Source organism: Eublepharis macularius, chromosome 14 (genome assembly GCF_028583425.1).
Source record: "Eublepharis macularius isolate TG4126 chromosome 14, MPM_Emac_v1.0, whole genome shotgun sequence".
NCBI lineage: Eukaryota > Metazoa > Chordata > Lepidosauria > Squamata > Eublepharidae > Eublepharis > Eublepharis macularius.
The window spans coordinates 42565669-42702319 of NC_072803.1; the positions used below are offsets into that span (position 1 = coordinate 42565669).

Below are 136651 nucleotides of genomic sequence, written 5' to 3' on the forward strand. Positions count from 1 at the left end.
GAAGTGTGTCATTAGCATGACTGATTTGCATATGCCACACCCCCTGACATCACCTATCCTGGCTGTTTTGGACCCAATCCTGGCCATTCAGGGCCGAAATTGGGCTCAAAATGGCAAAAAGGGGCCCTAAATGACCGAAAGTTGCCATTTTGGGCCCTTTGGGCCCTGGTTTGAGGCTGAAACGGCCCAGATCAGACCCCACCAGGCACCAATCCAATCCAGGCTGTTTCAGCCCCAATCCAGGCCAAAACGGTCCCAAAATGGCTGAAAGACAGGTGGGCAGGGCCACCTGACATGACCTCTTTGGAGAACTACCAGAACTACGTTCCTGCGCATTCCCCCTCAAAATGAGCCCTGAGTATAACTACTCTCTGCCCTGCATGCTGCAGTTACTGGTTCTTGGGCCAGTCTCAATCCCAGAATTTTGTTTTTACCAAATCTGGTATCCACATACCCCTTGCGCCATCAGTGCCCGAGTCCCCTTTGGGCCCTGTTGCACCAGGAACCCCTGGACATCCTCGGAGGATGGCAAGCTTCTCATCACCATTCAGACCCACGATATTCACTTCTGCAAAAAAGTATATTGTTTGCAATGAAGAGCAACTTTCTGCAATGCATTATATCCAGCAAAGCATGAGCTCCAGAGGTGTAGAGACCCACGTATAGAGCAAGACAGCAGAGTGGGATTTCTGTACACAGAAACATGCACGCCCTGGCTTCTGTAATGCAAACTTTAGCTCTATTAAGTTTCTACCTCTTAGGTCATAGAAACAGTAAGGGGCAACACCCTTTGTTGTACTTGCCACAAAACAAAAGGGCCATTTTAAAAGGGCCTAGAAGACTGTTATAAAATAGGTGGCAAAGCAGAGGGAGGGGGAAGCAGCTTAATGGTGGTTGTTGTGGGTTTTCCGGGCTGTATTGCCGTAGTCTTGGCATTGTAGTTCCTGACGTTTCGCCAGCAGCTGTGGCTGGCATCTTCAGAGGTGTAGCACCAAAAGACAGAGATCTCTCAGTGTCACAGTGTGGAAAAGATGTCTTTTGGTGCTACACCTCTGAAGATGCCAGCCACAGCTGCTGGCGAAATGTCAGGAACTACAATGCCAAGACCACGGCAATACAGCCTGGAAAACCCACAACAACCATCGTTCTCCGGCCGTGAAAGCCTTCGACAATACAGCTTAATGGTATTTCTACCCCCTCCCCAAAAAAACCCTATGCTAGGAATTCTGTGAGCAAAGGAGTGCATAGCTGCCTGAATGTGTTTTCTTCATCCGTCTTTTAAAAAGGTGTGTGTGTTAATATTTTATTAAACTGTCATGCCGAAAATTGGAACGAACTTTAGAGCCAATGGTTCAAGGAACACCTCTCGCCTGAACTTAAGTGCTGAATTTTTAATTGGAGACTGTGCATTCTTCAAATGTTCCATGACAGTAAGAGAGGTCGATGGCCTCTTCGATGGCTTCTTCTCGCAGCAGAGCACTCCTCGTTCTTCACCTGCACTCTGCCTGACTTGTTGTGAATCAGAAATTCCACACTGGGGAGGGATACTTAGGAAGCTACTTAAGGGGACCATTGAAAGCCTTTCCTCTGGATGGGCCAGCTGGCCATAGGATAGACACTGAATTCACCTCCAGCTGCATAGCTGCCTATGGGGGAATGCATTGGTGGTAACAGCACAGTTAAGACTGTTCAGAAGTAGTCTCATATGCATAACCTATAGTTTTGTGAATGATTTGCGAAGTATGCAATTGACATTTCTTCACATTTAGTCCATAGCATATTACATGTTCATATCTAGTGTCAATGTATATTAAAAATAACTTTAAAATACAATAGATTGGAATTTCAAGATTTTGTTGTTGTTGCTAAAAACATCATAAGCTACCAAACACATTTCGAGCATTATAGTGCTATGCACAAATTATAATGGGGAAAAAGGGTGAAAGTGGGAGGGTTTTGAATTTTCAGATATTTGGCAGTTCAAGGCATCATGTACACATGAAAATATTCTAATAAAATGTGCAGAGTGAACTGCTAACTGGTAAAGCAAGATTTGGGTCCAGGAGCACCTTAAAGACCAACTAGATTTCCAGGATATGAGCTTTCGGGAGCCAGAGCTCCCTTTGTCAGATACTGGTCGGTGACTTGATATAACCAAGCCCATTACTGAATCCACTTGCATGCAGGAGATAAGGGGAGTAACGATCAAAAACCAACTAGATGTTTCAACATCAATTATTGTTGCAATTCTGCTCATTTTTGCATACTACAAATTTGAAAATAATTTTGAGCTTCAAAAGGAGACCTTAGTGATTGTTGTAGATAGGCTACATTCCATTCTATGGCAACAAGAATTAATACACATTTATGTAGGAAATGTGACCTGGCACAAATTTTCAGAGCAATGTGGCTCTGCCTTCAGATTTTAAATTTTTTTACTGGAGATACATTTCAACATGTATAGTGCAAAAATTCCACAAAATCCATTACAATGATGCAATCCCTAAACATTTGTTGATTTGTGAGGGAATACTGTGCCTGGACCATGCTGCATGCAAAGCTGGGGCTCTAGCATGACTGAATCACAGCCTGTTCCCAAAATGAATGAAGAGGGTGAGTAAACAAACTGATGGATCAGGAGAGTGGGTGGTATAGCAATGCCCCCCTCCCCCTTATACCTAGGTTCAAATCCCTGCTCTGCCATGGAAGCTCTCTGGGTAACCTTGGGCCAGTCACACAGTCTCAGCCTAACCTACCGTACAGGGTTGTTGTGAGGATAAAATGGAGAAGAGAAGAATAATGGAAACTGTTTTGGCTTTCCAGTGGTGAGAAAGGTAAGGTTTAAATGAATAAGGAAGGAAGGAAATATCAAAGTCAACTCACATTCTTGCAATTTTGTATTAAAACGTGAGTTCATATTCTTTTTCATTCAAGCTTTTGAAGAGAAAAAGAAATGTGCCTTAACTATGATTGCCGTTGGGTTTAGGGAGGCTTTTTTAAAAAGGTCTTTTACCAAAGACTTGTATTTATTTTCAAACATTTCTCCAAAATGTAGTTAAACACTAACATCTGAAAATGGCAACATTCAAGAGTTTTTGACTGAAAGACAATGAAAATCTGTCTCTAGAGCCCAATTTTCTTTCAGCTTCTGTCACACAGCAAATCACATCCCTAAACTACAGCAGCTCACCCTGGTCCCAGGTTACCCTGTTTAAAACTCACCTGGACAGGTGTCTGTTGCATTTCCAGGATATACTACTGCCTTCAAGCAGAGTAGGAAAAGAAAAATTTGCTCTGCATTCTTCCTCATTGCTGCAACTTGGGTAACTTTTCTGTCTGCTCTGCCCTGAGTATTTAAGAACTGATGGGATTGTACGAAGCTGAAGTTGGTTACTTATTCCCAGTTCCTTATTCGCACTTCCTTATTCCTTATTCGTTATTCGCAAAGCCAAAGAAAAATATTGTGGGAAAACTGAAAAGCTCTACACTCCAAAATGAAGTTTGCAGGGGCACATATTATACACCTTCATATTCACAAGACTCAGCATTCTAAGTGGACCTATGCTGGGTCATCCTACAAAACCCAGATTTTGAGTAAACAGCTTCAAAATAGGATCCCCCCAGAACAATTCAATAAGAAGAAAGGGGCAGCAGCTGCAGCAGGAAAAAACTTTGGATCACCCCAAATCACACAGATCCGAACTCCAGAGACTGTCCCCCACAAGAGGACATGAGCAGGTGCTGATCCAGTCTCTGGTTCTGGACCTCAGGCATTGCATGTGGCCTGCCACCAAGCACCCAGTATTAGACATTTTTTGAATAAGCAAATGGTGAAATTATAAGCCCCCTGCAACCCCAAATAATCTTTGGATCACCCCAAATCACATACCCCTGAACTCCAGAGCCTGTCCCCCACAAGAGGACATGTGCTGGTACTGATCCAGTCTCTGGTTCTGGACCTAAGGCCTCGCATGTGGCCTGCTTCCAAGCACCCAATATTAGACATTTTTTGAATAAGGAAATGGTGAAATTATAAGCCCCCTGCAACCCCAAATAATCTTTGGATCACCCCAAATCACACACCCCAGAACACCAGAGACTGTCCCCCACAAGAGGACATGTGCTGGTGCTGATCCAGTCTCTGGTTTTGGACCTAAGGCCTCGCATGTGGCCTGCTTCCAAGCACCTATTATTACACATGGCATTGACAATGGAACTGGTGAAAATATAAGCCCCCTGCAACCCCAAATAATCTTTGGATCACCCCAAATCACACACCCCTGAACTCCAGAGCCTGTCCCCCACAAGAGGACATGTGCTGGTGCTGATCCAGTCTTTGGTTCTGGACCTCAGGCCGCGCATGTGGCCTGATTCCAAGCACCCAGTATTAGACCTTTTTTTGAATAGGGAAATGGGGAAAATATAAGCCTCCTGCAACCCCAAATAATCTTTGGATCACCCCAAATCACACACCCCTGAACTCCAGGGCCTGTCCTCCACAAGAGGACATGTGCTGGTGCTGATCCAGTCTCTGGTTCTGGACCTCAGGCCTCACATGTGGCCTGCTTCCAAGCACGCAAAATTAGACTAATACAAGGTTCTTGCCAGCATGCCACATAGGAGGGCTCAGCTCCAAAACTAGAGAATGGATCAGAAACAGCATATGAGCTGCGGCGGGGGACAGTCTCTGGAGTTCAGATCTGTGTGATTTGATCCAAAGATTATTTGGGGTTGCAGGGGGCTTATATTTTCACCAGTTCCTTATTCAAAGAAAGTCTAATATTGGGTGCTTGGAAGCAGGCCACATGCGAGGCCTTAGGTCCAGAAGCAGAGACTGGATCAGCACCAGCACATGTCCTCTTGTGGGGGACAGTCTCTGGAGTTCAGGGGTGTGTGATTTCGGGTGATCCAAAGATTATTTGGGGTTGCAGGGGGCTTATATTTTCACCAGTTCCATAGTCAATGCCATGTGTAATAATGGGTGCTTGGAAGCAGGCCACATGCGAGGCCTGAGGTCCAGAACCAGAGACTGGATCAGTACCAGCACATGTCCTCTTGTGGGGGACAGGCTCTGGAGTTCAGGGGTATGTGATTTGGGGTGATCCAAAGATTATTTGGGGTTGCAGGGGGCTTATAATTTCACCATTTGCTTATTCAAAAAATGTCTAATACTGGGTGCTTGGTGGCAGGCCACATGCAATGCCTGAGGTCCAGAACCAGAGACTGGATCAGCACCAGCTCATGTCCTCTTGTGGGGGACAGTCTCTGGAGTTCGGATCTGTGTGATTTGGGGTGATCCAAAGTTTTTTCCTGCTGCAGCTGCTGCCCCTTTCTTCTTGTTGAATTGTTCTGGGGGGTGAATATGAAGGTGTATAATATGTGCCCCTGCACACTTCATTTTGGAGTGTAGAGCTTTTCAGTTTTCCCACAATATTTTTCTTTGGCTTTGCGAATAACGAATAAGGAATAAGGAAGTGCGAATAAGGAACTGGGAATAAGTAACCAACTTCAGCTTCGTAGTTGGTTCCCAGTTCTCAGTTCCTTATTCGCAGTTCCTTATTCCTTATACGTTATTTGCAAAGCCAAAGAAAAATATTGTGGGAAACTGAAAAGCTATAACTCCAAAATGAAATTTGTAGGGGCACATATTATACACATCCATATTAATAAGACTCAGCACTCTAAGGGGACCTATACTGGGTCGTCCTACAAAACCCAGATCTTGAGTAAACAGCTTCAAAATAGGATTCCCCCAGAACATTTCAATAAGAAGAAAGGGGCGGCAGCTGCAGCAGAAAAATACTTTAGTCACCCCAAATCACATAGATCTGAACTCAAGAGATTGTCCCCTACAAGAGGACATGTGCTGTTGCTGATCCAGTTTCTGGTTCTGGACCTAAGGCCTCCTATGTGGCCTGCCCGGAAAAATATTTTTTTAGGCATTGCTGTGAATAAGGAAGCGGGGAACTATAAGCCCTCTGAAACCCCAAACAATCTTTGGCTGACCCCAAATCACACACCCCTGAACTGTAGAGACTGGGGGGGGCGCGTGCGGCGGGACGGGGGGCCTCGGGGGGAGCGGCGCAGCCGCGACCCCCGGGGGCCCCCGGCCCGCCGCAGGCGGGACGGGGGGCCTCGGGGGGAGCGGCGCAGCCGCGACCCCCGGGGGCCCCCGGCCCGCCGCAGGCGGGACGGGGGGCCTCGGGGGGAGCGGCGCAGCCGCGACCCCCGGGGGCCCCCGGCCCGCCGCAGGCGGGACGGGGGGCCTCGGGGGGAGCGGCGCAGCCGCGACCCCCGGGGGCCCCCGGCCCGCCGCAGGCGGGACGGGGGGCCTCGGGGGGAGCGGCGCAGCCGCGACCCCCGGGGGCCCCCGGCCCGCCGCAGGCGGGACGGGGGGCCTCGGGGGGAGCGGCGCAGCCGCGACCCCCGGGGGCCCCCGGCCCGCCGCAGGCGGGACGGGGGGCCTCGGGGGGAGCGGCGCAGCCGCGACCCCCGGGGGCCCCCGGCCCGCCGCAGGCGGGACGGGGGGCCTCGGGGGGAGCGGCGCAGCCGCGACCCCCGGGGGCCCCCGGCCCGCCGCAGGCGGGACGGGGGGCCTCGGGGGGAGCGGCGCAGCCGCGACCCCCGGGGGCCCCCGGCCCGCCGCAGGCGGGACGGGGGGCCTCGGGGGGAGCGGCGCAGCCGCGACCCCCGGGGGCCCCCGGCCCGCCGCAGGCGGGACGGGGGGCCTCGGGGGGAGCGGCGCAGCCGCGACCCCCGGGGGCCCCCGGCCCGCCGCAGGCGGGACGGGGGGCCTCGGGGGGAGCGGCGCAGCCGCGACCCCCGGGGGCCCCCGGCCCGCCGCAGGCGGGACGGGGGGCCTCGGGGGGAGCGGCGCAGCCGCGACCCCCGGGGGCCCCCGGCCCGCCGCAGGCGGGACGGGGGGCCTCGGGGGGAGCGGCGCAGCCGCGACCCCCGGGGGCCCCCGGCCCGCCGCAGGCGGGACGGGGGGCCTCGGGGGGAGCGGCGCAGCCGCGACCCCCGGGGGCCCCCGGCCCGCCGCAGGCGGGACGGGGGGCCTCGGGGGGAGCGGCGCAGCCGCGACCCCCGGGGGCCCCCGGCCCGCCGCAGGCGGGACGGGGGGCCTCGGGGGGAGCGGCGCAGCCGCGACCCCCGGGGGCCCCCGGCCCGCCGCAGGCGGGACGGGGGGCCTCGGGGGGAGCGGCGCAGCCGCGACCCCCGGGGGCCCCCGGCCCGCCGCAGGCGGGACGGGGGGCCTCGGGGGGAGCGGCGCAGCCGCGACCCCCGGGGGCCTGGCTGTCTCTTTGTCTTTGTCTTTGTCTTTGTCTTTGTCTTTGTCTTTGTCTTTGTCTTTGTCTTTGTCTTTGTCTTTGTCTTTGTCTTTGTCTTTGTCTTTGTCTTTGTCTTTGTCTTTGTCTTTGTCTTTGTCTTTGTCTTTGTCTTTGTCTTTGTCTTTGTCTTTGTCTTTGTCTTTGTCTTTGTCTTTGTCTTTGTCTTTGTCTTTGTCTTTGTCTTTGTCTTTGTCTTTGTCTTTGTCTTTGTCTTTGTCTTTGTCTTTGTCTTTGTCTTTGTCTTTGTCTTTGTCTTTGTCTTTGTCTTTGTCTTTGTCTTTGTCTTTGTCTTTGTCTTTGTCTTTGTCTTTGTCTTTGTCTTTGTCTTTGTCTTTGTCTTTGTCTTTGTCTTTGTCTTTGTCTTTGTCTTTGTCTTTGTCTTTGTCTTTGTCTTTGTCTTTGTCTTTGTCTTTGTCTTTGTCTTTGTCTTTGTCTTTGTCTTTGTCTTTGTCTTTGTCTTTGTCTTTGTCTTTGTCTTTGTCTTTGTCTTTGTCTTTGTCTTTGTCTTTGTCTTTGTCTTTGTCTTTGTCTTTGTCTTTGTCTTTGTCTTTGTCTTTGTCTTTGTCTTTGTCTTTGTCTTTGTCTTTGTCTTTGTCTTTGTCTTTGTCTTTGTCTTTGTCTTTGTCTTTGTCTTTGTCTTTGTCTTTGTCTTTGTCTTTGTCTTTGTCTTTGTCTTTGTCTTTGTCTTTGTCTTTGTCTTTGTCTTTGTCTTTGTCTTTGTCTTTGTCTTTGTCTTTGTCTTTGTCTTTGTCTTTGTCTTTGTCTTTGTCTTTGTCTTTGTCTTTGTCTTTGTCTTTGTCTTTGTCTTTGTCTTTGTCTTTGTCTTTGTCTTTGTCTTTGTCTTTGTCTTTGTCTTTGTCTTTGTCTTTGTCTTTGTCTTTGTCTTTGTCTTTGTCTTTGTCTTTGTCTTTGTCTTTGTCTTTGTCTTTGTCTTTGTCTTTGTCTTTGTCTTTGTCTTTGTCTTTGTCTTTGTCTTTGTCTTTGTCTTTGTCTTTGTCTTTGTCTTTGTCTTTGTCTTTGTCTTTGTCTTTGTCTTTGTCTTTGTCTTTGTCTTTGTCTTTGTCTTTGTCTTTGTCTTTGTCTTTGTCTTTGTCTTTGTCTTTGTCTTTGTCTTTGTCTTTGTCTTTGTCTTTGTCTTTGTCTTTGTCTTTGTCTTTGTCTTTGTCTTTGTCTTTGTCTTTGTCTTCGTCTTCGTCTTCGTCTTCGTCTTCGTCTTCGTCTTCGTCTTCGTCTTCGTCTTCGTCTTCGTCTTCGTCTTCGTCTTCGTCTTCGTCTTCGTCTTCGTCTTCGTCTTCGTCTTCGTCTTCGTCTTCGTCTTCGTCTTCGTCTTCGTCTTCGTCTTCGTCTTCGTCTTCGTCTTCGTCTTCGTCTTCGTCTTCGTCTTCGTCTTCGTCTTCGTCTTCGTCTTCGTCTTCGTCTTCGTCTTCGTCTTCGTCTTCGTCTTCGTCTTCGTCTTCGTCTTCGTCTTCGTCTTCGTCCTCGTCCTCGTCCTCGTCCTCGTCCTCGTCCTCGTCCTCGTCCTCGTCCTCGTCCTCGTCCTCGTCCTCGTCCTCGTCCTCGTCCTCGTCCTCGTCCTCGTCCTCGTCCTCGTCCTCGTCCTCGTCCTCGTCCTCGTCCTCGTCCTCGTCCTCGTCCTCGTCCTCGTCCTCGTCCTCGTCCTCGTCCTCGTCCTCGTCCTCGTCCTCGTCCTCGTCCTCGTCCTCGTCCTCGTCCTCGTCCTCGTCCTCGTCCTCGTCCTCGTCTTGCCCCTCGCCCCTCGCCCCTCGCCCCTCGCCCCTCGCCCCTCGCCCCTCGCCCCTCGCCCCTCGCCCCTCGCCCCTCGCCCCTCGCCCCTCGCCCCTCGCCCCAGCGATGGGGGATTTTATTTTTGGCAACCTCTTCTACAAGCAAAACTTTTGTGGTACAAAGTTGTAATGTTATAAAATGGTAAAAACTTCATAAAATTGTAAATTTACTAACAATCCATCTCAAATAAGTATATAGATAATTCAAACAGTATTGCTTCTATAATCATATTAGGCATAAATATTAAACATAACTTTTAAACATTAAGTAAAAAGTATTAAATACTCGGTAGAGATGGGTTGAAGGTTTTATCTTAAATCCTGAACAGCTTGAAACCTTCAAGTGAGAACTGAAAACACGTTTCTCTGTTTTAGAGAAACTGTTTTTCAGTACAAAATATATGGGATGTATGTTTTTGTTGCACTCTCCCAACCAGGAGACAGACTGCTCCTAAGAGTTTAATGGCTTCTTTCATTAACAAACACTAGTTGTTTTCATTAAGTGAGGTATCAAAATATAAATGTTCATTTAAATGAAACAGAAAAATAGAACAGATGAACACAACAAGAATTAAGTTTCCTAACATTTCTTAATGAAATCTAACTCAGTCAGATTAACGATGAAATGCATTCAAGTTACCGTAGCACATATTACAAGGGTAAGTTTCCTGCCTAGATCTTCATGAGATTTCTTTTGGCCAAAACCCTGATCTGCTATTTGGATTACCATTTTTATATATTATCTTATGCAGAAATCTAACATCTTTTCATATGATAACATAGATAAATATCAAACCACTATTTACTATTTCCAATCATGTGACATTCTACCTAGCCAAAAGTACCACTATGCCCAGCTGCAAGATAAGAGATATGGATAGTAAAAATGACAGGAAAAGTTACATGACCAGATCATCCTTGGTCTCTGCTAACAATTAAAGAACATGTATTTGATACTGTTCACTATTTTTAATTGGCTGTCAAAGATAAAGAAGCACCAGTTATACACTATACTAGAAAAAGAACTACAGTGAAATTCATACAGCATTATTTAGAATGCATGTTTCACTAAGTATGTGTTCTAAACCATAATCAGCAGTCTACTGGTTTGAATCCCACTACTGACATGAGCTCAGTAGGTGGCCTTGGGTCAGCCACTCCTCTCAGCCCCAGCTCCATTGTGAGGATAAGAATAACACTAACTTGTTCACTGCTCTGGGTGAGGCGCTAATATGTGTAAAAGAGTGGTATATAAGCACAGTTATTATTATTATTTATATTTCCATGACACCATCCCTTGACCTGTGAAATTAAGTATTTTGATAAATATGAAAGTGATACAAAATATAAATGCATTGCATAATGTGTGAGTGTACATATACAAACTTTAAAAATTGTATTGGATAATGCCGCAAAGCATGATTACTGAGAAAGCTGCTTTCACTGCTTTCAGTGTGGAGAGCTGCTTGTAGATCAAAACAACCTGGCGAGCTGTCTTCATGTAGAGTGCACTTCATTCTCTTGGCTTTCAATTCTGCTTTCGTTCAGCACGGGTAAATCAATGTGTCAGCAGTAAACATTTGTATCACTCCTCTCTGAATGACCTTTTAAATTTTACTGCCTATCGTGTCAAAGCAATTAAAATTAACAATACAGTTACTAAGCTGCTAAGATCAATTAATGGCTCTTAGGCTTTATTTATTGATCTAGTGACATCTTCAAAACCCACTGGTAACAGACTATACATACTTCTCTTCTATCCACAATATATACACAAGGATTGATTACATATTCTTATCTTCTAAATTACATATTTAAATGACATATTCTTATCTCCTAAATTAATTAGTCAAACTCTTACATCAAGGATTGGTGACAAGTTGTGGACAGACTATGCTTGGACAGAATGTACACTGAGAATAAATGACATCAAACAAATTGGAAACTAAATAAATCACTTTTATTTAACAAATAAATTTCTTCTGAAGTCTCTTTAGAAATTAAACAATAGAAACAAACTATGTGGCATTCCTCAAATCCATGTGTAGGATGCTATGGAAGTGGTACTTAGAGGGAAATTAATCTCCATTGCCTCCTGTCATGAAGAGCAAAAAGAAAACATTAGAAATGAAATGATATCTAGAATAAGAAAACTAGAATATGAACACAAAAAAGGACACCCAATCTATAAACTTACTTGCATAAAATTAGAGGGAAAAACCTCCTCACATTCTATACAAGCTATTAAAGGCACCCAGGAAAAACCCAAACTAATCCTGTAAAATTAGCCGATGTATTTGCTAAATACTACCAAACCATTTGTACATCAGACAATCCTGACACTAATTATATTTTAATTTTTTATCATCACAGGAAATTTGGAAAAAAACTCACAAGAACATAAACAATATCTGGACCAGCCAGTCACAACAGAAGATGTTACAGTCACTATCAAATCCTTGAAAAAAATAACAAAGCTTCAGACAGGGATGGATTCCCTGCCAAATTTTTACAAAAAAATTCATTCACCTACTTTCAACTCCACTAACTGCCACATGCAGCTCTGTTATGATAGGAGGTAGCATCCCTCTATCTTGGTCAGAGGCTGAAATAGTAGTTACTCCAAAAAAGGACAACGATATTACAAATACTAAATCTTCTCAACCAATACCCTTACTGAATCAAGACCAAAAGATCTTTACAAGCATATTTGCCAAAAGATTGTCTAAATTTAAATAACCAACTACATTCACCTTGACTAGACTGGCTTTATGCCAATAAGGAATCTTTTTGACAATACACGTAACACTTTAACTATAATTAATTTCTGTGTAGCATACAAAACCCCTGCATTACTTCTGACCTTTGATATAGAGAAGGCATTTGATTAAGTGGAAATACCATATCTAAAACTTTTACTTCAAAAAATGGGTTTTGGCGACCAATTCTAAAATGCCATTAATGCTCTTTATCTTTCTCCAAAAGCTACAGTTAGGACTAACAATGTACATTCGATAGATATCCATATAGCAAGGGGAACTAGACAAGGCTGTCCCCTTTCCCCATTTCTGTTTGCCATAACTATAGACAGGGCCGGTGCTACCATTAGACCAACTAGGCAGCCGCCTTAGGCACAGACCTCAAGAGGGGCATAGTTTTATACAGATTACTTTCTTGAAAAAAATGCAACTGAGAAAACCTATTGAGCACCCCCTAAATGGTCCTGTCCACAGACATCAAGCAGCTCAAAAGCTCACCGTAACTTTATTTATTTATTTATTTATTTTATGTATACCCTGCCCTCCCCACAGATGGGCTAAGGGTTGCTAACAACATTAAAAAATACATAAAAATCACAGAAACATAAAATCAATAATATTTTTTTAAAAATGATTAAAATAGCCCAGGAGCAGGCTATTTAAACAAATATTGGGAGTCTGTATACAGGCATGGCAGATGGCTGAGGGCAGCTCCGGAAGAAATGGTGGTCTTAGATGGAAGAAGAAGGACACTCACTGGCACTCAGCCAAAGGCCCAGCAGAACATCTCCGTTTTACAAGTACTGCAAAACTGTAACAGGTCCCACAGGGTCCAGATCTCCAGCGGGAGAGCATTCCACCAGGCCAGGGCCAGGGCAGAAAAAGCACTCGCCCTGGTTGAGGCCAGATGGATGTCCTTTGGGCCAGGGACCACCAGGAGTTGCTTGTCTGCAGAGCACAACACCCTGCAGGGGACGTAATGGAAGAGGCGGTCCCGCAGGTATGGAGGTCCCAGTCCATGAAGGGCTTTAAATACCAAGGTTAACACCTTGAACCAGATCTGGAACTCCACTGGAAGCCAGTGCAGCTGGCACAGCACATGATGAATGTGCGCTTGGATGGGCGTTCCGGTAAGAATGCGTGCCGCTGCATTCTGGATCAGCTGTAACTTCCAGGTCAGGCCCAAGGGCAGTCCAGGATAGAGTGAGTTGCAGTAGTCTAGCCTGGAGGTGACCATTGCATGGATTACTGTGGCCAGGTCCTGTGGTGAAAGATAGGGCGCCAGTTGCCTGCCCTGTCAAAGATGGAAAAAGGCAGACCTGGCAACAGTCATGACCTGGGCCTCCATTGAAAGTGTAGCATCCAAGGTCACACCCAGACTCCTCACCATCAGCGAAGGTTTCAATTGTACCCCATCAATGGCTGGAAGCCAGTTCCCAGCTCGATTGCCCCATGATCCAGACACAAAACCTCTGTCTTCAGGGGATTCAATTTCAGGCGACTCTGATGTAACCATACCGTCACAGCCTCAAGACCCTTGACCAAGGAATCCAAAGCAAGATCGGACTGGCCATCTGTAATGATTCCAAGTAAATGTATCTTTAAATGCTTGATGAGATAGGTGAAGAGTGGGGGGTGAAGGAGATGGATGAGTGAGTGATATGATTGGTTGAGGACTGAGAGGGTGGGCAGAGTGAATGCAGTTTGAGACTGAGAGTAGAGAGAAAATTTTTAGTCAGAAGAAAACAGGCTAGCTGTGTGCTGCCTATGTTGAAGTGTTTATGAGAGAAATATAACCTGTGTGGAACCTGAACTGAGCATGTTTGTGAAAGAACACCCAGTCAGGGAAAGAGAGGCCAGCTGTGTGAATGAGAGTAAATGAAGTAACTTTAAGAACCGAGAACTACGTTTATGAAACCGATACATTTCTTGACTAAATAAAAGTTTATTTTTGTTTTGTTATATCCCAGTGTAGCTGTTATTGCTATATCCCATTCCTATCTTCAGGGCCACATAGAACCACGAAGGAGCCTGACGCTTAGGAACGTTACCAAAGGGAAAATTTAAATAAAATATCTTGGAATAAAATATTCCTGGTGGCAGCAGACTACCCAGAGGGTTAAGGGATAGATTAAAAGAAAAATCTACCCTAAAGAAAGTAAAAGTCATAACACCATCCATCAGCAGATAGAGCTGAGTGTCATCCGCATACTGGTGACAACCTAGCCCAAAGCTGTGGGCTAACCGGGCAAGGGGGCACATATAGATGTTAAATAGCATCGGGGAAAGAATCGCCCCCTGAGGGATGCCACATACCAAAGAATGGTAAGCAGACATCTGTTTCCCGAGTGCCACCCTCTGTCCTAGATTGTGAAGCAAGGAGTTCAGCCATTGCAGGGCTGTTCCACGAATCCCCACATCGGCAAGGCAGTGGGTCAGAAGATTATGATTGACCATGTCAAATGCTGCTGTAAGATCTAAAAGTATCAGCAGTGCTGACCCTCTCCGGTCCAGGTGTCGCCGCAGATCATCTGTGAGGGCAACCAGAGCTGTCTCTGTACCATGGCCAGGCCTGAAGCTGGACTGGAATGGATCCAGGATAGAGGCATCACCCAGGTATACCTGCAGCTGTTCCGCTACTGCCCTCTCAATTACCTTACCCAGGAATGGAATATTCGAAACTGGGTGATAATTGGCTGGATCAGCAGGATCCAGTGATGGGTTCTTTAATAAGGACTGCACCACTGCCTCTTTCAGTGAGTCTGGAAAAAACCCAGAACTCAGAGAAAGATTAATGATGTCAGCTAATGGTGCCCAAATCCCATCACCACCACTTTTCACCAGCCATGATGGGCATGGGTCCAGTGGGCACATGGTAGGTTTCACAGCATGCAGGACCCTGCCCACCTCCTCCTGGGAGAGTGGCCTGAATTGATCTAATATCAACCCTGAGGACAACCAAGGGGCCTCCAGTACATATACTGCATCAACTGTGGTGGACAGATCCCGGCGGAGTGACAAGATCTTATCCGCAAAATAGTCTCCAAAAGCCTCACAGCTTATTACCGAATTTACATTTTTATTTGTCCCATGCGTGAGGGACGTTAAAGACCAAATCACTCTGAAGAGTTGTGCCGGGCGAGAACTAGTGGACGCAGTGGAAGCTGCATAGTAGTCTCTCTTTACAGCTTTCAGTGCCATCTCATAGGCCTTCATAAACGTCCTATAAAATGTTCTTGTCATTTCATCATGAAGTCGCCGCCACACTCGCTCTAGCCGTCTCAGCTCCCATTTGATTTGTTGTACCTCATCAGTATACCAAGGAGCTACTCTAGTTCGGGGGCGGAGAGAGCGACGGGGAGCGATCTCATCAATAGCTTCAGAGAAACGGGCATTCCAGTCCTCTATCAGCTCATCCAATGAGCCACCAGGGGGCATCGGATCCTGCAGAGCATTCTGCAATTCAATTGGATCCATTTGACTCCACGGGCGAGCATAAATCAGCTCGTTGCCCAAGCAGGAGGGGGTCATGGTGCCCAGACAAGCCCTCAGGATGAGATGGTCTGACCATGGCACTGCTGTAGCTTCATCCAGATCCACCTGTATCCCGAACCCAAAGATCAAATCCAGTGTGTGTCCTGCTCGATGTGTGGGCATTGATACAAACTGGGAGAGTCCTAATGCTGCCATGGAGGCTATCATGTCCATGGCCTGTGAGAAGGTAGCATCATCAGCATAGACACTGATGTCCCCTAAGACCAGAAGCCTGGGGTACTCCAAGGCCCAGCCAGCCACCGCCTCTAACAGGCCTGGCACAGCATCTGCTGGTGCGCTGGGCGATCGGTACGCCGGACAGATGGCTATACTCTCCTCGGCATCCCACACCAGGCCCACACAATCAATGCCAGCAATCTTTGGCAAGGGGAGCAGCCTGATGGAGAAAGACTCTTGAATGAGCACCTCTACCCCAACAAGACATTTCCCAATATGTAAAACAAATATGAGAAACCTGTACCATAAATGTGTTGGAATATATGTGTGTTGCAAGGTCTGAGATTCAGTCATTATGGGGTTAATGTGTTTACCTACCATGCTATCGTTTAGATTGACCTGGAAGGGGAACCTGGCTCAAAGCCAATAATCTGCAAGCCCAGAAAACTTGAGAGTGTTTGTAAACTGTTATTGGTCAACAGGTCAGGTGATGTTCTTTCAGGGTCAAGAAGACAGAGGAATAAGAAGATTCTCCATTCAGTTATCCCAGCTCTTTGTTTGTAACCAGTAGTGAGAATGTAGCTCCAGGCATTTGTTATTTTGTAGGCAATCCTGTTAACCTTTTTCCTTTAGAAGTAAATGATTTTAAAAGCTAAACTCGTGTGCTGACTCTCTATTGATTCAAGATCCATTGCACCTCTGAAGAAAAGCTATTTTTTAACCTTTTTCCCCAACCAAGTGGACCAGTTGAAGTAATTATTAAGGTGAAAAAGATGCTAGCGTTTCGTGTATATTGTTCTTTGAATAACAGCAGTATGGTATGGCTTTGGATAGGCAATATGAGATCATTAACTCTCAAAAAAGGCAAACCTTATGAGTTATATCATCCTGCTTTCAGATAATACTGCCAGTCATTGCTGCATCTCAAAATAGTCTAGGAGACTCAAAGTTATCTCAGAAGTCTCAGTCAACTTGAGAGGAACGATCCTTAGTGAAACTACTCCTTTTCAGCTCTCCAGAGAGCCAGCTAAAAAGAAGAAAGCAAACAAACAAAGTAACTGCAGACAAAAGTATCTCCTTTTCAAGTACAACATAATTCTCTCTCTCATTGTCTCACAGCAAACATGAGAAGGGGGTGGGAGTAGAAGACACTCTGTTGTGCCAGCCAGGAAAAAGGTGGGGAAATAGCTTCCAATGCTACAAAAAGAAACTTTGCAGCAACTTGAGGAAGCCAAGCAAGAAGTGAGAAGGAAAACAAAAGGGAAAAGGTGGGAAACTGCCTCCAGAGCTAAGAAAAACCCCCACTTCATAGAGCAAACTGTATCCCAGCAACACCAAGAGAAGCGGCAGAGTGGAAAACACTAAATCTTCACAGCTATTCTGCTGTGTCTGGAAAGAAATGGGCAGAAAGTCAGCTTCATGGCTGCAATAAAAGGGAGGAAAGTAGGGAAATTCTACTGTAGCAATGCGCAGAGCATACTTGCTGCAGAGGAACAAGTGCAGGGAAAAATACCTCTGCACTAGAACCTACAACTATATAGTCCAGCTTTTAAGGTTTCCTCAAAATCTGAAAATCCTTTAAAGAGTTATGATGACCTCGTCCAATCCTTAAGGCCACTTTCGGTAGGTGCTCGAGAGGGAAAACTGGTCAAGACCAATTTGTCATCTAAACCTTGGTTTGATCAAAGCTGTATTTGTGCTAAAAATGCTTTAATCTATGCCTATAAGCTAGCACTGAGAGCTGATGAAAAGACCAGACAGGATGCATATCGTTCTTGTTCATTTTTAAAAAAGAAATATAAATCACTGGTTGCCCGCTGTAAGAAAGAACATACCAGAAAACTGTGGGCCAATATAATTGAAGCAGCTACGAGCAAAAACTCAGTGGTGTTCTGGAAACTAGTGTCAAACCGCGCCTCCACAGCCGCCTCCCCCTTGGCTTCCTCTATCCCCCCCAGATAAATGGACTTCTTTTTTCCAAAAAATGTATGATGATCCTATTCAACCCCCTCCTGCCCTAACAATAGAAAATCTGGCCAAATGCCCCCCAGTTCATGCCGAAGAGGTAAAAGCTTATATTAGCCAGTTAAAGAATGCAAAAGCCCCTGGGCTTGATGGAATATCTCCAGAATCACTAAAAACAAATAAGGACTGGTGGGCAACTTTCCTAGCCTCCCTATTTACTTATATTGATGAAACCGGCTACATCCCCAATGATTGGGGAATGGCTATAGTAGTCCCCTTCTATAAGAAGGGAAAGAAGGAGGATCCATCCAATTATAGGCCCATCAGCTTACTAAGCATTGTAAGCAAATTGTCTACAAAACATCTGCTGGAGAAATTTTCAGACTGGCTAGAACAGGAGGATATAATTGCTGATGAGCAAGCTGGGTTTAGAGCTGGCAGGTCAACAATAGATCACTGCCTAGTAATGCAACACCTTGTAGAGAAATATGCTACAGGAGACCAAGCATCACTTTACCGGGCATTTGTTGATTTAAAAGCAGCTTTTGACACAGTCTCTAGAAATAGACTTTGGAGGAAACTGCAGGCCTCCTCTATTGATAGGCGACTGCTGTTCCTTTTTGGGGCTATGCACAAGCAAACTGCCCTGAGTAAGGTGCAGCCGAATTGGGCATTTGACTGACCCCATTCAAACTTACAGGCAGGTGTGCCTTCTAGCCCCCTTTCTGTTTATCTTCTACACCAACAATTTGGTAAACCTTTTGAATGACCCTGGATTGCACCCTCCCAAATTATCAAATAGGCACATTCACGTACTGCTCTATGCAGATGATGCTGTATTACTTTCTAGGACCCCTATAGGGCTGAAACGAGCCCTAAAAAAATTCTCCCAATTCTCTGATACTGAACACCTTCTAACTAATTACCAAAAAACTAAGATCCTGGCTTTCGATAAAAATCCAAAGATCAGACGATGGGAGCTTCAGAGACATCAGTTAGAACAAGTTACCAGCTTCAAATATTTGGGTGTAGTTTTGCAAGCCTCAGGTACCAAATTAACACATAGCAGCTTCATTGCTGATGTGGGAGAAAAAACAGCACACAGTATACTGAAATTCTATCGATCACAAGGGGGGCAGTATGTACCAGCTACACTCAGATTGTTTAAAGCCAAACCATTGGCCCAATTAGTATACGGATCATTCTTAGGGCTGCCATCCTCCTCTTTCTCTCAACTTGAGAGAGTGCAGTCCAAATTCCTTAGAGCCCTATTACAAGTGCCCAAATGCATGCCTAACTCATGGGTTAGACTGGAAACAGGAATGTTAAGGGTAGAGGCCAGAATCACCATCCTTTCAATTTTCAAATGGCTGTCAGGATGTCTAAACCCACAAGGTCTGCTCCCTCTGTTATTCCAAGACAAATTTCAATCTAATTGGCAAAAGGCGACTCTGAAATCCCTGGGAAAATTGGGTCTTTCCCCTCAAAGTTTGCTAGTCATGGGGTTAGACCGAGCAAAATCACTCATTAAGCAGAGAGCGACAGACATTGAAAGACAAACAGATTTACTTAGAGCACCAGGCTTTATTTCTTCAGATACTACTAAATATATTGCCGCTCCTGCAGCCTACTTTTACTTTCTTGAATCCAGTAACTTCAGAAGGGCTAGAAGTTCAACTCTACCCTCTGCCGTTCTGGAAGGAAAGTTTAAAGCTGTCCATTACTCTTAGGCTTTGCTCCTATCCCCTAAGAGAAATTGACTCAGTGGAGCACATTTTCTTTAACTGCCCAAGTCATAGTAAAATTAGAGCGGAAACCATCAGTCCATTAGTAGAAAGATGCCCTGGAAGTTCAAATAAAATCAAACTTGATTATCTTTTGTCTGATCGGAATCACCAGACAACACATCAAGTAGCAAGATTCTGTGGCCAGGTCTACAAGCAACGTAAATCGCATAAGGCAGACTGAATGTATTTTAACCTTTTAAACAACTAATTTATGATGATCTTATTTTTTTACTCTTATATTTATTCATCATTCTTCCCCTGTATCCAGTCTCAACTGTTTTTAAACTGATTTGCAAATGGTTTTATATGTACTGGTCACAGACTGTAATAATAAACTTGACTTGACTACCTCTGCACTAAGACCAGCAGAAATACCTGAACCTACTTCATGGGGTGAATTATCCTAGCTACCACCAGAAGAAGCTGAGAAATGGAGAAAAGCGGAGGGTGTGGTGTCGGTGTTGAAGAGAATGATAGCACATTGAAAGAGCTCCGTCTCTCCCATGCCTGAAATTTAAGATTTATGTTGGAAGGGCAAAATAAAAATATTTACCCTTCCAACGTAAAGATACACTAAGAGATCCGAAATGCAGATTCATATTTATTAAAGGCACTACAGAAAACCAAACTTACACATTTGGCTAAATTTATGCCCCAAGCCAAGACAGCCTAATGAAATTCTAAAACAAAGTTCATTAGAATACACATGTATCACTTAGTATAATGTGCTCTAAACCATATTTTCCTGACAAACCCACAGAAACAGCAGCAACATAATCTAAGAGTATAATGGACAGCAACAAATAGAAACAGAAGGATTATCCTACTCACTAGGTTGGAGGCAAGTTCTGACAACAACAGGGCCAACAACAAAGATTCTCAGGTCAAACTCCATGGTCAAGTAACAAATTCCAAAATCAAAGACTGTGACCCACCAAGGCTCAGGCAGCCAGAACCGAAGAGCTCACCAACAGCGAAGCCCAGAATACCACAATTGTGACTAGCCAATCCCATGCTAGCTGCGGCCTTATAAAGGGAGTTTCTCCTACAGGTGAGGCTGGGTTCATTAAGCTTCTTTCTCCAAGCTGGCTCATCTCTGCTACTCAGGAGGAGTAGATCAGATCCTGTACTGGCTCTCCTGACATTTCCTCAGCAGGGGGAAGGCCGTGGGCTGCCAGGCATGCACTCCTGTGCTTGGTCCATGCCTCTGCCCTTACCCTCAGCCTTCGCTGCTCCTGGGGTTCTTTGGGAGACAGTGGCAGGTCTGGCAGCAGGCAGGTCCATGCTAAGGCCACCTGTCTTGATGACACTGTGGTTGCCAACCCTCCTGGAGATCCCCACAAATTACAACTGATCTCCAAATGACAGATTTTAACGTTCTCCAAGACATGGAGGCTTCTTAGGCTGGCCTATGTGGAATTATACCCCACATAGGTACTACCTGACAATTGATGTCAACCAACCTAGAGAACTCTGAGAGTTACAAATGACTTTCAAGTTTAAATTATCTCAAACAGAATGGTGGCTTTGGAGTGTGGCTCCTGTGGAATTATACCCCACTGAGGACCCTCCATATTATGATTGCCATACCTGGAGATCTCCTTCCATTTCAGCTGAACTTCATATGTCCTATTTTACCTAAATTGGAGACAATGGTGGTATTGGGTATTGGCAACTGGGGTGTCTGAAGCACCTCCTTACAGTAGTTGCCAACTTGGGGTTACGGGGGGCTTATATTTTCACCACTTCCTTATTCAAAGCCATGTCTAATACAGGGTGCTTGGAGGGAGGCCACATTCGAGGACTTAGGTCCAGAATCAGAGACTGGATCAGTACCAGCACATGTCCTCTTGTAGGGGACAGTCTCTGGAGTTCAGGGGTGTGTGATTTGGGGTGATCCAAAGATTGTTTTGGGTTTCAGAGGGCTTATATTTTCACCACTTCCTTATTCAAAGCCATGTCTAATACAGGGTGCTTGGAGGGAGGCCACATTCGAGGACTTAGGTCCAGAACCAGAGACTGGATCAGCACCAGCACATGTCCTCTTGTAGGGGACAGTCTCTGGAGTTCAGGGGTGTGTTATTTGGGGTGATCCAAAGATTGTTTTGGGTTTCAGAGAGCTTATATTACCACCACTTCCTTATTCAAAGCCATATCTAATACAGGGTGCTTGGAGGGGGGCCACATTCGAGGACTTAGGTCCAGAACCAGAGACTGGATCAGCACCAGCACATGTCCTCTTGTAGGGGACAGTCTCTGGAGTTCAGGGGTGTGTGATTCGGGGTGATCCAAAGATTGTTTTGGGTTTCAGAGGGCTTATATTTTCACCGCTTCCTTATTCAAAGCCATGTCTAATACTGGGTGCTTGGAGAGAGGCCACATTCGCGGCCTTAGGTCCAGTACCAGAGACTGGATCAGCACCAGCACATGTCCTCTTGTAGGGGACAGTCTCTGGAGTTCAGGGGTGTGTGATTCGGGGTGATCCAAAGATTGTTTTGGGTTTCAGAAGGCTTATGTTTTCACCACTTCCGTATTCAAAGCCATGTCTAATACAGGGTGCTTGGAGGGAGGCCACATTCGAGGACTTAGGTCCAGAACCAGAGACTGGATCAGCACCAGCACATGTCCTCTTGTAGGGGACAGTCTCTGGAGTTCAGGGGTGTGTGATTTGGGGTGATCCAAAGATTGTTTTGGGTTTCAGAGGGCTTATATTTTCACCACTTCCATATTCAAAGCCATGTCTAATACTGGGTGCTTGGAGAGAGGTCTCATTCGAGGACTTAGGTCCGGAACCAGAGACTGGATGAGCACCAGCATATGTCCTCTTGTAGGGGACAGTCTCAGCAGTTCAGGGGTGTGTGATTTGGGGTGATCCAAAGATTGTTTTGGGTTTCAGAGGGCTTATATTTTCAACACTTCCTTATTCAAAGCCATGTCTAATACTGGGTGCTTGGAGAGAGGCCTCATTCAAGGACTTAGGTCCAGAACCAGAGACTGGATCAGCACAAGCACATGTCCTCTTGTAGGGGACAGTCTCTGCAGTTCAGGGGTGCGTGATTTGGAGTGATCCAAAGATCGTTTTGGGTTTCAGAGGGCTTATATTTTCACCACTTCCTTATTCAAAGCCATGTCTAATGCAGGGTGCTTGGAGAGAGGCCACATTCGAGGACTTAGGTCCAGAACCAGAGACTGGATCAGCACCAGCACATGTCCTCTTGTAGGGGACAGTCTCTGGAGTTCAGGGGTGTGTGATTTGGGGTGATCCAAAGATTTTTTTGGGTTTCAGAGGGCTTATATTTTCACCACTTCCTTATTCAAAGCCATGTCTAATACTGGGTGCTTGGAGAGAGGCCACATTCGCGGCCTTAGGTCCAGTACCAGAGACTGGATCAGCACCAGCACATGTCCTCTTATAGGGGACAGTCTCTGGAGTTCAGGGGTGTGTGATTCGGGGTGATCCAAAGATTGTTTTGGGTTTCAGAAGGCTTATATTTTCACCACTTCCGTATTCAAAGCCATGTCTAATACAGGGTGCTTGGAGGGAGGCCACATTCGAGGACTTAGGTCCGGAACCAGAGACTGGATGAGCACCAGCATATGTCCTCTTGTAGGGGACAGTCTCAGCAGTTCAGGGGTGTGTGATTTGGGGTGATCCAAAGATTGTTTTGGGTTTCAGAGGGCTTATATTTTCACCACTTCCATATTCAAAGCCATGTCTAATATAGGGTGCTTGGAAAGAGGCCACATTTGAGGCCTTAGATCCAGAACCAGAGACTGGATAGGCACCAGCACATGTCCTCTTGTAGGGGACAGTCTCTGGAGTTCAGGGGTGTGTGATTCGGGGTGATCCAAAGATTGTTTTGGGTATCAGAGGGCTTATATTTTCACAACTTCCTTATTCAAAGCCATGTCTAATACAGGGTGCTTGGAGGGAGGCCACATTCGAGGACTTAGGTCCAGAACCAGAGACTGGATCAGCACCAGCACATGTCCTCTTGTAGGGGACAGTCTCTGCAGTTCAGGGGTGCGTGATTTGGAGTGATCCAAAGATCGTTTTGGGTTTCAGAGGGCTTATATTTTCACCACTTCCTTATTCAAAGCCATGTCTAATACAGGGTGCTTGGAGGGAGGCCACATTCGAGGACTTAGGTCCAGAACCAGAGACTGGATCAGCACCAGCACATGTCCTCTTGTAGGGGACAGTCTCTGGAGTTCAGGGGTGTGTGATTTGGGGTGATCCAAAGATTGTTTTGGGTTTCAGAGGGCTTATATTTTCACCACTTCCATATTCAAAGCCATGTCTAATATAGGGTGCTTGGAAAGAGGCCACATTTGAGGCCTTAGGTCCAGAACCAGAGACTGGATCAGCACCAGCACATGTCCTCTTGTAGGGGACAGTCTCTGGAGTTCAGGGGTGTGTGATTCGGGGTGATCCAAAGATTGTTTTGGGTTTCAGAAGGCTTATGTTTTCACCACTTCCGTATTCAAAGCCATGTCTAATACAGGGTGCTTGGAGGGAGGCCACATTCGAGGACTTAGGTCCAGAACCAGAGACTGGATCAGCACCAGCACATGTCCTCTTGTAGGGGACAGTCTCTGGAGTTCAGGGGTGTGTGATTTGGGGTGATCCAAAGATTGTTTTGGGTTTCAGAGGGCTTATATTTTCACCACTTCCATATTCAAAGCCATGTCTAATACTGGGTGCTTGGAGAGAGGTCTCATTCGAGGACTTAGGTCCGGAACCAGAGACTGGATGAGCACCAGCATATGTCCTCTTGTAGGGGACAGTCTCAGCAGTTCAGGGGTGTGTGATTTGGGGTGATCCAAAGATTGTTTTGGGTTTCAGAGGGCTTATACTTTCAACACTTCCTTATTCAAAGCCATGTCTAATACTGGGTGCTTGGAGAGAGGCCTCATTCGAGGACTTAGGTCCAGAACCAGAGACTGGATCAGCACAAGCACATGTCCTCTTGTAGGGGACAGTCTCTGCAGTTCAGGGGTGCGTGATTTGGAGTGATCCAAAGATCGTTTTGGGTTTCAGAGGGCTTATATTTTCACCACTTCCTTATTCAAAGCCATGTCTAATGCAGGGTGCTTGGAGAGAGGCCACATTCGAGGACTTAGGTCCAGAACCAGAGACTGGATCAGCACCAGCACATGTCCTCTTGTAGGGGACAGTCTCTGGAGTTCAGGGGTGTGTGATTTGGGGTGATCCAAAGATTTTTTTGGGTTTCAGAGGGCTTATATTTTCACCACTTCCTTATTCAAAGCCATGTCTAATACTGGGTGCTTGGAGAGAGGCCACATTCGCGGCCTTAGGTCCAGTACCAGAGACTGGATCAGCACCAGCACATGTCCTCTTGTAGGGGACAGTCTCTGGAGTTCAGGGGTGTGTGATTCGGGGTGATCCAAAGATTGTTTTGGGTTTCAGAAGGCTTATATTTTCACCACTTCCGTATTCAAAGCCATGTCTAATACAGGGTGCTTGGAGGGAGGCCACATTCGAGGACTTAGGTCCGGAACCAGAGACTGGATGAGCACCAGCATATGTCCTCTTGTAGGGGACAGTCTCAGCAGTTCAGGGGTGTGTGATTTGGGGTGATCCAAAGATTGTTTTGGGTTTCAGAGGGCTTATATTTTCACCACTTCCATATTCAAAGCCATGTCTAATATAGGGTGCTTGGAAAGAGGCCACATTTGAGGCCTTAGGTCCAGAACCAGAGACTGGATCAGCACCAGCACATGTCCTCTTGTAGGGGACAGTCTCTGGAGTTCAGGGGTGTGTGATTCGGGGTGATCCAAAGATTGTTTTGGGTTTCAGAGGGCTTATATTTTCACCACTTCCTTATTCAAAGCCATGTCTAATACAGGGTGCTTGGAGGGAGGCCACATTCGAGGACTTAGGTCCAGAACCAGAGACTGGATCAGCACCAGCACATGTCCTCTTGTAGGGGACAGTCTCTGGAGTTCAGGGGTGTGTGATTTGGGGTGATCCAAAGATTGTTTTGGGTTTCAGAGGGCTTATATTTTCACCACTTGCTTATTCAAAGCCATGTCTAATACAGGGTGCTTGGAGGGAGGCCACATTCGAGGCCTTAGGTCCAGAACCAGAGACTGGATCAGCACCAGCACATGTCCTCTTGTAGGGGACAGTCTCTGGAGTTCAGGGGTGTGTGATTTGGGGTGATCCAAAGATTGTTTTGGGTTTCAGAGTGCTTATATTTTCACCACTTCCTTATTCAAAGCCATGTCTAATACTGGGTGCATGGAGAGAGGCCTCATTCGAGGACTTAGGTCCAGATCCAGAGACTGGATCAGCACCAGCACATGTCCTCTTGTAGGGGACAGTCTCTGGAGTTCAGGGGTGTGTGATTTGGGGTGATCCAAAGATTTTTTTGGGTTTCAGAGAGCTTATATTTCCACCACTTCCTTATTCAAAGCCATATCTAATACAGGGTGCTTGGAGGGGGGCCACATTCGAGGACTTAGGTCCAGAACCAGAGACTGAATCAGCACCAGCACATGTCCTCTTGTAGGGGACAGTCTCTGGAGTTCAGGGGTGTGTGATTCGGGGTGATCCAAAGATTTTTTTGGGTTTCAGAGTGCTTATATTTTCACCACTTCCTTATTCAAAGCCATATCTAATACAGGGTGCTTGGAGGGGGGCCACATTCGAAGACTTAGGTCCAGAACCAGAGACTGAATCAGCACCAGCACATGTCCTCTTGTAGGGGACAGTCTCTGGAGTTCAGGGGTGTGTGATTCGGGGTGATCCAAAGATTTTTTTGGGTTTCAGAGGGCTTATATTTTCACCGCTTCCTTATTCAAAGCCATGTCTAATACTGGGTGCCTGGAGAGAGGCCACATTCGCGGCCTTAGGTCCAGTACCAGAGACTGGATCAGCACCAGCACATGTCCTCTTGTAGGGGACAGTCTCTGGAGTTCAGGGGTGTGTGATTCGGGGTGATCCAAAGATTGTTTTGGGTTTCAGAAGGCTTATATTTTCACCATTTGCTTATTCAAAGCCATGTCTAATACAGGGTGCTTGGAGACAGGCCACATAGTAGGGCTTAGGTCCAGAACCATTGACTGGATCAGCACCAGCACATGTCCTGTTGTAGGGGACAGTCTCTGGAGTTCAGATCTGTGTGATTTGGGGTGATCCAAAGTTTTTTCCTGCTGCAGCTGCTGCCCCTTTCTTCTTATTGAATTGTTCTGGGGACATCCTATTTTGAAGCTGTTTACTCAAGATCTGGGTTTTGTAGGACGACCCAGTATAGGTCCCCTTAGAGTGCTGAGTCTTATTAATATGGATGTGTATAATATGTGCCCCTGCAAATTTCATTTTGGAGTTATAGCTTTTCAGTTTCCCACAATATTTTTCTTTGGCTTTGCAAATAACGTATAAGGAATAAGGAACCGCGAATAAGGAACTGGGAACTGGGAACCAACTACGAAGCTGAAGTTGGTTACTTATTCCCAGTTCCTTATTCACACTTCCTTATTCCTTATTCATTATTTGCAAAGCCAAAGAAAAATATTGTGGGAAAACTGAAAAGCTCTTCACTCCAAAATGAAGTTTGCAGGGGCACATATTATACACCTTCATTTTGGAGTTGTAGCTTTTAAGTTTCCCACAATATTTTTCTTTGGCTTTGCCGCTTTGCGAATAACGAATAAGGAATAAGGAACTGTGAATAAGGAACTGGGAACTGGGAACCAACTTCAGCTTCGTTGGCATTGTTTAAAAAAGATAAATATTACACCACTTCAGAACTCTGCCTCACTGTCTCTCTGCAGGAACTCCATCCTGCCATGAATACGCCCTCCCACTGGCCAAACCAGAGTTACGCAATTCTTCCTCCTTCCAGTGTTATTTTAAGAAACAAAACACAGCTGTGGGAGGCTGATGGGGCAACCCCATTTGTTCCCCTTTATGAGGAGAAAAGCTGGTGGGGAAAAATTTGAGAGACAAATATCAAGAAGATCAAGATTTACATAGCGCCAAACATACACACATACTCAATACTCCTCTGCTCCCAATTACAGCCTCCCATGGCTGCTTTTTATTTAAAAATAGCCCCACAAACCTGTATGAAGAACCACAAGACTGGGGTTGAGAGGAGTGGCTTACCCAAGGCCACCTACTGAGCTCATGGCAGTAGTGGGATTTGAACCAGTGGAGTGCTGATTCGCAGCAGAATCACTTAACCACTGTGCTACAGCAGCTCATGGGTTGAGTGAGCCCACTTTTATTCATAGTAGCCCTCCTGTGAGGCTGAGAAAAAATGAGTGGCTCACAATCAACCACGAAGCAGAAATTCAAACCCAGCCCCCCTAGTCCTTATTAAAGTAGGAGCTGTCCAGGGTTTTTCAGAGCGTGCTTGATGTATCTGCCTGCAGGACAAAAGTATTTGGTGTGGAGCTTGATATGTAGGACTCTGTCTTGACCCTCAAGCCTATTCAAACGTGGTACTCTTGCTAACTCGTACCTCCTGGAACTTCTTTCAGTCGGTACAGCTCTGTGGTGCACCAGGATCTTAAGACCCCAGAATGCTTTAAGTCACCCAGAAGACATCCCAGTGAAGGGACAGCTAATCTCTCTCAAAACTTTCTGGATTATGAAATTCAGTAGCAACCTTAACAGTAACAATAAATAAGAGGCTGTTAAGTTTGCTTTCATACAAATGACCATTTCAGTCCCCACCTCATCTGCAAATCCATACATAAACCAAATGCAAAACAGGAGGAAGCCGTGTGTGTTTGAAAATGCTGTAAACTGAGTGATGGACAAGCAAGTCATATCATCTCACATCTACCAGCTTGAAACAATGAGAACATGTGCTGGCCTATTGCTCTGTGTTGCATTCCAAGAAACGGGTTAGAGCAGCTTTGATCCAGTTTGTAGTTGTATTCATGGCCTGGCTTTTAATAAGCGTGCTTGAAGGTGAGTGTGTCAAAATGTTTGTCCTAGCTTTTCTCTCCTCCCCCTCTGGCTTCCAAGAACGCATGCTGAGGAAACATTTGAGTGTCTGATAAGAACTCTTAACTTAAATAAAGCATTTCCTAGGAACTGATGCAACAGACTGCCTAATTTCCCCCCTTCCTTCCTTCTTATCACTTTGTTCCCCATTGTTATAAATAAATAACACCCCACTTCTCAGTCATTTAAGGAAGCAACTCCAAGTGGGTTTACATGGAAATAGGTCCCATTTTATTCAATGGGGCTTCATCCCAGGAAAATTCTTAGGGCTGCCATCTAAATCACTCAGTCCCAGTACCCACACAATAGTTATCCACGCTGTGCTATGGGTGGCTCAGAGAGGGGAGGGGGGCCAAGTTTGGAATTAGGGTGTATCTTTCCAGCAGGCAGTCATGGTTAAGCTGTCAAGTGCAGCCAACCCTTTAAATATGTTAGCATATTTTAATAAATTACTACGTATATCAGTTAATTAAATAAAACTAGTTAAACCATGCTGTGGTTGTTGTGGGTTTTCCGAGCTGTATTGCTGTGGTCTTGGCATTGTAGTTCCTGACGTTTTGCCAGCAGCTGTTGGCGAAACGTCAGGAACTACAATGCCAAGACCACGGCAATACAGCCCGGAAAACCCACAACAACCATCGTTCTCCTGCCGTGAAAGCCTTCAACAATACATTAAACCATGCTGTGTTCACATGTCCTTATTTGGGGTCCAGGGCAAATTTGGGGTGCTTATACATGCAAGTTTGTTCCTGACTTGTGAGGATTTTTTTTTCTGTTTCCACATTATGTGACAAATATTAACCAATTATGGCCTTTTGATCCCACTGCAGCAAATAATCACCAATCATATCGGGTTTGTCTGTCCAAGTACAAATATGCAATTCCATTGTGTAATGGGGCCTTTCCTTGGAAAGTCCCGCAGCAGAGACCAGGTAAATTCTGTTTGCTGATTTACAGAATGAAAACGTTCCTTTGAATGCCACAACACAACACTCTTCAGCACTAGGCATGTGCCCAAAGATTTTAAAAAAGGGAAAAGAAGGAGACAACAGAGGAGGGAGGGGGTGCTGGTAATGCATGCCTAGTGTGAAAGGGAAAACACAGCAAATAGCAGATCACGCTGCGCTGGTGGAATCTCCATTGCAAGTGTGAATTGAGAAATATTACTCCAGGAACATAATGAGCACAGTACAACTCCCCAGAGCGGAAGCACCCCTGGAGGGAGAGAGCTGGCGCTATAAGTGATTGTAGGGGGAGTTATCAGTAGGGGTGTGCAGAGAAATTGAGATTCATTGTGTTTTGTTTCTTTAAAATGTTGGTGGGAATATTATTCATAAAGGCATCTGCTCAGATGGTAATAATTTCCACTGGTTTCAACAGGAAGCACATGCCAGCTAGGCTTGCCAACCAGCTTGTTTCAATCTGGGGAACACATATAACATCTAAATGTGACTGTTTGCATTGAGCAAGAGCCAAAAACACTTTTGCCATATGTATTATCAAGTCAAAAATACTTGCTGTCACTCATCTGCTAGCCTACAATAGCCATTAGCTCAGTTGCTGTGATGTCACAGAATGCTCACAAACACTCCTATGGTTAAGATGAAAGGTTAGTTTAAAAATGTTCATCCCAAAATCACTGATCTATTTCTTTGCTATAGGGACACCAAATTTAGAGATGGTGCTTTTGTATTATCTCCCAGTAAATGGCCCTCTAAATTGTAGATTTGAGGATATTGACCCTAAACATATTCTGCATGCCTGGGATATGTAAGCAGTCCAGACATACAACAAGACTGAATGTTGGGATTTGTCCAGCCTACAGTCAGTGATTTGGTCAGAGGAAAACACAAAGCTCCTACTATTTATACTTGGCCTGATCAATTAAGAGGCTTCATGCTACCTACCAATTACAGAGATAATTACATGTCCTTATTCCCTTCTGTGTTTGAAGAGGACTTGGACCTTGAGGCCCTTACAGCTTGGCCAGGTGTTCAAAAGTATGCTTATGGGTTGCCCAAAGTAGCTAGATTTTAGACACTTCTAAGTGGAGCACTAATTCCTTTGTTGTTCCGAGTATGGCAAATTAAGATACAGTGGTCTTAATTCCAGACTGGTCAGTCATCAGAAAAGCTTGCAGCAATGGAAACTGAAGGAAAAGGAAACACAGGTGAAGGGGTTCTATTCCGTCCAAACCTGGCTTCTAGCATTCTAGCATCACTTGGCCCAAACAAAGAATGAACAAATAAACAAAGAGGGCACCAGACATTTTTCATTGAACTACTGATCCAATGACAGTTCATCAGGCTTGCTCTCCCCTGCCATGTTTCCACTAGAACGGATGCTTTTGTTCCAGATAGCTTTGAAAATATCTCTCCTGACAGGAAAAGGGCAAGCAAGCAGGAACAAGAGAAGCCCTTTGAAACTTGACAGCTACAGCCAGACTGTGAAGGAGCAGGAGCAACAATTAATTGACAGGAGAAATGAAATCACCAGCCACTTCCAATAACTTACTAAAGGGCTGGCTCAAAGGGTTCCTTTCTCTGTCTTCTCTGGCACATTTGCTGGGCATTGTCAGCAATTCATTTGATTCATTCAAGGGACTAGTTGCTGGGAACCTAAGAACAAGCCTCCTCATTGCCGGCCCCTCATTCCTATACATTGCAAGTTGGCATGACCTCATATAACCCAAGGCAAAGCTCTTCCTGTGAATATGAACCTGTTCTTGGCCTTTGAGCCAGCTTTTATCATGAATGCATGGTGCATGGGAGACAAGTATTTCCATTCACACACGTGTAAAGTGCATTCCTCTTCTCTGCTCTGGAGAAAATAATAACACACAACTCTGGGATTAGTGTAAGGAACAGGTCTACTAAGCAGCTCAGATCTTCAGCTCCTCTGTTTTTAGGAACTGACAGTATTTCACCTTCCTGGCCTGGATAGCCCAGGTAAGCCCAATCTCATTAGATCTCAGAAGCCAAACAGGGTTGGCCTGGGTTAGTAATTGGTTGGGAGACCTCCAAGGAAGACCACAGTTGCTATATGCAGAGGCAGGCAATGGCAAACCATCTCCGTTAGCCTCTAGTCTTGAAAACCCCAGCAGGGGTCATCTTAAGTCAGCTATGACTTGACAGTACTCTCCACCCACCACACACTATTTCACAGCAAGGATCAACGTGCATGAAGAATGAAGCCTAGGACTTAATGAGAAGTGGGGCTAAGCATCAGAACTCAATGTAATCACCAATGGTCAGCCCTGCTACATTATATATTTATATACCCTTGTATATAAATTGCAAACAGCACCTTTGAATACTCAAAAAGGTGAGTTTTTTAAAAACAAAATAGTTCTAATTTTTTTTTGCACCTATGCACTCTGCAGCTATCCCACATGAGGGGGGAAATATCAGCTTGCAAATGAAGAGCTTTCTTTGGTTGCCTCAGTCCTGCTGGGGTGGGGAGAAGGATGAGGCAGCTGCGTGGCTTGGCTCTCTTGTGTTCCTGCCAGTCTGGCCCATATTGTCTGGCTGAGCATCTTTGATTATCCAGTGTTCAAAATCAGATTGCAAATGTTTCATTTGCTCTCACACTGTTGTCTGGAAACTGTAGGTCAATCCAGTCAGTTCTGAGCTTGCGTCAACACGATGAATGCTGCCACCACCACATGCAAAAAGCAGTACAAGCACTCAAAATGTAGCTGATTTAAATCTATGCTTGACCTAAATGTCCTGTTCAAGAAGGGTGTCTGAAGAACTTGAGGTGATGAGAGATGAAGTTCCAGGACTACTATGTGAACTAACAAGCCTCTGGGTCCAGATGGGGCACACACTCATGCGCTCTTAAGGAACTCAAATGTAAAACTGTTGCTCTACTATGTGTAATTGTTGCTCTACTAAAATGTGTAATTTGTAGCTAAAATCAGCCTCTGTACAGGAGGACTGAAATGTAGCACACGTGTCACATCAATTTTTTTTAAAGTGTAGAGTTCTGGCAGCTGTATCTCAAAAAGAACACTGCAAAGCTGGGAAAAGTACACAAGAGGGCAACCAAGTTAATTAGGCGGTTGGAGCACCTTTCATATGAGGAAAGGCTGAAGAGCCTGGGACTTTTCAGTCGAGAAAAAATAACAAAGATGTGAAATTATGAAGTGAGTAGAGCAACTAATAATAACATAATAATACAATAACATTTGATTTATATGCTGCCCTTCAGGACAACTTAACGCCCACTCAGAGTGGTTTACAAACTATGTTGTTGTTATCCTCACAACAATCACCCTGTGAGGTGGGTGGGTCTGAGAGAGCTCCGGAGACTGACCCAAGGTCACCCAGCTGGCTTCAAGTGGAGGAGTAGGGAAGCAAACCCGGTTCTCCAGATTAGAGTCCCGCCACTCTTAACCACTTCACCAAACTGTCTTGACAGAGACAACTTCTTCCTCTCCCATAATACTAGAATTCAGGTGCTCCCAATGAAGCTGATAGTCAATAGGCTCAGGGCAGACAAAAGGAAATACTTCTTTACTCGACAAGTAATTAAATTGTGGTATTCCCTGCCGCCAGTGGATATGGTCACAAGTACAGACAGCTGTAGATTCATGGAGGAAAATATCCAATAGCTACTAGCTGTGCTGAGTAAAGGGAGACTTCATGTTCTGTCCATATTCAGAGAGAGCAAACCTCCGAATAGTAGTGCTGGGGTCAGCATTGTGCTTTGTTTAGTTGCCGTGGAGGGTTAATAGTTTGGCCACTGTGTGAAACAGGATGCTGGACAAGATAGGCCACTGATCTGATCCAGATACTACATGAGAACTGCTTTGAATATGTTACATAAACTCTAAGCCTTATTATTATGTATAATAGCAAGGATTATAATATCAGGAAGGTATCTGTTAGGAGTTAGGAAGGAAATCTATCCTACGTACTCTGAGATCAAATTAGTTTTAGGTTCTGCTCAGGTGGGGGTGGGGGGCAGCTTATCCTTTAATGTAGTTTCTTTGGTATTTATTTATAAAAGTACAAACAAGAGAAGTTGTCCATATATAAAATGAAATGTTTACAGCTGCCAAGGGTGGAATAATGTGAGGAAAAGAATTGCTTAATATTTACTGGGTGGGATAGTACATCAGTCCAGTCCATCTGCACAGGCCATGAGCAGATGCCAGGTGGGAAAAGAATTATCCAATTGGACTAAGTGCCAGAAAATTCTTATTGGGTAAGTCCATTTGTCCATAACATGGTGGTCCCACAATCTCTTGGATCAGGAAGTATGTTTGGTCTTCCTAGAGAACAGCAATTTGGATTCTGGCAGCAGTTAGATTAGAAATGAGTTCTTTGGATAGAACATCTGCTGTTCTGGAAAGATATCCAGTAACGCTATAGCCAGCTCCACGGGGATCAGATTCCTGTCCTGTGATGGTGTTCATGGATTCAAATACTTTCCCCAAAAGAGCCTTGAGAGATGAGCACAGCTGTCCCAAGTGGATGTGATATTCTAGACTCATCAGACCCTTTCCAACAATAATTGGATTGTCAAGCAGGTACTTCTTCATCAAACAATATAAGAAAAGGGGTTGTATTTGAGGGTCAGGAAATGGCCTAGGCGGAGGCAGGGCTAGACCCACGCTTCATATGGCCTTGCTTCAGACTGGGTCCCCATGGATGGTATTTGCAAATTGAAAAAAAAACTCTGAAAATTTACAGCTCTCCTAGTATCTGGCCTCTGTTTCACCTTTGTTAAGACTGATTTGCAGGCTGTGGCTGCAGAGGGGCTGTAGCAAATGGCAGGTCACATGTTTCACACCCGGAAGGTCACTGAAGACTCTGTCAATTCCACCTCCTATTGGGGAAAGTGAAGATGAAATTAACTAACTCTCTGAGGAGTGATCTTTGCCAGCTGTCTTTTAAAACTATGCTTCCTGACTAACATTGCGTCTCCCTACACTTGAGTGCCCCATGTTAGATGTCTCGTATAGAGAGACTGACCAGTCTGTCAAAGGATCTGAAGTGTTCCGAAATACCTTCCTCTGCCTGAGAGCTTGTAGAATTGCTGCCAGCCAGAGTGGGCAAGACTTAGCATGGTGGACCAATCTCAGACCTGGGTAAGGTGCTATTATCCAGATCTTTGTGTTCTGGCACTAACAAATTTAATCCCGCAGCTGTTTCTCTGTTCCATGCCCAATTGTCTAGAAGTGGACAATCATGGCACATCAAATTAAAGCTTGAAACTTTGTAGTTACTGTGTGCATCATGTATTAACATATTTGGGGAGGGGCATGACTTAGGCGACTTGATTATTGCAATCAGCAGCAAGCAGGGCTTTTTTCGGGGGGAAAGCGGGGGAACGGAGTTCCGGAACCTCTTGAAAATGGTCACATGGCTGGTGGCCCCGCCCCCTGATCTCCAGACAGAGGGGAGTTTAGATTGCCCTCCGGCCGCTCAGCTCAGGGGTGAGAAGGGCAATCTAAACTCCCCTCTGTCTGGTGATCAGGGGGCAGGGCCACCAGCCATGTGACCATTTTCTCTGAGGGCAACCCACTGAATTCCACCACCTCTTTTCCCAGAAAAAAAGCCCTGGCAGCCAGTATCCTACTGCTTTTCTCAGCACAGTCTGAAGATTCCAGCGGCATGAGGAGCCTTAAGCCCAAGTGGGTCTTGGGCTTAAGTAGGAGGAAGGTTCCTTAGGCTACAGCAGGGCCAGTTCCAGGTTTGGCAGGCCCAGGGCAGAGAATGTTCAAGGGCCTCCTATGTCCACGATTAGGCTCCCCTTCTTGTCCTCACACCCACATGTCCCCACCTACCCATGCATCCTTCCTTTGCCCACTTGCTTGCTCTCCTACCACCTGAAGTCACAGCTGCCCATACTTCCTGCACACCCTTTCCCCAATGGTGCTGGGTGCAGAAAGGAGTGGCACTGCTATGGCCACCAGGAATCCTGGTGCTTTGTGAACTGCTCACATGCCCTTCTGCAGCAGCACTAGGCAATACATGCAGCTGGGAGTGGAGGTGACAAAGCATTCTCAGGCGGGCATTGGAAGGGTGATAGTACAGGCATCAGAGGAGATATGTGAGTAGGGAGTCAGCTCAGCAGCAGCAGGCCCCACCAGAAACCATGGGACCTGGCAGTGCGGATGCTGGCTCTGTGCTGGAGGAAGACTTTGTTGTGTGAAGAGGAAGATACTGGGGCCCTTTCCACATGTCCTTAAAGGGACGGCCCACTCACCAAACACTCAGTTTTTTCCCCTTCATTTCATACGTCTCTGATTTCAAAATGGTAGCAGGCTGTTTGGCTTCCGTTTTGTCAGTGCCTTTTCGGGGACCGTGGGAAAGTGCGTTCTCAGAAAAGGTGCTGAAAAAATGGAAGCCAAACAGCCTGCTACCATTTTGAAATCGGAGACATGTGAATGGGGAAAGCCAGCAGCATTTGGTGAGAGGGCTGTCCCTTTAAGAGCGTGTGGAAATGGCCCGGGCCAGCATTCACAGTTCTCCCCACAGTGGCAAGAAGCTGAATATTGAGGCTGAGCATGTTTACAGAAGCATCTATGTGAGCACAGGGTTTCACATCCTTTAAGCTTTTGTTGTGTCTGGTAGCATCATCTGTCCTTGGGTTTTGTCCAGATGAAGTTCTCAGGAGTAGGAACACCCACTGAGACCTTGTGCTCATTAACCTGATGCTGCTGGCTTGATAGACGTTTTGGTGATTGTGCTGAATTAATTATTCTGAGTTGCTGATAGGTTTTGCCTCTATAGATATTAGAGCTATTTACAGGACTGGAGATGTTAACACAGCCAGAGACCACTAGGTAGCAGCAGTTAGTCAGGTAATGACTGAAGGGTGAGAGAAGCACATTTCAGGCAAATAAACTTCAGAGTTCCCAGCTGGTGTTCAATTGGGATATAGCGATTTTGAGGTCTGCTTCTTCTACAGAGCTTCAAACCATCACCTACAATTTCCTAAGCAGAAGAATAGCCCTGTGGCTCTGTCAGATTTCTGAAGTCTGCAAGGCACAGCTGAAGGTCTTTTTAGAAGTCGGATCCTTTCTTTGAAGGTGATAATATAGGTAAGGACGACTTGATGCTGGAAAGGGGCTGCCCAAGGGCAGAACACTCCTGTTTCTCCCAGGATGGTGGCCATCCCCTTCATTGTATCTCTGTGGAGCAGCCTTTCAGCAAAGCTCTCAAAAAAGACTGGCTGTTAGACTTAACACTGCTGCTCAGGTGAATCTGAGGATCAAAACCTGGATCTTAGTAACCAAAAAGCAAACAAGGAAATCTCTTTGCTGGGTGTTATTGTAATGCTGCATGAGGAATGGGAGGACTTGGGAGAACAGCAAAACAAAACAGTAGCATCAGAAATCATTGTGGGCAAAAACTCATATGGTCTTGACCACCAACCTCATCTGGGAAGCCATGAAAATGCAGGTTAGTCTGTTGTTTCCATTCCTGACATCATCCACCTTAGAATAATTGGCACATTTCTATCTCACATCAGCTTGACAAGCTGACTTGTCCTAACATTCCCCTTGGCTTGCAGTTTTGCAGCAGGATTAAAAAACATGTCCCTTGTCTTATTTACACCTTCATTTGGCTATGATTTCAACCTGTGTTTTAATGGGAGACAGCCAAGAGGATCTTTCTGGTCTGTCATCATCCCTTTTTTGCCACTCTTTCCATACTATTTTTCAGGGCTTTTTTTTCTGGGAAAAGAGGTGGTGGAACTCTCAAGAGGGAAATGAGGGAGAAACACATCTGATGCATCAGGTGAAGCTGGCACTCGGGGGGGGGGGGGTGTTTCAAAGCAGGGGCGGGGCGTGCTTTCCGTTTCAAATGCCACACCGCCAGCTTCACTTGATGCATCTTGCAGAGATCAGTTCCCCTGGAGGAAATGGCCATTTTGGAAGGGGGGGGGGTGCAAGTTTAAAAGTTAAAGCACCCCTTTGCATATGGCTTGCAAGCCATAGGGAAAGGGGTGCTTTAACTTTTAAACCCTGGCGCTTGCTTCAGTTGACCCGTGGGGAGCCTCCTTTCAGCTGAAGCAAGCCATGAAGGTTTAATGCGCTCCTTTCCACGCAGCAACTTTTAAACTTGCACACCCCCTTCCAAAATGGCCATTTCCTCCAGGGGAACTGATCTCTGTTTGGAGATCGGGGGGGGGGAGAGGGCCACCAGCCATGTGACTGTTTTCAAGAGGTGCCAGAACTCCATTCCCCTACGTTCCTGCTTAAAAAAGCCCTGCTATTTTTGCAAACAGCACATTCTATTATTGAAGGCCAGTTTTCCAGGAAGGTCTCTGGTCACTATATTGAGGTCTGAAAGAGCAGGAAATGTAGATGCTTCTATTTAGCTTTATGGAAAATCTTTGATCAAGTCTGGCTTATCCAGAGATGCTTGGGGATCCCAATTTCAGCATTCCTGTTCTTGGAGGGAGGGATGGACGGACTCTCTCTCTCTCTCTCTCTCTCTCTCACTCTGTTGCTTGTAGTTCTGAAAGGTACAGGACTCATGCCACCATCATAGGTTGCAAGATAACTTTTTTCATTTTATTCTAGTTAGCAATTATCTAATGCAACTTCTTCAAGGACTGAAGAGCCAGTGTGTTGTTGAGCCAGAGAAGTTACCTACCTCACAGAGTTGTTCAAAGAATCAACTGGAAACAGGGAGAATCAATGTGATCTGATTGGATCAGAGAGTTGCCATTTGTTCTTGAACAGCACAGCTTTTGGGGAAGATCAGGCTTGGGAATGTCAGCACGGAAATGGTACTAAATGAATAAATTAAGCCACTTACAAAATAAAACAGTTCACTAGATTTTTAAATTTTTGTAATCGCTGTTTTAATGTTTTTAATTAGCCACCTTGTGGCTGGAGACCCCTAACAAGGCAAGGTTAATAAACATAAAAGGATTTCTGTGCTGACAGATGCCCAAGCTTGATCTTCCCCAAAAGCTGTGTGGTTCAAAGAAGAGAAACATTTGATAACACTCTAACCCTTGATGCATGACAGAAAATGGGCAAATAAATCAGTGGTCAGAGAATTCCGAGTATGCTTGGAAATCCTGTTGTATTGGGCACAAAATTGGGGAGGAGGGAATGCTATTTAGATTTTGTCAGTCGGAAGCCAAAGTCTTTTACGCCCTCCTGAGAACTGATTGTGCACCACACCCATGAGGAAGAGGGACCTGCTGAGAGGCGGCCCATGTTGCAAAGCAGCCCCTCCTTGTGGGCACTCTGGAACTGCAGCCAGAGTTAAGGCGCCATGAGGTCTTCATCATCCAGGAAGGCACAGCCTTTCAGCCTCTGGGCTGATGCAGCAAAGAAGCCAGGGGAACCAGTTCTGGGCACAGTTGGCAGGATGCTTCTCTCACTTCCTTCCATTGCACAATGAGGCATGCATACGTGCAGACAGGTGCATTCTTTCAAAAGAGCTGCAGTTCACTCCCACAGTAACACCAGTATTAAAACCCTTTGCTTCTGGCTCTCTTTCCATAGTGGGATTAAATTACTGCCAACTCTTCTTTGCTTTGATTCCAGAGAAGGAAAGCAACGACCGTTCTGTGTTCCTTTACAGTGAGTTTGGGGGGGGGCACTCCCTTTGGCAGAGTACTGCTTTCAGTCTTAGAATGGCCTGGCTGCAGCAGATTCACCCAAAGGTCCATCTAGCCCAGCATTGTTTCCAAAAGCAGCTAAGTTGATGCCTTTGGAAACCCTCAAGTGTGGCCTTCCCCACCATTGTCTCCAGCATCTAGCATTCAGCCTCTGAACCTGGATGTTCCCACTTGGCTATCAATGCAAAGAGCCATCTCGGGGACTGTCCACCGTAAATCTGTCCAATCCTTTTCTAACTTAGTCAAGCTACTTAGCCACATTTTTGGGCAGTGAAATTCATCAGAAACTTACAGGTGGTGAAAGCCAGCAATTTCTGCCCCATGCAGTAGTTGCGGCATTACATCCCCAAATGATGCCCAAGGCCCAACATCCAAGGGTAAAACCAGTGCAGGAGCTTCCAGTGGGAATTTAACACCAGATTATCTCTCGTTAAACCAAAGACCACAGCAGGAAACTCAAAAAGTGAACACATTTGACATCTGCTACACCTTGAGCAATAATTTGACTTGTCCAAATCCACTGCACCTCCAATTTGTTTTGCTTTCCTGCCTCATGATGTTTGAGGGGCTTGCCTCCCTTTCCCTCCCCATGACAGAAAGGAATGCCCCAAGAACAAAAAAAAGAGAGCCAGTTGCTGCTTAAACACAGCCTGAAAAAAGTTAACTGACCATTTATTGATTTATACAGAGGGAGACCAGAGAAGGTTCAAGTGCTGGGGGTGGAAACCACTGCAGGTCACGGCAACTGCTGCAAGTAGGGGTGCTACTCTGCAGACGGATCTTGAAAGATAATGGAAGTCAACCGTTTCACAAGCACACCCCTAAAAATAATCCCGAAACACCCCACCCCTCTTTATATTGTTAAGCTGGAAAATGTAATGCCTGAGGCCCAAACTGGATGTACAACTTCACCCCTTGACTGTTCACCCTCCTCTTCTCTCTGAAGGCCACTTTTGAGACTTGCATGAACTTCAGCAGCTGTCTGGAGAGATATCCATATAGTGGGGTCAGCACTAACGCGTGCACCAGGAAGCGGGAGAGGTCTGCCTTGCGACAGGGTCCCCGATCTTCTTGAGCCTGAGGGCATGTTTGGAATTTTGAGGGGGGACTAAGTGCCACTACAGTATGGTTGCCATGGAGGGAATTCTAGAACCACTGTCATGGGGCACTGCAACCAGTCGCCCAGTGTTGGGAGGTTCCAAGCCAGGCATGCTTCTGTGATGGAGCCTGCTGTTTCTGAATGGGAGCTCTCTGCAGTCACAAGGCGATGCCTCCCAGGTTTTTCTGAAGCACCTCCTGCTCCAGCAGAGTGGATGCCACGGTGCCCAGGAATTCTATATTTGGGGCCACTACCCTACACAGTTCTCTTAAAGAACTGAAGGGATGCACATTCAAATGCTGGGGATGGCTTATGGAGCAATTAAGTTCATAAGAGATACATGGCTACCAAAAAACCCCCGGCAGCAATGTGCTTCCCCTCTGGGAACACCCAGTAATAATAACCTGCAGTGTGATCTCACCATACTACACGGTTCCTAACTCTGCCAAGCAGAGAACTGGGAAATGGAGTAAGTTGCAGCCTGATGTTATGTTATGTATTTGCTGTTACTCGTCATTTCCAGGGGGAATGGGAGACTCAGGGCTGCTGCTTTGGGTGGCAGTCACCATCTCCCATAAGGTCTAGATTCAGCTATAGAAGCAACAAAGAACTGCATAGGGTCTGGGTGATCTCAGGGCTGGATATAGGAATCGCCCTGCTAGGTCAGATCAAAATGCTCTTGTAGCTCAGCACTATGATTCCAACAATCCTCAGTCAGAAGCCTTTAGGAATCTCATAAGCAGGGCATGATGGTGGCATCGCTTTCCTGCTGTTTGTCTTCAGAGGTTCAGTGCATCTGAACAGGGAGGCCAACAGCCAGTGACAGAGCTCTCCCATGGAGTGGCCTAATTCTTTTAACAAAGACACCTAAAGTTGTGGCACCTCTTCCCCACGATGGCATGGAATGTCAACCATTAATTATACCCAGGGTGAAGAAATGGTTGTCCAGGGTTCGCTCATTCTCTCCTTGTGGTCTAGGCTTGATCTGTGGGGGACCATGACTGGATGACCTTTGGGCCATCTGAAACATATCACATTAAGGTGGGCTGGCCAGGCTGCGGGCACAGAGGTGGGGTGCAGATGGTTCCTCTTCTGCTGTACAAGCCATAGGTCTGCCCGAGAGGGGGAGCAGGGCAAGGCACCCTTAAAAGCTTTCCCCCCATTATCACACCCCCTTGTTTTTCCAGATTTACATGTAATTTACAGTCCGGGTTCCACGGAGAAGCTTCACCCTGGGGACTGATGGTCCGTCACAGATTCCAGCCTCTCTGCAGCATCTTCCAGTTGCTCTAGGAGCTCGGTAAACGAAGGCCGTTTGAATGCTTCCAGCTATGAGAGACAGCAGGGGAAAGAAAGAAGGCTGTGAACTGATGTTCGATATAGGGGATTTATGTACATAGGGGAGGGGCTGTGGCTCAGTGGGAGAGCATCTGTTTGGTATATAGAAGGTCCCAGGTTCAGTCCCCAGCATTTCCAGGTGAAAAGATCAGGTTGGAGGTGATATGAAAGACCTCTGCCTGAGGCCCTCGGGAGCTGCTGTCAGTCTGAGTAAATAATAATGACCCAGAAAGACTAATGGCCCGATTCAGTATAAGACAGCCTCTACATGTGTCTCTCCTCAAAGCTGACTTGGAGACTCCAGCTGGTGCAGAACATTGCAGCGTGTTTACTCTCAGGAACTAGATGGAGCATGTATATCACTCCCATTTTGCAGTCACTCCATTGGCTTCCCATCAGTAACCAGGCTCAATACAAGGTCATGACTATCACTTTCAAAGCCCTTCAGGGCCTTGGCCCTATATATCTGTGTGATCACCTCTCCCCCTGTGCCACAGCAGCTTCAATCATCTGAACAGGGCCTTCTGCAGATACTACCCTGGGTAACAGCTGCCTGAAGCTGCCTGAAGACATGCTTTCTCTGTAGTGGCTCCCACCTTATGAAATGGCCTGCCTGAGGAGGTCAGGAGAGTGCCCACTCTCCTGGCTTTCTGCAAACTAGGCAAAATTGAATTATTCAGTAGGGCTTTCTACCCAGATTATTGGGTTGTGTCATAAGAAACAGCTTGGAGGGATGCTTTGGTAGGCACAAGGACTATATGCTATGCTATTGGATACTGTATGCTGATGCAGATATACGCCACATTTCCATATTGCTTAACATGACATGTAAATTAGTTATGAACTGTTTCAGAAAGATTTCATCTCTATGTTCAACTTTGTGTTTATTTTCAAATTTTCTGCTGCTGTACCCAGTTGTATCTTTTTCACTGAACGTCCTGTGTTCGTTATTGTACTTGCTTGGTGAATGTCCTATCTGTTGACTGTATTGTCTTTCACTTGCATTGTGTAATCTGCCTTGGATCTCAGTAAGAAAGGCAGAAAATAAAATAAAGTGTGTGGATGTGGATGGGCAACCATGTGGCTAAACCCTGGCACAAGCGAGCCTCAGTTGACCCAAGTTAAACTCCCATCTCTTGTTCTCTGCCCGCCCACCCCCAACAACTGCACCACTGCAGCTAGGCTACTGGCTCGCATTCCCCCACCATCAATCATATTTTTACACTACTCTTCCTCAAAGGCCCTCAGGTATGCTTGGCTGAGGATATTTAAGTTTTAAATGTTCTTTACATACACACCCCACTTTAATGCTTTCCACAGGTTCTTTGGAAAAATCAAGGCATTCCTATAGTCATTCTCTGCTATTCCTTTTAGGAGGCATTTTTTCCTCTTAGCTTGTAAGGACTGAACTAGATCTAAAAGCAAGGTGTCATCCCCCTCTTTGTTTACTGTCTCTGATCATAAAGTGGGTGGCATGCCAATCACATCAGCAGCACCATCAGGCCAACCACAGGCAAGGGAGAAGTTTCTGCAGAGGACTCCATGACCTGATGATGGGAACAGTGGACAGCTAGCGAGAGTGGTCAGTGCTTAAGAGCCCATAAGAACTTATATTATCGGAGGGGTGGGGGATTTGGACCTTTGGACCACAGGTCGACATTTTACTGTGGAAGTCATGTTGCCCCTGTGGCTACTGACATAGAACAGCGGCAATGGGACTTCCACATGGTGAGTGTCCCTGCAGTCTCCTTCTGGTGGCCGTTCCCCCACCCTAAAACCCACAGCGGGCTTTTTTCAAGGTCTCTTAAAACATGCTGTAATTGATGTAGTGATATAACTGATATATGGGTATACTGCTATGTCAATTACTGATTTTTCTTCAAAAACTCAACCAAAAAAACCCAGATCCTCCACCCATGACAGGGAAGGGGATGACTGCTATGGAGAGTGGAATGAGGGAAATGGCAATAATGTGGGCAGCAAAGGAAAAAATCCAGAACTTCCCACCCACATGGCAGCCATCCTAGCTTTGTGGTGATCTTTTCAAAACATCGTAACAAAACAGGTTTCGGAAAGATTTCAGAAAAATGAAGGAAAACCTGGGGGGCGCACAAAAGCACTATGGTGCTGTGGTTTAGAAGGAAGAAAACTTGCCTCTAAGCTGGCCCAAATGATATATGTATAAGTAATCTTGGGGTATCTTGGGGTATTTTCTCCAGACACCAGCCTACAATTTCTCATTGGCCCCCATCTTGTCAATCTATTTGTTAAGCAAAGCAAACAGAGTGCTCAACTCCCACCAGAACAGTAGATCAATTCCCCTTTTTATGATTGCAAGAGAAATTTGCAAAAGGGAAGGGGGTGAGGAGGTCAGTACAAGTCAACCAACAATCCCATTCAACCTCTTTTTTAAAATTCCTTACTTTACAGCAGCTGGCAGCCAACTCCAAAACGTGTTTTGGGCATCCACCAATCATTTCCTGGAAGGCAGCTACATCCAGCCCATAATCCTGGTAGGGAATGACAATGAAAAAGAAGATCCAGAGGAGTTAGCCGTGTTAGTCTGTAGTAGCAAAATAGTAAAGAGTCCAGTAGCACCTTTAAGACAAAAAACTTTACTGTAGCATAAGCTTACAGCTTTCTTCGTCAGATGCAGAGAAGAAAAGAGCTGTGGTTCTCGAAAGCTTATGCTACAATAAAGTTGGTTAATGAAAAAGAAGGATTCAGAAATATTTCTCCCATTTTTATGCCCCTTCATAATTAAATGCCATCTAATGTGCTGAACCTCATCTCTTAATCCCCCCTCCCCACATAATCTGGAGCCTACATGATTGCAAGAACTCTACACATGCTTTATCTGCACAGCACCTGGCACCCCACTGGTGCTTAAAACAATGTAGCATATTAGCCACAGCACTGGTGGCTGCAAATCTCTCTTTTGCGGGCTAGAATTGCGTGTTATAATGACCTGGGTTCGAGGCAGCACTTCTGGATCCGCAGGGATCCTGCCCAGTATCTCGCACAGGACAATACCAAAGGAGAAAACATCCACCTGTCGGAGAGAGTGAAAGTTAGCTAGAGCAGTAGGAGGTGATGCAGGCTTGGAACCTGGACAGAAAGTCAGAGGAGGAGAAATCCAGACATAAAAGCAGGGGAGACAAAAGGACCAGCACCCAGAAAACTGGTAATCCTACACTCCTTGCCTCTACTTTGTTTTGTTCCCTGCCTGCACCTGCTAGCTGGTGAGAGAAACAAAAGGGGGGAATACAAAGTCTTGGCTGAAAACACTGTCAAGGGTGTTTTCCACATGGGGACAGGCATGTGCAGTTTCCACATTGTTGCTGCAGCTGCCAATACAACATAGTAGCAACGGTGCTTCCACACAGAAGGTTTCACATAGTTTCCCAGCCCTGGTCCCCTGGCAGCAGCCATCCTTCCCCCGCACCACTGAGGGCCAAGCTACACATGACAAATGACACTTGAACAGCAAGTGTATTTCTCCCTGTTCACTTGCCCTCCACTCAATCCACTTGCCGTTCAAGTGTCATTCGTCATGTGTAGCTTGGCCCTGAGTCTTTTCCGCAGCAGGGCTTCTGATGGGTCACTTGTGAAGATTTTTAAAAAGTTGCTTCAGCAGCAGCTGCCATTACAACACAAGGATCTTCATTGTGTGACTGAAGGTGTATGCAAGAAAGTAAATTAAAACAATATGTTCCTTTTAAAAGGCATCCAGTTAAACAGAACTTCTATCTGAAATGTTGAAGAGTTACGACTATATGACCAGGCTCGCCCCTTCACATTTTTTGGTTGGCTCCACCACCCACGGTAGCCATTTTGTTCTTGGCTCTGCCTCCTGTGGCCACCATTTTGTGGTTGCACCCCCCCCAATCCTGTGTCAGCATCCCAAAGGTGACCACAGGCTCAAATTTGGGGGGGCTTGATTTAGAACATTTCACCATCCATCTTTAAACTGATCAACTTCAGCAGATTACAACTGATTTATCAATTTACACATTGAAGCCCAACTGCATATTCCAAACTTCAGCCAAAGTGTCTTTTCTGAGATAATGGACAAAGGAGGAGAGAGAGACTTTACCTTCCTGTCATAAGGCTCCCCACGCAACATCTCAGGGGCCATCCAGAAAGCTGAACCCACAAGAGAAAGTTTCCTCTCAGGGGCCTTTGCAGAAAGCTCCACCACTTCTTTGGCTAGGCCAAAATCTGCCACCAGGGCCTCCCGACCCCGTTGGGTCACCCGAATGAGGCAGTTCTGAAATGAAGTTTAAATAGATTTCACTGGTGTGTGGGAGAGTATCTCTGTCTGCCTTCTGCTAAGCTACTTCTTAAGAAGAACTTGGAAGAAGTAAAATCTAATGTAAATGGGAATTAAAGATCAATACAAAATGAGGGAAATCTCAGTTAAGCTGGATCCAGATTCCACACAGGACCGAGATGCCTGGCTGCCTCCTGCACTCCCACTGATGGCCTCCCAAAATAGGAAGCTGGACCGGGTGGGCAACAGCAACTCTCTTAACTGCCAAGATCTAAACTGGGAACCTGCCAGCTTGCATCCCACCATGTTTTGCCTCAAAACAGAAAACAAGATGGAGGGCCTAGTCATGTCAAGGGCCTCTTCTTCGATCACTTCACACATCCATTGCCTCCTGAGGTCTTTTCATACAGGCTAACCACTGTCCCCCACAGTGCTACATCTCCTGGGGTACCATTTGAGTTTAATCCAGCACATTACCAAACCATTCTTTTGCCTCATTTCTGTGGCTCTCTAATAAATAGGAACAAATCCTTGTTGCTGCCTGGCAAAGCCGAGTTACCCATCAGGTTTGCAGAGCTGCGGTGTAAACACCCCTGAAGCAACAGATTTGAAACTTCCCAAGAGGCATGAGAAAAGCAGAGCCCAAAATCCCATTAGAGTTAATGGCATTAGCAAGCATCTGACTCTCCCATAAGTGACTTGGACACAGTCCAGTTATTTAGTTTGCAGATCCTGTCTTGAAAAACCACATACCAGAACATCTCTCCTAATTTTGAATGAATACCTGTTCCTGTGTGTTGAATTCCTATATTAAAAAGCTTCCAGAACCCACCCAGTCCAACATTTTTTCTCAAACAGAGAACAACCCAGATGCCTCCAGGAAGCCTCTATGCATGGAGGCTACACTTCACTTACCTTGGAGTTGAGGTCTCTGTGGTAAATATTCTTGGAGTGCAAGTAAACCATCCCTCTGGTGATGTCTGAAGCCAGGTCCACTTTCTCCTTCCAGCTGAGAGAGATATCCTTGCAAGCCAAAAGCTCTTCCAGGACTCCTCCATTCACATACTGTGCACAGAGAAAGCAAGATAGCACACATTGCCAGTCTCTGAGACATGGGAGAGGAAGGGGCTTCTTGGGCTGTCTGGCAGAGCGGAGACCAAAGGTGGATTAAAGGCCTAGTTCTCACAAACAACCACTGCAGACAGTCGGTGAAACCTCGTGTGACTGATTGTTCCCCTATCTCTCACCTACAATCTCTCTGAACAAAGAGAACCAGAATGCCAGCAGAAGGGTTCTAGGGAAGGGGAGGGATGGCAAACCCCGTAACAAACTGGTGTGAAAAAAGGGCAAGCCCACGGGGAATACAATAGAACAATATTTCACAAACTATTCAATCTTTAAAGTGCCAGTGCTGTATGATTTAAACATTCATACATATTTGTGTTGTTCTTACAGGAACAAGAGTAAATCCCATATACAAAAAGTGCATTCAAGATAAGTATACAGAAAGTGCATTCAAGGTTATTGCAACAGGTCCTGGTATAATAGAGTTTGTATGAATATAGATCCTTGCATTAGACTCTTTCCTTCTTTCTGGTGTCCTTTCCTTACACAGAGCAAATGCAGAGGTGGGAGAGATGTAAAAATCCTCCTCAGGCCTTGGAATAGACGGCCGCCCTATCCGGTTGTTGTAATATAAGAATCTTCAACCACATGGAACCAGAGGCAGTGCTCCCGTAGAAGAGGACACGAAATCTGAGGTTTCTAAGACGGCCCCAGATTGGGCCTGAGGAGGATTTTTACATCACTCCCACCTCTGCATTTGCTCTGTGTAAGGAAAGGACACCAGAAAGAAGGAAAGAGTCTAATGCAAGGATCTATATTCATACAAACTCTATTACACCCGGACCTGTTGCAATAACCTTGAATGCACTTTCTGTATATTTATCTTGAATGCACTTTTTGTATATGGGATTTACTCTTGTTCCTGTAAGAACAACACAAATATGTATGAATGTTTAAATCATACAGCACTGGCACTTTAAAGATTGAATAGTTTGTGAAATATTGTTCTATTTTATTCCCCGTGGGCTTGCCCTTTTTTCACACCAGGAGAAGGGTTCTAGCCTGGGCTTCTCTCCAATACAATGGCTTTTTATATCAGGAACAGCATTCCTCCAACACGTGAACCCGTGTAGACTGCAGTGGTTCAGTCTAGATGGGGGCTAACAGCTCCTCCTTGTGAAATTTCTAGTCATTTCAGGGCAGTGCATGGAGAACACAGAGTGCTCAGCATGGGTGTGATGACATAAGGACCATCTTCGGAAGCTGCCGTTTCCTTCAGGGAAATGGATCTTTGTAGTCCACAAATCAGTTATAATTCAGGGTGAACTCCAGGTCTCCGTGGCCATCCTGCGTCTGGACAACAGTCACCAGCTCATGTGCTGGAATAAATGCTGCAGCTGATGCTTACTGGAAAGGTCAAAATTTTGCAGATGCCTAAAAAAACCACAGCTGCAGTATCTATTCTGGAGCCAGGGGAGGAAGGCAGGGAAGAATGCTTATAACTTTACGGTTACCAGTGATACATGATCAGCTTTTAAGGATCTGAAGAGCAAGCATGTAAAGTAGTTCCTTACCTCCAGAATAGGGTACAACTTATCATCCTTCACACAGATGCCAAGATACCTGGAAAAAGAGAAAAACAACTAAAAGATGCTCTCTGCAGCCCAATGTTGGCACAAGGTTCAAAATCAAATCCAGATGACCCCACCCCAACCCCCAGCCTCAAGGCAACTTCTGCATTAACATCCCCCTGCTGCAGTTCTTGGCATGTATATTGTGTTCTCTGGACGGAGTGTTTTTGAAAATGGGAACAAAGATGCCTGCGCTCCTACAAATGCTGCTAATATGACTAGAGTGGCAAAAACGGGGTGGGGGGCAGAGAGAGAGAGAGAGAGAGAGGAGAAACTGGGCCAGCTTTACCATTAAGCAGGAGGCAGCAGCAGCAGAATTTGGTATACAATTAAAGGGGAAGTGATCAATTATTTAGTTTATTGTATCTTTTACAGCCATGGCAAAGGGAGGCCCATTTGGATTTCTACCTTAAGCACCAATAGTTGATGGGCTGTTTATTGATATGGGTCCAGGACAGCAAGAAGAATCTGTTTGTGAGGACTGGAGATTCCTACCTGGAGACTCACCTGACAATGTTGGGATGGGAGAGCTTCTGTAGCAAGCTGATCTCGCGCACAATCACCTCCTGGTCCACGTCATTCTTGTAGATCTTCACCACCATCACTTTGCCACTGGCACTCTGGGTGACCTGTGGGCGCCACAAGACAGTGACATGAGCTTAGGTGACTTCCCAGTCCCACCAAGTTAAAGATACAATGAAACAAATCAAAACTGTCTCTATTTGCTCTGCAAGGCCACTCACCACCGGGTCACCCCCAGTGAGCAACAAGCACTTTCAGGTGACCAGGCCAGAGACATGGTTGTAAATTGAGACTTTCACAAACGTACATGCCACTGGCGTGCTCAAAGCACTCTGGGAGGTTTATGTGGGGCGCTCTTTGGTACAGCAGTAACTCTTATGGACTGCGTTAGGCAGCACACTGGGGGCTTGGGAAAAAGACATTTCCCCTCTGGCAGCTACAGTGTCCTTTAAGAGAAGCTGTAGCAGGATCAAGCATCAAGGAGAGAACTTTATATGATCCACCACCCCACTCACCATGTCTTTGTCAGCCTTCAAGGCTGGCAGGAAGATCTGAGACCACAGCAGCTGCTAGAGTAAGGAGAAGACCTCCCTGCGTGGAACAACAATATCAAGTACGTACCTGGCCCTGCTTTCTTATGTACCACATTTTTAGAGACGAGCTATTTCTCCTTTGGTTATCCCAGGCAGTGCCAAAGGACAAGCATGAACGATACTATCTTTTTGAGGTCACCGCCTAAGGGCACTATTCTTTTTTCTATTTATGTAGGGTTGAAGGGGAGATTAGAAGAGGGTCTTTTAGGATATTCATTACTGCCCCTTGTCCCCCCTCCCCATTTTTTCTGTTCAAGCTGATTGCAAGCACTGTCTCAGAGGGAACAGCTATTCACTGTACAATGTTTTGCGCTGCACTGGAGCTAAATAAACATTAAAACAGCAGAAGGATCTCCAACCCGGACTCCATTTAAAGGACACATTCTCCTTGATTTTTTGTGTTCAGCCTAGCAGTTCTACTTAAATTAAAAATCGACTGGTACAAGTCGGGTTGTCCTCCTGACATTACCATCAAGCTACGGGGAAGAACAGAAGCCAATTGTTTTAAGTTTCTGTAATCAACCACTATCAACGCCTCTCAGGCCAAAGATGTTTGTCTAAAATGATAAAAACAGTTTAAACAAACCAAGGGCTATGCTAATAATGGAACTGCCTCACAGGCTGGCAAGATATACCAAAGCACAAACAAAAAAGGGGAGGAGGAAAAGAAGGTTAGTGGCACATCTGTGCAAATCAAGATCAGAACCACAGGCTCTCTTTTTACCTGGGGGAAAGGGGTTACATGAAAGTTTTGTTCTTAGAAAACAGCCTGCAATACTGAAAGTGGAAAACACTAATAAGAATGGTGTCTTCTTCTCCAGGAAGAAACTGGGACTAAGGGTGGTGTAATATCAACCTTCCATCCCACCCTGGCCAGCATATAAGAAGGTTTTCTCCTAGGTAAGCAAGAATTGCCCATAAGCCAGGAATTGTTTTAGCTGGGAGAGTTATTTTTATATAATATCAGTGCAGTGTAGTGGTTAGAGCACAGGACTATGGAGACCTGGTTTGCTCTACCATGAAGATTACTGGGTGACCTTAGGCCAATCTCTCTCTCTCTCTCTCTCTCTCTCTCTCTCTCTCTCTCTCTCCTTATTTATTATTTATTTTATTCATTTATATTCCACCTTTCTCCCCAATGATGACCCAAAGCGGCTTACGTAATCCTCCATTTGATCCTCACAACAGCCCTATGAGGTAGGCTAGGCTGAGAGTGTGTGACTGGCCCAAAGTTACCCAGCATGGCAGTGTGTGGATTTGAACCTGGGTCTCCCAGATCCCAGGCTCATTCTTTAATGACTACACCACACTAGGCATTGGGATGAGCACTGAACAGAGGATAAAAGGAAAGGAGAACTAAGTGCACTGCCCTGTGCTCCCAGGAGAAAGGGTGTGATACAACTATGACAGACATAACTAAAGCTATTGGCAACCCACACATTCTAACTTATGTCTAGTCTAGACAATACAGTCATCATAGGGATATTTCTGCTTTCATATTACATATTTGTTCATTTATAAGAATTGCCACAGGCATTTTCAGGGTTGCTAGTTCGGGATTTGGAAAATCCTGAAGATCTGGGAGAGATGCCTGGGGAGGGGAGAGATTGGGAAGGAGGGCATTCAACAGGACATGATGCCACAGAGCTGCCATTTCCTCAAGGGCACTAATCTCTGTAGTCTGGTGATTAGTTGTAATTCTTGGAGAACTCCAGGCCGCACCTTGAGATTGGTTAACCTAGGCATTTAACACTTCAAAATCCATCTCAACAATTCTGTGATGATTTCATGTGATCTTTTCAGTTTATGGTTAAACATTTGCATTGCACTCCCAGGAAAGGAAGCTTTCAGTACCTACAGGTCATAGAGTTCTCATTTCAAACCCTGTGAAAGATTGGAGGCTATCTAGCCATCTGTGTATGACTATGTATGTTTTTTTCTTTCCAAACACAACACAATGGGAAAGGGTTTTTTAATCCTTTACAACAAGCAATGCAGGTGAACATTTGCAATGGTCAACTTGCCTAACAATTACTCTTGCCAGATATCGTGTTACCACCTATAACATGATAAATTGTATCATGGAGACCAGACTTAACCATCATTGGCAGTCGAACGACTTGCTGGGGCGAAGGGTGCATATGTAACTTTTGCAGGATGCAAAATTACCAAGAGGAATAAATTCCCACACACTCTCGAAAAACCTCTTAGCAATGGGCTGCGCAAGATCCACCTCCTTAGGTTGGTATCAGTGGATCTCCTGCCCTGCCCTGCCCAAGCTGCTGTCATAGTGATGCCCAGTACAATTCAGTGACGATAAACTTGGACCTAGGGAGCCCTGGGTTTGGCTCCGATCCCTACCACAGCCCTATTGTACAGTCTCGGCCAAGATATTCATTCATTCTCTCTCTCTTACACAGAGTATTTTCCCCATCTGGCACAAAGCCGTGCAGCAGGGTGCTTACCATGTCAGGAGTTCAAATTCCTGCTCAGCTACAAAGCTGAGGGAGGGTGGTTGGCCCAGCTATCTTACAAGACTGTTGCAAGATACAATTGCAAAGGGAATAGAGACTATTCACACCGAGAGAATAAAAGTGTAAGAAATAGATATATTGAAATAAAACATTAAAGGCTGCTTGTTCTGTCCTAACAAAGAAGCTAACATTTGCTTTTCTTGTGCTCTCTCCGAGACAGAGAAAGAGGCACTTATACTGAAATGTTGGTAACATGTAAATTGATTTAAGAGCCGATGTTTGAAGGGCTTCTGCTTGATTAGTCATCCGCCTTTCAATTGACTAATAGTTCTATTTAGCAGCAGTCCTGTATCAGATCCTGACCTTCATCTCTTCCTCATCACTCTTGCGTACATCACCCTGGCTACCACCCCCGTTCGTTCGCCTGCTTCGAAGCAAGATCAATTGTGGCAGCAGCACAGCTGCTCGGGCACCATAAAACACCCATTTATGCCACTTCTACTGGATGCAAATTTGCAAAGGAACCTTTCCAAGCCGCTGTACAGGATGGATTGCCAGGGTCTGGGCTCTAGACAAGGCATCCCAGGCTCTTTCCAACAAAGCAGCTTTGGCTCAAGATGGCATGACTCTTTCCCAGTGGCAGTTATACATCCCCTTCCTATCCTTTCCCACCAAGCCCACACAGGACTGGCATATGAGGGTACTCAGTCCTTAAAATACACCCTACGGGTTTCCCCCCCCCCATCTTCTCTCTCAATGGCCCTTTTCTGTTTACACCCAGTGGAATATCGACCCTATCAAGCTATGAACTACCTAGAATTTAATCAATCCATTATTGCTGGGTCTCCAAAGTTAATAAAACGAAAGGTTAATGTTTTATTATTCTTGCTTTGCCAGTGTAAGATCCAGGAGCAGAGTAGGGGTGGTGGTAGGAAAAATTGCAAAATCTGAGCAGTTAGGCAGGTCCTGCTCTTTGGTGTGCAGTTTCTAATCTTCAGGAAAGAGATTCTTCTCCTTGTAGGAAATCCTCCAGCAAAGTAATCACAGGTGTCCTGACACCACTACTCAGAGTCTACTGGCTATTTTTAAAAAGTATTAAAACTTAATTCATATTAGTTATTGTATAAACAACAGCTTGAGTCTCTGATAGCTGAAAGATCGCCATGCTCAACGATTGAGAATTTTGTTGGAGATTCAACATTGGGCACTCTAATGTCCAGAGATTAAGTGGGGGGCGGCTACAAGGGACAGGGTCTTCTCCATGGTGGCACCCTTGTTGGGGAACTCCTCTAGGTTATGTTGTCAGAAGTCAATTTTATTCATGTTGCAGTTTAAAATCTGGCTTTTCTCCCAGCTATTTAGCAGCATCTGATTAATTTTGCTGCATGTATCAAGGCTGATTCTTGCTTGGCAGCATATACTGAGTATGCATTTTGGAGAATTTTTTGCCAAATTAATGTTTTGTAAGAAAGCCACTCTGGACAAATAATAAGCCCCCTTCTGGATCAAATCAAAAGGTCTTTCTAGTCTAGCATCCTGTTTCTCACAGTTGCTATCCAGATACTGCCAGGAAACACACAAAGAGGAAATGAGGGCAACAGCCTCCCTATATTATTGCTTCCCTGTAACTGACCTTCACAGATACACTGTCTCTGAACTTGGAGATCCTATTTAATCATAAGAGTTAATGTGGTAACTATTGGTGGACTGATACTTTGTGAATTGGTCTAATCTTTTAAAATCAGCTATGCTAGCGACCATCACTCCATCTTGAGGCAGGGAGTTCCATAATTATGTGCTACATGAAGTTCTTTTTATCTGTCCTGAATCTATTTCCAGTAAATGTCACTGAGTGATGCTGAGTTCTATTATTTAGAGAAGGGGGGGGGGAATCTCATTATCCACTTTCTCCATCCCATCCATAATTTATTAAACCAAACAATCACCATGGTTTTCTGATTAGAATGCTAGACTAGGGCCTAGGTTCAAAATCCCACTCTGCCATGGAAGCGTGCTGGATTACTTTGGGTCAGTCTGTCTCTCTCTTAGCCTAACCTACCTCACAGGATGGTTAGTGTGGAAATAAAATAAAGAAGAGGAAATTGTAAGCCTGCTTTGGGTTCCCAGTGGGAAGAAAAGCAGAGCATAAATTAATCAAATGTTGATCTTGTCCCTTTTTCGTTACTGGCCTTTTCTCTAAATTAAAAAGCCAAACTTCTAAGCGTGTCTTTATATGGAAATCTCTCCACCATTTTTGAGGTGGGATGACTAGAACCAGGGCTTTTTCCAGCTGGAACACAGTGGAACGGAGTTCTGGAACCTCTTGAAAATGGTCACATGGCTGGTGGCCCCACCCCCTGATCTCCAGACAGAGGGGAGTTTAGATTGCCCTCTGCACCGCTCCAGCGGCTCTTAGGGCAATCTCAACTCCCCTCTGTCTGGAGATCAGGGGGCGGGGCCACCAGCCATGTGACCATTTTCACCGAGGCCAACCCACTGAGTTCCACCACCTCTTTTCCCAGAAAAAAAGCCCTGACTAGAACTGTACAGTTTTCTCAATACAGTTGCACCATAGGTCTATACATGGGCATTGCAATATTGGCTGCTGTATTTTCTATTTGTTTCCTAACAACCCCTAGTTTGGAAATCATCTTTCATACTCCTGTGGCCCACTGAGTAGACAGTTCCATGGAGCTACTCACCCTTACCCCCAAGATCGCTTACATTTCAGCCATTACCAGTTTAGGCCCCACCACAGCTGTTCTTTAAAGTTTTTCTGATAGAACACTATTAGCCACCAGAACCTACATGTACAGAAGCACAATATATACTCCCGAATGCCATGCTGTGAGATAGAATTGAGGCAAGGCCTTCGGGCCCTGCTTGTTTGCCTCATAGCAAGGTCTGCTTGTCTTCTGTCGCCAACAAGATGCTGGATTTAAAGGGACCTTTGATCTTCCAAAGAAGGGCTCTTCTTAAGGTGGGATTCCACAGCTGATGCCAGCCCTCACAAATGCTAATTGAGATGTTGGATCCCTTTAAATGACAAAGTTCTATCCCCTTCCAGCACAAGAACTTTACACGCACTCACAAACCAGAACACAGCATAAGAAAGGTTGCCTAGCAGAACAGCTCAGAGCAAGGGACCCTGGCATAAGCAGGCATCTGAAGCATCAAAGCTGTAGGCAAGATTTCAATCTGCTATTTGGCCTTCTTTTCAGCTTGCATTGTAAGCCCTTTTTTAAAAAGGAAAAACTGCACACAAAGCTTTTTGAGGGAAGACTTGCTGCTACAGCAAAAAAATCCTCTCCAAGGTTTGTTGGCAAGCCAGAAACAGCAGGGACTTGATGGCGGCAAAAGGGCAAGTGCCAGCCCCAAGAGAAAGCCCTGAGCAGCACATCAGACATAGCGAGATGCTTAGGAACAGTCATGCTTAACTCCCTCTGCAAAATGCCAAACTTGAGCAAAGAGGAGAACAAAACAGGAATCATGCAGTGTTGGGAACCAGCCAGTCTGGGGGAGGAAGAGCTCAGGAGAGGAGAGCTCCTGGAAACCAGCCTCGAGGGAGCCCCTCCATCCCAAAAACGTGACAACCCACTGCTAACCCTCTTGCTGAGATTGTATTTGTGGGCTCAAAGTTCACAAGGTGGCTTACGTCACTTAAAATAGCAAAGAACCCTTTAAATAATAATAAAAGAGTGCTGTCGCAAAAGAAGATCAACAGCAAAGAAGTCACAAAACTAACAGCCATAGCAAAAAGAGAAGCGATACAAAAGTCATAAAACCAGGAAAACAATAAAAAGCAGTGTAAAACATTTAAAATCAATACCATTAGCAAAAGCAAGTAGAGAAACAAGCAGGGCAGATAATGCAGACACAGGGATCAGCAATGGATAAAAAGTACAGGAAAGAAAAGCATTTTCACTTGGCACTTAAAATTCAACAGACTTGGCACTGGGCAAACAGCTGCAGGCAGAGAGTTCCATAGACTAGATGTCACAGATGGGAAGGCTGGTCAGGCAGCCACTCATTTGGCTTAAAGCAGGTCCTCCAAAGAAGATGGGAATGGTTATTTTGGATCAGCTGTTTATTTTAGGCAACCTTTGACTTACAAACATTATGCAGCTTCATCCTACAGCCCAGACAACACAGCCACTGGTCCAGCACAGCTCAAGTCAGGCAGGACTTTCTGCAGAGCCATCAGAACATCAGCTCAGAGGGAAGACAGATGTAACTTCTTTACAGCAATGTGACCAATATGAATGAAAGCCCCCTATCTGCAATTAATCCAAAGATACCTGTTCATCCCCGGGATAAAGTTTGGGGGAGGGACACAATTCTTCACGTTTGCAGCAGAAGCCCACTACAGACAGTACTGATTGGCTAGTGCCTGAGTCACCCACAAACATTTCCTTCCCACTGTCCCTGGAGAAGTTTTCGCCTTTTAGGTTTTATTTTCAGTAAGGCAACAAGCAGACAGAAATGACCATGCAATGCTTAATGGACAATTTGTTTGAAACATGGGGCAGGAGCAAGAACTCATAGCTGAAGCCAAGGGAAAGATTAGAGGTTCTAAGGGCTGGGTTGTGCCCAGCACCAAGCATTTCAACCATAAAGCTTTCTTCTGTCAGCAGCCAAGTCTTTCAATATGTGAAAAATGCAAACAGATCGATTCTTGCACATCTGCCAATCGCTTTGCAAAGCTGGGAAGAAAGCCCAGGATGTACAGCAAGTTTTCTGGTTATATATTGACAGCTAATATAGTGTAAATCATTGGTAGACCATCGGCTAGTCATTCTCCCCCAGGCTAGTTTATCTCGCAGGGTTTGGGGAAAAATGGGATCATCCCATTCAGGTAAACAACTCTGCGTTCCTTGGCAGAAGGATGGGATGTCAATGTGATCGATCAGTGGGGGACTGAATGACATCCTTGTGGTTCTAATGAGGTACATCGGGATGTGACAAGGGCCTTAGGCATGATGCAAACCCCTTCCTGCAACTGATGCGGAGAACAAGACTGAAGTCAAACAGCGTGGTCATATGCACAAGCCCGTTGCTTTCAATGCACGGAAGCATCCTTAATCTTGCATTGGATCAGGCTGCCCATCGATTTGGCAGCACAGCCAATTTTAGATCAGCCGGACTGTAAGGGAAGAGGCCGCTTGTCTGTTTTTCACATATACACTTGCAAGAAAATGGCCGAATCCACACTACCTATTTGATTCCGCGGCTTTTTCGCAAGCGGCGCGCTATTCACGCAGATACTCACACGCTTTCCCATTCCGAGTGTGCCCCGCCATCACCGCACCACTATTGCGCCTTCCCTCCAAACCACGTGATATTTGCAGAAATCCGTTTTCTTCCCTTTTTTTTAAACAGTGCATAATGGTCGGTATACTGGTAAACCAACCCTAGTGAGCAGCGGTTTGCGCGGGAAAAGAAACGGACACCGGAGCATGCGCATGTCGCACGGGGACCGTTTCCCTATTGAGTTCCCCAATTTTCAAGAGTGCGAGGTGCTAAGCTGAGCAATCCTGTATTTCCAACAATGGTCATCTCCAGTGAACGGCAGGTGCGGGAAACAAATTCAAGATATCGATATACCAGATAATTGACCCCTTTTTTAAAAAAAAGGGGAAGTGATGTGTGCCGTCAATTCTGATGGCAGAGGATGGAACCGCCCACGGCAACGCTGTACTCGGTGGCGTGTGGAGAACTGATTGCGCCATGAAGATGCACCAGAAGGGTGGATGTGAGGATGCACAGCCTGGTAGCGGAATAAAGGCGATTGCCACGACAGCGCAAGATAAGCGGAAGATGAGTGAGTGTGGATTTGCCCAAAGTATTTCAGACGACAGGCTTCAGGACCGTGTCATGCGGAGAGAAAGAAACCTGTGTGTGACATCCCCGTACATGTGCAATTCCAGAGAGGACAAAGGCAATACGGACCACACCAGTAACCAAACGAATCTAGGCAGAAAACCAATAGGGGAATGCTGATTGGATAATAATGGGTAAAAAAGATTTTTAGATTTCAGTCCCAATAAAAGGAAACATTTTTCTATTCCAATCCTTATGCATTACGTATTAGCTTCAGCAGGAGATCTAATACTACTATTGTCTCTTGTACTTTCCTCATCCAACTAGAGCCTCGGAAAAGGCTCTTGCAGCCTCAATGAGGCACACACCTCCTCCCCAGCCATTCTAGGTCAGGAACACTGTGTGTAAGTGTGTGTAAGGGGGGCGGGGCTGAAGACTCTTCTCCTCAGGCAATGCGGTCCTAAGGCAAACCACATCCTGTGCAGGGGAACTCACAGTCGAAGTGGAGAACCCAGCCAAGGCCTGAAGTCTCACGAATAGCAAGCCCCCTTCCATTCCTCCAGCATCGCAAAACAGGTGTACACAGTGAAGCTTTGACTATATGCAAGTGCATTTAAGTTTAATTGATTTTATTAAAGGCAGGCAAGTTTGTCAGCTGGTCAGTCACTGCACTTTGCTTACTCTATTTGCATCCCATCTTTCCAAAGAATTCAGAGTGGCTTTTAAAATCATACTACATACCTGCAAGGCATATCAGTGACTCACCCAAGGCCAACTAGCAGGCTCTGCAGCTGAATAAGGAGAGAAGGTTCAAACTCGGGCCTCCCATGTCGAAGGCCAAGGCACTAGTCTTGTAGCTGAGAATCCCTGGGCTGGATTAAGGATATAGGATCCAATCCTGTGTGAGCCACACCCAGGATACCAGGCAAACTGGAACACTGAATATTTTTCTATAGCACAGCGTTATAAGGAGAAGGGGCCGGTCTTCCTGACATGATTAACTGCTGCCATCACCTGAAAAAATGTACAAATCCCCACAGTTCCCCTCTACCCCTTAAAAAAGCCCTTAAACTCTTCTTATTGTCATCCAAAGTTCTTTTTTTATCTGAAATTATGCACCTTAAAATCCCATGCACTGCTAGGGCTGCAAGAAAGATCACGGGGGGGGGGGGGTGGAATACAGCAATCATCGCCACGGCAATTTACAAACAAGCAGGTGCAAGAAGGAGGCAGGGATGAGTAGGTGGGAATGACGGATCAGGAGCCAGCTCACAATTACTTGGGGATGCATCTAGAAGGGGAAGAATGCACAGCCCATTCAGGTCAACAGGCAGGGGAGACTCCGTTTTATGGCCAATCTCCCTTTATCTTTGTTAAATCAAGAAATCCAACTTCCTTAAACGGGTGGGTTTTTTCAGCCTTGTTGGTCTATGGAATGCTGTCTGGGTCACCGCATTTTCCTACTTGACATTCTCCCAGTGGGGCTTGGAGAGTTCTGAAGCATTCCTTCTACTTTCCAATGTGTGCTTAATGTGCAGTAAAGAGGAGGATCATTACTAGGGCTGGCGAGTACACTGTGAAATTGAAGGGTGTGGCTACACTATAAATTGAAAGCAGCTGCTGAACTGTCAAGGTGGCTCCCAATTTAGAAACTCTGAGAAGTGTAGTTTTATATGGGGTGAAGGATCTCTAACAAGGAACAGCCAACAACCTCAAAAACACAGTTCAGGAGCCCTGGTCGAATATATTGACTTTTCACCAATTTAAAATGTATAGTCTAGATGTGCCAGCTGAGACACTACCCACATCCTTTGCTCATGATGTCAGGATCTCACTGACCACTTGAAGATACAGAATAGTCTGCCAACAAAGAGAAATCACCATTCCAAAACTTATTCTAGGAAACTGCAGGAAGCGGGCTTACAAGCAGCAGCTTGCTTTCAGTTGACACAATTACATACCTTGTACACTTTCGAAAAAAACCCACTGCCTATCAATTCAACATCAAAGTTTTCCCAGAATTCCAGCTTCCTGACAGCTGTGCGCAGCCTCTGCCAGCGGTCATCGTGGCAGTACGCGTCGGGGGTCTCCCCACAGTATGGTGAGAGACTGGACAGCTCCGGGGAGGCCAGCCCCATCTCACACATTGTAGAGACAGGCACTGTGGAAAGAGACAAGAGAAGCTAGGTTTTAGCATCATCTGCTGTTAGTCCCCTTTTACAGGTGCAGAACTGAGAGACAGCTACTTTCTCCAAGGCCAAACACTAAGCAGAGGCGAATTTTCTGCACTCAGGGAAGACCCTTTCCACTCTGCCTCAGGCATGGAGTGACCCCTGCACGGCTACAGTGCACGGCAAGGCATTCTAGGGCATTCTCAGGGTTCACACTTGGTTCCCTTCACGGTATCCTGGATTAAAACAGACCCAACTCTCCCCTCTGAACATATGCTTCTGGCTTATAGCAGGTCAGATCATGCGTCCATCTAGTTCAGTCATGTGCTTGGACTAGCACCATCTCTCTGGGCAGGAAGGCAGAGGAAGGTCTTTCCTTGTGCCGGCTGGTCGAGTTCCTTAACTATCGATGCCACAGACAGAGCATGTCACATCCCACAGGCAAAGCAATTGCTCAGCTTCACAGACACTGCTCCTGCATCTCTGGTTATCCACTGAAGAGGAATATCAGTCTTGGTGGACAAGCTCATCTTTGGGGAACTCCTCATCTGCCATTTGAGATCTTCGCATTTAGAAGTGGCTCAAAAGTGTCCAAGGAACCTCAAGAGATCCTGGGACAGTTTGGAAAGCACTGCCTCAGAGCACACTGTGTGGGGAACACACAAGTCCTGAAGTTCACAGCCTTTCCCACGTTTGGTCTCCTGCTCGCCTGACGTAATCCATCAATGGGCCTTTTGTTTAGGGGAGAATTCCTCCATTCTGCCCTCCCCCCCCCACAAACAACCCATGAAGATCAGCGCAAGGCGTAGGAACGAATCTTTCTAAGAAGCAAGGCTCTTTGTGCACAACTAAACATTAATACCCAGACTGGGGCGGAGAGGGGGAGAACAGCTTCTCAAAAAGGGCAAGCTTTATTGCAGGACTCTGGAAGGAAAATCTGCTCACTGGATTCCCCCTTTGAAACATTTATTGCCAATAAAATAGTCTTTGTATGTCAAACCTAAAGGGTTCAGGGGCCCCCTCCAGAGTCTCCTAGGCCATACAGTCCTACACTGCAAGAATTTACTACTTATCCAGAGGGCCAAAGAGAAAAAAGGAAAACATATCCCAACAGGCCAAAACACCAGTGATGTATAAAAGATGCACCATCGGCTTATTTTCTACCTCACAAACTGTATTAGTTCAGGGAATGCTGTTTTTTCCAAGACGCTCAAAAGTTTGCTGTTGCCGTAGAACCAGGTAGTTTTTATTCCTTTTACCACCTCAATATGCAATCTGCTAGTGAGTAGAGGTGCCAGACAAGAACTGAAGAGGCATGGGTTCAAGTTTCCATTCAACCACAGAACTCACTTGGTGACCTTTGGTCAAGCGCTCTCTTTCAGCCTAGCTTAGCTTACATAGAACAAAATGGAGGCAGGTAAAATCAGATGCATTGCCTTGTGTACCTTGGAAGAACAGTGAAATTTGAAAAGCAAAATATTTTATTTTAAAAAATTGTATCCCACACTTTTAATCCTATCAAACTCACAAGTCAACTCACAGTCATTTAAAAGAGAAAAATACAACACAAACTTAAAAAATGTAACTCTAAAACCACAATAATAAGAAATTCAAGAACGTGACTGAAAAAGGAACATTTCTGCCTAGTGCATAGCAATGGCTAGGGAAGGCACCAGGTGGTCCTGGGAGGGAATTCCAGCCACGAGGCTTCTCTGCAGATTGGGCCCTCTGCCTTGGTGGAGAAGAAAGGCCTGCCCAGCAGGAGCCAGATATGCAGTCAGTGAAGAACCCAGCACCTTGAGAACACGTACATCCATTTCTGAAATCAAGCTCATCTTTGGACAATAGGTTAGAATACTATGAGAGTTGTAAGGAAAGATATAAGTGAGGAGACAAAGCTCAAAACAGGTAGATTATGTGCAGAAGGGAGAAGAGGGCCAAGCAAGATTTCTATTGGACAAAGGCTTTAGCACTTACTCGGGTTTTTTTTGTTTTGCTCTTCCCATTCCCTGCATAATTCATTCTATTCTTCTTTGTATTTGACATATAAATAACTTGTAGGACTCATTGCCACAAGAGGTGGTGAGGTGACAGGCACTAGCTTCTGATGGCTTTAAAGAGGGATTAGACAAATTCAGGGAAGAGCCATGATGGATCAACTGGGACCTCAGAGGCAGTGAAATGCTGGATGCCAGTGAGTAGGGGAACGATAGCAGGGTAGGGCTGTTGCCTTCTTGCCTTGCTTGGAAGCTTCTCAGAGACACAGAGAGGGCCAGGGCAAAAACAGGATGCTGAGCTAGATAGACCCCTGGGATGATCCATCGGAGTACTTCTTCTGTTCTTAAAATATGCACATGGATGCAAATTTGCTCAATTGGTGCAGGCTGCAGAATTTCGACTGTCCGGATGCCATAGCTGCATCAGCATGCCCCTGCCTTTCTCCTCAGCTGAAGACCACAACCAAGAGGGAAGGTTCATGCCTAGGACACCGGGGGCTCTGAGGGTGGGAGGTGCCCTGAAAAACATCCCCAGCAGCACTTCCCCGCCGGCTCCACAAGCACAGAGCTGGCAGGCTGAAATGTGAGCCCACATCACTGTGCAAAGCCGCTGACTGGAGATTCCTCACACTCCAGCCTCCCTCCACCCACTCCCCAGTGCCGTAAGAAAGCATAAAATTACCTGGGGGAGGGAGAAGCAACTAAAACAACAATGATGACTGTTTCCCCTGGTTTTTGGAAACCGTAAAACTGTAGCTGGTTGCTAGGAAACGGCCGTGTTCATGCGGGGTTGTCTACTACTTGAGAATCATAAATCAGGAAAAGGAGCTCCAAGGCTATCTAGTCCAGCCCTGAATCTGAGGCAAAGCTGCCAAGCCCAGGTCACCCAAGGCAATCCAGACACCACAGCGGACAGCACGTGCATAGCAAAGATATGCTGAAACAAGACAGCCGTGTCACTACACAGGCAAGAACAGAAATGCAGCAGCATCCAGAGGTGCCATCCAAACCTGGCTTATTCTTGCCTTTTTAAAGCTTGCCCGGCATGCTTGGAGCTTACAGCTGTTTTTCAAGGGGATTTGCAGCACCTTTTGCAAAAGGGTTCCTCTTGCTTGGGTTCTGCTCTGGGGAGCAAAAACCAACTGAAGAAATGGAACCTGCCCAAGAAACAAAAACCAAGAGAACTAGGGAGGCCCGTCTTTCGTGAAAGGAACGGCAAACGCCCACATCAAAAAGGTGCCCGCAGATATCTGGCTGCAGCTGACTCACAGAAGTGAGCTGAGTCACATGTCTTAGGGGAAGGCGAAACATACGCACAGGCACACATACGCATGCACGCATACTGCTAAGGCTAGGCTTTGGGCAGCCATACCAAGCAAAAATCTCATATGTATCCTAATCTCTGCAGGCTGCAACAGGGCCTTCTATACCAAGAGGTCAGGCTTTGATTGCCTGCCAATCACATGGGTAGACAATGAACACCTTTGTTGCTGAGCCCCCCCCCCCCCCCGAGACCTGGCTGCTCATCCCTAACAGCTCACACTCCATCCACAGACCACGAGGTGGCCAGTTCAAGCCCCAACCATAAGCACAAACAAATCCCATCAACCTTCCCTGGCTAAGCAAAAAGTGCTGGAGGGACAGACCACAACCCCCAACCTCCTGGCTCTGGGGCTGAATGACACCAGTCAAGCTTACCGCATCTGAGCTCAGCAAGCCCTTGGTAGGCCAAAACCCAGTGCAGCAAGCACAAAAGATGGAATCCTGCACCTGCCTGGAAGCCTCCCAGCCAGACCCAGGCCCCAACCCTGTGATTCTTGCCGAAAGTAAATCAGGTGAGGATATTTTTGGCATCTGGACCCATAAACATAGACCAGCAGCAGAAACCACTACGGTTGTTTTTTGGGGGATGGACAATGGAAATGCAAAACAAGCCAGGCTAACAATGTTCTCAGCATGACCAGTTAGGGTTCCAAATGCTGGGGGCAAGCTTTCCGATTGTTCCAACAGAACTCTTCCTTAAGGTGGATTCTCAGATTAGGGGTGGGGGACAGATGTTAGGTTGCTGTCTTTACCCAGCTGTGTTTGTCTCTACCTGTGTGAACAGTCTTCCTTCTGCACAGTTCCAGAAGTCCCTTCCCCTGGAAACCCCCCCACACTCCAGACTCTCACAGCTACAAACATCTTAGCCGGTCAGGAAGAGAATGGCAGGCCCCAGGGCCTTGGAGCACCTCATTGAGAGTGATCTGCACAGCTCTGTCAGGCACCTGATTAAGGCAGTCCTTTCCCAATGGACATCTGGTACAAATTTATCTATCCCTCTTCCTCCAAGGAGGTCATGGTGCTGTATGTGGTTCTCCCTTCCTCGTTTTTATGCTCACACCAACCCTGTCAGGTAAGGTCAGCCTCAGAGAGAGAGAGAGACTTCAATTTTAGCTTTCTAAGTTTACTAGATGGCTTTGTTTTCTTCTGGGCCTATATATATTTATACACTTCTGAAATCTAAAAAAGTGCTGAAGAAGTCTGAGAACATATTTTGCTGTGAATTCTTTGGCTGCAGACGGATACACAGGTCACTTGTGGAGCACTTGCTGCTTTGCACAGAAGGTCCCTTTATTCAACCTCCAGCATTTCCTGCTAAAAGGATCTTGGGAAAGACCCAAAACTTGGAACTCTAGAGAGGTGCAAGAAAAAGAAACTGTTGACACAACCAGGAAAAAATGTCCCCATATCTGCCATCTGCAGCTCTTAATTTCTAACACGAGAGGTGAATGTTCTACCTTTTATGGACATCGCATCTCCTGTCCCCGAATGTCCATCTCCTGAGCACAGGACTTGGGCAGCTGAAGCTGCAGTTACACTAGGCTACAAGTTTCCAGAGGCATTTTGCTATGGCATTTTATAGCTGAGTCTTGGCCCTGAAAACAGATTCAGTGTCTTTTGTTTTGTGCCTATGAAGCCGGGATGGTCCTTAAAAAGTTTTAGTTCTGAAAAAGGGAACCCAATGATCACCCCCTCCCAAAACTCTCTCAGTGGCTAGTCTCCAGAAATACGATTACAAGGCTGGAGCTTTAGCCATTATCACCCAGAAGCACCTTGTATCAGGGGCTGGTTTCAGAGGAACTCATTTGTTTGCTTTAATTTGGGGGAAAGCTGGGACTTTTCCCCGCCTAAAATATCCCAGGGCAACTAGTGAGAACGTGTAGCAGTCCATCACTTGGAGGGCAAACAGAAGAGGAGAGCAGAGCAATTCTCGCAGACGCAGGTTGTTATTGGAGAGGCACCTGCTCCGATTCCCCCCTTAAAGGCACAGGCACTCGAGTCTGCCGCCTTCGGCGCCCGGCCCCCTTGCTCATCGCCCGCAGCGGCCGAGGTCCGGGCGCCATGCTCTGCCCTTAAAGGCTGTCTCGTACTGGGGAGAGGCGAAGGCACTCCACACACGCTCAGAGGCACTCCACTTGGGGTTACTTCTTCACCTGTTGCAGCAGGCCAGAGCCCTGACGCGGAAAAGAGGGGCCGGGGCTTGGGGCTGCTAGCCTGTTGTCCCCCCTCTCCCAAGCCGCGTGCACAGAGGCCTCGGGCGCCCGCGCTCACCTGCTGGACTCCCGGAGGATGGATCGGCTCCTGCCTGCCGCCCGCCGTCTTCCCTTCCTTGCGGCTGAGCTCAGCGCTGCCTCTTTCCGGCCAGGAGGAGCCGTGCGTAAAGGCGCAGCAGCCGCTGCCGGCACCGGAGGGGTTCGCCCAGGCGTGCCGCGCTCTGCTTTGCGATCGGCTGCTTGCAGCCGGCGAATCCCCTTCGGGCATGCCAGGGCTGAAGGAGCAGGCGGTGAAGCTTGCCCGGTCGAGACTCAGCGCCGCCCTGCGGGGAGACGGAGCTGCGGTGCCGGCTGGCGCCTCCCCAGGGCTCGAAACGACAGCCGAAGCGTGAGCAGCCGACTCGGGGACGCTTCGTAGGTGTCGTCAGTGGTTATCGGCTATCGGAGCTCAATGGAGCCTCCATGTTCAGAGGCAGTATAAAGTTGTTGATTTTATTTAAAAATATTTCTACACCGTGCCATCAATGCAACACCCCCGGCCCACAAACAGCATTTAAAAGTCACAATAGAATAAACAATGTAAAGATGACCAGCAAGCCCTTAAGTAATATATAAAATACAAGGAGATAAACCCCAATACTCAGCTGTTAAAAACTCAAGAATCGTCAGCAACCTGATAAATATCAAAAAGCCTAGATTAAACATCCGTTTAAAACCCTCAGGCAGAGATAGAAAACATCTGCAGCCGGGAAGATTAACCAAATCCCGAGGGACTAGCAGTGCAATCCTATGGACAGTTACTCCAGTCTAAGACTATTGAAGTCAATGGGATTAGACTGGAGTAACTCTCCATAGGATTGCACTGTAAGAGTGTGTTTTGTCCTTGCACCTAAAAGCAAACGAATCTGGCACTAGATGACCCTTTCTGAGTGGGAAGTTCCAAAACTTTGGAGCCACAACCAAGAACGCAGACTTCCAGTGATCCAACCTTTTCTATTCCCAAGATCAGGTTTTATTTATTCTAGTCTCTGGCAAATCACTGTCCCTGTTGTTGCTTTGGGGGGATGCTTTGTTACGATCTTGTTGATAGGACTGTCATTAGAGTTCAACTCCCTCCCCAGGAACTCTAGAAATTAACAGTGAAATCCCAAAGAGAGTTACTCCAGTCTAAACCCACTGGGCTTCTCAAAGCAGGGAGTGGATACATCAGCACTGGTTGTTTGCACATAAACGTTAATGCTCCAGCAGCATTCAGCCCGCCTTTTTATACATTGCAGTTGCCCATTTTTGAGCTGCTAATAACATTCACAGGATAATTCAATTCTATCAGTGTACCTATAACCCAAATCACAAACTCCCTGCTTGCTTTTAAATGGAGTACAGGACAGTATGGTGTCAATAACTGCACATAACAGAGGTGGAGTAGAACATTTAGAGGTGGGGCAGCGGGGCAATCCTTGGCATGAAAAGTAGGGCTGTTCCTTTTTTGCTGTGAAATTTTGGAAAATGTGCATATCAGCATAAATAGAGGCTGCCTTTTCTGCTTGAATGGGGTCTTAGAAACTGACCATGGCTCAAAACAGAAAATTGCAATAAACAGATACATAGTCCAGTCCAGCAGAGTTTATTTTGTATGTGTGCGACAGAGTTTTTATGAACTGCTGCACTTGTCTTTTAACTGAACAGTCTAATCATTTCAGTTCCATTATTTACCTGTTCCAAACCCATATGCAGGGTACCTTTTTGGAGACTGTTAATACACAAATGTTATCTTTCACTGCTAAAAGGCCATTTTAATTGTTTTTCATTTCATGTTGCAATATCATAACAGACACAAAACACTATCAGGAAATGAAACCCTCATTTATTTCCCTATTAAAACACACCTTTACCAATTAAGACACTCCACCAATTAACCAAGTGATTGAAGACTGCAGTGCTAATACAAATGCAACTTTAATCCGGAAAACATCAGCTCACATTAAGTGTTGGCTGTTTCTGCTATTAATTTACCGTGCAGTTTCCCTTGGCAAACAAATGTAATGACACAAAATTATTCAGGATGGTGAAAACCAAGGCTGACTGTGAAGGGAGGGGGTTTTGACCACTTTGAAGTGTTAACTTTTTCTCCTGACCTGCAACTGACCTTTTATTCTTTCCAGAAGAGTATGATTCTGAGAGAGAACTTACCTCTGAAGTAGTTACAAAGGGCTATTTTTAGACCTCTAAGTGGAGACTCAACTCAGTTGATGAAATAGCCCCGGCTATCCGTCTTCAAGAACAGATGGGAAAAAAATATTGGCGTGTTACAGAAATCAAGCATCGCCTTAAAAACCTTTCCTGGAGGGTGTTTGGCAAGACATTAACCACTCACCTCCCTGTACACTGATGTAGTGAGCATCTCACCTGAGACATGTGCAGCAGCAGCACAATTCAGGTGGGGGGGCATCCTGTCATCAGAAAACGCTGTGCATAGCTATCAGATCATGAAGTTTTCCCTAAACTTACTGGCATACGAAAAGTCTTGGATGGAACTTTAGAAGGGATGCAAAAAGACTATTTAGGATACTGTTCTAAGAACATTTTCCTGGAAGTAAGTCCCATTGAATAAAATGGGGCTTACTTCCAAGACCTGCTTAGAATTGCTCCCTCACAGAACATTCCTAAACAGGACTAGTGGCTTAGTGGCTGGAGTGTCAGATTAGCCAAACGGAGAGCCAGTTTGGTGTAGTGGTTAAGAGCACGGGACTCTAATCTGAAGAACTGGGTTTGATTCCTTACTCCTCCACTTGAAGCCAGCTGGGTGACCTTGGGCCAGTCACAGCTTCTAGGAGCTCTCTCAGCCCCACCCACCTCACAGGGTGTTTTGTTGTGGGGATAACAACAACATACTTTGTAAACCGCTCTGAGTGGGTGTTAAGTCATCCTGAAGGACGGTATATAAATCGAATGTTGTTGTTATTATTAGGATCTGGGAGACCAGTTTGAATTCCTACTCTGACATGGAAGCTTGCTGGGTGACCTAAGGCCTGTCACACTTACCTCACAGGGTTGTTGAGAGGATAAATGGAAGAAGGGGAAACTGTAAGCTGCTTTGGGTCCCCATTGGGAAGAAAAGCAGAATATAAATAAATAAATCTAATACAATGAATGCCTATCACATCCCCTCCCCTTTAGTTATCTTATCTAAACTGAAAAAACAAACTCCTAGGTCTGTTTTCATATGGAAGGTGCTCCACCTAGGTAGCCCTTTTCCAGCTCTACAATATACTGTTGGAGGTGGGATGACTGGAACTGTGCAGTAAGCCACTTTGAGACCCCACTGGTGAGAAAGGCAGGGTAGAAATGAAGTAAATATTCAATCGGGCTTACTCCCTGGAAAGCGTTTTAAGGATTGCATTGTTAGCAATACAACAGGACCGGCTACTCCCTGGCCCTTGGCTCAGTTTCAGGGGGTTATTCCTGTCAAGGTGCTGTTCACTTCCTAGAAGTAATATGGCCTCAGAGTATAGACAATTGTACAACTTTAGAAAAAAAGAGTGGGTGGGGAAGGACAGAGAAGATGGACCAAAGAATAGTGATAGAGAATGGAAGGATTACATAGTATTAGAGCAGCTGGTAAAGAAAGGTTCGGGATGATTTTTGAAGTCTGTCTTGCTCCTGTATGATTCCTTCCAAAGCCCATTTGAAAGGGGATTTGCCCAGACTATGGCCAAGTCCCAGAGCCCTTTTCGAATTCCAGAAGTGATCCCTGGAATATTTGACTTATAAGCAAAAAGATGCTCGTAGGCACATGCACCACAGCCTGCTGCCACATCACTTTGGTGTCCTAAGTGAGAAACCTTTGCAGGGGAGGGGAAAGGGATAAGACAAGGAGCCATTCGACTTGCATCTCAGCCCTTTTCATTGTTGTTAAGTGCCATCAATGTGCATGGTGCTTACAAGGTCCTTGCCCTGAGGCGCTTACAGTCTAAAATTGAGCACAAGGGAGACAACAAAGGAACGGGAGGGAAGTGGAAAATCCCTGTTCATCCCAATTACAGGTGTTTAGCCGCAGTTGCAGTAAGGAAGGAGGTTATCTCATATTAATTCTTCTTCTATTTGAGCTGGAGCCTGTTTTTTAAAAACATTTGGGTCAGTCAGCACGGAGATTTGTAAACGAATAATAAAAAAGGCTGTCTCTATGCACGCTGTTCTTTCATTCTCTCCCAATGAACTACGGCAAATGGTTGAGATTTGCTAAAAGGGAGATGGTTGCCTCTGAGCACGAACAGAGTGCTTCACACAGCGTGCTTTGAAAGCAACCACAAAGGCTTGACGCCAGCATCACGCTCTTCCCGGGAAGGCGGGACTGTAAGGTTGCCAGCTCCAGGTTGGGAAATTCCTGGTGATTTGGGGGTTGGAGCCTGGGGAGGGACCTCAGCCGGGCATAATGCCTCCCTCTCCGCCCTTCCAAGAAGCCATTTTTCTCTAGGGGAACTGATATCTGTAGTCTGGAGATGAATCGTAACTCTGGGAAATCTCCAGGCTTCAACTGGAGGTTGGCATCAGCAGGCGGGAGACGGAGCGTTCGCGAGCCTCTAAAGACGGCCCTTCCCCTCGGTCCGACCTCGGTAACTATGGCGACCGTGTTTCCTCCCTCCGCCTCTCCTTGAGCGGACCTGCGTAATCACTTGTCCGTCAGCTGATGCTCATGTGACTCTTCCCGGTCGGTAGCTGCAGCGCACGTGACCAGTCCCCCAAAGGGGGTCCCTCGAGCTCCGCCGTTAGTTGCCATGGAGACGTGGCTCGCTGCCTGCTTCGCCCTGGTGCTGCTGAGCCTGACCGGGAGGGCGCGAACGGGTGAGACTGGGGAGGATGCAGCTACTCTGCACATGCTCAGGGGCGAATTTCGTAGGCAGCAGCGGTTATGTTGTGTGGCAGACGGAAGGGCACTCTGCGCAAGCTTGGAGATTGTAGCATTGTCACACGGGCCAAGGGTGAGCCCGGGCACTGGATGCCTGAAGGCGGGTGTGGTGCTGCGGTTTGGTTTGGTTTGGTTTGGTTAGGAGGCCGGTGCTCTGAATCTTTCTGCCCGGTCTTGGCCCAGTCATTCTTTCTCAGCCTGGCCCACACGGAGCTGTTCTTAGAAGAATCAAATGGGGAAGGCAGAATTAAATATGTTTCTGCTTACCCCGAATCCCTTGAAAGAATTACTGGATTAAAACTGATGGATGACATTGGTGAAATCTGATTTTGATTCCTATAATGTAACTTACATTTTCTTGGCTGGTCTGCCTGACCAGATTTATTCATTTTTTTATAGTCCACCTTCCACACTGAGACCCAAGGCAGATTACACAGTGCAAATGAATACAATATAATCAACAGCTAGGACATTAACTGAGCAAAAAATGGTATTTGTCATTGCAGTTGTTATTTGATCTTTGTATTGTTTAATCAACAAAAAGAAACAAATTACAAGCAGTGTACATAATATGGCTCAACTATATACAATTTATGTGACAAGAAACACATGCGAATGCAGACAAGATTAAGGAGGACATTTACAGGCTGTTTGTTATTACAGTTATTAAATTGGTTGCCACTTTGAACCAAGCAAATTATGGGGGGAAGGAGGCATATGGTTAAATGTTTAGCCCTTCTCAGTTCTGCCTGTCTAGTGCTCCCCCCCCCCCAACTTTCTAGTGCACAGCTCTGGTCATGAAGCTTTGTACAACATACCCTTCAGCCACCCATTTTCTAGTCCTCATACCTGCTAAATTACTGTTTTAGAGGCTCTTTTGGCCCCTGAAAAGATTTCAGAGGTGCTTAATGCCTTTGCATGTGGGTTAACTGCTTGTCTTTTGAAATCAAACTCATAACAGCAGTGCTTTGTTGTAGCTTATGGAACCCCCCAGGCTGACTTTGAAGAGAAATATTTTGAGCAGTGGCTGGATCACTTCAATTTTGAAACCTATGGCAACAAAACCTTTCCACAGAGATACCTCATCACAGGTATGCTTCATAGCTTTAGGGGGGGGGAGATATTTCATTACACACACAAGCTATTTGAGAATAGTTCCTGATAAGAGCTGCATAAGAAGAGATTTATTATGTCAAAAAAGCAATTCATCAAGAACTTTCTGGATGGTACTAGTCTCCACGTGGAACATCAGTGTAAATTGCGCCAGAAACATCACTGGAAAGCAGGGGATGATCTATGGGATATTGGGCAGAGCATTTGCTTTGTATGCATATGGTCCCTAGGTTAGTCTCCAGTTAAAGAATCTCACATAGCAGATGCTGTGAAAGACCTTTCCATAATCAAGGCCTTGGAGAACCAGAGTAGACAGTTCTGAGCAGAGGGGGCTGATGGTCTAATGGTATAAGGCAGCTTTATATATGCACATAAGCTCGCCTTCAGGGCCAAGTCAAAAGTTCAAACATCAGATACATGGAGGTTACTTGCCCTTCTACCTGCCACGTCATGGAATTTTAGTTAGGTTGCTGGTCTTTTTCCCCTTGACATGTAAGGATGGCAAGTCAACTACTCAAACTTTTCCCATTGGATGCTAGGAGAACCATCACCAACTGAATTTCTTCTTGCTAAGCAGCTGTTACAGCACAGGAGCACTGCCAGGAGAAAGGTTGTTTGTGAGCCTTGAGAAGTCTTACTAGTTTCTCTATTGTGTCTGTTGATGGTCTCTCACAGATAAATTCTGGAAAAAGGGAGTGGGCCCCATCTTTTTCTACACGGGGAATGAAGGAGACATCTGGGACTTTGCCCAGAATAGCGGCTTCATCCTGGAGTTGGCAGAGCTGCAGAATGCCTTGGTGGTCTTTGCAGAGCACGTGAGTGTCTTGCCAACATTTTGCACGTAGGAGCAGGAAAATATGCCCAAGTGACTGCTATGCCACCATCTGAGCCAAAGGCCACTGGTGTAAGTTTAATTTGGCCTTTAATACTAATGGAGTCCACAGCCAATGAAATCAACATCAGAGGAGTCTTGTTAATGTTAGAAACATCTCAGAAGGGGAGCTGCTTTAGTCAGTGGCACCCAAAACACAGAGTCTTGTGGCTCTCTAAAGGCTAACGGGTGTATTGCCAGTTTTTCTCAGCCTCTGTCACTGTCTTTCAGCGATATTATGGGAAGTCACTTCCATTTGGGGCAGTCTCTCTACAACAAGAATATATTGGTCTGTTGAGCATCGAGCAAGCTCTTGCCGACTATGCAGTGCTCATTATGGAGCTAAAGAAGCAGTATGGAGCAAGGAACTCTCCTGTTATTTCTTTTGGAGGCAGGTCAGTGCTCTTGCTCGCTTTTCTCCACTGTTGCTGCTGCATGTTTGTATGGGAAGTACATTCCTCAAGGCTGGCACCATAATGACTGTCCACTTTGAGCAATAAAGTTTGACTCCGTTTCTGAACCCAGTTATGTCATCAGCGCTAGACTGCTAGGCTGTGACTACCACTGCATTGTCCACCTATTCCAACTTTTCTGTCTGCAGAGTAATATTTTTCCTCCCCTTGGAGATCCTTTGATTCAGGTTAGAGCCATCAGTGAGAAAACAATCTTGCTTTGTAAGTCTGGACCTTGTAGCTTCTTTCTCTCTTTCCTTTCTGCAGTTATGGAGGGATGCTAAGTGCATACATGAGAATGAAATATCCCCACATCGTGGTTGGGGCACTTGCTGCCAGTGCCCCTGTACTATCTGTGGCCGGGATTGGAGACTCCAACCAGTTCTTCAGGGATGTCACAGTGGTAAATTGCGGAAGTTTTGGTTAGGTTTACTTCATACCCTTAAGCAGTACCCTGCTACCCATCTCCATTATAAATGGGTTTGAATGAATGTGAAGAATTTCCAGATCTTTTGGCACATCTGAGCCAGAGATGTTGGGACTATCTAGATAAGGATTGTTCTGCACTGCTGAAGGATTATTCTTCTGTAGTCAGGCAAATTCAGCAGTTCGACATAGCATTTAATATAGCACTATATTCTTCACAAAAATCTGTCTCTAAGTCCTATTCAACAAAAGTTCCACCTCTCCCCACCACCCACTTTTCCTTTTGTTCATCCATTATCAGCCTACTAAATTACTTCATGTTTTCTCACAGCACTCATGAATTAGTTAATTACTAGTTTCTGTTCACTTAAGGAAGTAAGAGGGTTAAGTGCTGCTTTTCTTTTTGTGGCCTGCGGAAGTGACTGCTTGTACTTTAAAAAATGTATTATTACAATAATACAATTACAAAATAATATTCATTAATGAAAATGCAGCTAATTTTGCCAGCTACAAAGTGAAAATCAGTACTTAACTCCACCCTTCTGGAGTTGATAACTTATAGTTAATTATAATAATATAATTATAATTATAATAGTTAATTGAATTGCCATGAAGAGACAGAACTGGATGTAGAAGGAAAAGGATAATAGTTAAGGGGACAGTAGTCTTGAGAAATCTCCTAATACTTTAACAGATAAGACAACCTAGAGCTCTAATTACTTTTAAAGTTATAAATCAGTACATGCTATGTCTAAAAAACCTGGAAAAACTTAAAATGGAATGTGATAAGCTGCTAATGATGCCATCAAGTTTGTCCATAAAAATGAATCGAATAAGTGATGCCAGTTCTGAACTAAACAGCTAACATGGAACTAGCATTGTCTTTTTCATTCTTATAGGATTTTCAGAACTACAGTCCATATTGTGTCAAAGCTGTGCAAGAAGCATTCTGGCAAATCAAAGACTTGTATTTAGCTGGAGGTAAAGTAAGCTAACATATTGGGCAGAGAGCAGAATTTTTGCCGTGAACTCTTAGAGCATACAGACAAAATGCACAGTTTTTAGAGCAGTTTTTGAGAAAGTTTCCCTGAGTGTATGTGGATGTTTTCATAAGGAAGTGCTATAGTACAGAATCATCAAGCTTCATCACTTTGGCTTTCAAAGAATGAGGAATGACTTCTTTTGCAAGGTGCAAACAGCTCCTTTCCAGACTGAACATGTTATTTCCTCAATTACAGCTGATCAGTTAACATTTGCATAAATTTGCTTTCTCCTTGAACAGAGTTGCTTAGTTGGTTTGCATTTTAATTCCTGTAAAAACTTTGAAACTATCTTATTTAATTTGGCAAGGAATGATTTTGGTTACAGAGACGGAGTATGTGTGGGGATAGAAAACAGCTGGTTCAGTCTCCAGCATATCAAGGTAAAGAATCTTAGCTAGCGGTGTTGGGAATGACCCTTCTCTGCCTGAGACCCTGGAAAACTGCTGCTCTTAATGGTGGACTGTAGTGAGCTAGATGGACCAATGATCTGACTTGGTATAAGCAGCTTCAATTATTAATATGAAGGACAGAAAGGTAGCTGTGTTACAAATAGTGAATGTTTTCTTAAATAGGTTTAAACATCTCTCTACAACTACGAGGCTAGAGACTTTGTTTTGCTATTAAATGAAAGTAGAAATCTTGAACATACAAACTATGCACCAGTTTTCTGCAGAGATGTATACCCATCACATTGCATAATGCAAAGCACCCTTTTAAAACTTCTCCTGCTGCCTACAGCATATGAGATAATCGGCAGTAAGATGTCCATTTGTGAGAAGCTTTCTTCTAAGGAAGATGTCTATCAGCTGTTTGAATTTGTCCGGAATGCCTTCACCATGATAGCTATGATGGACTACCCTTACAAGACTGACTTCATGGGCCACTTGCCAGCAAATCCAGTCAAGGTGAGCACCTCTAGGATGTATATCCTAGGCTTATTCATTTGCCCCAGAAAGCCATTGCCCCAGCATTATGCTGGCTTCACCAGCTCTCAACTGGGCTGCACTAAAGTGTTTTCTTCTTAGGGAGTATCAACCCTATAGACTTCAACTGGCTTAACCAGCTTTTTAAGTCCTCCAAAATAATTAGCTCACAAAAGTACATGATTAGCTAACATATACCTACATTAAGTTATTTCTATGTTTTGCATGCAAAAAAAGTGTGTTTTGTTTGTGTAAAGGCTTCTTTCCTGCTCTAAATGCAATTCACATTCCTCACAAGTGAACAAATCTGGCCTTAACAGCTGGTCCATTTTTCCAGGGAACCCTAGAAAGATAGAATGCATTTGCACTTACACTTTCAAACAGAACTAGTTCACTTTACCAGCTGAGAAGTACATTTCTGGACCAGATAATGTTGATGCAGAGGATTAGGTTTAGAAGTGATTGAAGCACTTTTTTTACTGGTAATGTGAAAATTGGCTTTACCCTGTGGTGTACACTGTAGGAAATTGCCAGGATCATTTTGAGCTTTCTGCTGGGATAAAAGCATAAAATGTTGCATCAGAACACTGCTTTGGCTCCAGATGTAATGCTTTTTTGATCATAAAAAAAGAATCAGATTTTGGAAATGCTTTGTTTGTTGAAGCTAAGGCACTAGAACTATGCTGATTTCAATTTAATTGCTTGAAATCCAGTTTAGTGTAGTGGTTAGAATGTCAGACTAGGGCTGTGGAGACTCAAGTTCCTATCCCTAGTCAGACATAGTTGTCATCAGATGGCCTTTGCTAGCTTTGTCACTATTACATGTGCAGCCAATATGCAGCCTACAGGGCAAGTGTGGCTGGCCAGAGATTTTTAGCAAGAAAATTTTTCAACAGTGCAATTACATTACAATTACATCATGAAACTGTGCATTATGAAGAGTCACTGACAAAAGGAGAAAGTTGTGTATGAAGCCTCAAATGCACTTATGTTTGAGTCATGTCCAATACTTCTGCGACAAGTATTGTCTTGACTCAGACATTCAGTGACATTGCCATATCAGAGTTACTGAGTGGCTAAGACTGAGGATGGATGCACAATGCAGAGCCTCATAGTTCATGTATCCTACTATTGAAAAAACTTTGTAACAATGTAATAACTGCCCTTATATACTGCTCTTCTAGATAGATTAGTGCCTCAGAGCAGTGAACAAAATCAGTGTTGTTAGTATCCCTGCAATACTGCTGGGGAGGTGGGGCTGAGAGGAACAGCTTGCCCAAGGCCTCCCGCTGAGCTCATGGCAGTAGTGGGATTCAAACCAGCAGAGTGCTGATTTGCAACCCAACCAATTAACTACTTTACTGCACTTGGACACTCTGCTTTTTAAGGATAAAGAGTTTGTGCAAGGAGCAGGCTGTGTATGCTACCCTCAATTCCTTAAAGGAGGGACAAGATAAAACTCAACATGGTGTGTATATGTGTTAACCCAGGTTGGCTGTGAACTGATTCTGGCAAACCAGGACCGACTCAGAGGCTTAGCAGCAATTAGTGGTGAGTTTCAGTCTGACATCCCTTCCAAAACCTATGTGAATGCTGAATTTTTCCCAGAGAGGGAGTTGTGCATGTTTGGAATACATTTTGCTGTTCCTGCTCATTTCAGAAGGCGAGCTTACTGTTGGATTTTTCCTAAATTGTCTCCCTCTCTAAAGAGCATATTTGTTGGTGATGAAAAGGCTGAGGGTGGATTTCTTTTTGCTGGTGGGCGCAGGCTCAAGTGCTTTTGGCTTTTGCTGCTTCCCCTCAGTCCGATGAGAAAACCGAACAAAGCAGCAGGCGTGATCCACCAGTGCCTGGGGCAAGGAACCAGCCTTCTCCCACACTTTTCTGCCAGGGTTGCAGACAAAGATGCCATCATCTTTATTCCTGTGCTGCAGGGATCCACCGCCTGTGATATACAGTTGAGACTGGTGTGCAACCAGGCCAAACTGGCAACGATCAAAGGGTGAGAGATTGAGCAGGGTCCACTGATCGGTGACGGGGCAGTAAGACTCCATCTCATTGACAGGAATCCAGTCCTCTGCCTGTAAAGGACCAAAGGGCCATTGAATATCTAGGTGAATCAGAAGGAAAGGAGGGAGGCACAGGTCATCTCTAGCCAGTAAAGAGCAATTTTCTAGTTGCTCAGAATGGTGAACCAACTTGACCCAGAATCCATTTTAGGGGTCAGAGTGTAGCTCTCCCCTCTTGGCATACTGTCTGAACTTCAGGAAAGCTTTGTTGCAAGTAGCTTGCAGAGGAGAGTGTCCCTTTCTCCTAATTAGCCCATGCCATTTAGGTTTTTTTTTTCTTGATCTCAAGCACCAAAATATCCTAACCTGTAGTCAACGGTTAGGAGAGTTTTTAAAGAACTTGTGCATTTTGCATGGATTTTGTGTGTTAAAAAGCTGGAATGCTTCAGCTCTAGTTGACATGAGGAGGTTAGATTATTATGTGAACAGCTACTGGTTTGAGAATGTGAGTTTGGCTTGGCTTATCTACAAGTTTTCCTTCTACCTGTATGTTCTCCGGGCAACCCATATTCTCTGTTCTGACTGTGCAGACCTTGTTCTTTAATACTAAGGACTGGCCAAGTGCTAGATTTGGAGGTGATTCTTTCTTCCTCTTTAGAGTTATTAAAATGAATTAAACTACACTGAAGACAAGTCCGTGTCCCTTACAAAAAGAGATCATGACAGAGCCCTCAAGCTAAAACTAAGGGCATGGCTGGCAACAAATATGAAGGTTATTCCATTTTGGCACTTTGCACTGATCGAAGAGTCAACCTACATTGTTCAACGTCCTTCCTCCAATGCAAAAGATTCTGTTTTCAACTGTTGCCATTCCATGGTCACACCGGGCAAAAGTCATCGGCCGGTTCCTAATCCAACGACGCAGGCGAGAAAGGTAGCTGTATGTGTCACAGGAGGTTTTGCCAGCAGAGAATCCACCTAATGGAAAAGGGTGAAAATGACTCTTCTTCCAAAGTTGCTTTTGTGGGATGAATGTAGATCCACCTACATTTCTTCGACTCTTTTCATGCCTTACTCCTGAAGCATCCATGCAAAACATGCTTTATATTTAGGCTAAAGTCTCTCAAGAGCTGATGGCTGAGTAAGAGTATTATCCTACAAAGTAAGAAATGATTGTTCCTGACAGCCAAGCTTTTCACATTTCAGAATTGCCTGTTCTTAGTCTTTTCCTAAGATTTGACTGTTTATAAAAACAACATCCCTTGTCAAAGCAGTTGCTCTCTCTCACCTGAAATGTAGAGGATCCCCTTGTGGGTTGCTCCTGCGTGATCAGCCACAGGCACTGGGAAAGGTGTGATGGGCCGCCACTCATTCTCTGCAGGCCGGTACTCCTCTGCTGCATTGGTGAGAGTCCCCAGCAATGCTCCTCCCCCAACAGCCACAAGGTGGTCATTCAACACATCTGCATGGAAGCGAGTCCGCCGATCCAGCATGCTTGCCACTTGGAGCCATGAATTATGACGAGGGTCAAACCTGAACACCTGGAACCAGAAGAGGGGTGATTTCGTGGAATTATGAGTTCAACTATATTCCTTCTGCTGGTTACTTTGCCTTCAGTCCCTGCACCCTTAAATTATAAAGGGAAAACTACAACAGGCGGCAGCTCCAGGACTGAACAAAATATTCTTACGTACAAGCAGAGACTTGAGGTTCTCAGCCATTATTGACATTAGGATAATGGATGAATGAATGAAGTGTTTGGGAATTTGCACATTTGCTAGAGCATGTGACTCACTGGTGGTGTTTAATTCTATTATGTATGTGAAGCAGATATCAAGGAGACTTCTATAAGAGTTATATCCTGGGATTCAAGACTCTTGGGAAGTGGTTTTTCTTTCTCATGCTTCCCCACAACACTGTGGTGCATTCATGTATCCCACCCCACAGTTTCCTAGCTTTCTCCAATCTTTCTCAAACCTCCTTTGCTGTTAAATTTTGGGAAAGATTGCACTAAAGCCTGGGTAGCTGCTGTTGAGGTGGGAAAATGTGAGTTTTCCGCACACATGGCAGCCATTTTCCCTCTCTGTGCTGGTCATTTCCTCCTCTTGACTAGTGTGTGTGTGTGTTTTAATTTTTTTAAATCAGCACTAGAATATTATTACAGTTTTTTAACAATATGTGTAACAGGATCTTTGAATTCCTCATTTTATAAAAAAGTAAGTTTGTAGTCCCTTTGGTTGCTGAGATACAAGGGGAAAGGCATATCTCTACAACGGAAAACTTACTTTAAAAAATGAAATGTGGAAAACCGGAGAACCTGTTCCACTTAATATTATAATTTTATATTGATAGAACCATATTCTAGTGATGACTTTTTTAAAAATGCAAACGTCCCTGTGGCCCATGGACAGATGGTGGTGGCTACTGCTGGGAGACTGGGTTTGGAATACTTGCTCAGTGGAAGCCCTGTTGCCACTGCACTTTATCAGCAGCTGCACCAGTAATGGGGAAACTACATAAACCCTCCCCTGTGTGGAAACCACCCAAGAGAGATTTTTAGGCAGATAAAAAGAATATTGAGGTTGGTGATAGCAGGAAGCAACATAAGAGGGGATCATGAAAATCATGTTTGCTCATATTCCGGGGGTGGGGAGATGAAGCAGTACTAAATTTCTTGGCCCACGCACAATACAGCAGTGGAACTACTTGTCCCTTAGAAGTTACCTGTTCCTCCTTTGGGGAGGCCAGTTTGCAGCGTGAGAGCCATTGGCTTAGAAACCCAGAATTAGAAGCTGGATGAGAATCATCCAAATGGTTGGTCTCCATCCACTTGTGTCTAAATGTTACAGGGGAGGTCTGCACTGGTGCTCCATTGTCATAGGATGGATCATTCTGCCCTTCTTTGTGACTTGATACACAAGGGCTGCTGCTTTGGATGTATCCAGTGCTCACACTCCATTCATATGGACTCTTTCCACCCCTTAGTAATGCTGCGTATTTGAGCAAAAACCTATGCTCTCCTATAGGCATCAATACCTTTTTGGAAGTGTATAGTGAGATGACTTTAGTCTGTCAAGATGATGGTGAAGCAGCTAGAGAATATCAAAGATCCCAAATAAGCACAAAATTAGAAAAATGAGGTTAAGCGGAACAGGTGATTGGTGAGTGAGTGGCTCTAATTAGATCATTTTAAGTATTTAAAAAGCTGTGAGAATGAAAGAGAAGATGTGGTACAATCACTGAAGGATCTTTACACAACTTGCACCCGCGTGTAGAAAGAAACTACAGTAACAACTTTAGTGCCTGCTTCACAAGGATCTAACTTTCACCATCAGAAACCAGAATGTTGAGACTGGTTATAGGATGGTGTTGTGGATCGTGTTTCTTTGGGTTAGACTGCATGTAAGTTAGCTGGTGCAGAAATCCTTTTCTGTACAGTTCTGCACTTACCTCATTTGATGGATGTTGTCCTGTAGGGTCAAACTTGCCCTGTCCTCCCATCACAAAGACAAAGTCGTGGATCAATGCAACACAGTGGTTGTAGACAGGACTACAGAGGTCCCCTATCTTTTCCCACAAATGCCAACTCTGATCAGCAGCCCATACTTCTCTACAGATTGCATTGTCTGCCGTTCTGCCTCCAAGGATGAGCAGTGTTTCAGTGCCAGCACGAATCTTTGTACGCTCGGTCTGGAGTGTTGGCTGAGCATACAGCTGAGAGTGATAGTCCAGGGCCTCCTGAAGGTACCGGCGGCAAGTAGGTTCAGTCTTCATAATTGGTGTTTCCTGGACAACTTTCTGCAGATCTCGCAAAGGGATAAGGGGGAACCGTATGCGCCCTAATATGTCGGCTGCATCTTTCAGGCGAGTGCTGTCATATTGTAGCCAGCACGCTGCTGCATGGAACAGTTCCAGTTCACTGAGGGCCTCAGTCTGTGCTCCCTCCAAGATCTCCTTTAGAGTATCCCCGTCCAGCTTTTTCAGGCTCAATGGATCTGTCAGGATCTGACAGCAATGCTGGCCCACACAGCTGCTGGCTTTCTGCTTCAACCCTTCCGGTCCAAACTTTTTTGCAATGTTGAGGATTTCCAGGCAGGTGTGTTGATTCAAGCTGTCCCCCAAAAACTGAAAGCACAGCAGAATCACCTCCCGGACCAGCAGCACTTCCGCTGCCTTGAAAGTCTCCTCGACGTTCTGGAGGGTCAGCTCCAGCTTGTTAGAGTAAATGAAATCCAAAATGTTACGGAGGCCCCGTGCAGTGACTGATGCCAGTTTGATGTTGGCGTCTTGGCTGACAGCGTCCTTGAGAAAGTACATCTTGCAATAGCTGCTGACAGAAGCCAGAATAACTTTATGGGCAGGGAAAGAGTCTCCCTCCGCCTCCAGTGTCACATCACACAGGGCGTTTTGTGAGCGCAGGTTCCCCAGCCCCTCTAGGAGTTTGGCCAGGTAGGTGTCTGAATAAAGACACTGGCCCTCAGCCCAGACTTGACTGCTAAGAGGCATTATTCCAGAAGTCATGATGCATAAACAGCCCCTTCTCTGTTGCAAAAGCAATCTAGAGACACATCTCTAAGACTTGGAAATTCAGACCAACAGTGCCTCTGAATGCAGGTGGTAGAACCAACTGTCCTTTTGGCTGTGCTATGTGCTGGTGTTTTGCCTGTAATGTTTTATTTCTGGCTACTATGAGAGCAGGTCAGCTGATGTGTCATTTTCAAGGGAGCACTACTATCCTCTCCCTCCCCCCTTTCAGGTCTATTCATGAACACAAAGGCGCACTGTCTCTTCGGCTTCTCTGGTCATGCCTGAAGTGGCCAGGTGCAAGTCCAGACTTGCCTGCTGCTTTTCAAATGAACAAACATAGTCCGAGGCAAAGGAGGTGACCTGGGTTGCAATACAGGTAGCAAGGAGCAGGGCAGGCGATGGGAGTATTATTTTCTGTTGCTTGTATATCAAGATTGAGGGGAAAGTGACCCTGCTGAATCAGATTAAAGGTCTCATCCAGTTCAGCATTCCCCCCCCCAAAGAGGCCTTTGGAAATTGATACACAGGGCATGTTCTGAGACTTCTATCCTTTGGTTCAGAAGTAGACTGTCCTCATTTAGTTGTTTGTTGGCTGATAGCAATTCCATTATCCATAAATTTGTCAAACCCTTTGCAGTGTCATCACCACAGCCAGTGGTGGAAAATTCTCTTAATTTATGCATTGTGTGAGGTCTATCTTGAAATCTGCTACTGCTCAGTTTCACTAGATGTAACCTCAAGTTCCAGCATTAAGAGAGCTGGCAAAAAATCACTCTCCATGTTTCTTGTACTGGGCATAGTTTTGTAAGCTCCAAACAACCTCGACCTTTCCTTGCTGGGAAGGTGTTTCAACCTCTTGATCCTTTTGGTTGCCCCTTTCCTTATCTTTCCTAGCTATTAGTGTGGTTCTTCAAATGCTGGTAGGGGTCCGTTCTAAAGCTCATACACACAGCTTTTTAACAGCATGCTCCATGGCCCCCCCACGGTAGTCAGAGTGCAGTTCACTAGATCTTACAAGTGGACTATGTCCAAACCTGCTTTAACTGAAGAAGGGTACTTCTCGTCCCTGCCCCCACCTCCCTGTTTCTGTTGGTGATGTTCATGTTTGTCTTTTGTTTAACCGTACCCCCTTAACCTGACCACTGTCCTTTGTTCTGCAGGAGTCTTCTACAACTCAACTGGGCAGGTTCCATGTTTTGACATTTATAGACTGTACCAGAAATGTGCAGATCCAACTGGCTGTGGGACAGGCTCTGACTCCAAAGCGTGGGACTATCAGGTGCATTTGGGGGAATGAATGAAAGTTCTTTGGTGCAGCCCCCTCCCCCTTTTGATTAAAAGAAAGAAAACACGAAGAAATTGTGGTCTTACCTATTATCTGGAACAACTACTGCCAAAAATGCTGGCTTTGTGAATCAAGCTGAGTCAGACTCTGGCACCAATCTAAATGATGAAAGTTTAGATATTTGCCTATAATTGGTTTATCTTGAAGGCTTCTCTTGGTCTTGGGGGAGGGGAATGCAAAAACTATGCCGGTCAACAAAATACGACCACTTCTCTTACACACAAACCTAGTGTCTTGCCAGACGTTTTTACCGGCATCCAAGTTTTACAGTCATTAGGATTAAAAGCCTTGCTGTTAATCTCCACCCACCCCCATTGCTTAAACTCTGTTTTTTCCCCTAGGCCTGTACAGAGATCAACTTAACATTTGACAGCAACAATATGACTGACATGTTCCCAGAGATTCCCTTCACTGACACTGCCAGAGAACAGTATTGCTTCAGCAAGTGGGGTGTGCGCCCCCGACCACTGTGGCTACAGACTCATTTTGGGGGCAGTGGTGAGCAGCAGGTCTTTCTTTGGCCAGAGAATACATCTTGTCAAAATATGGATCAGCAACGGCTAGGCTCTGGGACAAACCTGCCCTCCTGACTGGAATCATTTGCTATTCTGCTAAGCCAGAGGCAGAGGGGCTCTGGGGAAAGAGCTCTAGACACAGGACTTGCAAACAGCCCTCTGTGTAGCATGGGTGTCACAGACCACTGTCCTTTGCAATCTTCTACTGTCTTTTCAAAGTTATTTCTAATTTCTAGGTTTATGCCAGGCTTGCTAGGGAGAAACACTTGACCCCTGCCATTCGCAGATTTGAGATGCAATTTTAATACCACCTTTGGTCTGATCATATAATGCAGTCTCCAGCTTGTATTTTCTCACAACGTGTAATTTTAATCACTATGACATTAAATTTTGCAGGAAATTTGGTTTGGCTGTTGGGAGGCAACAGATCCCTGCCAGTATTCAGATTTTGCCATTCACTGTGATTTTGAGAATGAATCCCCCATGAACGGTGAGGGTCTCCTGTACTCCCAGTATCAAGGAAATGCCTGTTCCTTTGATGATGCACATTTGTAGATTTCTAGAAACCTATAGCTTCAGGGACCACAAACCTTCAGTCCAGAGTTATTGTCCCCAGCAAAAAAACCTTCAGTCCAGAGTTATTTTCCCCAGCAAAATCCACACTATAGTCTTGCCCAATTATAGCTGCAGAACAACAGTCCTTCTGCCAAAGGGTGACAAGCCCACAGGCTTACTAGTTGCTGTTAAGGGAAGAGCACCTTCTTTTGAGCTCTGTAGTTACTGAAGTCCTTTCAGTAAAGCAGCATGTGGAAACTCAAAGGAAAAGGTAGTATTTCTGGCTTCTGCAGCATCTCTCATGTAACAAAATGGATACTCTTAGACATGTGCATTCATTTTCTCATCCTCTCCAATTTCCCTAGATCTGGCTGCTGCAAGCAACATCATCTTTTCAAATGGAGACTTGGATCCCTGGGCAGGTGGTGGGGTAAGTGTCTCAAGGGGAGATCTTCCCCTTTCCCTTGCCTGCAAACCAAACACAGTTCACTGAAGCCTTCTCTCGTGAGTTGGCTAGCAGGCCCCTAACGATCTGTCTTCTGGATATCATTCCAGATCAGAAAGAACCTGAGTGTGACACTGATTGCCATAACTGTTAAGGGAGGTGCCCATCATCTGGACCTCAGGTAGGTGTTATACAAAAAAGGCAGGATAGTAGCGGAGGTTGGGTTGTTATTTTGCATTACTACCATCAAATTGATGCCAATAACTGAAAGAAGTGATGAATCCAGCAAGCAGAAAATCATTTTAAATCTCCATGGTTGTGGGTGTTTGCATTTTCAATCGTTTATTTTATGCCACTAAATAAAATTTGGATTTTTTTGTAGTGCAGGAACTCTAGCCGCTATTTTCTTTATTCTCCTCAGTTAGAAAACTATTAGCACTGTTCACCCTACTGCCTTAGCTGGCCCTCATACCTGCATTCAGTTTTTGATAATGCATAGTTGAAAGCAGTCCTCCATCTCTTGGCATTTTCCTGAGTTTGCCTAGCAATTTTAACTTCTTTAATATTTTTAAATGCTGGATTTCCAGAATGAGCACTCCAGATTAGTAGGATTCAAATTCTACTTTCTGTAGTTCCCTGGATAAAGCCATTTTCTCACTCCAAAACATTAACATGATTTGGTGTTCCCATAGGGCATCCAATCCAGCCGACCCTCCATCTGCCAGAGAAGCTCGCAGCCAGGAAGCAAACATCATCCGCAACTGGGTGAAACTGGCAGTGGAAAGCACCGATTCTTGAAAGAACCAGCACCTAGACAATCTTCATCTGGAGCAATCACTGCACTATTCTGGTGCTGAAGCCAGTTAAAAACTCATTCACTAGAGAAACGAGCATTCATGTGTCTTTTGGAGGCAGTGACACTTCTGTGTTCTATGTTTGTGACAGCAAGAATAACTGTCCAAATTCCTCAGGTGCCGAGTTTTGCTTTGTGTGCACTTCCTGGACACTGGAGAAGATAACACAGCTCTGCCTTGATACCATCTGCAATTGGCTCTTCAACTTCACAGGTACTGGCTTTCTTACAGCCATTGGTCTTTAAGTGACTCTTTAGAGGAGGCGGGGAGGAATCAGGGCTCCTACATTTTCTGGGTTTTTATTATCAGAGGAGGGGTTCAGGCTTTGTCAGTACTTTGAAAAAATCTGCAGCGCTGAGACTAGTTAACCAGTCCTCCATATACCCTGTTGAAATTAATTAAAATTAAACTGATCTTATAATGAAGCTTAGGTAGAGAAACAGTATGCTAATTCTCCTACCCTGTCCTGGGGTAACCAAAAGCTTAGAATAAAACCATCCAGGCTGTCTGGCTTTGATAAGGCTGAAGGGAATGTAATTCCAGAGTTGAGGAGTAGCCCCTCAATGTGCTCTTGAAGAACTTACTTGTGACAGTTGATGAACTTAAATGAGCACTCCTCCAGCTGATCATAAAGGCTGTGGTGGAAGGAATGAAGACAATCGTGAGTCTCTCTCAGGCACACTGGAGCCAGGCTGTTTAGAACATCACTGGTCACATTACAAGTAGCATTAAGGAACAGTACCAGATTCTCTTACCAAAACCCCATCTCAACTCAGTAGAGCAAGCAAAGCTTGTTCCGACCCACTCTCAGAGTACAACCTACACATAGTAAATCACAAAGCAAACACCGCTTCTCAAAATAAATTACAAGTTTATTAAAGTGGAATAGAATTCTGTGATTCACCTTTGACTAACACAAGTGGGGATTTTATTTTAAAAGATTTTTCCTTCCTCTTTAAAAGGTGAAGTACACTTAAATCTTTTGCACATTTACAAAGGGGTTGACTTTTCTACTTAAATACGGTGCACCAGGTCACACACCACAAAGGCTTCAGTAATATACCTTTTTGTGTAAGGAACGGGACGGATGGTCTCAGAGCAGGTGTCGGGCTCCTGTCACTGCACAGGGGCAAGTACGGCAGCGTGTAGCATCTACACGTGAGGTTGGGTGGTTGTAAGTTCTGGCCTTCATTTCCTAACATCTGCATCAGGTTGTCAAACCATTCCTGGATGCTATTTCACATAATTCTCTAAGCAGAGGAGAAGCCTGGGGAAGGTCCTTGTTTCCCCCTGTTAAGACACAGGAGGAAGAATCTGCAATGTTCATGAACAGTGTTAAAATAATAAATTTTCTGTTTTTATCTACTTACACTCACACACATATACCCCAGAGCAGACAATTTTATAGCAACAGAAGACCCGAGAACTCACTAAAGAATGGTTGTAGATTTGGCATTGCAAAGTGAGAAAGTGGTAATTAAAAAAAAAAAAGATATGTGGTTTTCCTGAAAGGGGGGCTTGCGGGTGAGCCAAATGACAATGGGACAGCACATTAAAGATGCATTTTGAGCGGGTAGAAGAATCTGAATTCTGCACCAAGCGCCACATTCCACAGTCTGCACAAGTTGTGCAAGCTTGGGTCATCCTTTCTGCCTTTAGCCACTAGAACAGCTCAGGAAAAAGGTGGAAGGTACCCTGCCTCAAAGACTCAAACATGCTATTTTCACATTACTGAGGTTCTTGTCAGCAGTAATTTTTTCTAGTTTTGCCTACCTGAATGTAGGATGAGCCCTCTTCTAGCTCTATTACCTACCCATCCTTCATTCTCTTTGCATACTGAAGGCACTGGTGCAAAGTTAAGTATCTGCCTCCAAACAACACAGCAATTGCTCAGCTTTAGAATATGGCTTTTAAATTCCAGGGTGCACTTTATGTGATGGGGTAGTGAATGGGTACACATTAACACACTAAACTAGAAACTATTTTGTTGGTACTTCATGGTCCAATTAGATTAAGTATATAGAATGTCTTCCACTAAACATACAAAGCTGCCTTACACTGAGTCAGTCCATTGGTCAATCTAGCCCAGTACTTTCTTGTCTGACAGGCAATGGCTCTCCAAAGCCTCGGCCAGAGAAAGGTCTTTCCCAAACCTGTTACCTGAGAAACTCTCTGGAGCTTGAAACTCAGACCTGAATGTAAAGCAGGAATTCTACAACTGAGCCCCAGCCCCTGCCCCATTTTAAGCTAACATGAGTCTAGCTCAGATTGTCTCTCCTGAGTTATTAGTATTATAGAGAATAGTTTTTCCCGACATCTGAGAAACCAGAGAGGCCAGGAAGTGGACTTGGAAACTTCTGCATACAATGCACATACTCTACCACTGAGCTATGGGCAAACTGGAAATCATAATGTTTTACATTTACGTTGCATTTTGAATGCTCAAAGACCTTGAAATACAGCATTTCAGTAATCCTTTGAACAGACCTACAAGGTAGGTCAGTATTATTATGACAATACTGTGGGATGAGGAGGATTGAAGCTGAAAGAAATAATTTCATGCCAAAGGGGAGATCTGAGCCACTCCCCTGTATCTGCTCTTGAATTATGCATAAACTGAACCTCAAAGTCCTCTTAATTTTTGGATTACAAAGTCTTAAGGCTAACGTTTTTATCATGCACACCTTATGTGGACAAAAACAAGTCTTTGCCAGTATGTGCATCATATTCAATGTGACTTGCAGCACAACTGCTGTAAGCTGTCGTCACAGTTCAAGAAACAAGGATGCACCAGGGACACCAGTGGGATGGGGTTTTTTTACACTAGCCACAGCCATACTCTTGTATAGTCCTCATTCTTTTGCAGGACCAACTTCTCTCTGGTATTTCAATAAGATGTGCCAGTTCAACACCAGAGAAATGAAAAAGGGCACAACGAATCTCTACTGGCAGCACAGCTTTGCAAAATGTACAAAGACTGACGATTCTACTGAGGCATGACTAGTCAGCCCCTAAATTAGAAAGGATTGTCTTAAGATGCTATCCTTATCCAAAAATATGACTCTTCCTTTGGAGCCGCAGAAATGGGCGACTGGAAGCAGTGACCAAAATATAAACACACCTAAAAAGATAGGTGGGTGGGCATTAGCAAAAAGAGAATCCAAATTCTGAGATCCTCATGATGTTAAAAAGTTAATCATGCCAAATGCACCTAAGCCAAGAAGCATCTTCAGGAAAAATATTTAGTTCTGCACAATCACAGTCTTGCATGGAATTCCTTCCCTTTCTGAACTACCCCTTGAGGTAGGCAGCAAGAGTACACTAAGAACTTTAGATGGGAGCTACATAATGATAAATATAAAGCATATTTGTACTAAGTTTTCTCCTTAACTTCCAAGAGTGCAAAAACCACGTTACTAAGAAAAATGTTTGCAGTTTAAGTGGGCTTATTCCTTTCTTGATCTTCACTAAAAAGGCAATCTGTTTCCAATCTGGTGTTCCAGGGTCATACTACCTTCAAAGTTTGCAAATATGCATAGAAGACACAACCCACTATCTTCCTAATAGATAGGATAATTGCCATCCAGTTCTATCTGGTGGAAACATCGCTTTGGTTGCCCACCAAGGGAATAAGATGACCAACCATCTCTTCTTTCTAGCTCCCTTGGGAAAACAAGAATTCTCCTTTACAGCAAAGGCCCAGCTGAGCCCACACAATGCAAAGGAAAGTCCAGCAGTCCCACTGGGTTGAGGTGGGGGGAAAGAAAATAATTAGTTTCTAGTAGCTCAGCCTCCAGCAGCAGCTTTCAGTCCAAATACCTGAGCCAAAAACATTTTATATGTAATTCCAGCTTAGATAACCTTTTAAGAACATAAAATTTGTTTTCACATTGTCTCCTGCATTTCTGCAGATTAAGTTAAAAAAAATCCTGTCACAACATACCTACAAATCTATACACAAGTTTCCACCCAAAACAGCAACTGCTGTATTGAAAGTTCTCCACGATTCACAACAGGTACAAGTGCCGCATGATTATTCAAAGTGCTCCATAAAAATTTAAGGATGCTGCCACTGGCAGCAGAGCTGAAAGAGAAGCTTTTTGTTCTGCCCGTGTTACCATGGCATAACCCTTCAGCTTGGAATGAGACTGAAGAATCAGCAATTGCATTGACAATCTGCATTTTAAATCTGGGATGAAGGTACCCATTTTTCTCGTTTATTGCCTCTACCCTGCAGACATGGTAACAGGCCAATACAGTGGAATGATGCTGTAAGCCAGGACTTTGTGGTGTACCTCAAAGAGCCTCCTTTTGATCATTCTGACATCAAGACATTCTATACAGCTTGGATCTTGATGGGGCAAAATGAGTCCTACCATTCCCAAAGTGTCTTGTGTACCAAACAGAACTCTACATTGCAATAAATTGCTTGGCCCCCTCCAGCTTGTGTGTCCAAGAGCTGGGTGACAAAAGGGAGACGACACGAGAGGGTGTGGATCCCAGGTCAAAAATTTCCCTTCCACAATCTCAGCTTGCTTTCCATCCAACAAATATATATGAACCCACAATATTCCACACACCTCCCTTCAGACCCCATTAAGTGGGGAGACGATCATAAGCGGCAATTGCAGATAGCCCAGATTTCATTTACGTTGATGCCAGATAGGAAGGGGGTGAGCCTCCGTATTGAAGACGTATTTGTCGAGGTTTATCAAGTCAACATCATCTGAGAAGAGCAAGAAAAGGTACTTGAGTGTTTCGCCAAGGAAAAAACTCTCCATCTTGTCTCTCGGCTCGGGATTGCTAGGGTTCTGGACATTGTTTATGGAAGTGTAGCCACCTGTAGAAACCTGGATGAAAGAATTGCAAGAGAACAGATGGGTATACAGTATGGGAATGAAGATACAGCTTACCTAGACCTGTCAGATACTGTGAAATAGCCCCCTCACAGCCAGTCCCTGACCCAGCCACATTATCCTGAGCCCAAATAGGTCTCTCATATCAAGGGGAAAGGCTGGGAGAGGCTACAGGAGAACAGGAGAGAGCAGAGAATAGGGTTAAGCACTGCCCCCCCATACACATTGGGGACCTTGTGCTGAAAAACACCACCCCATTTGCTTTGTAGTGGTTTGGTGGTGACCAGGATTCTCTGATCTGCATTTGCCGCTATCAAGTTTCTCCCACCACTCAAGTTACCAGAGCATGACAGAAGAACAGCTGGTTGACTCTCAGCTGAAGTCAAAAATTTCAGTTTCCAACTGTCACCCAGCCACTCCACTGACGCGTAGCTGAAGGCGAAAGAAATTATATGCGTACTCACGCACACAAGTCCTGACAGGTAGACAGTGGTGTTGTGGTGATGGCTTTAACAAGCAGGTCTTCCATTATGGGCTCTTGGGAGAGCCTGGATCCTGCATCAGCCAAGTTCCAAGTCTAGCCCCATTTCCACCTCCTATCATTTCAGCTAGACTGACAACACTTTGACAACAAGGAGGAAGCCCCAAACCCTAAAAGCTTCTCAAGTTGGTTGTTAAGATTGCTTTGTTTTACCCGCGTATATTTATTGAAGTTCTGGAGGATCTCCCAGCCCCAATCCTGATACTTCTTGTCTCCTGTGAATCTATACAGGTAGAAAAAGCTCTCCACGGCCTCAGGGCGCAGGAGGTTATGTCTGTCTGCAGCCTGGAGAAAGAAAAATTCCAGAACTAAGAAGGACGAAACTCAGTGTTCTCATAACTTTGCTAAACTCCTCCCTCCCACCACACGCAGGCCAACTGAACAAGGAGATTTTGCAAAAAGAGAGGGAGATGGAGGCTAAGGTCCTCCCTAATCGCCATTCTTCCATAATTCTTACTCCAAAAGACTGGAAAATCTAGCTTTGAGAAGTGCTTCTTCGTTTGTTCCAATTTCAGAATTTGGCTTTTCCTGACATGCAACTGTGATTGCTTTAAAATGCACACACATCCAAATCCAAACACACAAGGGAATGCTAATACAGCCTAAAGGCTAACAAGCTGAGTTACTACCACTGGTGACCATCTCACCTTTGCCCCCAACTAACTGCATGACCTCAGGCAAGCTACTTTATCAGCTTCAGCAGCCCCATTTTACAGATGTAAAGGTCGCCCTCTGCAGTGAGTTACAGCACTGGAACATCTAGTGCTGTGCTGCCAGCACCAGAAAAAGACTGGACGGCAGTGGCTCTCCAAGGCCTCAGGCAGAGAGCTCTCTGCAACCAGCTACCCAGGATTCCTGTAAAAGAGAAACTGAAGACTGAAGTTCAGACCTTCAACACTTAAAGCCTGCATTCTGCCAGTGAGCTGTGGAACTCTCTACTAGGTTTTATTTTCTAAACAAAGAAGGGATAGGGGAGGCAGTTTGCTGAGACAGTGCTTGCAACCCTGGGTTACGAAAAGGGTATGTTACAAAAAGGAGAGGCATCCAATGGAGAAACAGCACAAAAGATTCACACAGGTCCACTAAGGATAACGCCAAACCACTAACCTTGATCTCTACATCTTTCCGGTCCTTCTGGGCATGCATATTGAAGTGGACTATCTCTGGGCTCAGGCCGGTCTCCACTTGGGCATACATTTGATGGCAGGTCTCTGCAAGCTCTATGGCCAGGTCAAGATGATCAGAAGGGAGCCCATTGTGAGCTCCAAGAGCAAGGGCTCCAGGCAAGAAGCAAACCAGATGGTCCTGGCCAAGACACACAGAGGAAGAGATACCAACCTCGTTCACATATGGCTTTCCATTTTGCCTCCTGGAAATGCTTTCCACGCGAGTCCCTGCATGTTGCAGAGGATTCTGCAGCAAATTCTCCACTGATGTGGCGTTCTGACCACGCTAACTGAGGCTCAGCGCATGAACTGAGAATAAACTCTGAGACTGGAACATCCCCAACACTCCCCTGTAGCTGTACATCATGTGACAAGGAATGGGCAAGCTATCTTTCAGGAAATCTTGTCCAGTCATCACAAATTTTCTCTTTGATGAACTTTTGATAAGCTTCCAAGGAGTTTGAAAACTGCTGCTCTACAACAATGACAAAGAATGTTCCAAGCATGCTGAATTCAGCTAAAATCAAAACAGTTCATATTTTGTTGGGGGAAGAAAGACAGCAAGCTTAACTGAAAAAAAGCAGGGGAAGCAGGTGTCTCTTGAAGTTACTTTTTCCACTTTGGACACCCTTATAAACAGAAGTGCATGGAGTTCGGTTGCTCAGTGGTAAGCAAAATGGACTCTGCAGGTGCACAGAAAATGCCACTTCAGCCTTCAATTTAATACTTTCTCTACAGGCTTGCATTTTTCACATCTGTGTTCTGCAATGTGATGCAACCTACCTCTGTCATGGGATGTTGGCCCTTCTGATCTCTCTCAAGGGACCTCTCCCTAATCTTTGTTCCCTTGTGTATGAATCTCTCTGCAAACTGTGCATCACACACCTTACAGATTTGACCAAGTAGCTTTGGCTTACAAAAGCTTCCAACACAATAAATCATTAGCCTTTAAAGTGTGAGAAGAGTCTCTGAGCTGGATCTCACAATCCATTTTGCTAACACTAGTGCTTGCTTCTGGCACAAGGCACCTTCTGCCAAAGGAAAACACCATTGTCAAGGAAATGAAGCCACAGGATCTGACCCCTTGTTGTTCTGGCTGCTGTGACTAATGCAGCCAACCCTCTGGAAACTGAAGAGCAGGTTAAGCGCCTCCCTTACCATTTTAGCACTGAAACGGCCATGAGCAAGTTCACCTATGAAAGACAACCTTTTGGGCTGCGACTTGCGAAGAAGATGCATCTTCACCCCTTCAATGCCCTTCACGTAATCTTCCAAAAGCCTGCCGATTAAACATAACAATTATGGGAGGAGTTTTTACAACTGTGGCTGATGCAAGCTGATGGACTCAATTTTTAAAAACAATAATAAAACAGGAAGGCTTCCTGGTTCAAATCCAGCCATCTCACTTGATGGCTGTAGGCAAGCCAGACTCTCATCTTCACCTCCAACGATGGTGATAACAACACAGGCTGACATTACAGGATTAATTATTCATTTATGGCATTTCTATGCTGCTTTTCCGTTCCAAGTAGTTTACAGGCCATTTTAAAAAATCACAAAATACAGTAGAGCTTTTAGAAATAATGCCTTACAAAATTATAGCAAGCAGAGAAATCATCATCCAGATGATTTGAGACAGAAGCTTGAAGAGCTGGATTTCTCCCCTTGCCCCGCCCCCACCCCCCATCTTGACAGTAGTTAAAAGGTCTTTCAAGGACGACAGCAGGCACGGAGAAGAGGGCGGAGCTTTCTTAGCCCTCTTTTTGCTGAGGACAGTTGCTGGAAGGATTATAACAAAATCATGTATTACTACTATCCATGAGGGACTTTAAATGCTTTCTAAGTAGGATTATTATTACTGCTAGCCACTCCATTACATTTCTCATGGTGTGCGTCATCTGTTAAACCTTCACACATCACATTTTGATGCAGGTGACTGCCCAACAGATTGCCCAACAGTCCACTTCCACACAAAAACCACAGATCCTCAGCTACCTTGTTTAGGAGGTCACAGAAAATGCCTAGGAGTTATCCATTTAAAATAGGTCCTTTGCTAGAGGGGACCGGCTTGGGGTGGGGGGAAATTACTTACTCATTTTCCTTCTTCCCACCCTGGATCCACTGCTTCAGCAGGTACTCATAATAGCTGTCTGCTCGGGCTCCGAGAGTGTAGACCCCCAGGTGGGTAAACTGCCCACTGTTTGTGTTGATGAACATGGGCACCAGACCATCATTCTTTCCAGGGAGGGTGTGAACATGTTGCATCACCCCATTAACAGCATTCTATAGGAATAATAACACACTTTGTAAACTGCTCTGAGTGGATGCTAAGTTGTCCTGAAGGGTGGTATATAAATCAAATGTTGTTATTATTGTTATTGTTATTATAATAAACCAGGAAATCTCTCAAGCTCAAACACACACACACACGTTGGATTTTAAAATTCAATTCTGTAGGGTACATCAAACAGTAGACTTTAAAAATGCAAAGAAAGCCCTGCCGGATCAAACCACAATCACAGCCAGTCCAGCATCTTGCTCCCCATAGTGGTCAGATAGACTGAGAAGCCCCAAAGTAGGACAAGAAGGCAAGGACCATTCCCTGTCGTTGGTTTCCCCCACTACATCTGGCATTCAGAAGTACATGACTATCAGACGCACTGTTGAGGCTAATAGCTGTTGACATTCTCTTCTCCGTGCATTTTTTTTAAAGCTGTGTTGGTTCATTTTGAGGACATAAACTGTAGGTCACAAAGTTAACCTGCCAAAAATCATGTCCATTGTATCTCATTTTAATAAAGCCCCTATACTGAACCACAACAGTCACTAAAAGTATTAAACAAAATTTAGTCGGGAGAGTTTGAGGAATTTCTCCCCAAATGAAAATGTATTCCAGCTTTAGGGGCGTGTCTCTACTGAGATTCTGTAATCTCAGCTATTTGTTCCACAAGCTTTCTGCTTGCACTGCACTGTCTCCAGGATGGCATGCATGAAAATGAGAAGACTGACGGAAGAAAGCTCCCACATTTGGAACTGTGGCCACAACTAGATGACTCCTGCCTCCCTTCTGTGCATTGTCAACAAAGGAAGGAGAAGAAGAGCCCCTGGCCCTACGGATACCTGAAACTTCTCTTCTCCAGTGAGGCGCGAGAGCTCCCTGAACTCCAGCTGGATGCTCGTCACTTCAGCCACTGTGCTGTCTGACGTCCAGCGTGGTGGGTGGGCTGTGCCCCGGCCGATGTTTACATCCGAGAATGGAATCTTGGAAGGGGTGCTGAAGGCTGGCATGAGTCTGCTGCCAATATCTTTCTGAACAGCAGAGAACATGGAAGGAGGGTGGGAAAAACAGAGGAAGAAAAGATAACCATTACCTTGCATAGACGCTGTACAAAAGGGAGAGATTAGTACAGTATCTCAAGAGAGAGACAGTTAATGGATTTGCAGTGTCCATCTGGCTCTCGTTGTTTTATACATTCTATGTTCTCTTTTTAAATTTGAACATCCTAGACCAGGAGTTTTCAAGCTGTTCCACATGAACTTGTTTGCCGCGGGACTGTGGCTCAGCAATTGAGGCTTTGTGGGGTGAAAGACCAGTCTCCAACTGAAAGGTTTTCAGGCAGCAGAAGATGTGAAGGCCATGCCTGTCACAGCATAAAATACTGAGCTAGATATACCACCAGTCTGACTTGGCATAAAGGCAGCTTCTTATGCGCAGTGCTGAGCAGTGCATAGATCAGTGGTAGCGGACATGCTTTACACCCCAGGCTCAATCCCCAGCTTTGCTAGTTAAAGGACCTCCAATATCTGGGATTACAGAGAACTTTGCCCGAGACCCTGGAGAGCTATTCCAGTCAGAACAGATGATACTGAGCTAGAAGAACCAAAGGTCTGGTTCAGGATATGGGTGCTTCATGTTTGTACACCTGCTGCTGAAGCTTTGTTCATTGTAGAGGATTCTGGGAGCTGCTCCAGGCCATATGCTCAGTTGATAGGGTGGGAGTCACTGATGCTTCACATAAGAAAGCCATACACCCTACATATCTCAGAAGACTGATGAGCATGGATGGAGCAAGCTCTCTTTCAGGGACATTTGTCCTATATGACTGATGATGATACCAGGAGTATACAATTCAGTTCAGAATTTGGATTAAAATACCAAATTTTGGCTGATTCAGTAAAATCCGGATATTCCAAATCAAAAAGCAGGTATCTTGAATCTTTATGGAATATTTTTTTAAAAATTGGTAAAATGGCCATTTTTTCTATGGGAAAATTACTCTTGGAGCTATCTGGTGGGCTGGAGTGGTCATTTGTCAACCAAACTTCACCAAATTTGGAGGGAACCCAGTCCTGATAGTCCTCTAAAGACCCCCCAAGTTTTATTAGGATTGGACCCCGGGGGCTAAAAAGGAGCCCCCCCACTCTCCATTATGCCCTATGGAAGAAAATATCTGGGAGCTATCTGGGGGGAGGGCTGGAGGTGGCATCTTTCATGCAAACTCCAAAAAATTCTCAGGGTACCTACTCCTTAATGTCCTCTAGGAACCTCCAAAGTTTCAGGAAGATTGGGCCCCATGTACCAATTCTATGAGCCCCTGAACAAGGTGCCTCCAGCCACTCCATTGTTTCCTATGGAAAAAGTCAAAACTGATTCCCACTGAAGAAACACACTGCGGCAAGGCTGCCATGGTCAAGGCACACTTCCAAAAATGCAAGCCAAGCTCATACCAGAGCAAGCCCAACAGAAGCAAACTGAACCACAGGAATGGAATCCACTCCCACCCCCCCAGAACCAAAGTGAAAGAAGGGGACCAACACCATATCACAGGATCACATCCATTCCACCCAAACCAAACTGAAGCAAGGGATACTGTTGCAACTTAGCCCAACAGAACCAGTGTCATTCACAGCAGCCAGGCACTGGGTTCAGCCATTGGGGAAACACCATAGCACACAACCAAGCAGTACCCAACCACAAGCATAAGGCACTCCCTTGCTACAGTTTACTTCTGTTGGGCTGAACTGAAGTTTACAAGCCTAAGGCCTGTGAGAAGTGACACTTGGGGGATCCAGAGAGCTGCTTTGCCAGGGCTGAAGAGATTGTGTGTGCCTGTGAGGTATCTGCCATTTTCTCGTGTGTGCCTTGTGACAACAGGTGGTGTGCAGGGGGAGGAAGGGATTGCCATTCAAAAAACACAAGTCCACAGCCCTCTAGTTAAATTGTTCTTGGGATCCAAACTCTACAGTTAAAAGATATTACTTATACACCCACAAATAAAAACACAAGTGTTGCCTTGCTATTAAAAAAAAGATAAAACCCCTCCTGAAATGTCTAAAAATCAGCCATCAACAAAATAACCACCATTCAAAATCTCAGAGGAGCAGCAAAGTGAATTGCAGCAAAATGAATTGCAGAACACTTTAACAAAACCAGACCAGTGCCCACAATCTGCCTGGCAGCTCAACTGACTATCAGTGAGCCGTACAGAGAGGGAGGAAAAGCCCTTGAAAAATCTTCTCCTCCACCACTCACCCAAAAGGCATGTCTAGGTATGCAGATCTGCTTCTAGGAAAAGGAGGTTGCATTTACACGGCAAACTTATGCAGGCTTTAAACGGGCTTGCTCTTTGCTTCCCTCAAATTTCTGCACCCCACTGCAGAGACTGCAACTCTGTGAGCGTGCTGGGCGCCCTCCATTATCATCTCTGAGATATGGACAACAGACACACAGAGACAAGGGAGCAAGGTTCACTTTGGATGGCAAGATAAAAGGTTGCTTACGGCTTTTTCTAGGAAGAGAGTGTCCCCCGACAAGTGATAGGTGCTCAGCAGACCTCCAAGGATCCGAATGGCACTCTCAAAAAGGTTGACATCCACATTCTTGTCAAAGTTTAAGTCGGTTGCAACCCACTTCCTTGCTTCTGCAAACTCTACATCAGGGAAGGAACCCAAAGTGACCCAACAGAGTTAGTCAAAGGGTTTCTGCTGATCTGACGAGAAAACTCAGATGGAGTGAGGATAAGGGGATCAGAACTGAGGAAAATTTCTGTCCCTAAGCACACACACATGCTCATCTCTGTACATCCTAAGCCCCCCCCCCCCCGGAGTACAACCACTAAAGGTGAGCCCACAGCAAGGTCAGGCTGGTTGCTTGCTTCTCCTCTGCCTGCATTAAGATGCAAGCACAGAGCAGACTTTGGACAACAGTAGCCTCTCATATGAGCCAATCAGGACTGATGATCATATGGGGGGGCGGGATCTGTGCACTACCAAGTGTGACATGTGGCCACAAGAGATGGAGCATCTTCAGGGAGGGAAACTCCCTGCAGCAACTATGGGGTGCGATCTCCTCCAAGTTTTACACGTGAGCTGAAGAAATTTGTTTGCATTTCGGAAGAGCAAGATCTATCAACTGACCTTTTTAGTTGGTATTGCAATCTCATTTTAAGATACAAAAAAAGAAGCAATTAACCTGTTTATTGCGCCAATCTGTTTTGAGTTTTACCTGTCCTATTTTACATTTGCATGACTTACTTGTGCTAATCGCCTCTACACCCTTATATAGGAGATGGCTAGAAACATCGTAAAACCTGGCTCAGGGCTAGGAGTTACGGCAAATGTGCAAGGAGAGCCTCTCAAGTTGCTGAGCACAGGAAGCCAAAGGTGCAGCCTTCAGCAAGCTAGGGTGCGGGGCAGATTTTGACCAAATGGTATTCCTGCACGTATGTGGATTTGAGTAAGACTCAGAAGAGCCTTTTTACAACCACAGCAATGTTAAGGACACTGCTCCAATTCTGGTAGGAAGATGTCTTTCTCGCCCACAAGTGCTGCTGGCAAAGCAATTGGGACTGTGGAAAGGAGGCAGGATGAAAAGACAAGAAGAAAAAGAGGAGCTGACCTTCTTTTAAGCCCAAAATCCACATGGTGTCCAGCGCATCGATGAGCGTCAGACCTAGGCCAAACCACTCACTGAATGACTTGGAGATGGGCTTCAGTTCATCATGTCCCCAGGCAAATTCCTTGTAACCTTTCCATGCGTGGCGGAAAGCCTCTATCACAGCCATCTGGCGCTCGTTAAGAGGCACTAAAATCAGAAAGCAGAAGACTTAATGCTAGGACGATGAAGAAAAAAAGAGTTGGCTTTATACCCCGCCCTTCACTACCCAAAGGAGTCTCGGAGCGGCTTACAATCACCTTCCCTTTCTCTCCCCGCAACAGACACCCTGCAAGGTAGATGGGGCTGAGAGAGCTGTGACTGACCCAAGTCACCCAGTTGGCTTCAGGTGGAGGAGTGGAGAATCAAACCCGGTTCTCCAGAGTCCTGCTGCTCTTGTGGCAAATCAGCTGGGCACTGCTTAACCTAGGTTTTTAATTTAAATTGTAATGACAGAACTACGGTATAAGCTACCTTCAGCCACAATTATAATTAATTGAGGGTCATTCCTGATCTCACCTTCCCCAGAATTTAGGGAGAACAGTCATAGCGTAGAGAGGAAGTGGTCAGAAGAAGGTTCAAGTCATATACCCAATAGTCTCTGGATTATACACATCCAGTGCAACAGCCAGCAACCCAGAAAGAAGAGAATCCAACCCTATTAGAATTGGCAGGGAGGGGGTAGAACCCCCAGCTAGGCTCTGTCCTGACCTGGTTCTTTTTGGTCTTCAGATTCCACAGGTGAGGGTTTGTCCAATTCCTTTATTTTGTTGGAAGGAGATTCTGTTATCTGGTCGGGTTCAATCACTACTCCTCGCCAGCTGCAAACAATAATGATACCAGGAATATTGATCTCAGCAATTTACTACACTTAACCAATTCTTATCTCCACAGCAATGTCACAAAGATATATGGCTAATAATAAAAAAGTAGAATCAAGTATTTAATGCTCTCTCTTGCTTCAAATGCTGCTTTCATCCTAGAAGACTGTCACTCAAGCGTCCTGCTGGGCCGCAGAATTACTCATAGCTCACCTGCTCCCCTACAACTCCTCACTTTTGCTACTTCTCACACTTGTAACTCCCAGAATTCCAATGAGGTGCCACCTCTCATTTTCCCTTAAAATATCAGCATTTCCCACAAAGTCTTTGGCTTAATCCCCAATGGAAATGAAACCTAGGTGTTCATAACTGTTTGGATAAATTCACCCCTTATTATCCTCACCTCTCCCTTCTTCCCCATCTGCTCTCTCCCCCCCTCCCCAGCTTACAAAATCCATAAAGCTGCAGGGACACAAGGGCTTGTTCCCGCCCTCCCCCCCTGGTCACACTACTCTATAGAGCACCATGTACACCAACAGTGGGAATAAAGGTGGTGTAAACTTTTGAGCTTCATAGAGCAGCTCTTCCAGCAAAAGGACACAATAACTCACCCCCCAACACCCCCATCCACGTTTTTGTTCTTTGGTATCTGTGGCATTTCGTCCCACCTACCTAATAACAGACTTGTCTGTTTTGTGTTCTTGGACAGCCTGGCCAGGCTGTTCCTCTGCCTTGGTTGACTTCACCTTTGAATTTCTTCGAGGCGGTCTGAGTGGCAGATTAGGAGGGCCTCGTCGGACTGGAAACTCCTTTGGGGGTTTCTGCAGAAAGGGAACAAAGGAACATTAGGACAATTCCTTCGTCCTACACAGAGGACAAGATAAATCAGGTTTGCAAATGGATGCTTACTTGGCTGTTAAGGGAGTTGGCTCCTTTCCTTTTATTCTGTTACAGCTGCCACATGCAACTATCATGGTGTATGGATGGGCAAGGAGCCTAGTGGTTTTTCTGAATACCTTGGCAAGGCTGGGATAAGCTGATGCCCAGTATGTAACTGCTCCAGCTTGATCTCCAACAATGTCTGCTTTAAGCCTTTGTTGCTTCATATGACTAAACCAGCTTCAGGTGGGAACTTCTGGACTCTGTAATGTCCGGATCTCTTCAGGGTCCTGATCTTAACTCAGGAATGACAGAGGGCTGCTTCTTACTAGTTCCCAATTGCCTCTCTTAGAGGAGAATAAGCATGCAGGGGAACATGCAGATTCTTAGACACATGGAATTTGTCGGCTAGCTTTGGTAGTTTCACAGCAATCAAGTATCTCACATAATAATTAAGGAACATAGCACTTTAAATGGAAGCAGCAAGGTCCCCACTTCAAGGAGCATAGCATTCAGTTTGACCTCAGCATGAATGAAGGCTCAGGTCTTCAGCCACTCTGAACTCACTTCGCAGGAATATTAAAGAATATTAAAAGACAATAGATACTGAGTATGTACAGAGTGTAAAAATATATCCAGAGTCACAGAGCCACAAAATGTACAATTGTATTACAGGTACAATACTAAGATGTTAACATAGACCTTAAAACAATATCATACCCAACATTCAAAAAGGAAAATGTTATATATAAGTTGGACAAGTATACAGATAACTGACCTGTATAATATCAAGTCCTTTCCACAGCAACAGTTTCTCTGAGCATGAATTGTGCTGGTTTGACCCTTTGATCTCAAATGAGAGATCTCTGGGATTTATATTATTTCTTTTAATATTCTTTTTACAGGTATATATATTTATTGATAATTTTACAGACACCACCCTCCCATGAAGAAGCATCAGCAAAACATGTAGTGACAGTATATTGGAATAAAACTCCTTTTTCCACTGCACCACTGCTTTTTTGTTTCTTGCAATGATGAGGCCACCAGGCCTGGCCAGCGCCCCTGGCAAATTTAGTGTGCACCCTAGAATATGCCCCTAAATCCTCTGCAGTATGTAAATTAAAAGCTTAAAAAATTAAAACTTAATACTACTATGGCTTCAGCTATGGAGTGCATGGTGTATGAGACTGCTATTCCACATCCTTCACATATAAGAAAAAAAAATTTAAATTACTTGAAGTGAAAAATCTGGGTAATCCCCAAGATTAGGATCAGCTTTTTTGGGTATTGGCAGAACAGCCTGATTTGCTGGGTTCAAACCCGGGATCTCCAAATCGGTCTTCTGCTCCTCTGGGGATCTGCTGGTCAGGCCTATATGGAGGAATTAACCACTGTGAATACCACCAATGCAACATAACGCAATCAGCCACTGAGATGCTAGAGCTCCCAAAAGCTCATACACACAGATGTGCACACACACAAAACCCCATAAATATCCCATCAGAAATCAAACTAGTGTATACGGCCGAGCTGAACTCATGCATAGCTCTCACAAACTGCAAAGCAAGAAAAGTCAACATTTGTTTTTCCCAAGGATCTTCGATACAAAAGAAGGCTGAAAAGCTGGGACCAGATTTAATGCTGTTTAAGTTCCCTGTAACATTCATTCATCAGTACCAAAATAACCTCAAAACTAACTCTTGCAGAGAGCCCACTAGGCTTTGTGCTGGCCCAGGAGGCTCTGCCCAGAGGCAGCCAAGCAGCTGGCATGTAGGGTCCGTTGGTCATTCCCATCTCTCAACACCAGCTGGGGGGCTGGCAACACCCACACACTGGGCCATCTGCCAGCCTCTCTGAGCAGGTCCCTGCTGCACAGCCAGTAGCCATGGGGCATGCTGGTGGGAAGAAGAAAATGACTCTACCAGCTTGCTCCCATAACCCCTTAGTGGGGAGGCCAGCTCCCAGTCCTTTGCAGATTGTCTAACTACAGAAAGGTCCCTTCAGCTGTGGGCCCTGTCACCTGAATCAGAGATATACATCCTACTACAGTCTTGACACTTAGTAGAGTATCCATTCCAGAGAAGTGCCCGCTAGATTACAATGGAACGGGCCTTCCCCATGCCAAGCATGTACTCTCCCACTGAACTACAGCCTCCAGTCAAACAATAAACTTATGCCACGTCAAAGCATCAGGCCACCTAGCTCAGTAATGTTTCCTGTTACCATTATCAGCTCTTCAGAGTTTCTGACAGACAACACACTCCTTGCAGCTGCTACATGTGATGCGACCCCTATGTCAAGGCCCCACCTCCCTGGATTTAGTTGTTCAAACTTTCCAAGGCAGGAGACTTACTTTTCCAAGGCTCAGTCATGTTTGCATAAGTGATGACTCCACAGACAGCCAAGAAGGCAAACACAAAGAGGATCACGCTCCGCTGCAGACGGGACAGCTGCTTCCATTTCTGAGAGTGAAACATTACAGGAAATCAGAGGCAGTTTTCAGCCTGTGACATGGAGCACAATCAACACAGCAGCCCTCCAACCCCCTCTGCAAGTTTGTACAAGCGGTAATCAACACGGCCCACTTTCAACTCTCTCCTTCGAGAGGCAGTGGAGAGAAAGCACTTCCTAAGTTATTCATGCAGCACCAATAATGGACCTGGCACATTACAGCAAAATCCAAAATAAGAGAGCTGCACCAACGCATTGGAAATGCAGAAGGAGAACACTGAGAAGAGCCATGGAAAGAGGATTTTAATTGACCCAGGCATTTGAACCATTCTTCTTTATCATGAATATTCTTCTCTCCCTTTCATGAGACACAGATCCTCTTCCTCAGACAAAAAGCTGTGGCTCAGCGAGGACAAAAAAGTTGCATCAATTTTTTGCAACGCTGTTGGACGTCCAATTCAACCCCATTAGCAAAAAAAATCCCCAAAGCTTACAGCAGAAAGTCTGTTAGCAGCAAAGCAATGGGAGGAAAATCAAAGGAGGAATAAACACAAGCAACTGTAGGAAGAGTACAATGACTGGAAACTGAGGGGAATAATACTCTCTCCACAAGCCTTCACACCCACTCTTATTTTATCACACGTTGTTCTTGCCTCTGCTTTGAGTAGCTCAACTTCAATATGAAAACATCACATATCTGTTCTATATGATCTGGCACGTTATATCAATAGCAATTCTGATATCTTATTTCATTTCCCTTTCCCCTTACTGAGACTTGGTGGCAGCTGTCAAAAGAAATACTGCCAACTCTCAACACAGCATTTCTCAAAGGGAAATTGCATGAGTTTTACCCCAGATACCTGTCTTGTTTTTGTTGTGATGTTCCTCCATGTTCAGGAATACCATGCCTCTGAGCACCAGCTGCAGAGGTGGGGGATTCGGGGGGGGGGGGATACAGCAGCAGGGAAAAGCTGCTGTCCTCATACCCTACTTGCTGGTTTCCCAGAGGTATCTGGTGGACCACTATGAAAACAGCATGGGGCTTCCATCTAATTCAGCAAGGCTCAGGAGGCTTTGCTAGCTTTTCAGCTGCCTATTCTTTTAGAGTGATCATGTAAGAGGAAAACTGCAGCGTCCAAGACTCTGAAGCAGGGCTGCCAGCAGGTTTTACTGGTTCTCCCATTACCTTTACCCAGGGTACCTGTGAAGTTGTAATTTTTAAATATCCTGAGAAAGTTCACATGCCTGCATCTAACAGTAGCACATCATGGCAGAAATCCAACATATACAGCTTTCCCAAGACATGGAAGCACATCACCTTTGAGTTTCCTATCTTATTCTGAAGCTTTAAAAGGTGTAGGAAGTCCTGTCAGATTTTTTAAAAGCTGGCAACACCAGTAGTATTGTGCAGGAGGAAAACTGTGGAGTCCAGATCTCCCAAGTAGGGCTGCAAGTAGATTTTACTACTTCTCCTGTTTTTCTATCCATATCTCCCAAGTAGGACTACTAGCCCACTAGTACAACTAAAAACCTCATGGCAAGCCTCATAGGTGAGGCTTTTCCTGCGACCATGGAGGCAGAGGATGTAGGTGCAATTGTGGGATTCTTGTCCTGTCTGCAGCTATTAAAGAGCTAGGCAGAGGTCTAGAATAACAGGAGAATGCCAAGAAAGAAATCCAACAGATGTAGCTTTTCCTGCAATGGGCGTGAAGCTGTTGCACCTGTTGCCCTGTAGCTGTTAAAAGCCCAGCTGCTCCTGCAATAAGATGCGATAGAACGACCATTGTAAATCCATTCGCCGAATAATATTTTCCTGCCCGCTCATGGGCTAGCCTCAAAGGGACAGAACTGAACTTCTTTCCCGAGCCTCAAAGGGCGAAGCGTAGAGGGATGTTCGCCTGCCGCCTTGCCCCTTTCACAGGGGGCGCTGCTGAGCCGCTCTACCCCCTGCCACTCTATGGCTCCCTTCCTCACCCGTAAACAAGATCGTCTCCGCCAGGCCTTGCTGTTGTTGTAGCCTCCTCCTCCCGCCGCAGCCTCAATCCCTCCCGCGGAGGGGCTGAGGGTTACCGAGATGAAGTCCCGCCGGGGCGGCGGCGGTAAGGAAGCCGAGTACATACTGGCCAGCGACGGCCCCTCAACCGCTGACCGTTCCTTCGAAGATCGCCATGATTCCTCCAGCTGCTGCCTCGGCTATAGAGGTGAAGAGAGAGAACGGCTGCTTCCACGTGTCTCCCCTCTGACCAAGGGAAAGCTCTATGATGCCATCCCTAGCAACAGCCTGTTCTTAACGACGCCCCGCCTTACAATCGGTAACAAACCCCAAAAGCTCTTCGATGTAAAATATACAGTGCAATCCTACGGAGAGTTACTGCAGTCTGTCTTTTGACTTCTGTGGGTTTAGACTGGAGTAACTCACCGTAGGATTGCACTGGAAGTTGTAGAAAATACATAAAACAAACTTGCCTATGCAACTATATTGGCTCACTTTTTGCCCCTTGAAAGTATTTTTAGCATAACCAAGTTAGTTATGTACTACTTAGTTGGAATGTGTCTGCATGAACTTGGTCAGGGAAGAGATCCAAATTCAAATCCCTGCGAACTATGAAAGTCACTGGCATTACTGTCCTAAAGAGCTCCATTCTTTCAAGCTACTGATTTCAAATGACTTAGAAGAAATTGCACTGTGGATGATTTGGGGTTGGTCATTATTAACCGACCTAGTCACATGGTGATGGGGAGCGAGGATGAAATGGATCTTCTTGAAGGAAGGATGGGAACAAAATGTAATAGCCTGCCTCAGTCTGAGCATATCGCAGTTTACAGGCTAGAATATGCCATCTTTATTTCCAGCAGAAGTCATCTTCCATATCATGATTCCTTCATGTTCCTTCGTTGCACTTGCAATATCGTTAGCTATAGTGACCATCTTCTGTACTGTCATGTACAGTATAAGTCCACACACACATACACACCCCCAGGAAAAAGGTTCATTGAATACAGAGACTAATTTCCTATATACAGGTATTCATAGGATCAGATCACAGCTATGAAATACCCAGACGAGTAACTTCTAGCTAAGCAAAAGAGGGCCCAGCTGTAGACTTATCTCTGTCATCAAAGATGCAAGTCCATTATGCGAATTTACAACCTCTGAACTGTTTGTGTCACTCTTGCCTTAGAGAACAAGATGATGGTGATACAAGGAGACCAATTGGGCGTAGGAAAACAGGTTACCTGGATCCCCCAAAGCTCTACATGCCAGCATTCCCTCATAACTTGTTTCATAATGTTTAGGAAAATAAAATGAACAAGCAGAAACTGCGGCAAGGATGTATCACACACCACCCTCCCTCTGCAGATTAGGAATAGAAAAATATGCTAGCATTTCCACAGATGTCCTTTGGTATACTTCTTTCATTTAACAGGTAAGCAGAAATGTTGCAAGTCTAGATGGCCTCATCTGGAGCATCAGCTGGATCTCTCTAGCCCAGGTACAGGATAACAGAATGGTTGTTTCAGCAGGCCAATATTTTGCATCTTATTCCCCATAAAAATGTAAAGGCAAGAACCTATTGATTTCTTGTTTCACTCGCATGGTCTGCAAGCACCTTTATTCATTCACAATATTATCAGTACAGGTGTTCGATATTTCAAAGAGCTGCATAATGCAACAGAATCAAAGCTATTTAAGAAGTGCCCATGTCATCTTTGCAATTTAATATACAGCAGATAATCTAGAATAAGGCTCCTTCTTACCTACTCTTTAAGTTCATAAGAATGAAAACCCTCACTGAAAAACTTAGATGCGCCCATATTCAAAAGCAAAAATGCTTTTGGGCCAGGGTAGTGCAAATCTCCCATCATTCGGGATCCCAGCTTTCAAATGCAAAAGGAATGTTCTAGTCCGACAGAATTAAAAACATATACAAATGGTCAGTTTTTGCTAATATTTCAGAAACCTAAGTATCTGAATATGTATTGCAAATAAATCTTTATGTATCCTACTCTTTACTGTACAGCTTAATGTATTTTCATCAACACCTTTCTTCTAAGGATCAAATCACATCACTCCTTTTAGCACAGAAGGAATAGATCTGTTGCTATTGTTTGGTGCAAGCAGAAGTCAGTACTCAGAAGATGAGAGAAGGTGCAAAATTTGTTTAGCCACTTTTAACTGTCAGGTTTTTTATTCATCTTAACAAAAGCTTCTAGGTCTTACAGTAGTGAAAATATGCTTGAAAACAGATAAGCTATGCCCACTAAAATCTCAGAAGCTGGAGAAGTGGCTGAGTAAGATTTTGAATAGCTGGGATGGCTTTTCAGGCTCCTTCTACAAGCAAAACCAAATTTATGCAAAAAGTACAGAATAAATTAAACTCAGTAAGGCAACCATGCAAATGTGCTGAGACTGTATAAAGTATACAAGTCAGCACAGTTTTTTTCTGGCACAGGATTGGGATGAACTGGGTATAGAAGTAGAAAGGGCCCCCCTACCCTGTACACTCATCAAGTTGCCACAGCCAACCTGCCATTTCAGAGGCTGCTAGCCCTCTTATTTCTTTCACATCCTATTTTCTGATGTTACCACTTTTGCACAGAGCAAACAAAGGACCAAGTGCCAGCCCAGCCCTACCTTCAAAGCACTTTAAGGTATCTGGTGCCAAGCAGGCACAAGTATTTTTCTCCCTCTCTTCCTCCCTCTCCAGAACATGCAGCATCTTCAGGGTCAAAAGGCACTTTTCAAAAGAGCTACAAAGAGCATGGCACAATATTACCCAACTTCAAAGTTTAGGAGAAGAAAAATGTCTGTTTTACAGTCAAAATGCTTGCTTGGTGGTTGTTTGCAGGCAGGTTTGGTGCCAGCCTCATTGGTCTCGAGGCAGTCCTTCGCCAGCCTTCCATTGTCCAAATTTAACTACAGTCTTCTCATCGGTCAGAACAGCACTTTCAAGCTCAGGCCAGCTACACAAGTTAAACACAGACTTTCAAGCGCAATGCTTTAGGGTGTGGGGCCCACTTTGAGCCCTCTATGAGACCCCCTATGAGCTAGGGGCAGTCTCTTCTGCTGTCCCCTTTTAGCCTCACAGGCAACTGATTTTAACATTAAAACAGGCCAAACTCTCATCTGCAGTTGCACCACCGCCAAATCTTCCACTACAGAATGGACAGAATGGCTTCTATCTCAGCTGGCAATTTCCATGTTATCATCCAGGTTTTAATAAAGCTATTTGGCAGCCAGGAGCAGAATTATAGAACATCACATCCCGATCAAAAACACATTGAAGTAATTATGCTAGATTTCAGTTTTACAAAAAAATATAGTAAGAGTTTATTGACATAGAATTAATTCCGATCATCTGTCATCTCCAAAGTACTCTTTTCCTAGGGAAAAAAATTAAGAAATCTATGAAAGATACTTGAAAATAAGGAACTCCCCAGAAAATACTGGTTGCCAGGGCTTTTTTTCTGGGAAAAGAGGTGGTGGAACTCAGTGGGTTGCCTCTCTGAGAAAATGGTCGCATGGGTGGTGGCCCCGCCCCTGATCTCCAGAGGGGAGTTTAGATTGGGGGCGGGGCCACCACCCATGTGACCATTTTCAAGAGGTTCCAGAACTCTGTTCCACTGCGTTCCCCCTGAAAAAAAGTCCTGCTGGTTGCCAAAGTTTATCTCCTGACTTAGAGGTCTCCTTCATTCATGCTGTGCCATGAATTCCGCTGCACTTTCATCCAGAAGAAAAGGTGACTGAAGGTTTTTTGACTTCAGGTATGTCTCCAGACCCTAAAAAAAGATGGAAGGGGAAAGGAGTAGTGTGTGCCATTTTGGAAAGACTCCCTAGTTCTGCTGTGGTTGCTGATCAACCAAATAGAAGCCCCCCCCCCACCTCCAATATCTAGAGACAAACAACTCAGTGGAAAACCACAATTGGAGGGAAATACAAGAATGCAAAAAATCAGTCTCTATAAATATAAAGTGTATTACAGTGCAAAGTGACTAGTGCTTATAAATATATACTTACATACTTCTAATAAATATTCATACAAAATAGATATAAATATTATTATTAAAGACGCACAAAACTCATGTCAGGCGTATAAATAAATTCCATAGATTCTCTTATGTGAATGTCTTTTTATGTGAAGTAAGTGTCTTTTTCTTTATCTTATGTAGCTAAAGCCGAGAAGAAGACGACTGCAATCCAACTGGAATTTTACAGATAAGTATTCTGAAGTGCATTCCCTATTGTTTCTGAAATTTGGTTTGATTTAATGGAAAATGTTTCTTGCTGCAAAGTTTCAGTGTTAAGTTTCATATCTCCAAATTCCCCTGTGACCTTTTAAACTCACTAAACCAGACTGCTTGGTTTCCCCCAGGACCACTGGCCACTGAAACAACAATAATCAGTGGAAATTAATATCATATATTTAGTTTCATATATCCTGAAAGCTTAAAACCAGACCATCAGGCACCAGGGAAAAACTATAAAATGAACGTTTTTTCATCCATCATTAACTTCATTTAGATAATGAATAAAATTTCTTTTGTTTTCCAAGGCCAAATTTACATATGCTGTTTTTCAGCCCCTTCTCAATTAATGAGGTGTTGGTGTGTATATAAAGCAGAAAAGCATGCTTTTGTAACAAAAAGTTTCTCTCTTATCCTCCAAGAAGGATTTCTTAATACGTTTTTTGCACTTGGACACAGCCAGCATTTAATACTACAATTCTAATCAACTGTGCTTTTAATGTAAATATTTTAAATTATTTTGTTGATGCTCTAATGTTTTTAATATTTCTAAAGATGTTCTAATGTCTTTTCAGGTGCACGGCAGAGAATGCAACTCACATTTTATTAAAAACTATACATTAAAATGAAAATATTTTGCACTCTAGTCTGTTTTCAAGGAGTGTAACAAATCCATGAAATTTCAGAGCTCCACTCCATCTGTGCTCGTTTCTAAGCCAGTGCAGAACGCATGGTTAATTTCCCTTACAAGAGAGCATTGTCTACATAAAATCTCTCACCTCACCAAAATAAGAGACTAGAGGCGAAATCTCACATACAACAGGTGACTCTTCATCTCCGGATAAACTGAAAGAGAGAAAATGCAGTTCATGGCTATCTGCAGATATGAATGCAATAAGACAGACGTATTAGAGCATGTGCAGAGTGGCTTTCCCTAACCAATGGAGTAACTACAACAAGACCTTACATGTCTGGGACTGGAAGAAAGAGATTCGAGGTCAAAAAGGGAAACATCTCAACAAGGTTTAAGCCCCAGCCCCTCTAGCTGTATTTATGCTTGTGAAATGTCTTTCCCCCTTCTCAATCTAAAAGACCATCTCTCAGAAGGTACAAATCATGATGCAAACACAGATTTAGCTATGGTGACAGCCACTGAAGTCTGCAGTTTTCCAGGTTGCTTCTCTGAACTACAAAATTCCAGGATTCCATTGTGGGCATAGGAGAAGCACCCACACCTACCTGTGCTTCTTATCTATTCTTTGGCCACTGGCATCAACAAATGTAGCTCCAGCCTTTACCACCCAGCGGTAGTGTTGGGACAGGAGTGCCTGCCGAGCCATGGTGGGTGTATCTATGTTGGCAGTGTCTGCATTTTTCAATGGGGAAAATTCATCTTCTCTTGGGACTTCAAAGGCCACAAAATTCCTATCAACAGAGGAGAACTTGGAGACTTAAAATTGGGTGCATTAATATAGTATCGACACAGAAACAAAAGTTGGGGTATCAAAAAGGAAGGTTGCTACTCCTGATCTTGAGTTTCTCCCCACCCCAGTTTTTTGGTGGCAACTTGTTTTGGCTTTATCTAATAGTATCTTACTAGCCAGTTCGGTGTTCCAAGAAACAATTCTAAGAGGTCTGCATTCAAGAAGACTCTGGATTCTAACACGACGCATACGAAAAATGTCACAAACAGACTGCGGAAAACTGCAGTACATTTAATGTTTCACAGGGTGGAAGCTGACATATTTAACTAAATAATTCTATGCCCAATATATTCAATTATCTTCCAAGCCATGTGCCCTGTTCCAAGCCATGTGCCCTGATGAACTAATTAAAAGTCTCCTGTGAGCCCCAACACCCATCAATAGAAGAGGCTGCTCGCTCCTCCAAGACAATTTGTGCACTTTGTCACTTTGATATACTGTTAAATATATTGGAACTAATTAATTGAATATCTTTAACTGTACACTCCGGGAAGTGTGGTTTGTAGTATCGAGCTGCAGCTCTGAGCAGGCTTCCTTACAATCAGAAGACACTTCCAGATCAATCACTCAAAAGGGAACAGAGCAAGTGGGGGATAATCTTTTTACTTTTAAGCAAAGCATTTTCGGAGAGGTCCCTAGGCTTTCCTCCAATTTTTAATTCTGAGAAATAAGTTCCCCCATCAAAGAAAATGGAAGAAAGGGAGGAAGGAGAGAGAGAGAGAGATGTCTGCCACTAACTTAGAAAACTGGAACACATCAAACACAAACTTCTCCAGCTTTATCCCGTTGGGTTTTAGAGGCTTTACCAGATTGCCCTCCTCGTTGACAAACGGCACCTTCTTAATAGCCACGTGGTACTTCAGCTGGGGCTCAAATTTCCTAGTGGGGGCAAGAATGGAACTATAAGCAACTCTGAGCACCCCTCGCCCCAACATTGTGTTGAGGTTTTGTCAGTGACAAGCAGTGCAAGTATTCTCAAAATGCTAGTACGCGCTAACTGTTACCCATCTTCTGCTGCAAGGGCAAGGCTGCTGCTTTCTGGGATTGGTTGAAGCCCTGCAGGAATCAAGAACAGACCCTGGATTTTTTTTCTTGTAAACTTTTGCAACATGCCTGGACACAGGACAGATCAAGTGCCAAAAACTGGCACGGCCCAACAGACTTCCAAGAGTTGGCATGGCCCACTCCCATCAGGCAACAGGACAATCGCCCATGTCCTGCTGCAACAACATAAGGGAAGGCAGCTCTCATGCTCCTCTAAGCTCTGCTGGTGCCTGCAGGGCTGACACAGCACAAAGGAGACACATGTCACTGCCTCCCCATGTGAATCTCCCAGCAGCTGAGTGTGACTCATCTGCACTTCCATAAGCCCCATCATGGCTGGCAGGACTGGAAAGAGCCACCGTCCTCCTGTCAAAAGGGGAAACTCTTGGGGGGGGGGGGAGGAAGGACCCGGGGCAGAACATTCAAACCTATGGTGCAGAGAGGCAAACAGAAGGAAACTTCATTCCACAGAACATGCAAAGCAACTGACTGATCTGAACTGTCAGTTTAGTTGCCTGGGATAAGCAGAAGTGTAGTTTCCAGTGACTAAGCATGTTGTTTTGGGCAAGTTGCCAAAGGATTTCCAGAAATCTTCCCCCCCCCACCCCCCAAGGGTATTTGGTGTCATTTCAGTGGAGCGTGAGACATGACTTTCAGACAGAAAATTAAGCCCCTTCTGAACCTTCCTTCTGCAGTAATATAGGTTTGTCCCACAGTCTAGATAAAAATCACTGGACCAGTCAAATCTCTCTCCTTTTTAAAAGTCTGACCAACAACCACAGAAGAATTTCTGCATTTTGTCACTGGAAATTATACCAAGAAATCTTCTGCAATTACATTTATCTAGACCACATTGTTTTCCACAGGGCTCCAGAATTAGTGTTTTTTTTTGTTTTCATATTACAGTTGGAGCATAAAATGCACTCTGCTGACCCTAAAGACCCTCCTTCCCTCTTTCAGCTATATGATTTCTAGCCAAAGGTCTAAAATCTCAGATGTGCTGCTGCACAATTTGCAGGACCTGACCAGAGGTATCAAGCTTTTTAAAAACCCAGTCTTCTGAAACACTCCAGTTCTTGCAAGGTTTGTATCACTTCCACATACATATTCTCCACTTCCTAAGTCCTGAAATTGTACACTCACACCCTGAAAAGAGTGGGCACCACAGGACTTACTCTGCTATGGCCCGAAGGAATCCGAGAGTGAAGAAGTGATTGCAGATATTACCGGAGCTGTATGTCAAACGGCCATCAGGGTTCCGCATCTGTGCAGTATCCAAGGTGATTTCACTGTATTCCACCACCTGACATACTCCATTCACACGACACACCACCCCCACAGGCTCAGTGGGGTATGCTTTCTCCACTACCTGCAAATATAAGATTGACACTGGATCAGGAACTTGGGGAAGCAGGGATGGACAAAGAGGCAGGATGCTGCAGATCAAAGCAAACTCCATACCAAAGCAAACAAAATCTGCCAACTTCAAGCATGCAAAGATTTGTTATTTTGTATGAACTTCTTTTATTTATGCAAACCAAGGAGTTCTGCAAAGTACCGAAACATATCCATCCACCTCCTTAGCTTTTCTACCTTCACTTTGATGAGGCCAGAAACTCACTTTTCATTGTTTTTAGGGGGGGGGAGGTAATGGTTTTTAAGATGCTCTGTCCTCCTCGATACCACAGTTATAGATTGTTGAAGTCCACAGAACAACATGTGTGTGAACAAAACAGAACAACTATTCGGAAGCCTCAAGAATAGTACAAGAACAGCACCCTCTCCTACTGCCACTTTGCAGCAAATTCATGCTCATGCCTGTAGTAGCCTCTAGTAATCTTCCCCACATAAAATAAATGCACAGCCTTTTAAGTTACACAGAACTCTTCTGCAGGTGTTTAGAACAAAAAGTTATATAAACACACAAAAAAGATATTTTAAAAACCCTTATGTGTGATCCTTATCCCTACTATATTTAAAAGAAAAGTAAATGAATAACACTGGTCAGACAGGCTTAAGTTCTTCAGGAATCTGCTTCCACTTGAATGCAGAAAAATAGGAGGGTAAGTTATCCAAAGGCACCCCAAATGGCCTGATGAGGACTGAGCACCCCTCAGGAGGCACAGAAAGTTGAGTTTCAGATCCTTCCACCCGCAATTCTCTGTGGGCACCCAGCGTGCTCCTTCTAATGGCAAATTGATGGGCAATAGCCTATCCTTCAGGCAGCAAAATGGAGCAATCCACAAACAGGATTTCTGTATATTCAGATGACTCCCTAGATTAGCAAGGGGAAAAATAGTTGGTCAATAAAACACACTCACACCTGAAGCACAGCCTGATAAGGACAAAGCATATTGATCCCCCTTGAGGAAACATAAAAGTTGAGGGCACCTGAGCACTGATGAAAGAGTAAAGAAAAACAGAGAAGGATGGGGAAAATTGGCCTACTCGAGCCTTTAGCACAGTATGGTATCCTGGAGGAGCTCTCTTCCCCTTCCCAATCCTGGAGCTCTTCACAGGTCCCAAAACTGGTGCAAAGATCCAGTGTTAGAAATGGCCTGTCCGAGGTTGGAGTGCTGTTGCTTTTAAACAAAGAAGCAGAAAGTAGAGAGCAACCACACTTTTTTGTAAGCCACTTTGGGTTTCTTTTGGGGACGAAAAGGGGAAATATTCAAACAAATAAATAAAATAGTTCCAAATAATGGCTTAGCAAAGACAACACAGTGAAAAATGTTTGCAAAGAACCTCCAAAGATTGCAAAAAGACAGCATAGAAGGATTGGACTAAAGCACAGCTTTTTAACTTCATCGCTGTTTGGCTATCAAACAGAGTCACCATTAACAGAATGGGAAATCACCTTCAGCTTTTCCGGCCCTACTTACCAATGAGCTGCCCTTCCCATATACCCTACCCCCAAGACATTTACCTTAGCACCGCAATCAGCCCCTTTAGAGACACAGAAGCCAATGAAGACTGGATCTGCCATTTTGACAAGGATGTTGTCCACACAGTAGACATGGATGTACTGAATGCCACGTCGGTCCATATCCTCCAGGATCTTGTTTTCCATTAGAGCACGGTACAAACCACCATTGCCATCTGTAGCACACAAGGAACACAGAATTATTTTCACCTTTATCCATCTGCATAAGCGGAAGACAAACATAACTCAGAGTAGTGAACAAAGTCAGTGTTATTATCATCCCCACAAAGCAGCTGGGGAGCAGGGACTGTGAGGAGCAGCTTATCCAAGGCCACCTGCTGAGCTCATAGGATGTGAACCACTTAGCACCTAGTAATGGCACAACTTTTGCCACATTCATGAGTGTTCTTCCCCCATCCATGTGGTAAGAGGGACAGTATTATACACATCACAAGGTGAGCTATGACGTAGGGGAGTTACTCACCCCTACAACACAAGAACAGCCATGATAGAAACCGGCAACTTCTTACTGTACCAAAAGCCACGTTAAACAATAAACAGTTCCCTCATGAGGACCAGGCATAGGATCAAGCTATGCAACAAGCCAAGTGCTGTTCTTACCATCCCCATCTGGTTTCCCAAAATGGCAGCAGACTAACGGGCAGCAAGATGCTGTATGCACGTACACAAGAGCCCATGCAAGGTCACTGAATCTCTAATCTGTGCTTCTCATAAGCAACAGATGAGGAGTAAGAGGACATCAAAACTGTCCCCTTCAAACTGCAGGTTGGGGCCCCTGAAATGAAATGCTTATTTGTATACCTGGAGACAGGGAAAAAAAGATGTCTCCCTAACATGCTGATGTTCTATGTACAAGGGAGTGTTCGTACCAAGAAGCATTCAATCACGTGAACCTCCAAGTGACACAGCCCATGTACGAGTTTCTCACCCCACCTTCTGTCTGTGAGAGCCAAGCCCATGTTCTGCCATACAAGAAAGAATACCAGTGGCTCACCCAGTCCAGCATTCCGTTTCCTGCAGAATGAATCTGGGAAGCAAAGGAGCAAGGCACAGAGGCCTCCCAGAGTTTAGGAACATTCACATCCAATCTCTGCTGCACCACAAGAGATGCACCTGTGACAGACAACAGCATACCTGGAGCTAGGGCAACCTTGCCCTTCTCTTCCAGGATCGCCTTCCCATCAAATGTGACAGCAGGAAGCATCCTCTGCTCAAACATGACGACGTTTGGTTTCTTCAAGTTAAAATAGTTATGCTCTTGGAAGAACTTCTCCGTTGGCCCCAGCGTGAACTCGCTTGTCATAATATACCTGCAGAGAAGGAAAGGGAGAAAAAGAGATGTCGCCTCACACACAAGGCTCAGCATAATTGCTACCTCACAGAAAAGGCACTCAACCCCAACAAGCCAACTTTGGTTTACAGCAGGGTTTGGGAGGTTTTTTGGTAACTGGGTATGCATAGCTTGTGACTGGCAAAAACTAGACATTTTTTAAAACCCAGGTAAAAATACATGAACACTTCATGAAACTGTCTAATACCTAGTCAGACCATTGGCCCAGCTAGCCCGGTGCTGCCTATTCTGAATGGGAGTGGCTTCCTGGGATCTTGGGCAGAGATCTGCCTTTCCTATTAATTGCTACCTGAGATACCTGTAAACAGAGATGCCAGGTACCTTCTCCGTGGTTCACTGGTAGAACATCTGCTTGGCATGCAGAAGGTCTCAAGTTCAATCCCTGGCATCACCACCTAAAAGGATTTGGTAGTACGTGATGTGAAAGACCTCTTCTTGAGACCCTGGAGAGCCACAGCCAGTATGAGTAGACACCACTGGCTTTGATGGACCAAGGGGTCTGATTCAGTACAATGCAGCTTCACATGTTCATGTGCATGTCAATGTAGTGCTCAATCACTGAGCTATGGTTCTGCTTGTAAGAAGCTGCCTTATATCAAGTACAATAATTGATCTATCGAGCTCTGTACTGACAAACTAGCAGCAGCTCTCCGGAGTCGCAGGCTGAAAAAGTTCTTCCCTACCTCCTGCTAACCAAGATCTTTAACTGAGGATTCCTGGAATTGAACCAAGGGCCTTCTACGTGCAAAGCTGGTGCGCGAACACTAAGCCCCAGTCCCTCTCCAAGGAGAATACTTTTTACATCAAAGCAGACCACCAGCAACCTCTTTTTCCCTGTCTCCTCCTTACTTTATGTGTGAGCTACTCAAAGCAAAGACCTGTTTATTTTAACCTGCTGTAAAGCTCTTTATAGATTTCAACCTCTACTTAAATCATGTTTATGAACAGCTTTACTGATATTCTATGCCTTTTGGTCCAGAAGCAAAGCAGAACTCTGGGCTCTCATCCTGTCACTTCACAGGGTAGTTGCCAATTGTTGGAGATACAGTCAACAGATCCAAAAAGCTACCCACCATGGGATGGTGCACTGCACACCGAAACGCCCACCAGCCAACTGCTCCACTCTGCGGATCCTCTCTGCCTGGATCTGATAAAGGGTCTTGTGGCTGGGCAGCCCCACGTCATACATGCCCTTGGGATAAGGCACCCCCAGGCGCGTTCCTTGTCCCCCGGCCAGGAGGAGCACTGCCACTTTGTCCTGAGAGATCTGGCGGAGTCCTGGAAGGGGGCAGAGAAAGACCAGCTCAGGGCTGGAAGAAAATTTGGACAGCTTCAGGAAGGGAAGCAGAAACCCAAGACGAGCTGAAGGATGAATGCTATTCCTCCTCACCACAAGAAAACAAACCCCAAAGCACTTTGTTTCTATTCCACACATCTCAGGGTTGAATCCCGATCTACAGGGTATAGCTACGCTAGTCACTTAGCTCCGCTTATATTAGTTTATATGCCAGGCAGGTGCATCGTGGCATTCTCCAACGAAGCCTGGAAACTGTCGTTTGGTAAGGGTACGAAGAATTCACTTGTGGAGATTCTGCAGCTGCCGAACAGAACTACAGTCCCCAAGGGAGAGGGAATGGTTATTATTAAGCCAGTTTAAGGCATGATTCCAGTTGAAATTTGTGGGCAAAATTTGGTCTCTGGGACAGATATGCACTCACTGATTTATGTTCTTAAATCCAGGCCTTGAGTATTTTAAATATATCTCCGGTCCTGAATTCGAGACTCCACCATTGCCTTCCAATACTACTATTACTGCATAGCATTTCGAGCATAGTCCTGAGTATATTTCCTGAGTTCAATGAAAGGGCTGGCCGTTTGCCCAGGCAAGAGAGAGTTAGTCAACTGGTAAGTTAAATATTCTCCGGTATTATTAAGACACTGATTTTACATTAATTGTCAACACATTCATATTTATTCTAACTTCAAAAACAAATGAGTTGTTTTTGTGAAAAACAAAACTTGATATAAAAACTAATTAATTATTGTAATACTTTCAGCAATATTCAGTAAGATTTCTATAAATGTTATTCAACCATTAGAGACAGAGCAGCCCCTGACCCCTCCCTGTCTCTCTCAAGATATTGCCATCTTGAGATATTTTGTTTTTGGTTTAATGAACAACGTTAAAGTCCAGCAGCACCTTAAAGCACAACAGGATTGTCCAGGGTCTGAGAGAGACCAGCTCCCTTCATCAGATGAAAAGACTGAAGCTTGTCTCTCGAAAGCTTATACTCTGGAAAATCTTGCAGGTCTTTAAGGTGCTACTTGAACCTTGCTCAGCTACTGCAGACCAACATGGCTACCCACCTGAAACCATCTTTAAAAAGTGACATTACCACTGTAATGAAAGGAGCTGCAAGAGTCCGTTTTCAAATGCAGTTGTTGTGACAAGCAGGCAGCAGATTCTTCTTCCTGTCTGGGAGGTGCCTGCTGCTTGCAAAGGCCTAGCAGGGGGCCCGTGGAAGCAGCTTTGCCCTGACACAGGTCTGCCCCCAACTGCTCCAGGGTTGGAGGGGCAAGGAGCCCCTCCCAGTCAGCCTTGCTCCCAAAGGGCACCAGAATGAAAAGGAAGCTGGCACTGGGGGTTCCCAGGCTCCAGGGAATATTTGGCTGGGGTCAAATAAGAGAAAGGCAGTTGGCAATATTCTGCAACTCTTTCCTCTAAGAAAAAACATACATCGGCCAGAATTCCCTAAAGCCCCCCTGCCTTGCTCTGGATGCCCAACAGGGCTTGGGACTTGCCAAAACAAGCGCAGCCTCCTCCACCCCACTTTTGAGCAGAGACAAAATGCAAAAGGGATGCGTTGTCTGGTGCTCTTGAAGCAGCTCTTCGGATCCTGGCAATCAGAAAGCACAAGGTCCCCCCTCCCCCACACAATTCAAAGGAGAGTCTGGTCTGGCAAGAAGTTAATGGCGGTTTAATTTTGTTTTTGCTGTTGTTTGCTGTTTCACTTCTTTGTTATCGCTTTAGAAGTCTCCCCCCCCCTTAAAGGTGTGCCTTTGTCAGCCGCCCTGAAGGCTCTTCAGCGGCAGCCTGGGATTTAAGATTCCAAATAAACACGGACATAAAAATAAACCGCTCTGCCCCGTCTTTTATGCCCGGATCTGGCATTCGGGGATAGACTGCCTCTGTCCACGGAAGCTCCGCTCAGCACTCCCGGCCGAAAGCTCTCGCACGTCAATGGTACTGAGATCTTCCAATTCCTGCCGGCGCCCCCAGCCCTGCCACGCCAGCCTTGAGAGGGCGCCGCCGCCTACCTTCTTCCTCCCACCTCTCCAGCATCGCCCCGTCGCTCCTGCAGACACTGCCCAGGAGCTCGGCCGGGATGGGCTCCAGGCTGCCGTCCAGCCCGCCCTGGCCAGCGCCTCCTCGCTCCCGAGCGCAGGCCTCCGCCGCCCGCCTGCAGTGCTCGTCCAGCTCTTCGGCGCTCAGCTGCGCCAGCGTCTCTCGAAGAGAGTCCCGCTGGGCCGGTTCCAGCTCGGCCCAAAAGCGCAGCAGGTGAGCCTGGCCGACCCGCTGCAGGCGCGCCCGGAGCTCCTCTTCCGACGGCCCCATGGCCCTTTCCCGCGGCAGCGGCTCCTCGCACTTCCCCGGCAAAGTGGGAGAGACGCAAACTGCAAAGGCGACTTGGTCTGGAGCGCGCGCCTGCCTCAACCTCCAGCGGCTGCAACTTTGCTCGGGGGCGCGCGCGGGCCGCTGCGCTTCCTTCTGCTGGAACGCGCGTTTCCCTTCCTCCCCGTGTACCTTGTCCTCCTCCTGCCCACTTCGGCTTCGAAGGGCCTCCGTCCAATCAGACGGATGGCCCAGCCCGGCCAAGAGCCGCCGAAGAACGGAGGAGGCGAGGCAACGGAGCTGCCGGAAAAGCCACTAGGGGAGGGCGGAGAAAAGTGCGGGGAAACTGCCGCTGCACGGCTCGCCTCCGACGGGCGAAACGCCCCCTTCCAACATCCTGTTTTCCGCCAGGACTCAAAGACTGAATTTTTCCCCCTTATGACGCGTCTAGAAAACTTTTTTTAAAAAACGGGGTTAGGTGGGATGGACGTAGAATCGAGTAAAAGTGCGATCGCCAGCCCCGCTCAGCAAGGGCGAGCCCCGGAGCCGCTTCGAGCCCATAGGTGTCCGGGCCCTTTTAAGTAGGACTGGCTCGCGTCTTCATCAGACGAGTGGGTTCAACGTCCAAGAGCAGAGGACCCTCGCGGATTAAGCCTGAAGGGGGGGGGGCATCCCACTGTCCCTCCCGCCCATCATTTTAACACGATTAGGGAACAAGAAGCTGCTTTATTTTTATGATTCCCTGTACTGGTTTTAGGAGGGATCCAAATACCCCTAAATGCACACCGTTGGAACTCACAGCAGTTTTTCAGTTACACCAGCGCACAATGCACCACTTTCCTGATTTAGAAAACAAGAGAATCAAGCTCCTGGCGCCTGAGCCAAAGGCACTCAAGGCAGCCACCTTGGCTGAAGTTAACCGAGTGGGGTGTGGTGGTCGGGAAATCACCTGAGAATCTTAGAAGAGACCTCTTGATTTCCATGCTGGAAATTACATCCGATATATTGGTGACTTTATTTTGTATTTTTATACTGCTCTCCCTTATTCTGTCGCTTGATTTGGAAAAGAGACAGGACGGCCCATGCTTCACCTTGCAGCCCCATTCCATAAGGATGGGGCCACTGTAGAAGACGTTTGAGCCCTAGCAACCAAGGCCTCGCCTCCTTTAAGGAAGGAGAGGAGATCAAACACTGTTTATCTTAAGGGTGTGTTTGGGGTCATATAGGGAAAGTCTATCTTTCAAATCTGAGGCACTTAGACCTAGAGAGTTTTAAATTTCTGGGGGAAACACTTTGAATTCATTCCAGAAAGGGTAGCAAGTATACCTACGGCAATGTTCCCGTCATGTGGGTTGTTTGTCTGATTTATATGGTCTGCTGCATTCTGAACCAGTTGAAGTTTCTGAGTAGTCTTCAAGAGTAGCCATACATAGAACACATTACAGTAATCCAGTCTCAGGGTTAGAGTAACATGGATCAGCACAGCCACATCAGCTATGTCGAGAAACGGGTGGATTTTCCTGACCAGAGGTAGATGAAAGAAGGCACTCCCATACTAACAATGCTGACATACATCTCAATGGATAGGATTAAGTTCACCAACAGAAGTGCCCCATAGCTCTTTAGGGAATCTACCGGTTTTATTGGTACTACCTCTTAACAGACTATGGAACCTTTCAGGACACTTTTCTGACCAACATTAATCACCTCTGTCTCACTTGGGTTTAATTTCAGCTTTTACATCTTTAGTCACCTGACCATGCCTTCAAGACCGTGGTCAAGAACAGAGACAGCAGCACCTAGAGGCTTAGACAATAGTTGGGTGTCACCTGCATATAATACAATTAAAGTATGCTGACATGTTGGTCTTTACAGTGCCATTCTTAGCAGGTCAAATCAGAATCCAGCCCAGGTCTACTCAGTGGGGCTTGCTTTCAGGAAAGTGTCCTTAGGATTTTGCTGTCAGCAATTAGACAAATCCATATTCTCATATGTATTTATTTTAAAAAGTTTATTTATTTGCTTATTTATAATTTGCTTTTCTCTCCTAAGGGGACACAGAGAAACTTACAAGATCATTCTCTTCTCCATTTTATTCTCACAACATCCCTGTTAGGCTTAGAGAGGCTGGCTAGCCCAAGACTACCTAGCCAACATCATGGTCCAGTGGGGATTCAAAACTGGGTCTTCCAGATCTGTACTACACTGGCTTTCACCTTTCCAGTCCACATAAAGTTATGCCGCAATAAATCTGTGGCTTAAGGTGTCACCAGACTCCTTTTTGTTTCTATCTGATGCAGTATACCCAAGCCCCCACCATGCACATGCATGCTTCCGATGGCTGGCTGCATCATGTGCTCCAGCTCAGCACATCCTCAGGCGGTAAACAAGACCGGGAAAAAGAAAAGGGCCATGTAGACCGGGGTTGCTGTTGGGTTTTTCCAAAGCAAACATACAGGGTCCTCAGAAGGCCTCCCAAGACCACTGCAAAGAAGGAAAAAATGCACCAGGAAATCCCAGAGTTCTGTCCAAATTCAACCTTGGTCTGTTTTGAAAAGTATTGAATGAAAAAATACACATGAAGCTGCTTTCTGCTATATCAGATCATTGCCCAGTCATGGTCAGTCTTGTCTTCTGTCACTGGCAGCAGCTCTCCAGGATCTCAGGTCCAGGTCTTTCACATGGAAACAATCCCAAGCAGGTCTACTCAGAAGTAAGACTCATTTTATTCAACAGGGCATAGTGTCAGGAAAACATTCTTACAGCCATCATCTGCTATCTGGCAAAGGTCAGGAACTGAACTGGGGCCTTCTATATGCCAAGCAGGTGAGGCTAACCCTCCCCAAAATCTGTGAACCCAAGAGAGGAAGATGCCCTACTACTAATTAACTGTGGGACTTTGATGGGGGGTGGGGTTAAATGTCCTCCCGCTACTAGGCCACACCAGATCTGAATCACACCTGGCTTTTACCTTTTTAAAGGCAATTTCTGTTCCTGTTCCCATGGCCTCTGGTGCAGCTTGAAATCTGTTTTTGCACACCTTCCAGTCTTTGTTTCAAGGCAATGGCAAACTGCAGATTCTGGACCACTCCATCACATCCTGGTACACTTTTCTTTCCCCTTCCTTTTTTGTATGGAATCTTCAGCCTGAAGAAAAGTTCTTCTGGGAAACTCACAAAGTTGTCATTTTGTGACTTTTAGTTTACCCTAATAAAAAGGCATTGTAGTGCTGTTGTTTTTTAGATTAAAGGACAATTCTCTGATAAGGAAAGGTGGACATTGGCCAGGAAGGCAGGCAGCACAAGGTCCCTTTCCAGAAGAGATGTCTTTTTTATCTCTATAATGTACAAGTTTCTCCCTTTCCCTCCAAAATGGAAATCTGTTAGGATGACCAAGACCAATCTGTGTAGCCTGTTCCACTTCCACCATCCGCACAGCACCTCACTTTCCCCCTGCACTCTGTGGATCATCCAGGGGCCATTCACTGAAGCAGCAGCAACCACTGCTTTTTAAAAGCTCAGGCTTGCGATTTGATCCAGGAGTGCCTCAACCACATGGTTCTGCTGCTTTCCAGACCCCAGTTCATGTCTGATTCATGAGCAGCCAGGAGTCTGGAGTCTCAGGGCATGGTATGGTTGCCCTGAAACCAGTCTGAGAGCTGCAAGTCCCCAATCCACTCAGAGATGCTCAAGTCTGTAATAAAGCCAGCATCCTCTAGATAGTCTCCTTCCATGTATGAAGTGCACAAAGGACCGGAGGAAGGTGTTGAGTGACAAATGTGCTTCAAAATAAACTAATGGATCAGAACAAGAGCGGCCCATCTAGTCCAGCATCTAGTGACCAACCAGATGTCCCTAGAAGAGCTACATGCCTAAGCCCTCCCTTGTCACCCCCAGAATTCACAGATGCACTATCTCTAAACATGATTAACATTACGATTATGTTATTTACCAGAGGTTTTTTATGCTGCTTTCTGACCCCAGTCCCTCAAGAAACTCAGAACTTTTAGAAAAAAACTATTTTCTTTTTTTTAATTGATTCGGTCTAAAAATTAAAATCACAGATAACTGGATCAAAGAAAAGAGTGAGGAGAGATTTAAAAATGAATTTTAAAATTGTCAGCTTCGAAGCAAAACAAAAGCAACTTTTCAGAAACAAACAACTTTCCAATAAACTGGTTCCTCTGGACACGTGGGAAGTACAAGGGGCGGCTAGGAGCTTGGGACAAATGTGTGATGGTGCATTCACCTTCCTCTGCTGCTTTCCTGGATTAATGTTATGGGGCGTTTGGCCTTACAGAAATGTTATAAAGAAGTCATGGATTTGCCCATTTTCTTGTAAGCTAAAGGCCTGCGCTACAGCCTGTGAACGTTAGTTCCATAAGGTAATTTACGTGAAAAAGTAATTTAATCTGTTAGTTCTGAATAGAGTCTATTTCCCCTTTGCTATGGCATTGAAGTGGAGAATCAAGCAGGCCTGGGGGGGCTCTGGGCCTCCTCATCTTCTTTGTGCAGAGCTCGAGGCGAACAAAAACTCTCTGCGCGCTATGAGAACTTTCTACCACCCCGGGAAAAAAATCAAACCGGCTCGCTGATCTCTCGGCCAATCCGTTTGCAGGGCTGTCCCACGCCAGCCAATGAAGGAGAAGAGGAAAGACTGACATCACAAAGGGAGGTCTCTTTCGTTCCTTTGGAACGTTCGGAAAACTTTTGGGGTAGGAATTTTGTGTAACCAGTTTCGGAAGTTTTCCGAGGAGGCGCCGCCGTGCTGGCTTCCATGGCGCCGGAGCGCGGCGGTGATGGGCGCTCGCTGCTCCCGGAGGAGCCGCCTTGCAGCACCGAAGGGTTGCCTAAGGCTTTCTTGCAAAGTTTGCGGACCCTCTTCGACATCCTAGATGATCGCCGAAGGGGCTACGTGCACCTGCGGGAGATCGAGTCCCGCTGGCTACAGCAGGGGACGGAGGCGAGGGAGTTACCCCGCGGCGTCTTAGAGGGGCTACGCCGAGCCGCCCCGGCCAGTGGCTACCTCACCTTCGAGAGGTTTGTGTTGGGATTGCGAGCGTCTCTGCTCTGTTCGGACAAAAGCGGCAGTCCTCAGATCGGCACCAATAGCAGGGGTCCGGGGCGCAGAGATGAAGGGACAGTTCCCGTTGAAGAGAAGGGATTGGGAAGAGGCGGGGGCGCTTCTCGGAGCCTGGAGAAGATCCCCAACCCTCGAGTGGAACCGATTCCATGCAAGAGAGAGGGTGAGTAAAGGGGAGAGGAGGAGACACTGAACAGGAACCGAGGCTGAGCCCCGGAAGAGTACCGAACACCTAATGCGAGCTTCTAATAAGACTGTGGCAAACGTTTTCTCCTATCCAGAGTATCTTTTAGCAAGTACAGAGTGCCTTCGAGTAATACCCATGGAGTCAGTCCTTAGGCCAATTGTTCTCTCTGCCTACTGTACTTCACAGAACGGGGGTAAGGGCTCCTTATAAGAAATGTGAGGTGAAAATGAATTCCCCATCTCACATTCAGGATTAAACTGCAGGGCTTCCAGTTAAAAGTCTTGGGATTTCTCTTTTTGTGGAAATTAATCACAGCCTGGGGAGTAGAGACCAGCTGTCTGTCCTGAGAATATCTGTGGAAGTTCAACCAGGATCAGTTAACTAGGAACTAGTTGCACGTGAAGGCTTTGATTTTTTTATGTTCCCTTAATCAAGGGAGATGATCCACTCTGAATTAGATGCCAGTATGCATGCATGGTCAGATCATGTAACTCTGGCATTTGCTTGTCTGATTTATATGAATACCTTTATGCTCATGGAGCTTGTGGACAAGATCCTTGCAGAGGTGAAAACCTGTGTGCTTGACCTTGCCCTTCCTGGCTGATAAAGGACGCCAGAGGGGGACTGGAGTCGTACTAGCCATTCTCAAGGAGGCAGTAATTCAACCTATATTGAATGAAATCCTCCCTGAGCCCTACTTCTGGTCAGTCTCCGATTTTCCATTTTCAAGCCTGTTAGAGTGGGTGATGCTTCTCAGCATCAGGAGCTCTTAAAAGAGCCTGATTTTTCTGGATCCATTTCAATCTGGCTTCAGACCAGGATTTGGAACAGAGCCTGCACTGGTTGCCTTGGCTAATGACTTCTGCCAAGAACTAGAGAGGGGAAGTGTGACCCCACTAGTCTCCTTCTGGATCTTTCAGCTGCCATTGACCATGGGCACCCTTCTGAGTCACCTCTCAACCTGTGTTACGGTGATTTGAGTCCTATCTGGATGACAGGTCTCAGAAAGTTATACTTGGGGGCTCCTGTTCTACTCCGTGGCCATTTACCTATGAAGTCCCACTGAATTCAGTTTTATCCACCATGTAATATTTTACAATTGCATGAAGCAAGGAGGTCTGGGCTGCGGTGTCTGCAATATGTGGGTGGTACCCAGCTCTCCCTTTCTTTTCCTTCTAATTCCAAGGATGCTGTTGATGTCCTGAAGAGGTGCTTCGAGTCAGTAATGGGCTGGATGAGGGTGAACAAACTGAAACTTATTCTTGACAAGGCAGAGGTTCTCTGGGTTAGTGGAAAGGCTGACCAACAATGTGAGATCTCCCTGGTCTTGGATGGGGTTACACTCCTCCTGAAAAGTCAGGATTGCAGGTTAGGAATACTGTTTGACACAGCTTAGAAAGTCAGGTGGCAGTGGTGGCTTGGAGAGCATTTGCCCAGCTTCAGCAGGTGTATCAGCTACATCCATTCCTGGTTCAGTCAGATCTAGCCACAGTGATCCATCCATGCCAGTTATATCTCAACTGGACTATTGCTACTCTACTTGGGGCTACCATTGAAGATGGTTTGGAAGCTGCAGCTAGTGCAGAATGCTGTGGCTAGATTGTAGTCAGGGGAACATGACTCCCAGTATTACAACAACTATGCTGGCAACTGATCTTCTCCTGAGCCCAATTCATAGTGCTGGTTTTATTCTTTAAAGCCCTACATGGCTTGGAACTAGGGTATCTGAAGGACTATCTTTTCCTGTATGTTCCTGCCCAGGAGTTAAGATCACAGGGAGAGGCTCTCCTGATTGTCCCATCAACCAGAAAATCTTGGTTTGTGGGTACATGGAAGAGGGCCATTTCAGCAGCAGTTCTGTCACTGTGAAACATTCTCCCTAAGGGGTGTGTGTCCGGCCCTCTCACTCTCTAGGAGACAACTGAAGTCTGTTTTATTTAGGACTGGTTTTATGTATTTTAACTGTGTTTTAACTCTGTTTTTAGCTACTTTTTTGATATTTTCATTGCAAGCCGCCTTGAGCACCTTTGGAGGAAAAGCTGTTAATATTTATTGTAAATAAATAATAATACAGGCATCAAAAGAAGTTGTTTGTTCATTTTTAGAATTAATCTGGGAAGCAGACTGAGGGAGGGAAGGGACATAGTATGTGGGAAGATTGAATTCCCCATAGATTCACTCCGTGCATTCATGGTGCATTCCCAAGATCTTTTTAACTAGATTACTTCTCCTCTTTACTGTTTTCAACAACTCTGACCTGCTCTCTATCCACAGTGGGAGATGCTGTCTGGAAGCCTGTGGCACACTCTAAGGCTCTTGGAGAGGCCCGAAGACAGCAGCGAGGCCGCTGTGGACACAGGAGACACACCCTCACTAACGGCGTGGACTATGGCAGGGTAGGGGGGTCCTTCAGTCCAAAACCTAAAGGCATTTTAATGCCAGAGATGGAAAATGTACTTCCACTGTTTCATGGTATAAACAACAGCCAGGATGGTTAGACTGTGTGAAGTCATTTCTGACTGACCCTCCCCCTTTAAACCACATCCCTTTGTAAAATTGTACAAACATGCTTTTTGAACATCTCTGTTACAAAAGCCTTTTGCCGGACTCAATTCCTCTTTGGTGCCAGTTGTTCACTTTAGGTTTAATTAGGATTCTGGGTGTCTTTTGCAGTACAGGTGTGTTTAAACTGGTACAGTATAGCAAGAAAGATTACATCTGCTGCAGGGATCCTTATTGTTTGTGTTATATCAGACTAATATGGCTTCACTTCTAGTACCAATCATGTATTTCTTTGAATCGCAGTCTACAGTAATAAAACTACTGATCATTTACAATTCCTACATCCAGTTGTGGGGCAATGACATAAGATGATGTACAGGCACATGTGAATCCATCCTTACAGCAGTGTCATAAGCTTGCTACTTTCCTGGGGGTCCAAACATCCTTTTTAGAGGTGACTTCCTTGTTGTCTCTTTGTTCAGCAGAATGTGCCCATCCCTGCACTGAGTGCATTGTCAGCAAAGGCACACCAAGTGGCTATCCCAGACTTGAGGAAATCCCTTCCACTTAAAATTTGTCAAAGTCCAAGATTGGCCTTTCCCCAGTTGTACATTGAGATCTTCTTTGGGGTTGATTGGCGGGGGCTGGGGGGGGCTGGCCAGGATTAAACTAAATGAGATACTCCATCTAATTAAGGCTATTTTGTGTTTACTAGTGATTTTGGTCAGTTTGTGTTCATGTGCTTGAAAGGAGATGGGATCCCTGAATAAAGAAATCCAGGCCTCTGTTTATCCCAGAATGTGTCTCTCTTCTCTCCCCCTCTCCAGTGTCGACTATATTTCTTTCTCTGTTTGTGTGTTTCTCTCTGTTTGTTCTCTTGACTAACCACAGGCTTACTCACTCATCCCTCACTGATCCGGATTGATCGGCCTAGTGGGGTCCCTTGTGGCTCACCGCAGATGGGAATGAGGCTTTTTTTTTACTGGAGTTGGTTCACTCAGGTGGCCTGTTTCCCCCCTCCCTCTGTAGTGGGTATAAGCTTCTCTACGCATCTCTTTTTTTCCCTGAGCCCCCTCCTCCCACACTCTGGGATTTTCGATCTTGATGCCCTCTGCCTGCTCCCTGAGCAGGGAACCCGCTGGCAGGATGCTGGCCTTTCCCCCAGTCACCATGGTAACTGGCCAGGCCTGGTCAGGAGCAGCCTGGGGAGGTCATTCTGTTGTGGATGGCCGACAGAGCTGGATGGGGGTCCTTGCAACATATAGCACCCTCTTTGTGCCTCTGTCCAACAGCGTGCACAGCCGTAGAGCACTGAAGTTTTTCCTCTGGGTATGTCTTTCCGCAAGCCGGGCATGCAAAATTGCGCAGTTTAATTCCAGACGTCATCGTTTTGAGGGTTTGTGTCTAATTTGGGGCAAGGGACAGGGAGGTGGTAGGTAGAACAGAGAACAGAACAGAGTCACAAGTATATAGCCAGTGTACTATAATGGTTAGAGGTTTGGACAGGAACTAGGGGGATCTGAATTCTTCAAATCTCCGCTTAGTAATGCAACTCATTGATCTTGGGCCAGTTGCACTCACTCAGTCTACCTGACGTGATTGTTGTGATGATGAAACAGGAAGGGAGAATTTGTTGTCCTGTGCTCCTTGGAGGAAGGAAGGAATAAAAGTGTGATACATATATTGCTGTGGCTAACTTTTAAAAAGAGAGACCACTGGACATAACTGGATCTGTGTATACGCTGTTGGCATATGGGAAGCAGCAGGATTTGGTGTTGGCTGCAAAACTCAGCTTCACAAAACTTTCTGCTTTTGGATTTTGTTGAGTTTGTTTTAACTTAAGCTTCTAGCCCTCATGGTTGCCAGGAGATGCTTGAAAGTGTTTCAGGAATGCCAGGCGGCATTTCAAAAGATGGGCAAGTGCATTGCTGAAATTAAATTTGAAGCTATCAGAAGGTGGAACTCTAGACATTGTACAAACAAACTTAAGCTATTTTAGCAGAAATAAGCAACAGATCCAAATTTGCATATAAACCACTGTGTGGGGGGGTGGGGGGGCGTCTGCTTCTTGCCTCCTTCCCAGTAGAGAGGACAGGCTCCCTATGCTGCTGTTGGTGTGGCCAGGTGGCATTCTGGATCATTCTTTGCTAGGAGATAAGCTTTGTGCCTCTGCTGCTGTCATTCAGATGCTAGGTATATGTGTGTTGTTCTGTTTTGGATCACATTTTGGTCTTGGCTTTTTGTTTTCTGTCTTTGATGGAGGGACTCAGTTCTCTTCATTTTCTGATGATTTTCATTTTGCTTTGGCATGCTGATGATGATTTCCTACTGTGATTTTTTTTATTGTGATGTTTGTTTGCTACTGATCCATTTTTTTAATGGTGCCTAAGCTTGTACAGGGAACTATCTTTACCTTTTAAATCTAATTTTTAGTGTATATGTTAATTATGAACTCTTTTAGATGCATTTAATTGGAAAAACTTTATACATATTCTTTTAACAAATGGAAAATGTAGGCTGTCCTATGGAACTTGATAAGCAGATACCTGCTTGAAAGCAATAAAATCACTCATTGTTGTGAAGTGTGAATTGTATCAGGTGCAGTTTCTGTCACCATAGCAGTACTGTAATGGAACATGCTGCACTTGCTGCAACCTTATGGGCGTTCGTAAAGGTATAGGAGACCCACCGTCTTTCAAATAGGTGCTGAAGCTCATGCCTGCTTGACAGCCAAGCTCAGACTGGAGAGCTTTTCCCCCATATGCGAAGGCTGGAATGAGCAGAACGCACTCTGAATATGCTTAGAGGTATTCTTTCCCTTTACTGTTCCTTTTGCCATGTTCCTGGCTCAGATTCTCCAGCCATGAGGAGCAGTGGGGAGATGTGTGTAGGCCAGAGGATTTTCCCCTCCTAGACGCTTTAGAGAAAGAGGTGAGTTTCTTGTGTTCAGGCTGAGGCAGATCGGCTGTTCTTACACCCCCCCCCCTTTGGAGCAACAGGGGCAAGAAGCTTGATCTTAAAAACAAAAAAAGAGGAAGTAATAGGAATAGTACGGGACCTCAATCCTCCAAGTCCCCAAGAATTAGTAAGGGAGAAGCTGGCCTAGTTCTGAGTTAATGGAGTCTCTGCGGCATTTTTTCCCTGTGGAATAATTCTGGGGTTGTGAAAGCACAAGAAAGTAGAAGGCAGCACACATTATGTTGCTTTTGTGACGTGTCTGTGGAAAGCACAAGGAACATCTTGGGTTTTGTCTCTTGGCAGCTGCAGCAAATGAAGGAGTTGGAAAGAGAGAAGGATTTTTTGCTGCAAGGGTTGGAGATGGTAGAGCAGGCCCGGGAGTGGTACCACCAGGAAATCCACATCCTGCAGGAACGCCAGAAGCAACTGGGGAAAAGCAAAGTTCACAGCGTGAGTAAAAAGCTACCGCCGGGATGTTTCCTGGAGGTAGGAACAGCTTGCAAGGAATTCTTGCTGTTGCCATTTAACGCATCTGTTCATGGTTTGGCATGTAGATTCCCCTATTGTGACTTCACCCAAGTGTGCAGCATGGGTGGCGTTTGAAGGCCAGTATGGGTGGGGCATGCTATTATAGCCCTGCCTATTTCTGCTGGGGAGAGCTAACTGCAGGAAGTAGGCAGGGTTATGGTGCTATTTTCTTTTGCTATTTAGTGTGGTTACTGCAGGTTTGTTGGGGCTTCCCAGTCCAACACATACAGGAGTACTAAAGTGACTCCTCCCCAATCCCCTTCTTTTGAATGAGAAGGCAGGGCAGGGATTGGGGTGGCCAAAGAGCAAAGTCTAGGAGTGGGAGATAGATCTCTTGGGCGTTGTGCTGGGCTACAGCCAATCCTGCGTAAGTTCAGCTGCAGAACTTTAAAGAAGCCGCTGTGAAGGGAGGCACGCTGGGAGGCGAGTGCCTGGACAGGAGTGGTGCCGTTTCCCCACCACCGCCAAAGGGGAACAAGCAGCCAGCTGGGCAGCATGGCATTGTCTGTCCCCAATCCTGTGACCTGCATAAATTATATAAATTAAGCAAATGTGCATGATTTCATTTTCATCATCAGTTCTGCTTTTTCTGGTCATGGGAAAGAAGCCAAGAGATTTGCAGCAGTCTTACAGAATCATGGCTTACCCACAGCCTTGGTGATACTTTGCCATTCTCTCTCCCTCTTTTGCTCACCCAGGACTTGCTCACTGAGGGAAATCTGAGCCAGCTCAGCCACCTCCTGCCCAAGTTGCAAGAACTGAACCGCTGTCTCTGTGAACTGTTGTCTCTCTCAGCCAAGGTGAGGGGTTTCAAACACAGGGTAGGAAAGGGGTTTCAGGTAGGTAGCAATACTGGTTTGTAGTTGAAGAGCAAGATTTGGGTCCAGTAGCACCTTAAAGACCAACTAGATTTCCAGAGTATGAGCTTTTGAGAGCAAGAGCTGCAAGCATTTTTCTTTCAACCTTCCCCTTGCCGGCTTCTGACAATTCAGTAGGCTTAGCAAATGGGTTTTCCTTGCATGTGGACTAGAAACATACGTTTTTTAAAAAAGCTGCAATGCTGTGCCCAATGCCACTTTTTATGAGTGTGCAGAATAGATACAGCTTTGGAATAAAGCATCTGCCTTTCCCCCTCCCCTTTCCAGCCTCTGAGCTCTTGTTCTGCAGCTGTGAACAGCCCAGAATGTGCCACCGTGTCTCCTCCTCCACTTGCAGGGCCCCAGCAGACCATAAATATGTTGAAGGAACAGAATCGGCTTCTTACCAAGGTGAGTGAGCAGCAAGGGTAGGCGAGGGCCAGTTTCCTCATGCTCTTTGTACTGTAGCAAGCCCAGCTCCGTTGGTAACTGGCTTCTTGCTTGCTCCACAGGAGGTGACGGATAAGAGCAAGCAGATCACCTTGCTGGAGCAGGAGAAGTCGGCTCTCATCAAGCAGCTGTTTGAAGCTCGGGCTCAGAACCACCAGGAAAGCAACCAGTTGGATTCCACCTTCATCTAATCTGGGCCTTTGCCTCTGCTTTTGCAGGGGAGCAGAGGTGCAACGGGTAACACCAGCCCTGGACATGCGCTGCTCGCAGGGTCTCAGGCAGGTTAGACCGAGGCTGCGGTTTGCATCCGGCTCTCACTCCGGGCCTTGGGTCTGCGACATTCGCTCTGTAGCTTCGATACAGCCAGGCAGCTTAACGAGGCAGCACGCCTGCAACTTTCCCCATTCTTGAGCCAGGAGCATGGGGCTGCGTTTCCCCATTCAGCTGCCCCTCTGGATCCACATTTTGTTTATCCCCCGAAAAGAACATGGGGTTCCCTTTTATTCTTTCTTTGACACTGCTCCACTGAGCATGGTCACATAGTGGATCCTTTGCCCCAATTTTGGCACTTGGATTCCATTTCTTTTGGGGGGGCGGTGCTGAAGTTCTCTCCTTGCCCCTTCTGGCAGTGCCTTCTTTGACATGAGAAAACAGCCAGCAATATTTCAAGAATATCAGGGACCTGCCCCAAAGCTCCTAATCTAGTTGCAAGACCCACACTCCACACTAAACTCAGAAATGTATTTCAGAAGTGAACACTGATCCCAGAAATGAAGCCTCTTTTGGCTAGCATGTTGCGGTGGGCCTTTCCTTTGTCTGAGACAAGAGTTCTCCTGAGCCTGTGCAGAGCAGTCCTTCCTTAGTACACAGGTCCTACAACTGGGCTTTGGGCTGTCTTGGACCCCCTTCTCCAAACTCCCCCTACCCTTTCTTTTTTAGGCAGATACAACTTTCTATTTTGTTTGACAGACGGTTTCAAACAAATGCCACTGTGTTCAAGGGTGTGTGTGTGTCCCCCCCACCCCCCGAAAAATCATTTCAGCATCGGGTTGCCAAGCCCCCACCCCTGCCTGCAGGAGCGGTGCCAGGGTTTTCGGCGCCCGCACACACACCACCCTGCGTGATGACATCATGTGTGATGTCATCATGGGTGTGTGCTTGAGCTGGCCCAATTGCTGCGGCTGGGACGGCGGGTGGGTGGCCTCCCAGCTCTCCTGCTTGGTTGCCCTGCGCCACCCCAGATACCTGCCTGCGGCTGCTGTGCCCAACCGGGGGCGTGTGCTAGCGGCAGTGCAGGGTGGGAGGGCTGGGAGGCTGCAGCTCCGTGGCACATGCTCCTGCCCCCAGCGCCCCCTCTGGCACCCCGCGGCCTGAGGCAATCGCCTACCTGGCCTCAATGGGTGCGCCGGCCCTGCCTGCCTGCAGTGGGCAGCCTCAGACCCACAAAATGAACGTATCTACCCCTCCCACCCTCATAGCCTGGTGGCTTGATAGACTTGAAATGCTGAGAAGAGTGAGGTGAGTTCAGAAGCAACTCAGCATTCCCCTTCTGCCCTCAGCTGCTGAGGATGCTGTCTCAGAATTGGGGGGAGGCTGAACGGAGAAGCACTTCTGCCCTTACTGAAGCCAGGCAGAAGACGATGCCAAAGCACTGCCCTTCCTGTACCGTTTCTCCCTCTATTCCAAGCTTGATGATATCTTGGCCCAGGATGATCAGCTTGACTGAGGACACAAGGTCTTCAGTTGAAGAAATTGGCTCTTGATGGCCTAAGTCCTTCTCCTTTTTTGCAAATCCACTCCATATTAATCTTTTCTAATGTGAATGTGTTCCCTTAATTAAACCAAGCCCTTGCAAAATCCAGCATGGGGAATTTGGGATTCTGGGCCACCCACGGGGTGGGTGGGTTAAGGACTCAATCCTTCCTCCTTCCCAGCTTTGGCAACTCCTGTCATCACAGCCATAGTTTCCTTTCTTATCCCTTCTTTGCTTCTTCTAGATTAATCATCTGTATGGCTTGTGAAAAGGGAGGCCGGAATTGCCCCAGAGCTGCATGTTGCTGCCTCCCTGGTTTAATTCACTCATGGAGGTTTTAGGTGTTCCAGAAACACCTAATCTCAAAGAACTGAGAACGAAAAACGAGCCTGTCCATTTCAAATTATATTTACTCCCTTCCCCCCACCTGTTACCTAAACAGGATAGAACTTCCCGCTGCTGGAAGGCAGCAAACCGGGTGTGTCAGCCCATTGTTCTGAGCCAGGTTGGTGCTGCTTAGGGTCTGGTATGTTGGTTCTATGCTCTTTGCTTTGGCTTTGTAGTTCTAATGAAGCCCAAGAAAAGCCAAGTACAAGATGGCACAAGAGTGCCCGTACATTAAAAATGTCCCATTGGGTTATGCAGCAGTTATCCTCTCAGTACCATCTTCTTGTGTGCGGGGGCACATCTTTGCTGCAAACTTAATTCAGTGCTCATTGGACACCACTATGGAGGTCCAAGCTGCATCTTCCTCTTGGTGCCTGGTGCCAGCAGGGGGTGCTATGGAACCATATTAAATTTGCAGTTGCGTTCTAAGCTGCAGAATTGTGTTTAAGATATAGATAGAGACTGATTCCTCTGTCCAGGGCCAGACATAATTACAGGAAAAGTGTGCATCTGGAGGCCCCTCCATCCTCAGATTCAGCTACAGCCCTGGTTTTTGAAACTGTGGCTGTGCTGGTGTGTTTAAATGCAGTTGAAACTGTGGCAGTTGGAAACCTGAGGGCAGGCACAGAGGGGACAGAGGTTTCTAGGGCAGGAAAATCTACAGATCTTGCTGGAACCTTGCAGGCAAATCTGCCACTGCTGTGCTCAAATGCATGCACAAACATTAGCATTTTCACTACCTCCACTTTCCTTACAAAAAGGTTGCTACCCTCTCGGCTCCTTAACCCACAAGCATGCAGCTTCCAGACTCCAAGAGCCCACGGTGAGATATTTATATCCTGAGGACTAGTAGGCCTGTTTATTTAGACGTTTTATTAAAGTTCCCTGCCTCTTTAGCTGGAGCTTCAGGAGGTTCAGAATATTTGGGCTGCCTTTGCAACCGTGTCTTTGTGAAGTCTCATGGGAGAAGTCTTTAGTTTCCCAGCATCATCGCTTCCATTGCAGTGCCAGGGCCAGAGGTGATTACTGCGTGCCCGCATGCTTTTCCTCCCAGGGATCATTCATGTTTCTAGTATAACCCAGGGGACCCCATTTCATTATGGTTATAACTTGTGCTTAATGTCTACATTGCTTGAAGCAGGCCCATGATCCTGTCTTATTCTACACTGCCTAAACCTAAATTAGCTCCTGAATTAGCACCCAACCTTTTACTAAACCCAACAGATTAAGACCCAGAGGAGTTAGCTGTGTTAGTCTGTAGCAGCAAAATCGAAAAGAGTCCAGTAGCACCTTTAAGACTAACCAACTTACTGTAGCATAAGCTTTCGAGAATCACAGTTCTCCTCGTCAGATGCACATCTTACAAAGAGAACTGTGATTCTCGAAAGCTTATGATATAGTAAAGTTGGTTAGTCTTAAAGGTGCTACTGGACTCTTTTCAATTTTCCAACAGATTAAGAGTACCAGAAATGTTGCTGTAGCTGCCTCTGAATGCCAGCAGTGCATGGCATTCTGTGTGATGCAAAAAGTTATGGCACTATCTGTATTGGACTGTCTAGGGCAAAGCCATTCGAGAAATTATTTTCTAGTGCAAGAAGATGATCTTGCATCTCTGTGATATGATGTAATCCTTTGTTGCTGTGACCCCTGTTTGGAGAGGTTACTGGCTTATAGCCCCGCACAGTCAGACCAGACAGTTTAGGATGATATACATTCTTCAGCAGCATGTATGACTTATTTCTGTTAGTATATTTTGTGATGTACCTATTAGATCCCAAATAGCATGTACAGAGGCTGCTAGCTCTAAATATCACAGTGTCTGCTTATAAAACTAACAGCTTTAGAGATGTTGCAGTTTTTGTAAGATGTTTAAATAGCCAAACCTCCTAGTCCTCATGGGGTTCGTAGCTTGACATGGGCTCTCTTAATTAATATTAGTTCCTTTTCACCATTGGTACAAGTTTGCCCCCTGGCTCTGGCTCCTGCACATAGTTTTGCCTTGAGTTTGTTTGTTTGTACCTATCCCTCTTCCTGCCACCACTCTGCCTTTTTTGTTTTTGTTTTCTATCCCTCTGTTTTATCTTCTTTCAGCCTCTTTTTCTGTTTCCTGCTTTGTGTGAGATTTTTTACTCCTGTCAGACATGTACTATCTGCATTTTACCACTGACACTTTTAACTTTGAACAGTTGAAA

General features: G+C 45.5%; 7 protein-coding genes across 7 annotated transcripts in view; 2 read left to right on the plus strand and 5 right to left on the minus strand.

Annotated features, from left to right (window-relative positions):
* Window positions 1–3322, minus strand: part of LOC129342185 (ficolin-2-like) — a 16953-nt gene extending 13631 nt beyond the window's left edge. Inside the window, exons 1-2 of the mRNA XM_054997816.1 lie at window positions 3223–3322; window positions 455–568 (exon numbers count right to left, since the gene is read on the minus strand). Coding sequence (XP_054853791.1) covers window positions 455–568; window positions 3223–3310 — 202 coding nt within the window. The 5' untranslated portion in view covers window positions 3311–3322. The remainder of the gene's footprint in view (window positions 1–454; window positions 569–3222) is intronic.
* Window positions 3323–39574: 36252 nt separating this feature from the next.
* LOC129342255 (dual specificity testis-specific protein kinase 2-like) lies at window positions 39575–65627 on the minus strand. The gene is made up of 9 exons (XM_054997931.1): window positions 65497–65627; window positions 59696–59895; window positions 48833–48954; window positions 48269–48317; window positions 46545–46694; window positions 45453–45626; window positions 44325–44408; window positions 43780–43866; window positions 39575–41347 (listed from the first exon to the last, which is right to left on the minus strand). Exons 2-9 carry the CDS (start codon window positions 59879–59881, stop codon window positions 41246–41248), a joined length of 954 nt encoding a protein of 317 aa, XP_054853906.1. The 5' UTR covers window positions 59882–59895; window positions 65497–65627; the 3' UTR covers window positions 39575–41245.
* A 4524-nt stretch (window positions 65628–70151) lies between these two features.
* Window positions 70152–85534, plus strand: DPP7 (dipeptidyl peptidase 7). The gene is made up of 13 exons (XM_054998286.1): window positions 70152–70280; window positions 71322–71435; window positions 72133–72272; window positions 72560–72723; window positions 73048–73183; window positions 74106–74187; window positions 74988–75154; window positions 76663–76723; window positions 82869–82987; window positions 83395–83551; window positions 84489–84553; window positions 84679–84749; window positions 85261–85534. The coding sequence occupies exons 1-13, from the start codon at window positions 70214–70216 to the stop codon at window positions 85364–85366; spliced, it is 1449 nt and encodes a 482-aa protein (XP_054854261.1). The 5' UTR covers window positions 70152–70213; the 3' UTR covers window positions 85367–85534.
* Window positions 76668–82566, minus strand: LOC129342490 (kelch-like protein 13). The gene is made up of 4 exons (XM_054998285.1): window positions 80632–82566; window positions 78470–78722; window positions 77999–78159; window positions 76668–77253 (listed from the first exon to the last, which is right to left on the minus strand). The coding sequence occupies exons 1-4, from the start codon at window positions 81700–81702 to the stop codon at window positions 76876–76878; spliced, it is 1863 nt and encodes a 620-aa protein (XP_054854260.1). The 5' UTR covers window positions 81703–82566; the 3' UTR covers window positions 76668–76875.
* Window positions 85535–86273: 739 nt separating the features above from the next.
* Window positions 86274–105257, minus strand: MAN1B1 (mannosidase alpha class 1B member 1). The gene is made up of 13 exons (XM_054998284.1): window positions 105048–105257; window positions 102976–103084; window positions 101857–101993; window positions 100413–100561; window positions 99631–99740; window positions 98884–99069; window positions 97767–97915; window positions 95106–95294; window positions 94078–94268; window positions 93144–93264; window positions 91927–92124; window positions 90973–91104; window positions 86274–90272 (listed from the first exon to the last, which is right to left on the minus strand). The coding sequence occupies exons 1-13, from the start codon at window positions 105189–105191 to the stop codon at window positions 90066–90068; spliced, it is 2022 nt and encodes a 673-aa protein (XP_054854259.1). The 5' UTR covers window positions 105192–105257; the 3' UTR covers window positions 86274–90065.
* A 1391-nt stretch (window positions 105258–106648) lies between these two features.
* On the minus strand, window positions 106649–120049 carry UAP1L1 (UDP-N-acetylglucosamine pyrophosphorylase 1 like 1). Its single transcript, XM_054998255.1, has 9 exons — window positions 119461–120049; window positions 117216–117420; window positions 115926–116101; window positions 114774–114946; window positions 113023–113216; window positions 111542–111682; window positions 110559–110744; window positions 110099–110165; window positions 106649–108854 (listed from the first exon to the last, which is right to left on the minus strand). Exons 1-9 carry the CDS (start codon window positions 119756–119758, stop codon window positions 108765–108767), a joined length of 1530 nt encoding a protein of 509 aa, XP_054854230.1. The 5' UTR covers window positions 119759–120049; the 3' UTR covers window positions 106649–108764.
* A 4482-nt stretch (window positions 120050–124531) lies between these two features.
* On the plus strand, window positions 124532–132510 carry SAPCD2 (suppressor APC domain containing 2). Its single transcript, XM_054997153.1, has 6 exons — window positions 124532–125000; window positions 127275–127420; window positions 130788–130934; window positions 131711–131812; window positions 132158–132280; window positions 132382–132510. The coding sequence occupies exons 1-6, from the start codon at window positions 124532–124534 to the stop codon at window positions 132508–132510; spliced, it is 1116 nt and encodes a 371-aa protein (XP_054853128.1).
* The last annotated feature ends 4141 nt before the right edge of the window (window positions 132511–136651 follow it).

What these genes read in the sequence shown, in the direction of transcription:
- LOC129342255 (XM_054997931.1), bottom strand. Translation starts at nt 59,881, where the DNA reads ATGTGTGAGATGGGGCTGGCCTCCCCGGAGCTGTCCAGTCTCTCACCA. An exon ending in TTTTTTCGAAAGTGTACAAG is followed by an intron (nt 48,955 to 59,695) that starts GTATGTAATTGT and finishes TGGCGCCCACAG; the next exon opens with GTCACCCAGAGTGCCAGTGG. An exon ending in AAGTGCTGCCTCGAACCCAG is followed by an intron (nt 43,867 to 44,324) that starts GTCATTATAACA and finishes ATTCCCTACCAG; the next exon opens with GATTATGGGCTGGATGTAGC.
- DPP7 (XM_054998286.1), top strand. Translation starts at nt 70,214, where the DNA reads ATGGAGACGTGGCTCGCTGCCTGCTTCGCCCTGGTGCTGCTGAGCCTG. An exon ending in GTTATTTCTTTTGGAGGCAG is followed by an intron (nt 72,724 to 73,047) that starts GTCAGTGCTCTT and finishes TCCTTTCTGCAG; the next exon opens with TTATGGAGGGATGCTAAGTG. An exon ending in CCAAAGCGTGGGACTATCAG is followed by an intron (nt 82,988 to 83,394) that starts GTGCATTTGGGG and finishes TTTTTCCCCTAG; the next exon opens with GCCTGTACAGAGATCAACTT.
- LOC129342490 (XM_054998285.1), bottom strand. Translation starts at nt 81,702, where the DNA reads ATGACTTCTGGAATAATGCCTCTTAGCAGTCAAGTCTGGGCTGAGGGC. An exon ending in GGGGATCCTCTACATTTCAG is followed by an intron (nt 78,160 to 78,469) that starts GTGAGAGAGAGC and finishes CTTTTCCATTAG; the next exon opens with GTGGATTCTCTGCTGGCAAA. An exon ending in GAGGAAGGACGTTGAACAAT is followed by an intron (nt 77,254 to 77,998) that starts GTAGGTTGACTC and finishes GGTCCTTTACAG; the next exon opens with GCAGAGGACTGGATTCCTGT.
- MAN1B1 (XM_054998284.1), bottom strand. Translation starts at nt 105,191, where the DNA reads ATGTACTCGGCTTCCTTACCGCCGCCGCCCCGGCGGGACTTCATCTCG. An exon ending in CATGACTGAGCCTTGGAAAA is followed by an intron (nt 101,994 to 102,975) that starts GTAAGTCTCCTG and finishes TCCTCCATATAG; the next exon opens with GCCTGACCAGCAGATCCCCA. An exon ending in GGAAAGATGTAGAGATCAAG is followed by an intron (nt 91,105 to 91,926) that starts GTTAGTGGTTTG and finishes TTCTTTCTCCAG; the next exon opens with GCTGCAGACAGACATAACCT.
- UAP1L1 (XM_054998255.1), bottom strand. Translation starts at nt 119,758, where the DNA reads ATGGGGCCGTCGGAAGAGGAGCTCCGGGCGCGCCTGCAGCGGGTCGGC. An exon ending in GGAGAGGTGGGAGGAAGAAG is followed by an intron (nt 117,421 to 119,460) that starts GTAGGCGGCGGC and finishes GCCCCCTTCCAG; the next exon opens with GACTCCGCCAGATCTCTCAG. An exon ending in TAGTCTCTTATTTTGGTGAG is followed by an intron (nt 108,855 to 110,098) that starts GTGAGAGATTTT and finishes ATCTTTTTTTAG; the next exon opens with GGTCTGGAGACATACCTGAA.
- SAPCD2 (XM_054997153.1), top strand. Translation starts at nt 124,532, where the DNA reads ATGGCGCCGGAGCGCGGCGGTGATGGGCGCTCGCTGCTCCCGGAGGAG. An exon ending in ACGGCGTGGACTATGGCAGG is followed by an intron (nt 127,421 to 130,787) that starts GTAGGGGGGTCC and finishes GTCTCTTGGCAG; the next exon opens with CTGCAGCAAATGAAGGAGTT. An exon ending in AGAATCGGCTTCTTACCAAG is followed by an intron (nt 132,281 to 132,381) that starts GTGAGTGAGCAG and finishes CTTGCTCCACAG; the next exon opens with GAGGTGACGGATAAGAGCAA.